At 40.3% G+C, this 116,475-nt stretch overlaps 1 protein-coding gene and 1 non-coding gene across 3 annotated transcripts; one reads left to right on the plus strand and one right to left on the minus strand.

Moving 5' to 3' along the window:
- Positions 1–914: 914 nt before the first annotated feature.
- Positions 915–988, plus strand: trnan-guu (transfer RNA asparagine (anticodon GUU)). The gene has a single exon. It is a non-coding gene; the product is annotated as a tRNA-Asn (tRNA).
- Positions 989–29,285: 28,297 nt separating this feature from the next.
- LOC148074421 (protein shisa-like-1a) lies at positions 29,286–70,736 on the minus strand. 2 transcript variants are annotated; one of them, XM_087797134.1, is made up of 5 exons: positions 70,646–70,736; positions 43,854–44,033; positions 40,511–40,724; positions 39,132–39,428; positions 29,286–30,045 (listed from the first exon to the last, which is right to left on the minus strand). In XM_087797134.1, coding segments are annotated over exons 2-5 (579 nt in total). In that variant the 5' UTR covers positions 43,921–44,033; positions 70,646–70,736; the 3' UTR covers positions 29,286–30,044. The 2 variants fall into 2 exon arrangements, with proteins under 2 accessions (XP_087653260.1, XP_087653259.1); XM_087797133.1 differs by lacking the exon at positions 29,286–30,045 and having other exon boundaries at positions 39,128–39,428.
- Positions 70,737–116,475: the final 45,739 nt, after the last annotated feature.

Raw genomic sequence — 116,475 nt, forward strand, 5'->3', positions numbered from 1 at the left:
TATTCTTTCTATAAATCATTCAAGTCTGTAGTTCGGATCATAAACACGTCAGTAATTATTTAGTTTTTCTCACAACAAAGCAAAGATCTTTGACAGCAGCTCGGAAGTGCAAACATCCCACCTGGAGGTAAACATTACAAATAAGTGATAAATACATTAATGAAGTTTGTACTTTTTATCTGTCAGGAAAAAAACCCATAAAGTTTCACGTATTAAGTTGTCAGAAAATGTCTCTTTTCTTGCTCAATTGTCTTCTATATAAGGTAAGGTAAGGTAAGGTAAGGTAAAACTTTATTGATCCCTCAGGAGGTCTCCTTCGGGAAATTGTTTTTTTCCAACAGCCAGCAATTTTCCATAAACAATACAAAATAATAAATAAAAATAAAATAAGAAGAAGAACATAAAGAGAAAAAGAACAAGATGATACAATCTAAGTCTAAAGATAAAGACAAAGAAAAACAACAAAGACAAAGGATACAAAGACTAACATAGAACACAACATCCAGATACTCTCACTCCACTCCTGTATCATGTATGTATCATGTATTCAAATATTAATATTGTTATTTGGTTGTCTTCGTTTTTTCTACCCCTGAGATGCGGATCCTGATGTTGACAGTTTTTATGGAATACCGTAAGAAATAAAAAAAAAGAGACAAACAAGTGTTTATTTGTGATAAACCTTTAGCACAGAGCGAACTTCCGATAAAAACTGTTCGGGTCGTAGTGACTTATTACTCGTTTCAGTCGTTGTTATATCATGTGTGTGAGCGCTTGACAGTTTAAAGTGAGTCTGTGCGTCATTTTAGAAGTGTATCTGTAACGTAGCAGTCCTTTGAGCATGCGCATTGAGTACTTTTTCATGTCCTACGTCACGTTTATAAAGGATTTCCGGTTCTAAATGCTTCATCTCCGTCTCTGTGGCGCAATCGGTTAGCGCGTTCGGCTGTTAACCGAAAGGTTGGTGGTTCGAGCCCACCCAGGGACGGTACATTTTTTAACGTGTTCTCAAGACAACAAAAATATATGTTAAAGTAAACTTTAATGCTAAGTTGTAGTGGTTAGTGTTTTACAGAAAGGTTGGTGGTCTCAGCCCACCAGGGACAAAAACTTGTTTTCCAGTTTCATCACTAAAACATATTTAAGTCTGACTTTTAGTTTTTAAAATCTGCAAAAATAAATAAATATGTGATACACAAATGTGGCAACAAACCGATGGGCTATTAAGTAAATTAATGTAAATGAATAAACACTTTTAGATGAGTAGGTAGTTTAGTTAATACTCTCTGTCCGTCTATTGTTATTAAGGTATTATTACACATTAATACAAATAAATCATCAACAAAATTAAGTAAATGATCAACAATTCTTAATAGTTAACTATATTATCTTGATCTCTCTGCACACTTTAGAAATAACCATTACTTACCTACGACCCAAAGTTTCTGACCAGACAGTAGGAAGATAGATTTAGACTAGTGGTACGTTGAGCTTCATCTTTTGGCTCAGCTCTCTTTACCACCACAGACTGGTCATTATTCATATTCCCTTCACAACGAAGCAAGAGCCAAAGACACTAAATCTCCTTCACCTGGAGAAAAGTATCTTCCACAACATGAACTGTACACTTTCATAACGTGCTATATTTTCTTTTAATTTAGACTTTAATTACAAAAAAGATGTATTTCATCTACATAATCACCTCACTATGCAAGTATGTTCAAAGATATCCATTGATTTGTAAACGATATCTAAATATAAAGCTGATTTAAAAATGTAATTCTCCGCTGCAATTGACATGTCAAACCGGTAGATGGCACCAGAGTGCATCAGTTCACGGTCAAGCTTGTTTTCCTCACTTCTCAGATCTGAAGACTTGTGTTATCATGAAACATTAACTAACATGTGCTTTCTTTGATCAAATATACAGTGTTTTGACTCGTTTCTCTGGCGAGTCAAAAGTGTCGGTCATGAGTGTTTCAAACTAAATAATAAAAAAACACATGTTTTATTTCTCCTTCAAATATCAATCATGATATTGATCTGCTTGTTTTGGCATCGTTACAAACAAACAAACAAACAACAGCGTCACGTGAACCTGTCTCTAGGTTACCATGTGACGGTGCCAACCATCGCTATGGTAACTCGTTCTTCTGCAAAAACATTGTGATCTGTCTCGTGTTAATTCTTTTTTTGTGTGTTCGATATATTTCTGGAGCCTGTGATGTCACAAGTTTAATTAAAGTGGAAGCTTATCATTGATAATACCTTCATCTTTAACTTATCATCGATAATACCTTCATCTTTAACTTATCATCGATAATACCTTCATCTTTAACTTATCATTGATAATACCTTCATCTTTAACTTATCATCGATAATACCTTCATCTTTAACTTATCATTGATAATACCTTCATCTCTAACTTATCATTGATAATACCTTCATCTTTAACTTATCATTGATAATACCTTCATCTCTAACTTATCATTGATAATACCTTCATCTTTAACTTATCATTGATAATACCTTCATCTTTAACTTATCATTGATAATACCTTCATCTCTAACTTATCATCAATAATACCTTCATCTTTAACTTATCATCAATAATACCTTCATCTTTAACTTATCATTGATAATACCTTCATCTTTAACTTATCATTGATAATACCTTCATCTCTAACTTATCATTGATAATACCTTCATCTCTAACTTATCATTGATAATACCTTCATCTCTAACTTATCATTGATAATACCTTCATCTCTAACTTATCATTGATAATACCTTCATCTTTAACTTATCATTGATAATACCTTCATCTCTAACTTATCATTGATAATACCTTCATCTTTAACTTATCATTGATAATACCTTCATCTTTAACTTATCATTGATAATACCTTCATCTTTAACTTATCATTGATAATACCTTCATCTTTAACTTATCATTGATAATACCTTCATCTCTAACTTATCATTGATAATACCTTCATCTTTAACTTATCATTGATAATACCTTCATCTCTAACTTATCATTGATAATACCTTCATCTCTAACTTATCATTGATAATACCTTCATCTTTAACTTATCATTGATAATACCTTCATCTCTAACTTATCATTGATAATACCTTCATCTTTAACTTATCATTGATAATACCTTCATCTTTAACTTATCATTGATAATACCTTCATCTTTAACTTATCATCAATAATACTTTCTGTCACCGTGCAGAACGGAGAAACCCAGGCGCAGAGGTAAATTGCAAAGACTTGAATTTATTCCGTGGGGAAGGCAAAGGCGTAATCCAACAGACCAGAATTCGGCAACAAGAGGCAATAGCAAGGGCAAGGGCAAGGCAAACTTGGCGTCAAGGGGCAGAAACAGGTCCAATACAAAAACAGGCAGGAACGAGTCTTGGTAGGGAACAAGGTACGAATACTTAGCAGGATACAGGAACTAGAAAATGGTGACGACAAGACAAGGACGTGACAAAGAGTGGGGGCTTAAGTAGACAGGGGAGCAATCAGCAGCAGCTGGGGGCGGGACTAACGAGACACGGCTGAGAACAATTACTACTCAGACAGGAGGAAGTAAGACTAGCACAGACACAGAAGGGAGCTGATTTCACAATAAAACCGGAAACACAAGGAGGAACATGTAGAGTCATGACACTTTCATCTTTAACTTATCATCGATAATACCTTCATCTTTAACTTAACATTGATAATACCTTCATCTTTAACTTATCATCGATAATACCTTCATCTTTAACTTATCATCAATAATACCTTCATCTTTAACTTATCATCGATAATACCTTCATCTTTAACTTATCATTGATAATACCTTCATCTTTAACTTATCATCGATAATACCTTCATCTTTAACTTATCATCGATAATACCGTCATCTTTAACTTATCATCAATAATACCTTCATCTTTAACTTATCATCAATAATACCTTCATCTTTAACTTATCATCGATAATACCGTCATCTTTAACTTATCATCAATAATACCTTCATCTTTAACTTATCATCGATAATACCTTCATCTTTAACTTATCATCAATAATACCTTCATCTTTAACTTATCATCAATAATACCTTCATCTTTAACTTATCATCAATAATACCTTCATCTTTAACTTATCATCAATAATACCTTCATCTTTAACTTATCATCAATAATACCTTCATCTTTAACTTATCATCGATAATACCTTCATCTTTAACTTATCATCAATAATACCTTCATCTTTAACTTATCATCAATAATACCGTCATCTTTAACTTATCATCAATAATACCTTCATCTTTAACTTATCATCGATAATACCTTCATCTTTAACTTATCACCGATAATACCTTCATCTTTAACTTATCATCGATAATACCTTCATCTTTAACTTATCATCGATAATACCTTCATCTTTAACTTATCATCGATAATACCTTCATCTTTAACTTATCATCGATAAAACCTTCATCTTTAACTTATCATCGATAATACCTTCATCTTTAACTTATCATCGATAATACCTTCATCTTTAACTTATCATCGATAATACCTTCATCTTTAACTTATCATCGATAATACCTTCATCTTTAACTTATCATTGATAATACCTTCATCTTTAACTTATCATCGATAATACCTTCATCTTTAACTTATCATCGATAATACCTTCATCTTTAACTTATCATCAATAATACCTTCATCTTTAACTTATCATTGATAATACCTTCATCTTTAACTTATCATCGATAATACCTTCATCTTTAACTTATCATTGATAATACCTTCATCTTTAACTTATCATTGATAATACCTTCATCTTTAACTTATCATCGATAATACCTTCATCTTTAACTTATCATTGATAATACCTTCATCTTTAACTTATCATTGATAATACCTTCATCTTTAACTTATCATCAATAATACCTTCATCTTTAACTTATCATCGATAATACCTTCATCTTTAACTTATCATTGATAATACCTTCATCTTTAACTTATCATCGATAATACCTTCATCTTTAACTTATCATCGATAATACCTTCATCTTTAACTTATCATTGATAATACCTTCATCTTTAACTTATCATTGATAATACCTTCATCTTTAACTTATCATTGATAATACCTTCATCTTTAACTTATCATTGATAATACCTTCATCTTTAACTTATCATCAATAATACCTTCATCTTTAACTTATCATTGATAATACCTTCATCTTTAACTTATCATCGATAATACCTTCATCTTTAACTTATCATTGATAATACCTTCATCTTTAACTTATCATTGATAATACCTTCATCTTTAACTTATCATCGATAATACCTTCATCTTTAACTTATCATTGATAATACCTTCATCTTTAACTTATCATTGATAATACCTTCATCTTTAACTTATCATCGATAATACCTTCATCTTTAACTTATCATCAATAATACCTTCATCTTTAACTTATCATTGATAATACCTTCATCTTTAACTTATCATCAATAATACCTTCATCTTTAACTTATCATTGATAATACCTTCATCTTTAACTTATCATTGATAATACCTTCATCTTTAACTTATCATCGATAATACCTTCATCTTTAACTTATCATCGATAATACCTTCATCTTTAACTTATCATTGATAATACCTTCATCTTTAACTTATCATTGATAATACCTTCATCTTTAACTTATCATCGATTATACCTTCATCTTTAACTTATCATCGATAATACCTTCATCTTTAACTTATCATCGATAATACCTTCATCTTTAACTTATCATTGATAATACCTTCATCTTTAACTTATCATTGATAATACCTTCATCTTTAACTTATCATCGATAATACCTTCATCTTTAACTTATCATCGATAATACCTTCATCTTTAACTTATCATCGATAATACCTTCATCTCTAACTTATCATCGATAATACCTTCATCTTTAACTTATCATCGATAATACCTTCATCTTTAACTTATCATTGATAATACCTTCATCTTTAACTTATCATCAATAATACCTTCATCTCTAACTTATCATCGATAATACCTTCATCTTTAACTTATCATCGATAATACCTTCATCTTTAACTTATCATTGATAATACCTTCATCTTTAACTTATCATCAATAATACCTTCATCTTTAACTTATCATTGATAATACCTTCATCTTTAACTTATCATTGATAATACCTTCATCTTTAACTTATCATTGATAATACCTTCATCTTTAACTTATCATCGATAATACCTTCATCTTTAACTTATCATTGATAATACCTTCATCTTTAACTTATCATCAATAATACCTTCATCTTTAACTTATCATCAATAATACCTTCATCGTTAACTTATCATCAATAATACCTTCATCTTTAACTTATCATCGATAATACCTTCATCTTTAACTTATCATCAATAATACCTTCATCTTTAACTTATCATTGATAATACCTTCATCTTTATCTTATCATCAATAATACCTTCATCTTTAACTTATCATCGATAATACCTTCATCTTTAACTTATCATCGATAATACCTTCATCTTTAACTTATCATCAATAATACCTTCATCTTTAACTTATCATCAATAATACCTTCATCTTTAACTTATCATCAATAATACCTTCATCTTTAACTTATCATCAATAATACCTTCATCTTTAACTTATCATCAATAATACCTTCATCTTTAACTTATCATCAATAATACCTTCATCTTTAACTTATCATCGATAATACCTTCATCTTTAACTTATCATCGATAATACCTTCATCTTTAACTTATCATCAATAATACCTTCATCTTTAACTTATCATCAATAATACCTTCATCTTTAACTTATCATCGATAATACCTTCATCTTTAACTTATCATCAATAATACCTTCATCTTTAACTTATCATCAATAATACCTTCATCTTTAACTTATCATCAATAATACCTTCATCTTTAACTTATCATCGATAATACCTTTGAATTGTCGCCTCCGGCGCCTTGAGGTTTTTTTGGGCCCAATAATGAGGATCATCTTTGCATCACATCTCTTCGCTCTTATCAGCGCAGAAGAACGGTTCGACTCCATCGAGATAAGAGGAAGCCAGAGATCACACAGAAGGAAGCTCATGAAGTCATTAAACTCGGAGCAGTAAAGTATATTTCAGTCCTCTATATATCCTGCCCAAAAAAGTGCGGGGTTCTATGAGGGGTCGCCCCCAATTAGCAACCCCCAGATGCCAGTCTTGACGCCCAACACTGTCCATAATTACTGATCCCTTCATCCGTCTGCGATCCTGTTTGTTTGATCGGGTCGCCTCCACAGAAACAGTCGTATGTATGTTGACGCCTTTAGCCTTCTTCTGTCGGACTAACCACGACACAACTTTAAATAAAGATGTCTCTTTTAAATAAATGTCACTGAAAAAATGTTGTTTTTATGCTGAGGCCATCTTTGTTTCTTGTATTCTGTGATTGTTCTGTATGGTGTGATTTTATCTTTATTCTTTGGTACCTGTGAAGAAATCTTGATTGCTCTGGAAGGCACTTTTAAATGAAATTATTATTATTATTATTACAGTATACAGAGAGAAGACCATCCACCTCCTGCTCCTATAACACTTCACTTGGATTTACTTCTACAAGTATAGTTGAAGAAGAAAAATGGCTTTAATTGCAGTTTGAGTTAAAGCAGCTCTTTGTGATTTTTAGTCTAGCGACGCCAGTGGACTACATTGGTAATTACAGATTGTAATGAAATATGATATGACAGCTTTGTAAATAACATAACTTTAACTTTGTTTTTGTTTATAAATAACATAACTTTAACTTTGTTTTTGTTTGTAAATAACATAACTTTAACTTTGTTTTTGTTTGTAAATAACATCACTTTAACTTTGTTTTTGTTTGTAAATAACATCACTTTAACTTTGTTTTTGTTTGTAAATAACATAACTTTAACTTTGTTTTTGTTTGTAAATAACATCACTTTAACTTTGTTTTTGTTTGTAAATAACATCAATTTAACTTTGTTTTTGTTTGTAAATAACATCACTTTAACTTTGTTTTTGTTTGTAAATAACATAACTTTAACTTTGTTTTTGTTTGTTAATAACATAACTTTAACTTTGTTTTTGTTTGTAAATAACATCACTTTAACTTTGTTTTTGTTTGTAAATAACATCACTTTAACTTTGTTTTTGTTTGTTAATAACATAACTTTAACTTTGTTTTTGTTTGTAAATAACATCACTTTAACTGTGTTTTTGTTTGTAAATAACATAACTTTAACTTTGTTTTTGTTTGTAAATAACATAAATTTAACTTTGTTTTTGTTTGTAAATAACATCACTTTAACTTTGTTTTTGTTTGAAAATAACATAACTTTAACTTTGTTTTTGTTTGTAAATAACATCACTTTAACTTTGTTTTTGTTTGTAAATAACATCCCTTTAACTTTGTTTTTGTTTGTAAATAACATAACTTTAACTTTGTTTTTGTTTTGTAAATAACATAACTTTAACTTTGTTTTTGTTTGTAAATAACATAACTTTAACTTCGTTTTTGTTTTGTAAATAACATAACTTTAACTTTGTTTTTGTTTGTAAATAACATAACTTTAACTTTGTTTTTGTTTGTAAATAACATAACTTTAACTTTGTTTTTGTTTGTAAATAACATCCCTTTAACTTTGTTTTTGTTTGTAAATAACATAACTTTAACTTTGTTTTTGTTTGTAAATAACATCCCTTTAACTTTGTTTTTGTTTGTAAATAACATAACTTTAACTTTGTTTTTGTTTGTAAATAACATCACTTTAACTTTGTTTTTGTTTGTAAATAACATCACTTTAACTTTGTTTTTGTTTGTAAATAACATAACTTTAACTTTGTTTTTCTACAGTAATTCACATCAACCAGTAGATATGTATCATGTTCAAACCATCAAGAACTTTTACAGTGAAAATAAAAATCACACAAAACTCCTCAAGTCACAGTATACGAGTCATTCAACTAGTTTTAAGTTGATGTGTCATCACTAGTTATTATAGTACAAAAATATTAATGTACACTAAACTACACAGAGGTGGGTATATATTGTATTGTAATATATTGTAACAATAAGAATTGTTTACCTTTTTAAGTGTAAGTTTTCTGTGACAGACTTTTCCCTTCAAATGTCAACTAGTCAGGTTTTAACTCATTGCTCCGGTAACTCGTAAGATCATTTAGAAGATAAACTAAAGTGTCAGTGGAGCCACAGGTCTGGTTCAAACCTACGACACACTCAAAACAACACGTCCCCCAGTTGACCCAGGAGCTTCTCAAGGTCTCTGGTCCGGGAGTTCTGGGTAATACTTCATAAACCACCACGTTTTATTTCGTCCACTTTCAAACGACTCCTTAGATTTAAACGGAGAATCTTCTGCAGAAATAAAGCCGGACGTCTTCTGATCTTGAATCCATGAGGGTCTGATACAAACCATCTTGTAAACTAATTACGTGATTCCATTAAACAAAAGTAATGTGATCTAATGTAAAATATATGAGGATGGAGAGAATGTAATGATGTACTTTTCTTTCATTATTCATTCTGCTTCCAGGATCTGGGATCCCAGTCCTCCATCGATCGCACATGTCACTTAGAGCTCGGGTCTATTAGGATGAATGCTGCTCTCTTTAGCAAAACATTTTTGCTGCTCAATTTCATTTGCTTTATTTCTTGGGAGATCTAATTAGAGCAGCTGGAAGTGGAATCCATCTCTGGCTCGGCTCAGGGAGAAGCTAAATGGGCCTCTTTAATCAAACACTCACTCGCTCAACCCACGCCGGCGTCACGATGTTTGAACGCCGCGACTTTAAACCGGAGGCTTCACGGTCGTGGATTCTCTGTTTGTTAACACCGGCTCCATCGCTGTGGGTCCAGAACACTGGTCTCTGCTGGACTCTGGTGTCCTGCCTCTCTGCCATTTTCCTGCACCGACTGGCTCGGCGTGACTCCTTCTATTTAAAAAGGATCCCAGTTATTGTCATGTCGGCGGCGAGAGTGGCGGGTCAATGAAGTCATGCGGGTTTTGACATTCTCTGCTCGGAGCTCCGGAGCCGGAGAGAGAGAGTGGATCTATCGACGGACGTCGAAGCAGGAGCCCGAGTATCTTTATTGTCGGGTTCCGGACTCACCTTTCAACCCTCCCCTGTCAGACCGGCTGATTGAGTCCCGGAGAGACAGCTGATGCGGGTCCAGGTCCGGTTGGTCAGCGACACCCACGCACAGATGACGGAGTGATGGAGCGCCAGCACATTCGCTAACATCCGTGACAAATCTCCTGTCGGAGCGTTTTATCTTCTACCTTCTTGACCACTTGTGGTGTGGAGAGTGATGACCTGGAATCTTCTTCTTTTGGTGGTTTGATAAAACATTAGCATTACTGCACATGTGTTAAACATCATCGATAATATTGTTTTAACTAAAGCGATGAACAGAAAGTAACACACAAATGGTTACAAAGAATCTTAGAACTTGATGATAAGTCGCAGTTTTAATACAAAACTCTGCAGCCAGAACTCTGAGCCGCTCTAGTAGAAGAACTCACATTTCTCCTTCAAACTCTTCACTGGCTGCCAGTTTCTTTCAGGATCATTTTAAAATTCTGGTTCTTACTTTCAGATCTATTCATGGTCAGACCTTCCATCAAATAAAAGTGTCTTGAGATGTTTCTTGAAGGAGTCAGTAGATCATCAAACACAGATGTTTCTTGAAGGAGTCAGTAGATCATCAAACACAGATGTTTCTTGAAAGAGTCAGTAGATCATCAAACACAGATGTTTCTTGAAGGAGTCAGTAGATCATCAAACACAGATGTTTCTTGAAGAAGTCAGTAGATCATCAAACACAGATGTTTCTGGAATGAGTCAGTAGATCATCAAACACAAATGTTTCTTGAAGGAGTCAGTAGATCATCAAACACAAATGTTTCTTGAAGGAGTCAGTAGATCATCAAACACAGATGTTTCTTGAAGGAGTCAGTAGATCATCAAACACAGATGTTTCTTGAAGGAGTCAGTAGATCATCAAACACAGATGTTTCTTGAAGGAGTCAGTAGATCATCAAACACAGAGATGTTTCTTGAAGGAGTCAGTAGATCATCAAACACAGATGTTTCTTAAAGGAGTCAGTAGATCATCAAACACAGATGTTTCTTGAAGGAGTCAGTAGATCATCAAACACAGATGTTTCTTGAAGGAGTCAGTAGATCATCAAACACAGATGTTTCTTGAAGGAGTCAGTAGATCATCAAACACAGATGTTTCTTGAAGGAGTCAGTAGATCATCAAACACAGATGTTTCTGGAATGAGTCAGTAGATCATCAAACACAAATGTTTCTTGAAGGAGTCAGTAGATCATCAAACACAAATGTTTCTTGAAGGAGTCAGTAGATCATCAAACACAGATGTTTCTTGAAGGAGTCAGTAGATCATCAAACACAGATGTTTCTTGAAGGAGTCAGTAGATCATCAAACACAGATGTTTCTTGAAGGAGTCAGTAGATCATCAAACACAGATGTTTCTTGAAGGAGTCAGTAGATCATCAAACACAGATGTTTCTTGAAGGAGTCAGTAGATCATCAAACACAGAGATGTTTCTTGAAGGAGTCAGTAGATCATCAAACACACATGTTTCTTGAAGGAGTCAGTAGATCATCAAACACAGATGTTTCTTGAAGGAGTCAGTAGATCATCAAACACAGATGTTTCTTGAAGGAGTCAGTAGATCATCAAACACAGATGTTTCTTGAAGGAGTCAGTAGATCATCAAACACAGATGTTTCTTGAAGGAGTCAGTAGATCATCAAACACACATGTTTCTTGAAGGAGTCAGAAGATCATCAAACACAGAGATGTTTCTTGAAGGAGTCAGTAGATCATCAAACACAGATGTTTCTTGAAGGAGTCAGTAGATCATCAAACACAGATGTTTCTTGAAGGAGTCAGTAGATCATCAAACACAGATGTTTCTTGAAGGAGTCAGTAGATCATCAAACACAGAGATGTTTCTTGAAGGAGTCAGTAGATCATCAAACACAAAGATGTTTCTTGAAGGAGTCAGTAGATCATCAAACACAGAGATGTTTCTTGAAGGAGTCAGTAGATCATCAAACACAGATGTTTCTTGAAGGAGTCAGTAGATCATCAAACACAGATGTTTCTTGAAGGAGTCAGTAGATCATCAAACACAGATGTTTCTTGAAGGAGTCAGTAGATCATCAAACACAGATGTTTCTTGAAGGAGTCAGTAGATCATCAAACACAGAGATGTTTCTTGAAGGAGTCAGTAGATCATCAAACACAGATGTTTCTTGAAGGAGTCAGTAGATCATCAAACACAGAGATGTTTCTTGAAGGAGTCAGTAGATCATCAAACACAGATGTTTCTTGAAGGAGTCAGTAGATCATCAAACACAGAGATGTTTCTTGAAGGAGTCAGTAGATCATCAAACACAGATGTTTCTTGAAGGAGTCAGTAGATCATCAAACACAGAGATGGTTCCAAAGCTTAGGAGCAACAGTCTGGAAGGATTTCTCTCCTCTGGTCCGGAAGTTCAGGAACCATCAGTAGATTCTGATCCACAGACCTCAGAGCCCGAGCTGGGGTGTAAGTCTGGATCAGATCACTGATGGAAGGAGGAGCCTGACCATGAATAATAATAATAATAACCGGGTAAATATGATAACTAGTTATATAATTGTTTATGGTAAAGTTACCTGCCTCAATAAGGTTAATTCATTATGTTTATATATCAACTGTCTGTTGATATTGAAGAGAAAGTGTAAAACATTCCTCACTATATATCAATTTGATGACAGAGTCTCAACAGAACACGTCGTCCTGAAACTTCACCTGAGATGAAGTTGATCATTTTCTCCCCGCAGACGGCGGCGATGGATCTCTCTGTGCTTCTCTTACATCCGGCGCCGCTCGGCCCTAATATCCGCGGCGGAATAGAAAAGCGGAGATTGACAGGCGAGCTGATTGAGTCGCCTGCCCGCTGTGATGGCCTCCTCCACGCCGCAGCGAGGCGTTGGATCTCAGATTGACGAGCTATTGAGGGAAGTTGTTTCCACATCATGGAGACATCAATCAAGGCGCCGGGTCCTGGCGGCGCCGAGTGCGTCGGAGTTGGTGCGCCGCTGATCTGCCTTCACCGGAGACACATTGGTGATTGTTAAATTTAGAACGTTCTCCGGCTCCCCGCGGAGCCGCCTGAGGAATCGGTGCAGTTGTGTGAGGAAGGTTTGGCGAGAGCTGGTGCTGCTCTCCTGGATGAACCACTTCTGTTCAGGTCCGTAAAGTAAGGAAGTAGAAGCGATACAGGCAGTCATCTCAGTCAAGTCTTTAACAAACAAATAGATCCACAGGGAGAAGTTCATAAACAGTCTCAAACATAGCCGATGATCGGATGATCCAAACGAGGGAAAACTAAACCCGAGAACTCGAATTATCAACAGAAAGAACTGACAACGTCAGGAAAATTAGACCCTGTTCATACTAAGCCTATCGTATCCGGTTGAAAAGTGCATATTTAGGGGGTTCAACCTCTTGCGTTCATACATGCTTGACGTATCCGGCGCTGAAGTCTCTGGCTGACCTCGGGGCTTCGTTGCGTTCACACCAGGGTTGCCGCGGCGAACCCCAGGAAACCCTTAACAAACGAACTCCCGAGGTGGCGTTTGCCTCGAGGAGATACCAGCGCTGGTGGAAACACAACTGGGTCGAGTCGAGGTGATGCAAGTACGGCTGGAGATGTGTCGTGGAAAAGCAACATTAGATTCCTCGGAGCCGAGTTCAAGATATAGTGGGATTGTTGGCAAGTATCGTATTTTCCGGACTATAAGTCTATGTCTCCGGAGTACAAGTCGCTCCAGACATAAAATGCATAATAAAGAAGTAAAAACATATATAAGTCGCACTGGAGTATAAGTCGCATTTTTGGGGGAAATTTATTTGATAAAATCCAAGAACAGACATGTGATCTTGAAAGACAAGTTAAAATAAAACTAGAGGCAACAACAGAATAATGTTACGTTACATGAAGTGAGAACCTGGTATGTTAACATAACATATGAAGAGTTATTCAGAGAACTATAGCATCAATAACTAACAAGTTTACCAAACCATCCGTGTAACTCCAAATAACTCTTCATCCTCGTGTCACTTTTAAACAACTAACTAACTCCGGAGGTAGAAGATGCTTCCTCTTCTACGTGGAAATGATCAACACAGGCCTAGAGCGCCCTCTGGTGGTTTAGTGTGAAAATAACATGTGAAATGATATACCGCTAATAATGTGTTAATAATTTCACACATAAGTCGCTCCAGAGTATAATCTCACCCCCGGACAAACTATGAAAAAAACTGCGACTTATAGTCCGGAAAATACGGTACTTACTTTACTTGAGTTGACTCTTATGTTGGATTGAAAAATGTCCTAAAATCTTACCTAAGTGTGTTGAAGGTTTGTGTAATATTGACAGATCTTCAAAAATGTCTCACGCCAAAGTATCTTTCCCTGACATTCCCCTGATCCTTCTTTTTCCGAATCCCTTCCTCGGCTCTGGCAGACGCTCGGGTCCGACACGTGCGACCAGCTGAGCGTCACCGTCGGCGTCCCGGCTGCTCGTCTGGCGCTCATGACTCCGATGTGTTCGTGAGCGACCGACCCGAGAGCTCAGTGTCGCTTGTTAAATGAACCACCATCCTGCCCGACAGCAAGAATCCAGTTTAAGCAACCATTGAATGTTCTCCTCCTACTGGATTGGGTTTACTCCGGACACTCCGGTTTCCTCCCACAGTCCAAAAAACATACAGAGGTTGATTGAAAACTTGAGGGGAAATTGTCTGTAGGTATGAGTGTGTGTGTGAATGGTTGTCTGTCTTTGTGTGTCCTGAGACAGACTGGCGTCCTGTCCAGGGTGTCCCCTGCCTCTCGCCCTATGATACTGGGATAGACTCCAGTCTCCCCGCGACCCCCACAAGGGATAAAGCGGTAGAAAATGAATGAATGAATGAAACCATAATAACAATTTCAAGATGCTTTCTTCATGAAAAAAGCTCTAACTGTCAAAACATCTGAATTCAAAACACTGTCGCACCAGGAAGACACTAAACACTGGTGATGAAATTGGGAAAATGTACTAGAAAAACCGTTACCGTAACAACCATTAAACCATTAAACCAATCCAGCGTGTTTAAAATATGAAAAAATAATAATAAAGGAAAATAGTTAATGTGGATAAAAATAAAACAACAAAACTAATATCTGTGGTAATATGTATTTGACGTACAGAGGAAAAAAACGTTAAAATAATATTAAAAGAAACAGGTGAAGTATATCAATACAATTGTAATATGAAAATGTGCAAAAAAACAAGAAAAAAAAGCTGATAGTAAAGTAAAAAATAAGGGTAAAAGAACAGAAAATGTAAAATATATATTTATAATACAAACATATATTTAAATATACATGACATTAACTTAATTAAGGAGAACCATCACAAAAGTAATTAAAAATGGGTCTCATTCATGAAACTTCAGCAGGTGATATTTTCTGACCTTGAGTTCACTCCTTCTGTGACCTTGATTTGACCCTAGTTTCATGTGGAATCATTTCACTTGTAATATGTTCTACAGAAGCAAGATTACCGGGTGACGGTAAGATTAGTTTTATTATTGAATAGTTTCTCCGGGACCAGGCGAGTCTTCGCAACATCCCTGAAGATAAAACGGCATCAGTGACAACCAGACCTTCTGTCAGAACTCAACTCACAACCCACCGTTTGTTCGATCGGCACTTGAGAAAAGTTTGTTTCCTCTTGTTTGTTTGTGACAGTTGGACAGGATGCTGTTAGACCTCCTTATACGTTCATCACTGTCTACTCATGGATTTGAGATTCATGGTCATGACTTTTACGATCAGATCTCAATGTTAGGTTTCTCTCCGCAGAGACCTTCAGGGACTTCTTCACACTTCATCAACGAAACCCCACGTGTCAAAATAAAGTCCCACAACATGACTTAAGAACTAGAAGGTCTGCTGATCTTTGCTCGACGCCGTGATCACGTCAGGCGACACGTCAGGCGACACGTCAGGCGACACGTCAGGCGACACGTCAGGCGACACGTCCTCTCCGTGTTGCTCGACGGATCATGACTCACTGCTGCTCGCCACAGAACTGCTGCTGTCGGAGGAAAAGTGCGAGAAGAGCAGTTGCTTAGGAACAGTGCAGTCTTCGGACAGTGATAATTACACTCCTGGAATGTGACGGTTGGTGAAGAATCATCCGGAGGAGGCCGGACCGCGATCTTCACACTTGTCAGAGCCGCCGACGTAAACACGAAGACGACGGACGGACGCGACAGACTCGCGGCGGCGGAGGCTTGACTCGCTCGCCGGTGTCGGCAGATGGCGAGATGACAGAAGACGTGTGGATTCTGAGAGACGCACAGAGTTCAGATCCAGTCTGTTGCCAACGTGAAGGCAGCAGCTGCTGCTGTGAGCAACAATGTAGTGAATCCTTTATTCACAGACATGCATGTGTTCACAGTCTATGAGATCTAGATCTATGGAGGAGGAACACTGGCCTTAGAGGTCAATGTGTTGATGTTAGTGTGTCTTTAATAGATGTGTGACTCTAATGTATCATCAGTGTGTGTTGTTGTGATGTGTGACTCTATTGTATCATCAGTGTGTGTTGTTGTGATGTGTGACTCTATTGTATAATCAGTGTGTGTTGTTGTGATGTGTGACTCTATTGTATCATCAGTGTGTGTTGTTGTGATGTGTGACTCTATTGTATCATCAGTGTGTGTTGTTGTGATGTGTGACTCTATTGTATCATCAGTGTGTGTGTGTTGTGATGTGTGACTCTATTGTATCATCAGTGTGTGTTGTTGTGATGTGTGACTCTATTGTGTCATCAGTGTGTGTGTGTTGCTGTGATGTGTGACTCTATTGTATCATCAGTGTGTGTGTGTTGTTGTGATGTGTGACTCTATTGTATCATCAGTGTGTGTGTGTTGTGATGTGTGACTCTATTGTGTCATCATTGTGTGTTTGTGTTGTTGTGATGTGTGACTCTATTATATCATCAGTGTGTGTGTTGTTGTGATGTGTGACTCTATTGTATCATCAGTCTGTGTGTGTTTTACCTTACCTTACCTTGTTGTGATGTGTGACTCTATTGTATCATCAGTGTGTGTGTTGTTGTGATGTGTGACTCTATTGTATCATCAGTGTGTGTGTGTTGTTGTGATGTGTGACTCTATTGTATCATCAGTGTGTGTGTGTTGTTGTTGTGATGTGTGACTGTATTGTATCATCAGTGTTTGTGTGTTGTTGTTATGTGTGACTGTATTGTATCATCAGTGTGTGTGTGGTGTTAGTATGTGTGACTATATTGTATCATTAGTGTGTGTGTGTTGTTGTGATGTGTGACTCTATTGTGTCATCATTGTGTGTTTGTGATGTTGTGATGTGTGACTCTATTGTATCATCAGTGTGTGTTGTTGTGATGTGTGACTCTATTGTATCATCAGTGTGTGTGTGTTGTTGTGATGTGTGACTCTATTGTGTCATCATTGTGTGTTTGTGTTGTTGTGATGTGTGACTCTATTGTATCATCAGTGTGTGTTGTTGTGATGTGTGACTCTATTGTGTCATCATTGTGTGTTTGTGTTGTTGTGATGTGTGACTCTATTGTATCATCAGTGTGTGTTGTTGTGATGTGTGACTCTATTGTATCATCAGTGTGTGTGTGTTGTTGTGATGTGTGACTCTATTGTGTCATCATTGTGTGTTTGTGTTGTTGTGATGTGTGACTCTATTGTATCATCAGTGTGTGTGTGTTGTTGTGATGTGTGACTCTATTGTATCGTCAGTGTGTGTGTGTTGTTGTGATGTGTGACTCTATTGTATCATCAGTGTGTGTGTGTTGTTGTGATGTGTGACTCTATTGTATCATCAGTGTGTGTGTGTGTTATTGTGATTGGTCCAAACATCAAGGTTTGTCACTGCGCATTATCAATCCCAACGTCTCCACCTCCAAAGAACTCGATGTATAAAAAAGTCGGAGCGTGATTACAGCTGGAGGAGGAGTGAACACCATTATTACGTCATAATGGACTCCACTATTGTAGTCCAGTACCAGTATCGTTTCCAGACCAGGGTCACAAAGCTCTTAAACAATCAAGACAATACTCCATAATATATATACTTAAACGTTCAAGCAGCAGGGGTTCCACACAAAAGGGGAGAGATTTTCTCTTTGATCAGTTTCATTTTGTCAGTGAAACATCTCCACAATGCATTGCTGTCAGCTTCACAGAAGACAGGCGTGATTTGAGGAGCAGGAGACACAAGAGAATTAATCGTGTCAAACAACAATTTGGGGTTTTTCTTATTTGAGGCTGATTACTGATGTAATCAGATCTGGCAGTTTCCTCCATCTCATTGTATGAAGACATCAGATCCTTGAGGTGAAGTCTGTGCACCTCAAGTTTAGTGGACTTCCAGAGACGTCTCTTCAGACTCAGGGGATCTTCATTTGTCCAAGGCCACCGGTTTTTTTCTGAATTGTCAGGTTCGATTTAACAGGTGCCACTTGATCCAGTATTTAACACTATGATCAGTGAAAAAGTGAATAAAATCGTCCTGGCTAAAAACAAACCAAGGATCATAGTGAAACTTATCACTTTTATGTTGAGATGGAGGTTTCCATCGTGTTTGACAGAATTATGTCCTTTCGATCAGTCGTCTCTGAGAAATGATTGACAGCCGTCTGTGTGAATGATGTGACTCAGTCCTGACCTGGATTGTCAAACAACAATGATTGATTTAATCTGCAGTGCGCTCCTCGACTCCCCCTCGAAACACAACAACCTTCTTTTCATTCTCGGAACAAAAACCCCTCAGAATGTGTTTTTGACATTTACAGCAAGTGAAGCCTCCAAATGTCAGCCGCGGTGTTTTTCCAGAACCTTCTTCCTTCAGGTGAACTCAGCAGGTCACCGGGTTCCTCGTCTGGCTGCACAATAACTATCGAGACAAACCCTGCACCAAATTCATGGATGAACACAGACCATGAATTCCGTTACCTTTTAGCAGCGGTAGTTGATCCGCTTCGTTTATTTTCCTCGCGCTGCTGGACTTTGTTCCTCCAGTAGAAGTGTCAGGAGGGAAACTTCAATGTGTCACCTCAGTATTCCTCACGGAGGCTTTATTTTTACCAGCCTTTATTCGTGCTGCGTAATCAATCCTCAGCAGCAACACTGTTCTGTCATTTATCATCAGGGTTTAGCTGCTGGAGCGCTTTATTCAGAAGGAAATGTGATTTCAATCTCCGTTACCCCTCCTTTGGTTGTTGTTTCAATTAATTATATTTCATAGAACTGAATCCAAGTGTGGACGGTTGAGTTATCAATGCTTTCAGTGAACAGGTGTTTACAAGAATAGTTACATAGTTACTTAAGGATCTGTCTCGCCGGCACTAGATACACAACTCTGCAGCCTGAACATGTTTCAGTAGCTTGTCTGTCGTTTAAGCCTTTTCTACTTTAAGTTACGTTACATTATAATGTTTGCCTGATACAGTTTCAGTCGTTTGAAATACATTTTTGTCTTGTTTTGGTTCGTATAAATTGTGTTTTATTGGTGATAGATCGGTGAGGTTTTATGATACAGTGCTGTTGTTCTCAGAACTGAGTAGGTAACGCTCTTAGGATTTGTTCAGTAACAAATGTAATTCACGGCGTTCTAGAAAGAACCATTACTTACTTACTTATGTTGAGTTATACAAACAGTGTATTAGTACATAGTTGTACAGTTGAAACCAATCATTTCTTCTCAGGAACCCATTGTAAAAAATCCCCCAAAAGTTGTCGTTTGATATGTCTTTTTGTTTGTTCTTATGAGTTTAGTTTAAGTTCGGGCTTTGTTTGTTTGTTGTTTACATAAATAATAAATGCACCACACTTGCAGGTCTGTTAACTGTGATGTGGTTAAAAGGGTCTTTCGTGATTTTAATAAATCAGGTGAAATGTTGTTATTTTGTGATCCACCTTTAGTCACTTTTTTCCAACAATAAAATGTCATCTTTGCCAATCTCTACTCTTCCATCTGTGTAACAATGCTAAATAGAAAACAAAAAAACCTACATACATATGCATGATGACAATAATAAACGTCTCGAGGCGTCAACACAACGTCATCTTCCAGATTCTTCCAGAAGATGGTTTTATGGAGAGTTCTGTCTTCAACAGTGACATTATTTATCGTCGACAAATGGATGTTCCTGCGGTGGTCCAGCTCTAATGGACTTTTAATAGATGGAGCAGGATGTTGTCTGTGGCTCCACAGCAGCAGCAGGAAGTGAAGATCCAGACAATGGTCTTTAAATGGTGATGGATGGAGACCATTGATGAAGGTTCCTGGCAGGCTGGGACGAGAAGCAGGAGACTCTGGACCATCTGATGAGTTCACGACCTCTGAGAGTGAAGTGACTGGAGAGAGAGAGAGAGACGGTTGGTCCGGACGTCTGTTTCACAAGTTCACATGAAACACCAGATCTTTCTTATGTTCGCTGGCATCGCTGAGACTGAATTGAAAAGTCTCACCTGGATCGTTTTTAGTTGCATCCATACACACCTGACCCAGTTGAGTCTGTTCTCAACAACTATAATAATAATAATGTCTATTTGTATAGTGCCTTTAGCACTTTTCCAGACCAGGGTCACAAATTGCTTAAACAATCAAAACAATACTCATTAAAATATGTCATGTTTATGTTCTTTCCGGTTTTATTTTGAAGTTGTGTTTCCGTTTTTTGTACGTGTTCCTCTGTTTGTCTTGACAGACGCTGGCAGGTGCGCGGCTGGGGATGATTGAATGGCGGGTTCTTCCCTCAGATAAGGAGCATCTCTAACCGGAAGAACTCGCCAGAGTATTCAGTTTCCTGACCAGGTTGGCATCTCGATATCGCTCCGCTCTTAAGCATCTGAACGATCTGTTTTTTGAAGCCCCCTGACGTTGTCAGCATTCTTAGTTCCTCACGTGAGTCTTTTTCCCTTTTGTTTTAGTTGCTGTTCGAGACCCTGATCTCCAGCCGTGTTCCTGCCTGCGTCCCGAGCGCCTGTCCTGTTTTTTGTTCCGGTCCCTTCCGACCGTTTTCTGGACATTAAAAGACTTTTTGTTCCGAACGATTCTCAGAGGATTTATTCACTTCCGCGTCTGGGTCTCCTGCCTCGCTCGACTCATGACAATATATACTTTAAAAGATCAAGATAACAGAAACAAACACAAGAGTCTCAGAAAATCAAGGAAAAGCTCAAATAAAAGTGTCTTCAGATGTTTCTTGAATGAGTCAGTAGATCATCAAACACAGAGGAAGATCGTTCCAAAGTTAAGGGGATCTCTCTCTGTGTATCCTTTTTTACTTCATCATGTCCATCACCTGTGCAGGTCTAACTCGCCCTATCCCCCCTGTCCCCCGCAAACAAACCAAAAAAGGAGTAAGAAAAAACGCTGACTAGAGAAATGAGGAACGGCAACGTCCGAGGAACAAAGTTGGAACAGCAAGCAGGTAGAACTGAGTGAAAGTCAAAGATTTACCAGGTGGGACTGCAAACGAGCTGACAACTGCTGGTTGGAGATCAGCCCCTTAAATCCATCAGGGCTGATTGATTGATCACCAGCAGCTGTGCGACTCTGCCAACCACTGTCAGGCACCGCGCCGTCAACTGTCAAAGAAAAAGAAGATGGCGAAGCAGGAAATACCTTGATGAAATAAAACTAAACAGAAAATTATAAATAACATAACTTTAACTTTGTTTTTGTTTGTAAATAACATAACTTTAACTTTGTTTTTGTTTGTAAATAACATAACTTTAACTTTGTTTTTGTTTGTTAATAACATAACTTTAACTTTGTTTTTGTTTGTAAATAACATCACTTTAGCTTTGTTTGTGTTTGTAAATAACATCACTTTAACTTTGTTTTTGTTTGTTAATAACATAACTTTAACTTTGTTTTTGTTTGTAAATAACATAACTTTAACTTTGTTTTTGTTTGTAAATAACATCACTTTAACTTTGTTTTTGTTTGTAAATAACATAACTTTAACTTTGTTTTTGTTTGTAAATAATATAACTTTAACTTTGTTTTTGTTTGTAAATAACATCACTTTAACTTTGTTTTTGTTTGTAAATAACATAACTTTAACTTTGTTTTTGTTTGTAAATAACATCACTTTAACTTTGTTTTTGTTTGTAAATAACATAACTTTAACTTTGTTTTTGTTTGTAAATAACATCACTTTAACTTTGTTTTTGTTTGTAAATAACATCACTTTAACTTTGTTTTTCTACAGTAATTCACATCAACCAGTAGATATGTATCATGTTCACAACATCAAGAACTTTTATAGAAAATAAAAATCAAACAAAAAACCTCAAGTCACAGTATACGAGTCATTCAACTAGTTTTAAATTGACGTGTCATCACTAGTTATTTTAGTACAAAAATATGAAGGTACACAAAACTACCCAGAGCTGCTGTAATAGAATTAATTCAAAATAAAAGTAAAAGAACAAAACCAATCAACTCTTCCCATCATTTATATCTTCAATTTTAATTAAATGTGTTTCTGTAGTTCGTTCCTCCTCAAGCTCTACAACTGGGATGAGTCGGGCTGATTCGTGGGGTCTGCAGGTGGTCTTCTCCCACGGGCAGTGATTGACAGGAGAGTGCATGAGCTGATTAGGAAGCTCGGCCACGGCTCTGACAAGGCGCTAACAAAGTTCCTGCGCCAGATGAGGCCCGTGGCTGCTGCTGACGGCTCGTCACCGCCGTGATTTAATGATGTTTTCGGCGAACACGCTGTCGACTCGCCTCTGATCTGAGGTCAGCTCAGGCTGTCGGGAAGTTAACAGGAAGCAGTGAGTTCGGTTCATCGAGAGCCCGGAGCGCCACCTGAGCCGAAAACCAGGCGAATCCAGTCGAAGCTTGTTAGAGAAGGAGACGGACCCGCCAGTCACATGACCTGATGGATGATGTCATCAATGAAGATGACGGATGTGAGCACTTGAGTGAGACAGTTTTGTCTTTCAACTTGGCCTTATCTTATCTTATCTTTGACACGTGTATAAAGACATGCATTTCACTTCTGCTTGGAGACTAAATACTAAAAGGGCAACATCAAAAGTTTCATAACTTATTTAAGAACTGTTAGATTAAACTATTATAATTCAATTCAATTCAATTTTATTTAAAGTGTCTTATCATAACAAAGTTATCTCAAGACTCAAGAATCCGGTAGTTGGTTCCGCAGCAGAGTGGCTTGAATACTGAAGGCCCTGGCTCCAAATCTACATTTAGAGATTTGTGGTATAACTAATAGATCCGAGTTTAAGGATCGTTAGGTCCTTACATAGTATAAGGATAAGTATAAGGTCCGTATATACGTATACGCCGTACTTAAATTAATGCTAAAAGTATATATAGTATATAGTATAAGTATAAGGTCCGTATATACGTATACGCCGTACTTAAATTAATGCTAAAAGTATATATAGTATATAGTATAAGTATAAGGTCCGTATATACGTATACGCCGTACTTAAATTAATGCTAAAAGTATATATAGTATATAGTATAAGTATAAGGTCCGTATATACGTATACGCCGTACTTAAATTAATGCTAAAAGATAATCAAATATAAAGTACAATACAACGAGATGGAAGACGAAGCCGGCGACACCCCAGGGGGAGGAGCAGAAAACAGGAAAACAATGCCCACGACATGTGACCTCCGGCCGATAACATTTGTATAGTTATATTAGCAACAAACGGAATAGAAACTCTCTCAGCGAGGCATCGGTGACACAGTAAACTTTAAAGAACAAATTGACCGGAAGAAGACGACCTCCTGGGCGGGTTATTTGACTTAAACACAGCGAGCTTCCTACAGCTCAGGATTGTTCTGTCCGGGACTGTCAATCTGAGAGTCGATCGTTATAAGAAGCTTGTATTTTCTTTGACTTGAAGCGGTGAATAAAGCGACCCGAACGTACTCTGGATTGTTCCTCTTTCACAAATCGAAGTATAAGACTCAGGACGCAAGTGACGTCGTGTTTGATCCTTTTAGAACCTAATAATTTGGGCAATGTATCAGAAGAAGAGAAAAAAAATACAGTCTTAGAGCAGAGCAGCTCTGGGTAGTTTTGTGTACCTTAATATTTTTTTTTACTAAAATAACTAGTGATGATATATTAACTTAAAACTAGTTGAATGACTCGTATACTGTGACTTAAGGTGTTTTGTGTGATTTTTATTTTCACTGTAAAAGTTCTTGATCGTTTGAACATAATACATATCTACTGGTTGATGTGAATTACTGTAGAAAAACAAAGTTAAAGTTATGTTATTTACAAACAAAAACAAAGTTAAAGTGATGTTATTTACAAACAAAAACAAAGTTAAAGTTATGTTATTTACAAACAAAAACAAAGTTAAAGTTATGTTATTTACAAACAAAAACAAAGTTAAAGTGATGTTATTTACAAACAAAAACAAAGTTAAAGTTATGTTATTTACAAACAAAAACAAAGTTAAAGTGATGTTATTTACAAACAAAAACAAAGTTATAGTGATGTTATTTACAAACAAAAACAAAGTTAAAGTGATGTTATTTACAAACAAAAACAAAGTTAAAGTTATATTATTTACAAACAAAAACAAAGTTAAAGTTATATTATTTACAAACAAAAACAAAGTTAAAGTTATGTTATTTACAAACAAAAACAAAGTTAAAGTGATGTTATTTTCAAACAAAAACAAAGTTAAAGTGATGTTATTTACAAACAAAAACAAAGTTAAAGTGATGTTATTTACAAACAAAAACAAAGTTAAAGTGATGTTGTTTACAAACAAAAACAAGGTTAAAGTTATGTTATTTACAAACAAAAACAAAGTTAAAGTGATGTTATTTACAAACAAAAACAAAGTTAAAGTTATGTTATTTACAAACAAAAACAAAGTTAAAGTTATGTTATTTACAAACAAAAACAAAGTTAAAGTTATGTTATTTACAAACAAAAACAAAGTTAAAGTTATGTTATTTACAAACAAAAACAAAGTTAAAGTTATGTTATTTACAAACAAAAACAAAGTTAAAGTGATGTTATTTACATACAAAAACAAAGTTAAAGTGATGTTATTTACAAACAAAAACAAAGTTAAAGTTATGTTATTTACAAACAAAAACAAAGTTAAAGTTATGTTATTTACAAACAAAAACAAAGTTAAAGTGATGTTATTTACAAACAAAAACAAAGTTAAAGTTATGTTTTTTACAAACAAAAACAAAGTTAAAGTGATGTTATTTACAAACAAAAACAAAGTTAAAGTGATGTTATTTACAAACAAAAACAAAGTTAAAGTGATGTTATTTACAAACAAAAACAAAGTTAAAGTTATGTTATTTTCAAAGCCGTCATATCATATTTCATTACAATGATTCATTACCTCATCAGTTTCATCCTTCATTCATCAATGAAGTCTGGAAACACAACATTCATCAACTGATACAAACCGGGACATGGAAACTTTTGCCACGTTTAGTGAGTGCTCATGGGAAATGTAGTCTCCCGTCGAGCTAAACACTACCACTTTAGTCCACTAGTGTCGCTCCACTTCAAATCAAATAGAGCTGCTTTAAAGTGTTGTGTGTTAAGTGTATTATCAAAGTACGATGAAACTTTTTGCCAAGGATTAATTTGCGGTTAAAAAAAAAAGTTTTACTATTAAAGGGAGTAAAAGTTCACAAGATAAGCTGAAGAACTCCGACGGTAATTCGACCAAACTCTTGCTCGTCTCGGCGTCTAATCGGCAGCTGCTTCCTCCTCGTCTCTCGGGACGAGACTCTGTAATTTGAACTCTGACTGATGCTCCAGGATCAGCTCCAGACCACGACTGATTGAGTTCTGGTGATTCATCGTTCACTCGTTCATTCTTATTCTGAGTCGCTTCATACTCAACGAGGATGAAGGGATGATTATTCTTCTCGCTTTGGAAAAAATGTAAAACAAAATCATTTATTCTACATGAGGTTATTGTGTTGAATACTTTAAATGTTAATTGGGAAAAAAATAAAATTGAAATGTAACAAAAACCTTTATTTATTTTGCTTTAGTTAAATAATGTATGTCATGTATGACTATAAACGCAATTAATCTACAGTAACATCTATATTAATGTCAATAATAATAATTAATATTAATATTAATGTATTAATATTAATTAATTAATATTCGATTCTACAATTCTGAGTTTGGGGCAGGAGTGGAGCGAAAGTATCTTGACATTCTATTCTATGTATATTAATTTTTGTTTCCTTTGTCTTTGATCTTGTTCTTTATCTTTAGACTTAGATTGTATTATCTTGTTCCTTTTCTTTATTTCTCTTTGTTCTTGTTCTTATTTTCATTTTATTATTTTTATGAATAATTGCTATATTGCTGTGTCTATGTGGAATAAAAATATTTCCATAAGGAAACCTCCTGAGGATCAATAAAGTTCTACCTAAACTAACATCTTTAAAAATGACATTTTTTCTAAAGTCAATAATTTATTAAAAGTTCACTCAAAACTGAAACACATTCACTAATAGCAGGTCACGACTGATCAGAATAACTTTTAGGTTATTGAAGTCCAAACACAGACTGAGTTCTAATTAGTCCAGCCTCAGTGAGACCATGACTGGACCGGCGTCCCTGGTCTTGCGAGACACAGAAGAACTCTTCGGAGGTCCGGGTCTGAAGAAGAGGCGTCGACGCTGCAGGATTTAAACACACTGCAAAAAAGATAAAACTTTTATTTCTCCCTGTCGTCGTACGATACAAAGTCAACAAGTGCAAGTACAACCCGACCCAAAAACCCGGAAACCCATCTAGAAAACAGAACCGGGTGAGGTACCGCCGGACCGTGAGTTCTGTGCACAGGCGGAACGTGAAGTGTAAGGCAACAGTTACCATAACAACCGGGAGAGACCGAAGCGATCTCCTTCTCCCCGTCTCGTTTTTTTTTCTTTTTCTTTTGGGGAGAAGCTTTCTCATCACACGAGGGAAACAAAGTGGACGTCGGTAAACATGGCGGACGCGTCTGCAGGTGACGACAGAAACAGGATCTCCTGAGGAGCAGCGCAGGAGCTGAGGAGCAATTAAATGTTGTCGGTGCTGCTGCACCTGAATGGAAAACACTCTGGAAACAAGGACTAGGCTCTGGGGAGCCCCGTGACCGGCGCTGCTCTCCAGGCCAATTATTTCTCTGCTCAGGGACACTTAGCAATTAAACTTTGGCCAGTTTAACGAGTGAACAACTCGTCTCTGCAAATGCGAATATTATTGCTGAGTAATGACGGCGCTCGAGGAAACAACGTCGGTTCTTTGGAGGTGAATTAGATGTTTGTTGAAGGAACGACAGACTAGCACACACTGTTTTCAATGTTGAGCGGAACGACGACAACATCGGTGACCACTAGGGGGCCTCCTAGAGCACAATAAGCGACTTGAGGAATTCAAGTTATTAAGACGAATAATAGATTATAAATATTTGCAAATAAAACCCTCAGATAATTCAAAGTGAGGCCCATCGTGGGAAAATGTGACTTGAATTATTTGTGTAGTTCTTTCTAAAAAACTATTGCAGAATTCAAATTAAACTGGCTTCAGTTGGTACGCTAACAAGGGGGATACTAAATTGGTATGCTAAAGTGGTATGCTAAAGTGGGATGCTAAAGTGGGATGCTAAAGGGGGATGCTAAAGTGGGATGCTAAAGTGGGATGCTAAAGGGGGATGCTAAAGTGGGATGCTAAAGTGGGATGCTAAAGGGGGATGCTAAAGTGGGATGCTAAAGTGGGATGCTAAAGGGGGATGCTAAAGTGGGATGCTAAAGGGGGATGCTAAAGTGGGATGCTAAAGGGGGATGCTAAAGTGGGATGCTAAAGGGGGATGCTAAAGTGGGATGCTAAAGTGGGATGCTAAAGGGGGATGCTAAAGTGGGATGCTAAAGTGGGATGCTAAAGTGGGATGCTAAAGGGGGATGCTAAAGTGGGATGCTAAAGTGGGATGCTAAAGGGGGATGCTAAAGTGGCCTGAAACCTTCCACAAACCTGGAACTGCAACATCTAGTTCTCGACTTTCACAACAGGAAGTGTCTTTCTATGTTACGAAAGAAGGCCTTACATCCGCTCGCTGTACAGGAAGTGACTCTACAACAGACTGATCTTTTAAAATTGGTTTTAGTGCCACAGAGCTAATAAGTCGTATCTGATCTTTGTAAACACCTGTTCGCCTACAACGCTAAAGCTAACTATGCTAGCTGACTATGCTAGCTGACTATGCTCGAGGCATCTCATCATCAACAATAGTGACGTCGTTAGATTGACAGGCGTCGAGTCTTTTGAAGATGTGTCACCTTTTGAAAGTATTGCAGCTTGAGAAGGTTTTTTTGGAACAAATATTGCTTTCGTCTTAAATACAGAACCTGTGACGCCCTCACTGTATTTTGAAGTGATGCTCTGATAATGGTTCGTGGTTGAATGGGTCGAAATCTGAGGACTGAAGAAGTAATTAGTCGTAAATTTGCCCCCAAAAAAAGGATTTAATCGATATAATTATTTCTTGCTTAGTGTTCATGGAGACGAGAGTGTGAACAGATTTCAATCGCATCGTCTCGGATGAAAGATCGTTTGTTAACACCTGCTTCCATTAATGAGAGATTTCATTCATTTTACCGTCGATGCCGTTGTTTTTACTAACCACGACTAAAACAGACTCAAAAGTACTTTCTTATCCCTTTTTTCGAAAGATAAGATATGCTGTTATTACAGTCAATCAAGAATCGACTCTATCCTCTTGGTTCCAGCTAGCAAGGGTCACGAGAACGTAATTAAACATTTTATCAAATAGATCAGTTTTCTTTTTAATAACGACAACTTATTAAAGCGGTGGAAGCTCCGACCGTCCGAAGGTTTGACTCGATGAACATCGTTCGAGGGTAATTATCCCTTATCTTAAATTTAATTTCCTGACATCCCTCTGACCGTCTACTGGGTTTAACTCGTGCGATAAAAGTGTCATTATGTTGTAATGTGGTCGGACGAATCATTAGAGTATGTGTGTGTGTTTGGAAAAGGTTGCATCACCAGGAGTGTCTCCTCGTGTTGTTGATTTTCGTGAACCCGTTGAAAAGTGTGTCTCGTCCTCCTCGGCCGTGCAGCGAGTCGTGTTGCGTCATATTGCTTGTCGAGCCGAGCTCCGGTAATGAGGCCAATCCAGCCAATGGATGAGGTTACCATGGCGACGCAAACTAACTTTGAAAGTAACGCTTTCGAAAATTGTCTCCCTGGACAAAGGGGGTTAAAGTGTGAAATTCTCGTCCCTGATCCTCATTAATGTTTCGTGTGATGTAAAAGTGATGGAACCTCCTGGACGTTTTTACGATACATGAAGTTCAAAGAACACGTGACACGCTCAGGACCTGGATTCAAGTTCTCACGTCCGCTCGCTACTCCACATAAATTAATCACCAGTGTGTCTATCTGCTACGTAACATCCACGGACACGGCAGCAAACGCATCTCCTAACTAGAAAGTCACATGACTGTCCATAGAAACAGGAAGTTCGTTTTTTTTCGTTTGTAGCTGCGGAGCTCAGGGAGCGCCGGAGAGCCGGGTTGTCACCGCTTCGAAACCCGCGCTGAGATCTGATGTCCTTTTACAGCCCAGGTTTTTAAATGTCAGACTCTGTGGTGCGCCCCAGAGAGCGAGGGGGGGGGGGGGGGGGCGGTTGTCACGGTGGGCTACAGTCCGGCCGGCCCACCGTGGGTTGGGGTGAGTCCGTGGTCGCTCCTCGGTTACGGGAAAAGTCTTTGCTGATCGTCAAAGCTTTCTGTTTGAAGAGAAGAGAAGTTGAGTTAAAATGTGTCAATCATTGCTTTCTGATATGTTGAGGATGTGTTGCGTTCATGTCGCTCTGTAAAATGTACTTTCGTCCGATCGACCAATGAGATCATGGCTTCGACGCAGAATCCTTCTCTTTAGTATCTTTAAAATTGAGTTTTGATGATGAAACTTAATAGAACAATGTGTTTACTTCACCCACAACTATGTAACCTAATCATATCCACCTGTCAATCAAAGACACTTTCATTTTAGGGGGGGGGGGGTGGGTTGACTTCAAAATATTAAAAAAAAAAAGCCAAACGGATTCAAGTCTTGTTATTATTATAATGTAAAACGATAAAAACACGGAGTCCGTTCCGTCGCTCCAACACGACGTTACATCCGCCCCGGGTCTTATACTTCGCTTCGTGGAGAAAGATGGACGATCAAGAGTGTATAACGGGTCGTTTATTCGCCGCTTCAAGTCAAACAAAAGCTTTACGATCGCGACCGGACACACTCTGTCCCGGCGACTGTACAGGTCAATAGTTCCGGGAGAAAAGGTCCTGATCTGTAGAAACATCGCTATATTTAAGACGAATTTCCCGCCCAGGGGGTCATCCTTTCCGGCCAAATGGTCCTTTCAAGTTCCCTGTGTCCCGATCCCCCATTGAGAGACATCCTGATTTGTTTTCTTGTAATCTAATCATTCAAATGTTCTCTGGTGGGGGTTTCCGTCTTTTAGCCCCCCTTTCCCGGGTGTGTCTTGCTTCGTTCTTTGATCTACGATTTAAGGTATGATTTGCAGATAAACAGATGATTTAAATAACTGGTGTCGTATCTAATCCTGATCCAAGCTTGCCTCGAACCAGTGAATCAGTGGAATGTTGATTATGAATGTGTAGTCAAATCTTCCCGCTCTTAGATCAAGCGAGTAATTTATACTTTATATTTTGAATATCTTTTAGCATTAATTTAAGTATGGCGTATACGTATAGTGTATAATTTTAATCTAACACGTTATTTGATATTTGATGGTTGACTCACTTCTCTTAAGTGAGGTGTTAATTGAGAGGAGGCCAAGGACACGCTGGAGAGATGTTTGTCTCAGCCGACCAGAGAAGGCTCAGTGGAGTGTGAACAGGAAATCACCACCTCGGGTATTTGCATCCGTTTGAATTCACCCGAAAACAAGAGAATCACTCGATTTCAGTGAAATCAAAACAGCAGGAGCCTGATGTACTGAGGGGTTGTACGAACGAAAGAAGTGCTTAGCAACCTTTCCACGTCAAAGTCCATATGTATCAACACTGAAAAGTGCGGAACAACGTTCAAAATTCCCGCACGGCCTGTAGGTGGCGACGCCGGAATCAGCTGGTTCGAATATTTGGTCACGTTGAGATGTTCACATCAGAGTTACGTTAACGATCAATATTGATCATAAATGAACACACAGTAGTTAACTTATTAAACTTATTAGTTGCGTCACACATTCATATGAAAGACGATCAGATCATCATCATCATCTTCATCATCATCTTCATCATCTTCATCTTCATCATCAATACTCTTTAAGTCACTGATTTACACTTTTATTCTTGTTAAACTCACTTTGAGACGTTTCAAATAAGCCCCTGATCGTCTGTAAATAAAGTATTTGCATTAATAACTGTGTATATAAAACATAAACATTTACACGGAGCTCGTCTGCACTGTTTAAATGTAAGTATGTTCATGTCATGTTTAAATGAACGAATATAAACAGTTAATCCAGTTTACATTCATATTTTCGTTTGTTTGTTCTGATCGTGGAGAGAAAAATCACGACTCATTTAAATATGATTTAAATATGTAAATGAGTGGAAAGGGACGAACAAGTCTGCGATTAATTCTACGTTGATCGGGATGTAGAAGGAAAAGTGACTAAATTCATGTCGTGCACAGATTCATACATGTTAATATTTTTGTGCTGCGTCATCTTCTGGATTTAAGTTTCCGCACATATTTACTAATATATCTACGAACTTCTTAGTACATGAGGCTCCTGGTGTCTTATTTCCTCCTTTCAACTTATCGGTTCTTGAGCCGCAGGATCCCTGGTCGTCGATAGTCCAGGAAGTACTGGCTTAACAAGACACTAATAATAACTCTGACCACGTTGATGAAAGAAGGTGGGATTCATGGCTGTTCTCATTAACGCTTCGCTACTGCGAGCCACAGATAATGAAAGATCAGAACAGGTGAGTTAAGCTGCAGGCCCAGCAGAGAGGAAGGTGGATCCTGGTGTTAGCTCCACCTCTGGAGCCTCTCGCTTCCCTTTTGGACCCTGGTTCTCTAATTGACGCTCGGCTCGGCTGGACGCCAGGAAACATTTCATAATGTAAAAATGATAACTGAACACGGTCGGTGGGTTCAAAGACGGCGTGAATATGCAGGAGACGCCGTAGATCAAAGACGTTACAGTCGGACCGACGGTGGTCAGTTGCCGGGCAACCGGATAATAAAGAGGGTCATTTCAATATAAGGAAGCTGGAGAAAAATGATCATAAATGACGCTTGAATCGAGAAATATATTTGCTTCAAAATGTTATTTCCATTTTCGTTAATAATCAAAAAAAAAAGAAGAAATGAGTCAGCAGTTCTAAGAAAGTCTGACACGTCAGGAGGAAGAGAATCTTAAAAATGTGCATCCTTTTTGTATCCCTCGATCCCTGGGTGTGTAAAGACATGAATTCATTCATTTTTCTGCCTCGTATTCCCTCACGGGGGTCTTATTAGGAGCCGATCCCAGGGCAAGTCTCCAGCAGTCGGAGCAAGTGAAGGGTCGCCAAGATGTCGTCCTGTCGTCCGGACACTGTTCCTCACTGGAGAAAAAACGATCATCGTCGTGGAGCTTCATGGGAAGATGGAGAAGCATCAGGGAGGAAATCTGAGCACTACAGAGAAGGGCTGAAGGGAGAAAGGCTGGCAAGGTTGCACCCGATGGAGGAAGGATGCCGAGGCTTCGCAGCCCCATCGTCCTGGAAGTTGTTGACTGCAGTCTGACTGACAGGAACAGCAACAGAAGGAAAGTTGTATGAAGGCTTTGGGGAAGGCAGCAAAGAGAGCCTCCTGTTGGATGTGGAGTAGGAGGGAGGAGCCAGGCTGGCGTCAGGAGGGAATGAGTGGCGTCTGTCAATCACAGCAGGAGGAAGTCATGGTTGAAATGTGGTGAATACTGGACCCGTCTGATGACACGACTTCCTGGCTAAAAGATGCATTCAGTACCAGATGATCAAGAGGAGAAACATCACAAGATGTAAGTAAGTCAGGAGTCAGTAGATCATCAAACACAGATGTTTCTTGAAGGAGTCAGTAGATCATCAAACACAGATGTTTCTTGAAGGAGTCAGTAGATCATCAAACACAGATGTTTCTTGAAGGAGTCAGTAGATCATGAAACACAGATGTTTCTTGAAGGAGTCAGTAGATCATCAAACACAGATGTTTCTTGAAGGAGTCAGTAGATCATCAAACACAGATGTTTCTTGAAGGAGTCAGTAGATCATCAAACACAAATGTTTCTTGAAGGAGTCAGTAGATCATCAAACACAGATGTTTCTTGAAGGAGTCAGTAGATCATCAAACACAGATGTTTCTTGAAGGAGTCAGTAGATCATCAAACACAGATGTTTCTTGAAGGAGTCAGTAGATCATCAAACACAGATGTTTCTTGAAGGAGTCAGTAGATCATCAAACACAGATGTTTCTTGAAGGAGTCAGTAGATCATCAAACACAGATGTTTCTTGAAGGAGTCAGTAGATCATCAAACACAGATGTTTCTTGAAGGAGTCAGTAGATCATGAAACACAGATGTTTCTTGAAGGAGTCAGTAGATCATCAAACACAGATGTTTCTTGAAGGAGTCAGTAGATCATCAAACACAGATGTTTCTTGAAGGAGTCAGTAGATCATCAAACACAAATGTTTCTTGAAGGAGTCAGTAGATCATCAAACACAGATGTTTCTTGAAGGAGTCAGTAGATCATCAAACACAGATGTTTCTTGAAGGAGTCAGTAGATCATCAAACACAGATGTTTCTTGAAGGAGTCAGTAGATCATCAAACACAGATGTTTCTTGAAGGAGTCAGTAGATCATCAAACACAGAGATGTTTCTTGAAGGAGTCAGTAGATCATCAAACACAGAGATGGTTCCAAAGCTTAGGAGCAACAGTCTGGAAGGATTTCTCTCCTCTGGTCCAGAAGTTCAGGAACCAACAGTAGATTCTGATCCACAGACCTCAGAGCCCGAGCTGGGGTTTAAGTCTGGATCAGATCACTGATGGAAGGTCTGACCATGAATAGATCTGAAAGTAAGAACCAGAATTTTAAAATGATCCTGAAAGAAACTGGCAGCCAGTGAAGAGTTTGAAGGAGAAATGTGAGTTCTTCTACTAGAGCGGCTCAGAATTCTGGCTGCAGAGTTTTGTATGAACTGCAGGCGAGACAGCTGCTTCTTTAAGTAACTACAGTATGTAACTATTCTAGTAAACACCTGTTCACTGAAAACACCTCAACAATGACATGAATAAACGTATCTCTGATCAATAACCAACTTGCAGCTGAAATCCATCTTTCCCTCTTTCTAACGTAACAGTTTAAATCTTGCCCTTAACTAAAATTCTCTTTGTCTCACTCCCTCTCAGTAAACTCAGTAAACCACTTCACCGGCAATTGTTCAGTGAATTTTTGCAATCACCGTGCAAGATCAACTCCAATATTATCGGAAAACTTTTACCCCCCCTCAGGGTTCACAGTAGTTTCAAATGTCAAATCGGCTGCAAGACCTTGAGTGAAGGGTTCGACTCTGGGAGGAAACTCTGGGTGTCGAGTCCTGTTGCCGTGAGGCTGCACCGCCAGACACCACACACACTTCATGACGGCATCACGTGCCACATGTTCTCATCGCGAAGTCCAAGATCTTCCAAGAGAGCAGCGTCAGTCGTCTCCCCGACGAACACGAGTTCTCTGCCACCGTGTTGAGATCATGAGACCGGAGGCGAGAAAGTGAGTCACGGAGCAGCAGGCGGTGAAAAGAGCAGCATCTCTTAGATGAGATCTGAGCTCAGTTATGCATCCTCACTACAGATCACATCACCGAATCGTTCCGTCTCACGCTCTCTATTTGCTACAATCTTATTGCGTTCTTATTGTTTGGAAAAACAAATGAAGGGATGTTCTACTGGAGCCGGGTTTCTTCCAGAGTCTTTGCACTTATGATGAGTTTTACATTTGTTTCACTAAACACAGTGAAATCTGGAACTCTTCCTTAGTTTTCATGATAATAACCACATCAGAAGCTATGACAGTGGCGGGTCGTGCATTTCACACGCAGACTTTCAGTGGCGCACGTTTGAATGAATCCACGTCTCAAGAACTACTTTAAGGTTCTTTATACACCACAGGGATCTGAGCGTGAACTGTTATAGTCAATCAGACGTTCAGATCATCATCAAATGAACATCAGTGCATTATATCAAAATATCACTCACACTACAGTCTGTGTGGTTTCCATGGCCACGACACACACACTCTGCATCAAAACTTAGTAACACAAACAACACACGGAGGAACAACAACCGCTAGAATTTAATCAGCAGCTACTTCACGTTGAGAGTCGATCAACACAACAGACTAAAGCGTCAGCAGCGTCTCTGACGCCAGAGACTGAGAACCGATGAAATCAACCAGAATTAATGTTTTTAGTGAGGAAACAATATTTGAGTCCATAATATCCAGTAGTTCATGGAGGAAATGTGGCTGATAAATCCTTTGAATCTCGTGAAAGACTCGTCTCGGAGTTGGTATAACTTCCTTAACAACGTCCAGCTTTTCTTGAAAAGCACTTCTTGAAAATATCTTTGCAAGTATATCCAGATCAAGCTCTTCAGCCATTGTGTTGAAAAAGAAACAGTTAAATTAACTCAAGTCATTGTTTCAGCTCCATGAGTCTCGCTGTCGTCCAATCAGAGGACATGAACGTGTCACGTGTATCAGAAGAGTAGCTGCCAAGACGCTGACATTGATGTCGCCAACTCGAATCTGATTGGTTAACACAATCCTTCGGCTGCCGTTGATTAAAATACACAAGAGCCGCTTCTGAAACGACTGAAGGCCTCGCGTAGATTTCTTCTGGCAACACGTGAAGCTCAAATATGATTGGATGAAAGCTCTCACATGACCCTACAATCCTGGAAGCAGTGCAAGCAAGAGGAGAGAAATTAAATGAAAAGACTATGAGGAATAATTTCATACATTTTTATGAAAAAATAAACAATGAAAATAAATAAATAATTAAATTAAAATGTAATTTATTTCTGATACACAGATGATATTATTATTATTATAGGCCACTGGAGAAGTACATAGTAGTGACAAAAACAGTGCTTTTAGGTATTCCATGTTAACTTTCTGTCTGCTGGTCACATGGTAGACAAAAGGAGTTACTAATTGATTTAGTTTAAAAAAACAAACAATCTAATTATTTCTCCGTGTATGTAATGTTTTATTAAAATAAGATGCTTCATTTTCACATATATGTATCCAACCCTGTTTTCAAGAGCAAACTGGTCATGTGACCAGGATATGTTTTCTCACAGTGTTTCCACGGCACTTTTAAAGTAAATTAAATATTGAATTTTAGTAACGCAAGAGTTAATTTCTTTCATACCTTTTGGTTGTGATGTTTGGATTGTGATTTTTATTCCTCCCTTCATTTATTCAAAGGTTGACCTATATCCACTTTCTCCTCACTGTCCTTAAAATGTACATTTTATCTTTTAATAAACAAATGAACAACATATGTATAAATGTATAACATTTAGGTTGTACATAAGAAAGTACAATGTAATTCATTCATATATACAGTATGTATATATGTATATATCATGTTATTTTTTTATTTAATTGTTATTTGTCAAAAAGATAATATAGAGGTTTTTTTTCAAAAGCCCTAAATCTTACCTTCTGACGTCAGAATCTTCAACATATTTAATGAGTATTATAAGGAAACGTTCTTGTAAGAAAAGATAAGAGTACAGTAATTGCTGGACAGCTCCACAGCTCGCTGGTCATCGTTCATCCTGCTCCGCCTCAGCTGACCTGAGTCTCCCGCGGGTCATTGATAATTCGATACGGGCCGATCTTGACAAATGGTTCCGTGTCGCAGTCTCGACGTGGACGAGCTGTAGGTGGCGGCTCCGGCTCCCCGAGGCGAGCGTGAGACGACGAATCCACTGAGCTCCCTCATTAGACTCAGAACCGGAGTCGGAATGAGAGGACTCATCAATCCACCAGCGGATCTGTTGACCTGCAGGACCGGCTCTCTGCAGACCCGGAGTCAGTTTGACTGAAACAGCGCTTGACAAAGTGGGCCAACAAACCAGAGCAAGTTATTCTAATTCATGCCCCTAATGATCCCCCGATTCATAAACACGGGTCCATTTACTAGCGGCTAAGAATAAACTCATTCACATGCTGACAGACCGACCAGAACCACCGCACCGGGAGATGGATGGAGTCGCAGGGCAGGAGGAGTTTAACCTGCGACGCTTTCTCTCGCTCGCACCAGGAACCCTGGCGTTCTGTCGGAGTGTCTGATGAAGTCGCCCACGCCGAGCATCGCACATGTTCAGACCCTCACAGCGAGAGCGGTTCTGGGGCTGGGGTCAGGGGTGGGTCCGGCCCGCTGGTTTCCGCTGGTTTCCGTTGAGCCGACAGATGCTCGACAAAAATTGGGTCGAGTCTTATAAGAGCAGCTTCGCGAAAACAACCCACTCAGAGGATGAGAGAGTTTTCTGCTACAACTTGACCTTTGACAGGAGAAAATACGAGGTTCTTCTACGAAAGATGTTCATTTGCTCTTGAGCTCTTGAAATTTAAAGAAAATGTATTTTACAGGATGGTTGAAGTGTTTTTAAAAATAAACATAATGTTAGATTAAAAATGATTATACACTCTATGTTTACGCCATACTTAAATTAACTCTAAAAGATAATCAAAATATAAAGTATAAATGACTCGCTTCATCTAAGAGCTTAAACGTTTGAATACACATTCACAATCAACATTTCACTGCAGACTGATTTACACTGTTTCAAGACAAGCTTGAAACAGAATATTCCAAAGGTCCGTATCAAGAGACATGACACCGGTTATTTAAAAAACGTCTGTTTGTCTGCCCTTTCACACCTTGGGTCGTGGATCAAAGAACGAAGCGGGAGACATCCAGGAGGGGGGGCTGGAACCCGAGAACATTTGAATCATATATTGCAAGAGGGCAAGTTAGGAAGTTCATTCTGCGGGTGATCATACACAGGCAACTTGAAAGAACCATTTGCCCCGGAAAAGACGACCCCCCTGGGCGGGGAATTTGCCTTAAATATCGCGATGTTTCTACAGCTCGAGACAGTTTCTCCCGGGGCTATTGACCTGTACAGTTGCCGGAAGAAAGTGCGTCCGATCGATTGTAAAGCTTGTATTTTGTTTGACTTGAAGCGGCGAATAAACGACCCGTGACACTCTGAATTGACCAGTGACGGCGTGTTGGAGCGACCGGAACGGACCCCTGTTTTGACCGTTTTAATAAAATGACAAACTTACGTAGTCATTAAAAGAATCTCTATATTATACATATTTAATGTACGACCTCGATACTGTAATAACTCTTATATATGTTTTAAAAGATAAAAGTAAAGTCAAAATGGTGATTTATTCCAAAGGTCCGTATCAACCCATATTGCTATTCTCGTTCTGGCTGTTCCCTTTTAAATCAAGAACCTGTGGAACAAACATGGTTTGTAGTCTCCAGTCGATCCATTCATCATGTGATCGACCGACTTTCATTAAGTTCGGCAGCCTCGGCAGGAAACCGTCGACAGCGACGAGCCGGCCGGTAGTGAAACTGGCGCCGTGGGCGTGAATGTCTCATGACTCTCTCGGAGGACGCACTTTATGAAAGTCTTGGAATATTGAACTGTTAAAAATAGCCAAAAGTGGAGGTGATCCTGAAATGTGGCACACTCTGATGAGGTCTCAGGTTCGGGGACTCACCATGCCGTGGAGGTGTTGTAGGGCAGCAGCGTGGGACTGTGGCTCTCGCCCCGGAGACTGTGCCTGGGCTGGTAGTGACCCGGGATCATGGGCGGCGGCTGGGCTTCGCTCTCTTCCTGCATGGAGCGCTGCCATTGACTGCGAGCCTTGTTCAGCCAGCGGCCCCCCAGACCCCACCTCTCCAGGTAGACCCGGCAGAGTTCGTAGTTGATGGCGGAGTAGTAGAGGAAGTCCAGCGCCAGCAGGACCACGACGAAGAAGCCGTAGATCCAGACCCCCACCAGGGCTGTGTAGTTGCTGTGGCAGAGAGAGGAACTTTATTTGAACAAATATTTACTTCAGATTATGATTGATGAGAAAGACACTCAGTGACGACCTTCGACGAACTCGAGATCGTCTTCCCTGATAAGTGACTATCAAGGAAGGACAAGGAAGAAGGAAAAGCCTGAACAAATAAAAACGTCTTAAGATGTTTCTTGAAAAAATGTCTAATATCGTTTCTACTGGGAAGAAACTTTGTTTGGGAATTGATGGTCTTTCAAGTTTGTACAAATCAGTCAAGCTATGAGAAGCAAACACTTTGTTGCTGTGATCATCAAGTCAACTGAAGGGACTCGAGAGACTGTGACACTCAAAGAGGATCAACGACGACCTTCAGAACGTTCATCTCGATGACCTTCTTCTTTCATGTTCAGTGTTGTGGGTTCGCCCGAGGATTGTCGAACACCAGCGCGAGCAGAGGCTGCGATGAGATCAATGGAAATGGAACGTGGATTCAATCGACCTTCTGTCAGTTTTGTGATTGGTTGTTTTTCATTAATGACTTAAGAGGTAGAGGTAGAACTTTATTGATCCCTCAGGAAGAGGAGGAGCTTCAGCTGAGTCATCAATCAACCTCTGTAGGAGTTGAACTCCATTTAGCAATTATAATGTTCAATTATTTTCTACCGCTTTATTCCTTACCCCTTACCCGGGGTCACGGGGAGACTGGAGCCTATCCCAGTATCCTAGGGGATAGGCGAGAGGCGGGGGACACCCTGGAAAGGATGCCAGTCTGTCTCAGGGCACAAAAAGACAGACAACCATTCACACACACACTCATACCTACGGACAATTTCCACAAGTTCTCAAACAACCTCTGTATGTTTTTGGACTGTGGGAGGAAACCGGAGTGACCGGAGTATACCCACACAACACGAGGAGAACATACTGACCACACACAGAAAGGTCACTAGTTGGCTCGGCCTGGAAGTGAACCTTCTTGCTGTGAGGCCGACCGCGCTAACCATTGCACCACCGTGTGCCATAACAATTGTAATGTAACCGTGTTGAACAGTAACACACATGAGGACGGGGTCGCAGGTGTGTGTCGGACTCACTTGTGGGCGTAGCCGTCGGTGGTGCTAGTGAGGTTGACCTGCATGACCATCTGGAACTCTGTCTCGTTGCAGCAGTACTTGAAGGCCGTGTTGTTGTGGTGGCAGCAGAACATGTAGGTCTTGTTGTCGGACAGTCGGGGGCAGTGGAAGCCAAAGTGGTAGCGCCCCTTGTGGTCGGAGTAGGGTTCACACACCCGGTAGTGAGCGGAGAGAGCTGCGGGACAGAGCGACGGTGAGTGACGTGATGAGGTAGGACCAAATGTGCCGACACAATAAAACCTCCTCCAGGACATGAAATGAAGTCCCTGAAATGAGTTCTGATTCATCTTCTAATTGTCACATCCTGCGTTCAATGGTGGGGATTAAAAACCTGCCGCTATGATGTGAGGACATTCACTCAGGTTTGAAAGTCTAATGAGCTTCGTGGTTTTGATGGCACTGTAACAGAGGAGACGGAGCAAGGCGGAGGCGGTGGAGCAGAGGAAGTGGGAAGACCAGGACGACGCCTTGACGTTCTTTAACTCTTGACCCTCTTTAACTCTTGATGCTCTTTAACTCTTGACCCTCTTTAACTCTTGACCCTCATTAACTCTTGACGCTCTTTAACTCTTGAACTCCTGAACTCTTGACGTTCTTTAACTCTTGACCCTCTTTAACTCTTGACCCTCTTTAACTCTTGACGCTCTTTAACTCTTGACGCTCTTTAACTCTTGACCCTCTTTAACTCTTGACCCTCTTTAACTCTTGACGCTCTTTAACTCTTGACCCTCTTTAACTCTTGACCCTCTTTAACTCTTGACGTTCTTTAACTCTTGACCCTCTTTAACTCTTGACGCTCTTTAACTCTTGACCCTCTTTAACTCTTGACGCTCTTTAACTCTTGACCCTCTTTAACTCTTGACCCTCTTAAACTCTTGACCCTCTTTAACTCTTGACGCTCTTTAACTCTTGACGCTCTTTATCTCTTGACCCTCTTTAACTCTTGACCCTCTTTAACTCTTGACGCTCTTTAACTCTTGACGCTCTTTAACTCTTGACCCTCTTTAACTCTTGACGCTCTTTAACTCTTGACCCTCTTTAACTCTTGACGCTCTTTAACTCTTGACCCTCTTTAACTCTTGACCCTCTTTAACTCTTGACGCTCTTTAACTCTTGACGCTCTTTAACTCTTGACGCTCTTTAACTCTTGACGCTCTTTAACTCTTGACGTTCTTTAACTCTTGACCCTCTTTAACTCTTGACCCTCTTTAACTCTTGACGCTCTTTAACGCTTGACGCTCTTTAACTCTTGACCCTCTTTAACTCTTGACGCTCTTTAACTCTTGACGCTCTTTAACTCTTGACGCTCTTTAACTCTTGACGCTCTTTAACTCTTGACCCTCTTTAACTCTTGACGCTCTTTAACTCTTGACGCTCTTTAACTCTTGACGCTCTTTAACTCTTGACCCTCTTTAACTCTTGACGCTCTTTAACTCTTGACGCACTTTAACTCTTGACCCTCTTTAACTCTTGACGCTCTTTAACTCTTGACCCTCTTTAACTCTTGACGCTCTTTAACTCTTGACGCTCTTAAACTCTTGACGCTCTTTAACTGTTGATGCTCTTTAACTCTTGATGCTCTTTAACTCTTGACGCTCTTTAACTCTTGACGCTCTTTAACTCTTGACGCTCTTTAACTCTTGACCCTCTTTAACTGTTGATGCTCTTTAACTCTTGATGCTCTTTAACTCTTGACGCTCTTTAACTCTTGACGCTCTTTAACTCTTGACGCTCTTTAACTCTTGACCCTCTTTAACTCTTGACCCTCTTTAAATCTTGACCCTCTTTAACTCTTGACGCTCTTTAACTCTTGACCCTCTTTAACTCTTGACCCTCTTTAAATCTTGACCCTCTTTAACTCTTGACCCTCTTTAAATCTTGACCCTCTTTAACTCTTGACCCTCTTTAACTCTTGACGCTCTTTAACTCTTGACCCTCTTTAACTCTTGACCCTCTTTAAATCTTGACCCTCTTTAACTCTTGACCCTCTTTAACTCTTGACGCTCTTTAACTCTTGACGCTCTTTAACTCTTGACGCTCTTTAACTCTTGACCCTCTTTAACTCTTGACGCTCTTTAACTCTTGACGCACTTTAACTCTTGACCCTCTTTAACTCTTGACGCTCTTTAACTCTTGACCCTCTTTAACTCTTGACGCTCTTTAACTCTTGACGCTCTTAAACTCTTGACGCTCTTTAACTGTTGATGCTCTTTAACTCTTGATGCTCTTTAACTCTTGACGCTCTTTAACTCTTGACGCTCTTTAACTCTTGACGCTCTTTAACTCTTGACCCTCTTTAACTGTTGATGCTCTTTAACTCTTGATGCTCTTTAACTCTTGACGCTCTTTAACTCTTGACGCTCTTTAACTCTTGACGCTCTTTAACTCTTGACCCTCTTTAACTCTTGACCCTCTTTAAATCTTGACCCTCTTTAACTCTTGACGCTCTTTAACTCTTGACCCTCTTTAAATCTTGACGCTCTTTAACTCTTAATGATCCAGTATCATGTCAAACAGTTTCTGAGAGCGTAAGGATTTGTTTTATAAAAGCAGAAAAACAGCTTTTTCATTAAGTACAACACATGGATCTGTGTGTGTGTGTGACAGTCGGTGTGATGAGTTCATAGAGAGGGAGTGAGAAAGTGAGAGACTTTGGACTGTACTGTTTCATGAATAAAGACTCGTAATTTCTACCACTCTTGCTCAAATCAACTGGCCATTTGTCAACTGAATTTAAAAAAAAAAGAGTTTGGCTAAATAAGTCATATCTCATTTTACATGGTATGTGTCATTATTTAGATTCTTAAATTTTATGATAAAATGATTTGTTGAATATGTCCTGCAGCCAAAAATACATCCAGGTTATGTTAAATAATCGTATCGTAGTCATCTTTAAACTCTTGTGTCGAGTATGGGTCAAGGTCACATTTGTTTTAGGTGCCTCCGGGTGACCTTGACCCTGAGGTAACACAAGGGTGAGGTTGTAGTTTCTTGCTAATGTTTAACATGCTACATCAGAATCAGAAAAAAAACATGTATTGCCTGAAGCGATCATGGGATCATGAATCTGCATCAAAGAACATCGGAAGATTCTTCCTCACGTATTGTATCGAGTGTGTGGATGTAAAACTACAGAACTTTAGTCGTTTTAAAGCTTTTCTTTCTGTCGACAGGAGCGAGTGCTTCTTGGCGAGTCAGCGTATTTGTCAAATGTTGTTCTGGAAGATGAACTGCACTGACGGTTCTGTCACCGGAGGCTCTCGTCTGACCCGACATTGCAGGTGCTAACACGGTGAACACACACCTGCCGTGGACAGCAGGAGGAAGACGACCGTCAGGACATTGAAGGACTGTCGACTGGTGAGAGTCATCTTCTCTCACTCATGTGGGTGAGGATGGGCGGGGCAGGGAGGAGCAGATCGGCTTCAGCAGGACATCCTCGGCCGGCTCCTCTCACATGGCTGCTCCGGACTCCTGGAGGGAACTGGACAAGCAGGAGATACAGATCTGTTAGATTAAAAATGATTATACACTATACGTATACGCCATACTTAAATTAACGCTAAATGATAATCAAAATATAAAGTATAAATTACTAGCTTCATCTAAGTGCTCAAACGTTTGAACACACATTCACAATCAACATTTCACTCAGACTGATTTACACTGTTTCAAGACAAGCTTGAAACAGAATAAGAAACATGACACCGGTTATTTAAAAAAACGTCTGTTTGTCTGCCTTTCCACATCTTGGGTCGTGGATCAAAGAACGAAGCGGGACACATCCAGGAGGGCGGGGGCTGGAAGACAGAGGCCCCCACCCAAGAACATTTGAATGATAGATTGTAAGAGGGAAGTTAGGAAGTTCGCTCTGCGGATGATCGAGACACAGGCAACTTGAAATAACATTTTGCCGGAGAGAGACGACCCCCTGGCTGGGGAAATTTGCCTTAAATATCACGATGTAAAAAACAAAGCGAAGTATTAAGACCCGATGACAGGAAGTGACGGCGTGTTGGAGTAACCAGAACGGACTCCGTTTTGACCGTTTTAGATCAGAAATCTGACTGAAGATTCTCAAAGAAGCTTCCAAACTTTTACAAGGATCTGATGCAAAGTGTGTTCGAGAGTAAGGAATAAATCAGAGACGATTCCCTGCTGTTTATTACAATCTCCGTTTTTGATGTTGTCATTTGATTTCGAAAAATTACCTCTTGACACCCTGTGGTCTCTAAATGTTCTGATCATTTTGAAAGTAAGTAGGAGCAACAGTCTGGAAGGATTTCTCTCCTCTGGTCCGGAAGTTCAGGAACCATCAGTAGATTCTGATCCACAGACCTCAGAGCCCGAGCTGGGGTGTAAGTCTGGATCAGATCACTGATGGAAGGTCTGACCATGAATAGATCTGAAAGTAATAACCAGAATTTTAAAATGATCCTGAAAGAAACTGGCAGCCAGTGAAGAGTTTGAAGGAGAAATGTGAGTTCTTCTACTAGAGCGGCTCAGAATTCTGGCTGCAGAGTTTAGTATGAACTGCAGGCGAGACACATCCATCTGGTTTAGACACAAAATAAACTGTTAAAATAGTGTAAACGACACAAACACATGGATTATAAGATCCAGATCATGTTGTGACAACATTTAAGTTTATAGATTTTTCTCAGTTGAAACAGTTTGTGGTCACTTTTGTTCAGTGTTGAACTAGAAACATGTCTTTGTCAAAACCAACACCAGGTTTCTCAGTTTGACGGTCTGACCTAAATCACCAAGTACTGAACTTTCTTTCTTCAGAGCTAATTAAAGATTATTAAGAAATCAAATTCCAATTTCCTTGAAGGTTCTCCCGCCGTGCGGACAGCTGGTCCGACTGTGAGCACCTGTGACATGTTCAAGAACCTCCTCTCTGACGGAGGCTTCAGCAAACATGGAGGCGCTGAGCTTTAATTGTGAGCCATGTTTACAGAAAAACACTCTCTGAGGTTTAAGTTAATCTGCTTTGTCACCTTAATCTGATTAAATTGAAATGACAGCAGCAAATGCTCGAATGCTTTTATGCAGGAATGACAATCAGATGAAGACGCTTTTCTTCTTGGAGATTCTATTTTCACAATATCACTTCTCCTGTAATGAAACTAACCTCTGTTCTGGCTGCTCACCATCTTTGGAAGATCACTTCACGAACGATCTGAGAGAGACGCGTATGTTTTTTTCGGCAGAATGTTTGATTTCTCTGAACTTGTTTTTGCTTTTGATCAAGAAAGTGCTGAGTAATGCTCGCGGAGCTTCCCTCGACGTCTCAGGAGCTCCTCTGGAATCCTCCGAAAACAAGTGAGATTAATGCGACTGTTTTCGCTCTGACGTGGCACTTGTATTGTTTAAACAGCAGCCGAGGAAATTAAACCCAAATTGCTCCCAGAATTTAGATTTAGCTGATGTTGATGTTAATTCAACACAAACTTGCTCAATGGCCTATTTGCATCTGAAATGAGGGAATTTTAACTGTGTCTGGAGGACGCCGTGTTATTGTGTTCTGATCAGGCCCGCGGGCGTGGATCGCTCATTAATCCAAAGATGGATCAATGGCACACACTGATGATGTCACAGATGTCCTGATGATAAATTATCTTAATACTAATAAAACTCACTGACATAGCAGAAACACAAACAATAAGGAAGTGCAGTATAATGATGCGTTCACTGTCCAGACATATAAGTAAGTCATATTTATAGAACGCTTTTCCAGACCAGGGTCACAAGGAACCTTAACAATCAAAACAATACTCAATAAAATATGTATTTTAAAAGATCAAGACACATAAGACAAATAGTCCCAGAGAATCAAGGAAAAGCTCAAATAAAAGTGTCTTGAGATGTTTCTTGAAGGAGTCAGTAGATCATCAAACACAGATGTTTCTTGAAGGAGTCAGTAGATCATCAAACACAGATGTTTCTTGAAGGAGTCAGTAGATCATCAAACACAGATGTTTCTTGAAGGAGTCAGTAGATCATCAAACACAGATGTTTCTTGAAGGAGTCAGTAGATCATCAAACACAGATGTTTCTTGAAGGAGTATGTAGATCATCAAACACAGAAATGGTTCCAAAGCTTAGGAGCAACAGTCTGGAAGGATTTCTCTCCTCTGGTCCAGAAGTTCAGGAACCATCAGTAGATTCTGATCCACAGACCTCAGAGCCCGAGCTGGGGTGTAAGTATGGATCAGATCATGAAGGTCTGACCATGAATAGATCTGAAAGTAAGAACCAGAATTTTAAAATGATCCTGAAAGAAACTGGCAGCCAGTGAAGAGTTTGAAGGAGAAATGTGAGTTCTTCTACTAGAGCGGCCAGTGAAGAGTTTGAAGGAGAAATGTGAGTTCTTCTACTAGAGCGGCTCAGAATTCTGGCTGCAGAGTTTAGTATGAACTGCAGGTGAGACACATCCTTCTGGTTTAGACACTAAATAAACTGTTACAATAGTGTAAACGACACAAACACATGGATTATAAGATCCAGATCATGTTGTGACAGAATTCTTCCTAAGTTTAGAGATTTTTCTCAGTTGAAGTAATATATATTGTAACATATGGCGTTTTATTTGTGTCTATTTGTCGAGCGTGCAGTTGTAAATGTTGAGCACCTGAGAATATGTTTTGCACGGAAGTGACAGTTTGATGTAATTTTTACTCCAGCAAAAAATAAAGTGGTTTGAACAAATAATCTCTTTTACGTTCAATAAATCTCACTTTGCAACGCTTTGCGACAGCTTAACATATTGTCAGGTGCATTTCTAACGCTCGACAAATAGGCACAAATAGGCACAAATAAAACGCCATACAGTCAAAGTTTTTCTTATCTTTTTATTATGGTCAGCAGCTCGTGTTGCCATGCGGTGTGGCTATTGTGCGTCGCTTGTTATTAAATCTGTGAGTGTTTAATTAAACCCTGGTGGATGAATTTACTCGAGGCGACGGTTCTCGTTTGTTTTCGTTCCGATAGCATCTTATGAACACACACGTGAATCCGTTTTCTATAGAGGCAGAACACTGGCGGTTCTGCCGGACTGTTGAGAGATCAGACAAGCTGTTCCTCCGCTCAGAACCAGGCAGTTGGGTCCCCGGAGGCTTGTTAGAGTTTTCCACACCCCCTCCTCTATACACTTCAGCTGGCAGAACCAGGGATTCCCAACCGTACACTCGGTTTCATCCTCGTCACCGAGTGTTGGTCCGTCGGAATATAAATCTCCCCGACTCATCCTCGGACTCACGACTGCTCCCCGGACCCTGGTTGGGTGCTTAAGAGGGTCAAGGTTCATCCCCATGCGTGTTTGCTGACAGGCGTGGAGAGTGATTGTGTAGCCACGAGCTGTAAACACACAGACGTGAACGCACACATGCTTCTCTGCAGGTCTGAAAATAGAACATGCTAACAGCTGAACAGGCGTGCATCACAGATGGAGGGTTATCTACTCCAGATTAAACTAAAATATAGATAAGGACTGTGACGCCGAGAGACGCACGACATGAAAGCTCCCGTGATGTGGAACACTCTGGTATCTCCAGGCAAACGTCAGATCCTGGATCCATCTCCAGTGTCTTGTACTTCCTTCTCTGACCAACTCAATCGTGCCTGAAGAGTTGCTGAAGTTCTGACGTGAATAACGTTCATTAGATCAGACTCTAACACCAGAGCACCTCCAGGTTTTCCTGCCAATTGTGTTCCTTGGATGTTTAGAATAAGGCTCTGGTCTGAGTATCTCACACATCGAGGGTGTCTGCTACTGTAGCTTAAAAAAAATAAGTGACTGACGTCTTCCAAAGGTGATGGAAACTTTGGTCGACCCGATTTCAAAACTAATAAAACCATCAGCTAGCGTCATTGACTAGTTCCTCCTCTCAGCTGTTGAGAGAAGAATTCAACACAGTTCAAGCTCCTGCCCACACTCTCGAGTAATATAAGTGTCTTGAGATAATTATGTTATGAAACCAAATGGTGAACAAAAGGAAACAACAGAGGAGAATGTGGTGCAAAGATGATTTGAGCGGATATCGCGGTAATCCTAAGTGCTTTTTTAGAGACATAAGTTCAATCAGGCGTTATTATCCAGAGTAACCCTAAAAGTACTGACCAAGTTACTCCAAGATCCATTAAAAGTATACTCATGTGACATCACTGTGTTTGAACCTGTCATGATCCACTTCTGTTTTGTTTTTTGTTGACGGCCCTGGTGCCTGACAGTGGTTGGCAGAGTCACACAGCTGCTGGTGATCAATCAATCAGCCCGGACAGATTTAAGGGGCTGATCTCCAACCAGCAGTTGTCAGCTCGTTTCCAGTCCCACCTGGTAAATCTTTGACTCCACTCAGTTCTACCTGCTTCCTGTTCCACTTTTATTCCCCGGATGTTGTTGTACTTGAAGTTTCTCTAGTCAGCGTTTTTTGTTACTCCGTTTTTGTTGAGTGTTTGATTAGACTTTTATTATTTTCCCCTCAGTGGATTTTGCATCTTGCTGCCCTGTCGGGATCTACCCCCTTGTTTTCCTTGGACTATTATTTGAGAGAAATGACTCTGGACTAGATTGACTTTTTTGTATTATTCTGTCTTGGAGATTGTTGCCATCCTGTGGACATTCTGGTGTTCTTGTGTATATTAAATTATTTTTTTGTATTTTTATCCTGTCTGCTGCTTATTGTCTTCCGCTTGTGGGTCACCTTGCTAAATATTTCTTGACAGAAGCGTCACTGAGTTTTGTAATGTTGTGGTTTGTTTCAAAGAACAAAACCCTCCCCAGTTATGATACATGGCAGTAGTGAAGAAGGACACAGGAATGAGTTTAAGAGAAAATACTTGATGAAATATGCAAAGTCAAAGAAACAACTGAAATGGCGGGTCTTTTATAGTATTAAGTGCTATTCCTAAAATGTTTCTGCCATGTGGTCGATATGGAAAGTTACAAAAGATCTACTTTTCACAGAGAGAATCTGTGCAACTCAGATGCTCAGATGATCAGTGCGTTTGTAGCATTGTTCTGTGTTTTGTAGCATCAGTGTGTTTGTAGCATTGTTATGTGTTTTGTAGCATCATTGTGTTTGTAGTATTTTCTATGTATTTTGTAGCATCAATGCGTTTGTAGCATCACTGCGTTTGTAGCATTGTTCTGTGTTTTGTAGCATCAGTGCGTTTGTAGCATTGTTCTGTGTTTTGTAGCATCATTGTGTTTGTAGTATTTTCTATGTATTTTGTAGCATCACTGCGTTTGTAGCATTGATTTGGGTTTTGTAGCATCAGTGCTATTCGTAGAATCTCTGATTAAAGCATTCCCGCGTTCGTGGTGTTCGGACCGACTTCATATAATTTCTGCATTTGTAGCATTTTTGCGTTTGTAGAATTCTTGGCGTTTTTTTGCATTTCAGCGTTTGTGACGTTTCTGCGTTTGAAGCATTTTTTTCATTTCCATCATTTCTGCGTTCGTACCATCGCTGAGCTCATCAGTGGGTTAAATTGTAGGTTGAAATAAACCAAGTGCAAAAGCTCCCAGATGGAGCAGTTACCATGGCAACCCAACAATTGATAATAGAACTATGTGAACATTCTTATCAAGACAAAGATGTCTTTCATCTGTCAGCTCCAGCTGGTTATCACTCGCTCACATCTCGTCGCTCACATCATCACTCTGATAACTCGGCGCCGCTTTTGTTCGTTATCTATCGAAGTAAATAAATAAAACATTAACAGGCTCTGTGGCGAGAAGACAAAGCAGAAGTGATGCTCGTTTATCCGTCTCTTGGCTTCCAGGCACTACTTGAGCAGAAGAAGAAGTACATTTGTTGTGACCAATTACCTGAAGAGAACTCTGGGTCGGCGGCAGCAGGAGCCCGAACATGTCAGAGGTGTGATGAAGGAAGAACGTTTACGGCGAGCAGAGGCTGAAGTGCAGCGACGGCTTCTGGTCCAAACCTCTCAGCGCTCTGTGAGGTTCAGACGCTTTCTAAAAAATCATGACTTATTGATGCGACTCCGCCGATCTGAGAGGCTTTTAAGTTTGTCAGGAGATCCTCCTGTTCTGCTCTCGCTAAACTTGAACCATGTGTTCAGAAAAGCGAGAGAGCGTCTTTAACTCTAGACGACACTGGTCGGACTTAAACAAATACAGGTTCTGGAATCATTGATTTATTGGATAAGTTGAAGCGCATCAGATACGAGCTGCTGGAGTGAGACGCCCAGTCATGAGGATACACTTATTGTTACCTATACGAAGGAGAATCACTCAAAAAAGTATTCTACTCAAATTATCTATGTATGTTAAAATTGATTATTTTGATTGTAAAACTATCAAATTTAAGGGAAGTCTACTAAATTAAAGTAGACTATACTTACAATTGAAAGTAATGTCATGAATGAGAAACTTTAAATGAAGCGACATTGAATTTTTAAGTCTTGGTCATGACCACGCTTTGAAACTTCCCGATGCATTCAAGTCGTGTAGGAAGATTCAAGAGGTCAATAGTCAACTTGGTGGACGCTACAAATAAAATGTTTTATGTTTTAATAATCAAAACATTTAAAAAAGACATGGTGAGCCGTTCCTGGTGATAATTCATGTTATGCATAAATACTTTTACGCTTTATATCAATGATTTTATATCAGTGACTTGTTATATTTTACTAGTAAACTCGACAATACTTCAAATCACAAAAACTTTGACTTTATATCATTGATATCAAGATCATTTTTGTTACTTTACAATTTACTGTAACCTATCAGTGGTCGTGTGATATTTATTCCGACACGACTTGAATGCAGCACGTGTAACCCCAAGGCATGTTGGGAAATATTAACTTCTCCGGCGCGAATTTTCAAATGTTGTCTACAATTGAGTGAAATTTTACAACTTTGCCAGAGGACGTGTCTCAGTGGAGCAGAGACGAACAAAGAGTTCGACAGGAAAACTGAAGCTGGTGAGTGAACGACCTGTTATTCTGTTGATTTAACTGTTAGCTTTAGCTTTAGCTCCAATGACTGTTAGCAGTGAAAACACCTGCTCATCAGCTAAACGGATGGTAATGCTAATGCACATTTGACTGAGTAGCAGTGTAAAGCATTTTAACAAACATTTTCCTCTCACACACAGAGCTTTAGTTTTTTTGAGCAGAGCTCTCGCTCAAAACTAACGTTCTAACCTCCAGTGTTGTGGTTGAAAATGTTGCTTGAACAGATATTTGATCCTCCTGTTTTTCAGCAGTGAAAATGTTTTCTATTGCGATTTTATTTAATATTTTCTGTTTTGTTTTCACTCAAGATAACTGCCATTCATTGTATGTAACTGTATTCATGTGACTCTGATATTACTGTGTGTGTTTGACCTTTACTTCCACAAAGAAACATTACTTTTTAAGACGTGACTGAGTACAGTTTTATCACTATATAGATAGATTGTAGAGGATAATCTAACAATAGAGTCACACATCACAACAACACACACACACACTGATACAATAGAGTCACACATCACAACAACACACACACACACTGATACAATAGAGTCACACATCACAACAACACACACACACTGATGATACAATAGAGTCACACATCACAACAACACACACACTGATGATACAATAGAGTCACACATCACAACAACACACACACTGATGATACAATAGAGTCACACATCACAACAACACACACACACACTGATACAATAGAGTCACACATCACAACAACACACACACACACTGATGATACAATAGAGTCACACATCACAACAACACACACACTTATGATACAATAGAGTCACACATCACAACAACACACACACACACTGATGATACAATAGAGTCACACATCACAACAACACCCACACACACACACTTATGATACAATAGAGTCACACATCACAACAACACACACTGATGATACAATAGAGTCACACATCACAACAACACACACTGATGATACAATAGAGTCACACATCACAACAACACACTCTGATGATACAATAGAGTCACACATCACAACAACACACTCTGATGATACAATAGAGTCACACATCTCAACAACACACACACTGATGATACAATAGAGTCACACATCTCAACAACACACACACTGATGATACAATAGAGTAACACACCACAATAACACACACACACTGATGATACAATAGAGACACATCACAACAACACACTCTGATGATACAATAGTCACACATCACAACAACACACACACTGATGTTACAATAGAGTAACACACCACAATAACACACACACACTGATGATACAATAGAGACACATCACAACAACACACTCTGATGATACAATAGAGTCACACATCACAACAACACACACACTGATGTTACAATAGAGTAACACACCACAACAACACACACACACTGATGATACAATAGAGACACATCACAACAACACACTCTGATGATACAATACAGTCACACATCACAACAACACACACACTGATGATACAATAGAGTCACACATCACAACAACACACACAATGATGATACAATAGAGTCACACATCACAACAACACACACACACTGATGATACAATAGAGTCACACATCACAACAACACACACACACTGATGATACAATAGAGTCACACATCACAACAACACACTCTGATGATACAATAGAGTCACACATCACAACAACACACTCTGATGATACAATAGAGTCACACATCTATTGAAGACACACTTAAATCAACACATCAGTTGCCCTCAGAGTAATAGTGTCATCAGGAGATATCTGGCAATTTGTTGTATTTCAACTGTGTGTGGATTAGATCTTGTATTATCTGTAGATCTTGACCTGAGAATAAAAAAATAAAAAAAGTTTCTGAAAATCACATCCAAATATATTATATATAAGTTTCAATGACTTTTAAAGGACCGGTTTCACTTTTCTCTGTCTTCACCAAATTCACACCTACATGGATCTATTTCTGTTCCACAGCTTTACTTCAGTACATTAATTGTTCCCTTCATGCTTTGGGAACATAAACCTCTTGCATGGAATCAAAGATCGTCCACGGACACGTGTGGATCCAACTGTGAGCCGCAGAACTTCACACACGATGGAGAGCGGATGTTTTTGCGAGCAGTCACCTGCAGATGTTCTCCAGATCAAACATTCTAAATAAAGCTCAGTGACGCTGTTTGCTGCTCTGGTCTGGTGGCTCCATGTTGCCCGGGAGACGGTCGCACCAGGGAAGCTCTTAGGATGAATTTAGCGCCACGATGAAGTACAGTAACAAAAGTCTGTCCAGGAACCTGGACGGGGGTTGCCATGGAGCTCGTGGTCCGGTTCGGTCAACAGCTGGTTAGCATGTTGGTTCCGAATCATCTTCAGAACGATGGTTGGTTTAACACGCGTCGACGATCGAGGGATGAGCTGTAATCAAACTTGCATCTGCCGCCGTCCACCTGCTGAGAGCTGCCACGGTGATGGAAACACTCTCCGCCGCCTCGCTCACCGGAGCCTGTCGTGCTCTCAAAGGATCCTCAGCAAAGTGGTTGAAAATAATTCTGAAATGGGTGCCATTACAGCGCCGACTTCACTAGAAGATAACGGATACTTTACAGCTCACACGACGCAGCAGCGATCACGAGAGAAGCTGGTATTTATACGTCCAACTGATGCCAAACATCTCTTAACTTGTGTGTTACAGTCGAGTGTTTAAGCAAAACAAATGTTTGTTTGTTTCTATTACTTTTTCAAAATGCCTGATATTGAACAGTTTCAACTCTTCAAGCAGTTGTCACCTTAAACACGTTAAAATTGTTATATACATATACGCCATACTTAAATTAATGCTAAAAGATAATCAAATATAAAGTAAGAGAATAATAAAATATACTCTGCTTGATGCTAAGACCGGGGTAACTTACACACACACACATTGCTTGGAAGTGGTAAATAAACGACCCGAACATACTCTGGATTGTTCCTTTCCTCCACAAATCGTAGTATAAGACCCAGGATGGGAGCGACCGGTGTCTGTGCCCAGACGTCGTGTTTGACTTTAATAGTAGCATCCATCTCTTTTGTTTGTTAGTTTTGCACTACTTGTACCAGTCGGCCTGTTAGGTGTGAATATTGGAACGTGTAAGACTAGTTAAGAACATACACGATCAAATCACATGTAAATCCTTCAACAGGCAGAGTTGCTCAGACTCTGACAGGGTTTAACTTCATCAACAAGCTAAATATAATCAAATATTAAGTAAAATAATAATAATAATAAAATATACTCTGCTTGATGCTAAGAGGGTTACACACACACACACACACACACACACACACTGTTCACTGGGTTGAGACCAGCTCAACTCAGGTTAGAGTCAAATCACCAGTAGAATAAACATTTCTGTCTGCCTGGCAACCACACCTGAAGATGTTTACAAAAGGACAAACGGATCGGGCGAGACCCCAGGGGGGGAAGCTAAAGACAGGAACCAACGCCCATAACGAGTGTGACCTCCGCCCGGGAACATTTGAATTATTAGATTGACAGGAGACAACAGGCGAGCTCACCCAGCGGGACACCGGGGAATCAGAAAACGTGAAAGAACAATTTGGCCGGAAATGGATGTAAGTCGCGTGAGCTTTCTACAGCTTCGACGCTGTTCTGTTCTGGACTGTCAATTTGTTGAGTCGCAAGAAGAACGAGGCCCGGTCGATCGTGAAGGAAGCTTGTATTTCTTTTGCTTGGAAGTGGTTAATAAACGACTCGAACATACTCTGGATCGTTCCTTTCCTCCACAAATCAAAGTATAAGACCCGGGACTGCGATCAGACGTCGGGTTTGAGTTTAATAGTTTGTTTTTTAATCTCAGGACATAGACGGTAGTTTTGCACTACTTGTACCATTCGGCCTGTTTGGTGTGTAAATTGGAACGTGTAAGACTAGTTAAGAAAATACACGATCAAATCACCTGATGTAAATCCTTCAACAGGCAGAGTTGCTCAGACCCTGACAGGGTTTAACTTCATCAACAACATACATGGTAACACAACGCTCCCGCCAGGCTCATGGCCACATGTAAGATATGGACTGGACACCCACGCGGATTCACATGAGGAGAATGTCAGAATCCAGATTTTCATTTTCATTCTGGTCAAAAAAGATGAAAGGAATTTTAAAGCAGGCACAAGAAAGCAGCGAACTATTCTCTCAGCCGGCCTCGTCCCCCCCGGGAGGATCTCAGCGGCCCTTTAAAAATAGTGCTTCTGTCCTCCACAGAATTACTCGACTTTGTTCAAGACTTTTTGTCAAAGTCGCTGGAACGTCTGCGTGCTTCCCCGAGCCAAAGAAAACCTTCATCACGCTGCTCCATCCAAGTCTGAGGAGCCTGCAGGCGAAGTCTCAGCTGCCAGAGCCTGGCTGGTCCGTCTTTGCCGCTCAAACCCGGCGTCCTCGGCTGGTGTCGCCGCGACGCGTCCAGGACGACGGCTTAGATTCTGGGCTGCGACGACAACACGACGAGAGCTTTGGATTCCCCTGAATGTGCTAATCATCAAGGTTGCTTGATGGACGCAGACCAGATCATCTGCTGGTCTGACCCCGAAGACGTAAATATCTCTTACCCAGAGAAGAACACCCGCTGGGGACTCCGAGGAATGAAGTCATGTGTCATAGATGGATGTCAGAAGAGACGCAGGATCGTGTCCTGATAACGTTTTGCCTTGACTCGAACTGTGACGTCCTCGCTGCATTGCCTTCATACTTCAAGGATTTCCTTTTGCCATTCCATTCACTGGGAATGTTATTGTCTGAGGGGCAGCATTATAACAGCATAAAAAACTATTTAAACACAATATTTAAAAATAAGCAGAATCATTGAAAGTCCACACGGTGGTGATGTAGAGCAGGGGTGTGAAACTGGTTTTCATCAGGGGCCACATCATCATAATGGCTGCCCTCAAAGGGCCAGATGTAACTTATAAATGTAACTAAATGTAAGCTAATGTAAAATAAATGTAACTACTCCTTAATGTTAAATGACTTTGAATGTATTACTTGGGGGCATAACTACTGTAAAACCAACAATTGTGAGCTGCTAACAACATGTGTGATGTAGCATTTTACAATAAAATAAAAATGGCTGCACACAGCCTTGCATGTGGTACTAAATACATTGCTACACATAAAAATAAGTAAAAACTTACAGCTCAAGACTAATAAGTTGCAACTGAAATAAGTATGACAAGCAACTTTTCCTGTTGATGCACATGTTTCATCACACTTGTCATCTCAAGCAGAGAAAAAAATCAAGTTTTTTTTTTTTTTTTGTTGATTGGTCAAGGTAAGGCAGGCGGGCCACATAAAATCACATGGCGGGCCACATTTGGCCCACGGGCCTTGAGTTTGACACATATGATGTAGAGTCTTGATCCGGGGGTCCTACGTGACTATTGTTAGATTAAAAATTATTATACACTATACGTATACGTCATACTTAAATTAACGCTAAAAGATAATCAAAATATAAAATATAAATTACTCGCTTCATCTAAGAGCTTAAACGTTTGAATACACATTCAGAATCAACATTTCACTCCAGACTTACTCACTGTCTCAAGACAAGCTTGGAACAGAGTTAGAGATACGACACCTTTAATTTGACTGTTTGTCTGACCTTTCACACCTTAGGTCGTGGATCAAAGAAGGAAGCGGAACACATCCGTGAGGGGGGGCTAGGAGACAGAAACCCCCACCCAAGAACATTTGAATGATTAGAAAAGGAAACAAATTAGGAAGTTCTCTCCACAGCGGATCGTGGCACAGGAAGCTTGAAGGAACCATTTGGGGATAAGGGGAGGACCTCCCGGCCCGGAATTTGCCTTAAATATAGCGATGTTTCTACAGTTCGAGACCTTTTTTCCCGGGACTATTGACCTGTACAGTTGCCGGGACAAAGTGTGTCGCGATCGTAAAGCTTGTATTTTGTTTGACCTGAAGTGGCGAATAAACGACCCGTGACACAATCTTTTTCTCCACGAAGCGAAGTATAAGAACCGGAAGTGACGGTGTGTTGGAGCGACGGAACTGACTCGTGTTTTGACCGTTTTACTATGAGGTCTGAGAGAGAAGGTCCTGATGCAATCTTCAGCTTCCACTCGCTGATGTTTGCACAGATGAAGTCTGAGATATCTCAACAAGTCCATGTGTGAAGGCTGTCGTCTCCACAAGAGCTTCATTCTAGTAATGGATTCACAAGTCTCTCGGGACAGAAATAAATGAGAAATTCAAATGGAAACAAGTTCAAAGGAAATGTAAGCGGACACTTTGGAGTTTCTATTTCCAACAAGTGCATGTGTTACTTCCCTTCACACTTAAAAATACCTTGAGAAAAAATGATTTAGAGTTTCATCAGAATCATCACTTTCATCATATTGTCTACAATATAAAACCAGGGGAAACACATATGAACCAAGTTCTTCCTCCATCACTCACAGGATCACGTGAACTTTTATTTTATCGTCTGATGGTTGCTGGTTCGCTTTCAGGTCGAGCCAACTTGTGACCTTTCTGTGTGTAGTTAGTATGTTCTCCCCGTGTTGTGTGGGTTTACTCCGGACACTCCGGTTTCCTCCCACAGTCCAAAAACATACAGAGGTTGATTGAGAACTTTGGGGAAATTGTCCGTAGGTATGAGTGTGTGTGTGAATGGTTGTCTGTCTTTGTGTGTCCTGAGACAGACTGGCGTCCTGTCCAGGGTGTCCCCTGCCTCTCGCCCTATGATACTGGGATAGACTCCAGTCTCCCCGCGACCTCCACAAGGGATAAAGCGATAGAAAATGAATGAATGAAATGTCTTTTCGTGAAAATGTAACTTTGTGACATCCTCACTTCGTTAACTGAGGGGACCAGGTCTAAACTGACCCCTCTGTGTTTGTGAGATCGGCCGGAATCCGGTTTCCTGTGAAACACCTTTTGGTCTTTGTGAGTCGATTTGGAAGCGACGTGTGACGACTGAAGAGAAAAGACGCTGCCATTCTGTGATAAAAAAAACTCCCTATTGTCGGCAGACGCCGAATTACAGGTTGAATAGATTGTCGTCAGTTGCTGATTAACAGACTCGCCAGTTTTTGTGGAGCATTATCAGCCGGGAGAATATTAATGCACACACACACTCACCTTTAGACACACACACACACTCACACACACACGCACTCACGCACACACGCACTCATGATTGATATTGATTTATGGTTTGATAACAATTTAAATATGTTTATTTTAAATCTAAATAATATATATTTTATATATATAATTATATATCTTAATGGACATGTTTGCTTTTCTTTATCATGGTCAATTAAACTGTACATTTGTACAACTTTAATGAATTCCTATTTTTATTTCACCAGGCAGCAAATAAAATATAAATATTAAAAATAACATTGTGATACTATTGTGAGAATAAATGTTATTTGAAAGGCTGTCGGCTTGAATTTAGAGAATTTAACTAATTCATAAAATCTAATTGTAAATACTATCATTTTGATGAATCTCAGTATTCTTTCATTTCACTTTGATATAAAGTTGTTTTTTTCTCCCCAAACATACCGAGTCATCCTGTGTGACGTGACGGCTCTGGGCTTTTCTATTTTTGTTTTGATCATACAGGTCTTTTGACAGATTCCGGTGGCATCTGTGATCCAGTTAGCCGACGCACATTAGAATGTTAGTCATCGTTGGTCACCTCGCCTCAGTGGGCGAAACATCTTGACGAGATCTGTAGAGTGTGAAGCCTCTATAGAGGTGACATCTACTGTCTCTCTATAGCACTATTCTCACGGGATAAGTATTACCTGCGGACCTCTGTGTTTTATAAATGACCTCCTCTGAGTTATTTTAAGTGCATTCACAGCGACGTCTGTACAATATTAATTTTTACTGACATTACCTAGAGATACACATGTAAAAAGAAATTACTGAAATAGAAAGTTAGTGTAACCAAGCATTCTTCGTTTAGATAAGATAAAGTAAACAACCGTTTATTTTCTTTCGTTTCTCAACTTGTGCAGACGCTCAACAGCGAGAGCTGCACATAAATGTGCCCCAACATTATTCTTACAGAAGAGACACAGTAGTGTAACCGAGTGTATTCCTGAGGGAAACAACGACAACTTAGTTTGTAGCTGTGCAGCGCACACGTCTTCTTTACTTTCGTCATGTGGAACACACCCCCGACAACAACGAACTCCATCTACTTCCTTTTCAACCCCTTCAAAATAAAACAGCGGAAGTATATATTAACACAATAGCGAGTGCCTAGAAGTCCATTACAGTGACATATATGCAGCATTCAAAGTAACAAACACAGACATTCGGATTCACACGGGATTATTATCACCGACGTCTGTGTTTGGTGAATTATAGAAGATTATTTGTGGTGGAATTATTACATTTCAAATCACAAACATGACGCATTCATGCGGGATTAAAACTCAGACATTCTCCCTAATTATTACAAATTACCAGACGTCCTCAGGTCATACTGATCCCGTGCGAATCGGACATAAGAGTGTTTTATATGTATAACGTTATTATCAACATCAAACGGAACTCGGACGTCATGAAAAATAATAAAAAGATACACACGTTGCACAACAGTTGACTCTAAAAGACTCTAAATTTAGTCGACATGATGAAAATCTCTTTCGAATGTGTGTTGAGCTCTGTCAGGACACATGACGATGTTGCTCGTGGGCACTTTGAGACTCACATCATCGTTTTATCAGGTGGTAAAAGCTTTTCCCTACTTGAGGCGACAGATGTTCTTCACTCCTCTGGGCTGTTAACCACGTGGTTGACGAGAGTCGAAGCTGCTCGGAGCTCTTGAGACACAAACATGGTCCAAACCATTGAAGCTGTGACTAGTCCAAGAAGATGTTCCGGAGGCCAGATTACAGGAAAGCTCTACCCAGAGTCTCTGGTGAGTCCTTGAGCTCCTCTCTGATGCTCACTATGATCCGAGGAGACCACAGGAACCATCGTCAAAGACTGTTGAACATGATCAATGACAGGCGAAGAGATAAAGAGGAGGTGGAGTCCATGAGTTGTGAGTTTAAAGAGTTGAAATCGTCTGAATAAATGAATCTTGGGTATTCATCGCAGGAATATTGATTAATCTAAGAGATTATTGATTAAGAAAATGCTCCAGAGCGTGACTAGATGAAGCTCCTGAGGTCTGTTGTTCCTCCTGAGATATTTTCCATCTTATTCACTGACTCTCACATCACTGCATTTGAGCTCGGATCCAACAGAATATCTGAGTTGAACCGGCTCCCTCCTGGGTCGAGGCGTTCAAGGGTTGTTCACTCGGTTCAACTTCCACGAGGATTTATCTGAACACGAGTAAGAACGAACTTCCGGCACCTCGGCAACAGTCGCCAGTATTGATCATCTATGATGTCACTGAACCGAACAGGTTCACTGGAGCATGAACACTAGTTCTGTCAACATATACGAGTCGACCGTCAAACGTTGAACCAAGACTCAACAGGAAGCGTTTCTTAATTCAAGAGGAAGCTGGATTAGCTACTTTGGTTTATCAGGTATGAGTTGTCGTGCAAAGTAGGAAGTTGTACTTGTGGAGTTCCTCCAATATCATGGGAAGATGGAACAGTCGTCACTGGACAACATCGGTTACTTTGGTGCATTTTTAATAAGAAAAAATCATCTTCTGAAGAAATATGACATAAAATCAGAGCCAAGTTGTCATCAGGAGTCTGTCCCAGCTCCTTGTCGCCTGCAGTTCATACAAAACTCTGCAGCCAGAATTCTGAGCCGCTCTAGTAGAAGAACTCACATTTCTCCTTCAAACTCTTCACTGGCTGCCAGTTTCTTTCAGGATCATTTTAAAATTCTGGTTCTTACTTTCAGATCTATTCATGGTCAGACCTTCCATCAGTGATCTGATCCAGACTTACACCCCAGCTCGGGCTCTGAGGTCTGTGGATCAGAATCTACTGATGGTTCCTGAACTTCCGGACCAGAGGAGAGAAATCCTTCCAGACTGTTGCTCCTAAGCTTTGGAACGATCTTCTTCTCTCTTTGCGCTTGATGGATCTACTGACTCCTTCAAGAAACATCTTCAGACGTTTTTATTTGTTCAGGCTTTTCCTTGATTTTCTGAAACTCCTGTTGTGTTATCAGTTTTATTTTGATCTTTAAAGTATATACTTTGTTGAATATCGTTTTGATTGTATAAGTGCTTTGTGACCCTGGTCTGGAAAAGCGCTATACAAATAAAAATTACTTACTTACTTACTTACATGTCATTTACTTTAACGAGTGAAACCGAAACCCTAACTCAATTACTAACCTCTAATAAAGCTTTGGAACCATCTCTGTGTTTGATGATCTACTGACTCCTTCAAAACTCCTTCTGAAGACATTTTTATTTGAGCTTTTCCTTGATTCTGATAGAGTCTTGTGCTTGTCTTATGTGTCTTGATCTTTTAAAGTACATATTTTATTGAGTATTGTTTTAATTGTTTAAGTTTTTTGTGACCCTGGTCTGTTAAAAGCTCTACAAATATAAATTACTTACTAACTTGTGATGGGCAATGGACACCCTGGACAGCACACCTGACATAATCACACATCTGCTGCTGTATGTTCCTGGAGTGTGAGATAGAACCTTATTCAAGCTGGGATCAAACCCAATAGTTTATTTTTGTGAGTCTAAAAAACTGGCTTTTTAACTGAAAGGTTAATTAAGTCAGATATAATTCAGATATTTGAGGTGTTGGTCATAATGTTTGGTGATAAATATAAATACGACAGCCGAGCGCTCGACCAGAGCGTTTCTAAATTACAGCCTTAATTGAAGCTCTGATGATTCATGCATGATTTAACCCTTCCAACCGGGTCGATACCACCAGCCCTTCGGCGAGCGTGAATCAATGTTCTCTCTTGATGTTTGGACCAAACACTCGGGAGATTAACATTCACCACCAGCAGGTGGAACTTTGTCAGAATCCCAACAGCGTCGGCTTATTCTGCCGCGGCGAGGGATGGCAAAACGCTTTTAGGGACATTGATGTGAAGTGTTAAAGACAACGGAATATTTGCTGCTCCATTTATAAATGTGTTATTTACTAGAGACAAACAGGACGTGTCTTGAAAAGGTCACAAGCTCCACATGAGTTACCAATATCTGAGGATACAAAGTTGATTTCCTTCTTCGGTCTCTTCCTGAGAAGTGCTTTCTTATCGATCGCTTTCAGACGCGAGGTTTCATGTGACGCTTTTACCGCGAGTGTTGTTCCAGACACTCAGGCTTCCATTCCATCTGTGACTTACTTTAGATCCGAACACAGACCGAGAAGATCTCGAGACTTCGAGCGATGGAAAGAAAACATGTCATCGAATGAATGTGGATGTTTTAATGGATCCATGAGTCACAAATCTCAGTTCAGTTCTGATGGAGGCTCCAGACATTTATCGTCATGTTTTTAATGCGTTTTCAACTCAATTTTTTAATTGTTAAGTCATAAAGACTTGGTACTTTAACTGGGCAGAAACCTCAAGCAGAACCATACTCACTTAAGAGATGCCTTGCTTTTGAAGTTAGACGGACACAATAAAATGTGACTGTTGTCTGTTGATAGGTTTCAATTTTTATTTTGAACTTGAACTTTATGAGAAAAACATGTTTATTATTAATTCATAAATAACTTCTTGATCATCGTCTTGTCACTAAATACTAGTAAACACTAATGAACAAACAGCTGTTCAAACAACAAGTTGCAAAAACTTCTTCTTCTCCAACCTTTCTTCTTTCTTGTGAAATCTTTCATTGTTTTTATTGGCGTTCATAGAAATGTTAGTAAATAAATTAATAGTCTAAATATGTTTGTTTGTATAAGATTCAAATAAATACATCCATTTCACTCCATAAAACAATTTTGCATTAGTACTTGAAGTATAAGCTTTATCATTTATAATTCATCCTCTTACTTTTCTCTTTTTCAGATTTTACTATTTAACCTTCTGAACACCTAGTGTCGACCCTCAGCGAACAATGCAGATGAGACTGCAGTGACTTGATGTTAAAAGGCTGTTAAAATATTCTATTAGCTGCTCCTCTCAGAGGAAAAATTGTTGTTTTGTTTGTGCCTGTTTCTGCTGAAAACCTAATGTTCTATTCAAACTGGTGACATGATTAAATATGAGGTGAGTCGAAGCTGAATATCTCCTGGACGGCAGCAATAATGATCACAGAAAGGTCTATTGAACAGTTACTGATGAGAGACGTGCAGGAACATTTCGTTTTCCGTCACACCTCGAGTTTCCTTCATCCATCCATGAGAGCACCTTCTAGCCATCATTGAGCTAATGGCTACATTCAAAGAAAAAAGATGATCGATGTTCTTTAATTGATTCCAGTCGTGACATATATTTGATTGTTTGTCTTCTTTTTTCTTGAACCTGCAGTGAATCATCATAGTCTCGGTCACACCAACATAAAAGGATCAAAACACGGAGTCCGTTCCGTCGCTCCAACACAACGTCACTTCCTGTCCCGGTTCTTATGCTTCGCTTCGTGGAGAAAGATGGACAATCCAGAGTGTATAACGGGTCGTTTATTCGCCGCTCCAAGTCAAAGAAAATACAAGCTTTACGATCGCGACCGGACACACTTTGTCCCGGCGACTGTACAGGTCAATAGTCCCGGGAGAAAAGTCCCCGATCTGTAGAAACATCGCTATATTTAAGGCAAATTTTCCGGAACCGGGAGGTCGTCCCTTTCCGGCCAAATGGTTCTTTCAAGTTCCCTGTGTCCCGATCCCCCATTGAGAGACATCCTAATTTGTTTTCTTGTAATCTAATCATTCAAATGTTCTCTGGTGGGGGTTTCCGTCTTTTAGCCCCCCTTTCCCGGGTGTGTCTTGCTTCGTTCTTTGATCTACGATTTAAGGTATGATTTGCAGATAAACAGATGATTTAAATAACTGGTGTCGTATCTAATCCTGATCCAAGCTTGCCTCGAACCAGTGAATCAGTCTGGAGTGGAATGTTGATTGTGAATGTGTAGTCAAACGTTTAAGCTCTTAGATCAAACGAGTAATTTATACTTTATATTTTGATTATCTTTTAGCATTAATTTAAGTATGGCGTATATGTATATAATAATTTTAATCTAACAAACATATCTAACTTCGACCCTCTCGTAATGTTCATAATTCTACGTCCAGAAGCTGATCTTTGCAGCGTGTTTACGTCGAGAGAGATGTATTACGTCTGAAGCCGATCCCTGTCGATGGATCCGTCCACCACAGGAGCACATATTCAACGCCAAGGCGGATCTGAGATAAGCGACCGCGTCCTCAAAGGGAAAGATAAGATCGATCCTCCTCCAGCTCAGATGCTGAACTTCCCACATATGTGGAAACACCTGTTTCACGTCCAATTCTTACAGAGAGAGGTTTTGGCAGGTGACGCTTGCTTCTCAAATTTCCACAGAGACGATGTGCAAATGAATCCGTCTCCCCTCCAGTGTTCAATCAACTGATTGACAATCAATCTGTGAGAATTACGAGCAGCCTGGTGTTTTGAAGAAGCCACTTGAGGTGTGTGTTCTTCATCACTCCAGCTAATCGCTTCAGTGGGAAGCAGATCATCTCCTGGAACTCACAGAGTGACGCGTACACGTTATTAAGACTGAAAAGCAACTTTCTCATAATCAATTCTGGTTCTTATCTTCCTGATAGGGACTGTTGTCTGACTGGGTGTGTAAGAGAGAAACACAACTATTGCAACAGTTTGTCTTCATGTCTTAACAGGAAGTGTTTGTCTCGCCTGCAGTTCATACAAAATGTTGTCTTTTTTGTCTTGATCTTTTAAGTATATATTTTATTGGGTATTGTTTTGATTGTTAAAGTGCTTCGTGAAAATTGATCCTGAAAGAAACTGGCAGCCAGTGAAGAGTTTGAAGGAGAAATGTGAGTTCTTCTACTAGAGCAGCCAGTGAAGAGTTTGAAGGAGAAATGTGAGTTCTTCTACTAGAGCAGCCAGTGAAGAGTTTGAAGGAGAAATGTGAGTTCTTCTACTAGAACGGCTCAGAATTCACAGAGTTTTGTATGAACTGCAGGCGAGACACATCCTTCTTGTTTAGACACTAAATAAATTGTTACAATAGTGTAAACGACACAAACACATGGATTATAAGATCCAGATCATGTTGTGACAACAAGTTTAGAGATTTTTCTCAATTGAAACGGTTTGTGGTCAGTTTTTCTACAGTGTTGAACTAGACACCTGTATTTGTCAAATACAACCCAAGTACGGACTCAACCCTGGAGTTGGATCAAAAGAGCAGTAGAGCTGGATGTCATCAGCAAAAATGTGATAAGAAACATCAGGAAATCTCTGAATGATTTTACCGAGGGGAATCAAGTACAGCAAAAACAATAAAGGACCCAGAACAGAACCTTGAGGAACTCCACACAACAGATGATTCAGACCTCATTTGATTGGCAGATACACTGAAACTGCGCCCAGAAAGATTCAGATTTCTTTTCCAAGATCTTGGACAAGAAAGGAGGCTTAGAAATAGGCCAGGGCAGGAGGTCAATGGGGTCTAAGTCTGGCTTTTTGTGCAAAGGCTCCACAATGGTTTAAATGCATTAGGAAAACCCCCTATGAACCCCCAGGAAAGGGAGAGGTTCACCACTTTGGTAACCCAGGGGCCAATTACATCAAATACTTTGAAGAGCCTACAAGGAAGGATGTCGGACGAGCAAGAGGAGGGTTTCATCTTGTTCACCAGAGTTACAGGCTTAAAGAAGGCCCACGAGCTCAGTGACGGCAGGGGTTCCACACAAAAGGGGAGGGATTTTCTCTTTGATCAATTTAATTTTGTCAGTGAAAAATCACAACAAAGCATTTTCTGTCAGCTTCACAGAAGACAGGCGTGATTTGAGGAGCAGACGGCAGGAGAATTGTCAAGTTCGATTTAACAGGTGCCGCTTGATCCGGTATTTCAACACAATGATCAGTGAGACAGTGAATCAAATCGTCCACGTTATGGCAGCCATTGAAGAAACAAATACAAATCAATACAAAGTGCACTTGGATTTGTTGTGTCTGCAGAATATCTACGAAATGCAGCACGTTATTAGAGGTTAGTAATTGAGTTAGGGTTTGGGTTTCACTCGTTAAAGTAAATGACATGTAAGTAAGTAAGTAAATCATTTTTATTTATAGAGCGCTTTTCCAGACCAGGGTCACAAAGCGCTTATACAATCAAAACGATATTCAATAAAGTATATACTTTAAAGATCAAGATAAAACTGGAGTTCCAGAAAATCAAGGAAAAGCCTGAACAAATAAAAACGTCTGAAGATGTTTCTTGAAGGAGTCAGTAGATCATCAAGCGCAAAGAGAGAGAAGATCGTTCTAAAGCTTAGGAGCAACAGTCTGGAAGGATTTCTCTCCTCTGGTCCAGAAGTTCAGGAACCATCAGTAGATTCTGATCCACAGACCTCAGAGCCCGAGCTGGGGTGTAAGTCTGGATCAGATCACTGATGGAAGGTCTGACCATGAATAGATCTGAAAGTAAGAACCAGAATTTTAAAATGATCCTGAAAGAAACTGGCAGCCAGTGAAGAGTTTGAAGGAGAAATGTGAGTTCTTCTACTAGAGCGGCTCAGAATTCTGGCTGCATGTGTACAATGTGCTGCGTCCAAAGACATCTCGACAATAGGGAACAAATCACGATTAAGTTCATTCAATCAAATCCTTTCTTCTTGCGTCGCCTCATGATCGCACAACACTGACGGAGGGACACGCACACCTTTTCGGGAACCACAACATTCAGGGTTGAAACCGTCCCCGAAACATCACTATAAATGATTGACTTCAGCAGATGTTAACGATCCGTCGAAGCCAATGACTCCCCCGATGGTGAGGAACCTCAGCGAGTACCTGCCGGGGACGTCCAAGTGTCTGAGACAAGGTGACACCATGACAGATGTCGCCAGCGCCGCCTTCACACGGACGGGTCTTTCGAGTCCTAGTCGGCCTTTACAAACAGATTTGTTTTCACTCTGCCTTCAACACTTTATTCCTCCTGAGGTGGACGGTGGAGCTTCAGGTCAAATAAATGTTACCTTAAAGTCAAACACATGATGTGCGTTTGGAGGAAGTGCAGAGTTGAAATGTCACATTCTGAGTCGTCCTCTTTTCATACAAACTTACCCACAGTGTCACTCTTTTCTACAAATAGGTTCCTTGTTTGTGCAGCTTTGTTTACTTTATCGATACCATTTAAAAAAAAAACTTGCTAGAAAAAGTGGTTCAATCCAAAGAGACAAATAAAATTCTAAAAGCCTGTAAACAAACATGGAGAGCAGGGAAGCGAAGCTCCTCTGGGAACTCGTTTGTGGAGTCAATGTTTCCTGCAGGAAGTTTTTTTTTTCTTTTTTTAACATTCTATCTTTTTGCTTTATTATTGCCTTATTATTACTGGATGTAAAGTCCACTGATATCTAGTGGTAGAAATGAAACGACAAAAACATGAATAAAGATGAAAACTTGATGATATATATCAAATGTTTTAATTATACATAAGCATCCGTCAACAATATTTACAAATAATAACTATGTGAAAAACATTTTAATTCATGTATTATGGATTAAAATATACATTTACAATAAATCAGATAAAACATGTATCTAGGTAAGTCAAACCTACAACATTACCTTCTACACAAAAGACTACATACTTATATTACTTTTTTTTGTTGTTTTTTTGCCTATTTTATGACTGTAAGATAGTAACAAAGCTGAAAAATCCTCTTGACGTATGTTGTCCTCGACAATCATGATCTCAAAAGTGCTCGTAATTATCTCCTGTTCTCACTCAGGAACCTTCATCCACAGTAACTAAGATCCTCCTGAAGTCGAGGAACAATCTGTTGCCTCTGCGTGTTGCTCTTCAGCATCGGGTCCTGGTCTTTGGAGACGCCGACTTATCTATTCACGCACACGGAAGACGAAGACGTTCACCTCGAAGCCTCACGTTTCACATCTGGAGCCTCTTTTGTGCAGCTGAACAAAAGGAAAGTCTGTCGTTCTCGCCTAAATCCTATCACGCGTCGCCACTCGCCTCCTCCACGCCTGCTTTCCACCGGTCGTCTGCCAATCACCTTTAATTGCCTTTTGAAGTGACGGAGGAAGAACCTTCCACCTGCCGAATGATCCTGAAGTCCACACCGTCACTGTCAGAATTCATTGGTGAAAAACTGTTGTAATTAGCTAATCAAATAAGTCTGTTACAACAACGTTCTACAAAAACATATAATATAATACAGTCTGCCATCGATTCATGGAACCGTTTCTATCACTTGTTCAGCAGCAACACTGACATCGATTTATTATTTCAACAAGGAAAACGCTCCACAGGAGACGTGAGGTTTGTATCGACTTCTTATTAACCTTTTTTTTTCTCCTCATTTCTTGGTGGTACAAAGGTCCCTCATATACTGACCCCTTTTTTTCTGCATCGTATTCTTGGACCTCGCTGGTCGGAACACCCGAAACTATTTCTCTAGATGACCCCTGTGTGGATTGAACTGGCAGAGTTTCCAGTGAAAAACCAAGGAAAAGATTTCCACGAAAATACAACCCAGGTCCACAACAGGGACCTCCCTGCTGTGATGCTACAGCACTTCTAGCTAGCAAGGGTTGAAAAACATCACAGATACACACCAACCATTTAGAGCCGACCTTGGCCTGATGCCCTTTGCTGGTATAGATATATACTGTATATGTGGCCCTTGTGAGTAAAACTATCATGAAGAGATGTTTCTGAAATCATACACAATAATATTTATTCAAACCATTAGTAGTACTTTTCCTATTTTAAACAAAACTCAACTGAGTTTTAAAGTAAAATTACTTTTTAGGTATTTAAAAAAAAACAAAAAAAAAACATTGAGAAGATAAAAAATATGTCTTTGTTATTCCATCGTTTGTCTTGATGAGGAACCTTCTAAAGATATCTGCTTCTATCCCTGATCTTTAGCCAAATGCCAACGACCCAAATGAATCTCACTCATTATTTAAATATGATCCGAACATATCATCTAGTATTGACGAAGCAAAGCGACGCCAAGATATTCCAAGGTCATCCAGGAGGAAACACAGGTGTGTAGTTCACCAACACAATCTCATCCAGAACAACAACAACAAAAACAACATGATTTGTAGTTCAAGACGTTACTTTTGTGTGACCACGGAGGACAAAAGGAACTCTGGAGGCGAATCTCGACCAACAATATTCGGTCTTTATTCTTGGTACATTTTGGACGTCCTGGTCCATAAGAGTTTACGAAGCAAAGCAGCTTGTTCTCGAACCTCTGGAGATCTTTGTACTTCATTTTGTATTTCAGCATCTGGATGCTTCCTGTTTGTTTTTTATGTTTATGCAACCCATTAACCGTCTTGTGGGTTTTTATCCATCTTTGTTTAATTATCATAAATGTTTAATGACAGATAAACAGTGACCATCACTTTTGTTGAAGTTAGTTTTAATGGTGATTAAAATGACAACATTTCCTGTACAAAGACAACGTTTAATAGTTTGGTCCTTTAAAATAAATACAAAACTTAAACACTAAAAATGAAGGTGGATTGCTAGATTGATGCACATTATCACTAGGTCCAGAAACCCAGTTCTGTTGTGAACATCAGGGTTCTGGGTCACCAACCCCAGCTGAGATCCAGAGGATGGACCACAAGTTAAAGAGAACCCAGATGATCCGACATAGCCGAGGTGCAGGTCATAAACACTGAACGTGTCTCCACTTCTATTCCTGGTGTTTATTTAACTCTGCACTTCACACGATGTTGACACTGAAAACCTTGAGAGGGTTCTGAGAAGGTCCTCAGGACTTTTATGGAGCGAACCACACGTTGCTGGAGGTGCGAGGAACCGGTGGTCGGACTTACATCGAGAGGTTTTTAAAACGACATTATCAGTTGTCATGGCGATGTTCAACAACCTGCTCACATGGTTCTCCTGATAGATAAAGAAGCAGCTTTTCTCACTGACCTGACTGAAGAACTCAGAAGATCCAGCTCAGAACCCGGTCCGATCACTCTTTGATCCCCGTCATCCTGGAGGCGCTGGAGGCTGCGAGGGGGAGAAGCTCCACTCGCTCCACACTTCTGCGCTGCTGTGAATCCCCGTCTGTCAGAACACGGAGAGAGGGAGGAGAGAGGGAGGGATGGAGGGAGGGAGGGAGAGAGAGAGAGCATGTGTTGTCTCAGTGGAAGATTCCTCGCGATTGTTTACGTGTTTCCTTCAGAAGCCGAAGCTACTTCCTGTCACTTGGGATCTGACTTGAGGAACAAGGTTTGACCCTCGGTGTCAACTTCGTTTGCTTCCCTCGGGATCATCAGAACGCCCCCTTGTGGACATCAACATCATGGCATTCATAAAATTTCATAAAGGACTTTGATTCATCCTGATACTTAATTCATAATGTTTACCTATTACCATATGTTCGGCACTATAAGGTGCATTTAAACGCCTTTATATTTCTCAAAAAAGGACAGTGCGCCTTGTAATCCTGAGCGCCTTATATATAAATATTACCTGGTGGGTCACTTGTTTACAAACACTTTCATGACACTGCCGTGATTACGTCATCACAGGTTTGGATTTACGACTCACATCATGGCGGACGTCTATGGAGTAAGATTACTGCCACCGGTTTGAGTGAGTGTGTCATGGTTGTTGTACACTCAACATGTCATACACGTGCGCTCTAGCCGTCATACACATGCTCAACTTCACTGCTGCTCAACATTTGTCTGCTCAACACCCCAGTGTCTCGCGCTGCTGCTTGAAGCCTTTTAAACATCATTTGAACATCGTTACCATGGGAGAGAAGAATGAGAATGAAATATGTATCATGTTCACACCATCCAGAACTTTTACAGTGGAAATAAAAATCACACAAAACACCTCAAGTCACAGTATACGAGTCATTCAACTAGTTTTAAGTTGATGTGTCATCACTAGTTATTGTAGTACAAAAATATTAAGGTACACAAAACTACCAGAGCTGCTTTAAGAACTTAAAAAAAAAATGACTTTAAAAAGCAAATCCAACAGTTGAATCACTAACTGTGGCGACAAATATATTGCTGTTCATTTCGTTTTATTGTTATTCAGAGTTGGTAGTTATAGCCTTGATAACTACCTGGTTGTAAGTAAGTAAGTAATATTTATTTATATAGCGCTTTTCGAGACCAGGGTCACAAAGCGCTTAAACAATCAAAACAATACTCAAAAAAGTACATACTTTAAAGATCAAGATAATACTCAGAACAACACAGGAGTTCCAGAAAATCAAGGAAAAGCCTGAACGAATAGAAACGTCTTAAGGTGTTTCTTAAAGGAGTCAGTAGATCATCAAGCGCAAAGAGAGAGAAGATTGTTCCAAAGCTTAGGAGCAACAGCCTGAAAAGATTTCTCTCCTCTGGTCCTGAACCGTGTTCAGGAACCATCAGTAGATTCTGATCCACAGACCTCAGAGCCTGAGCTGGGGTGTAAGGCTGGATCAGATCAGTGATGTAAGGAGTTGTGTTGCAGTTAATAAGTTGCACGGGAAAGCTTTGACGTCATCACTCTTAGTTTGTGTGTTAGTACACACCATTCTAAATTCCTGTTTCAGCTTCAATTTTACATGATTTTTTAAAAAGTAATTTCCTCCTCAGCAGATGTACGTTATCTAGTCATGCTAACGGTGGAGAGCGAAGCTGTGTGAGCTCGAGGGAGGTTTGACGCCAGAGGAACCGACCGCAGGGCGACATGCGGAGATAAGACGGAGCAAACATTGAAGGGAATCTCCTTCTCCTGAGCTCATTATCAAAGAACACACCGATAATCCCGACGTTCTTCTGCGACAGAAGCTCGTGGCTGGTTTGATGTATTTGCTGGAATCAAAGTCACGATCGTGATGTTTGTGAGAAGATCACACGTTCATCATGAAACATTCAGGCGGTGTATGAAGCACGTGTGAAGAAGTCGATCATCTGCTCTGCGGTGGTTCCACCACCTCCTGTTTGACCTCTGAGTGGACTCCTCAGATCCGACTGGATGACAGCCTCCTCCATGGTTCTCCTCTCACCCTCATCAATTATTGAAGCTCCTCGTCCTTCACGCCGACTCTCCTCCGGTCCGAGGAGAAAGATCCTGCTGGAGATGTTTCTGTGGTCCAGGTGTCTCGGTGAGGTTCAGCTTCCAGGAATAGAGAGCATCAGATGACACCATCGACCCGCGGGCGCTTTGATACAATCGGGGTTGTCAGGGAAGTAAAGGTGGAGGTTTGTGGTTCAGACGCTCCTGGCCGTTTTGACCTTCAGCACTCAAACTCTCTTTCAACTCCATCTGGACAACTTTGTTGCTCAAGGGTTCATGTCGGGCCAGCGAGTGCAAACGTCGTAGAAACTATTTCATCAAGAACTTTGAAAGTAACTCTTTGGATCTGACATGGATCGATGTTTTTAATAATTACTCCAGACGTTCAAGCTTTTATGTGCACACGTTTATTGAAACAATGAATCATGTCTTATTTCCAGCGTTTCTAATTGTGTTTGTTTGATATACCAAAGACATGAAAACATTCTTGTCGTGCTTGTCGTAACACAGTATGTCTGTGAACACGGACGGAAGAAGAATCTTCAACAGACATAACAGAGAAGTTTATTATTAAAGGAAGATCATTTAGCAACGTTGACAAATATATGATAACGAAACATTATATGGACATTGTTATGTTTGTGGGGCGCGGTGGTGCAGTCGCCCCACAGCAAGAAGGTTGCTGGTTCGCTTCCAGGCCGAGCCAACTCATGACCTTTCTGTGTGTAGTTAGTATGTTCTCCTCGTGTTGTGTGGGTTTACTCCGGACACTCCGGTTTCCTCCCACAGTCCAAAAACATACAGAGGTTGATTGAGAACTTTGGGGAAATTGTCCGTAGGTATGAGTGTGTGTGTGAATGGTTGTCTGTCTTTGTGTGTCCTGAGACAGACTGGCCTCCTGTCCAGGGTGTCCCCTGCCTCTCGCCCTATGATACTGGGACAGACTCCAGTCTCCCCACGACCCCCAAAAGGGATAAAGCGGTAGAAAATGAATGTTATGTTATGTTTGCTGTGTTCAGATGCAACATTAACGGCTTCAAATTTAAAGGATAAAGTATTTTCCTTAAGGTTAATTTAATTTAGAAATCCTAAAACTTTTTCTTAGAAGTTTCATTTAAAATACTTTTGAGAGAAATACATTTTTATAACCGTCACAATTCCGACTCTATATCTTTCTATACCTTTTCTCCACTTATCTTAAAGTAAACAACTTCTATAACAACAGCAACTGCTGCTGAATATGAAGCTTTTTAAAACATGATTCACTTTGACTGGCTGTCAATTACGTGGAGCTTAAATGTAAATGTCTCACTTTCAGTGTTTCGTCAAAGACAGCAAAATAATTTGCGTGATAGTAAAGAAACGATGTTGTCCTTTCACTGTTTTGGTGCCATCAACTTCTGAGGACAAGAGTGTTTTCTCAACCGAAGCGGCTCTGAACTCAACGTGCTGTAGAAAATGAAGTGGGGTCCCCCCGGTGATCGACTTAAGTCCTTCAGCTGATGACGTTTGCTCCCTGAAGGACGATGTGAGTGAAAGCTGCTGTCCAGTGATTCACCGAGCGGCAGATAGAGGTCAGCGGAGGATGAACCCCCCAAGTGAACGCTCCTCGGTGCTAATGGAAGCATTAATAACTCGGCCAATAACGGGTAAGTGCAACTTTGACTTCTACTTGCGGTCGGAGGTGAGCGTGACGGTTATGATGCGAGATAAAATAGAAGAATGTTTCCAGGGTTTCATCTTCCTCAAATATATCAGCAACTTTTGAACGTTTTCAGATCCTCTGCTGGAGTCTGTGAGGCAATATTTCCTCTTTTCTGCCTTTTATTGATCACTTCTGCAACACAAGTCAAAGCTGTCATGACAGTTCTTGTCTTGTCTTGATCATCTGTGTGAGACAAATACACCTTTTTCATGTTGAGTCCTCCTCATATTGATCCTCAAATATCAAAAAGGTTGTGTTCCCCGTGAAATAAACTAAAGTGTGATCAGCCGTTTTGACTGAAGAGCGACTAAAGCGTGTTGTGAAAAAAGCAATGTGTGTTTTTATTTTTTAATTTCGTGACTTTAAAGTGATAGTTCACCCAAACTTCACTCATTTTTCTACTCACCCTCATGTCAACCAAAGGGTTGGGATTATTTTGTTTGAATTTTAACATAAACATTAGAATTTATCTCAAATATGATCTTGTGTACGGCTGAGAAAGTATTATTATTATTCAAGGTTAATTGTTTACACGTTAATATACCTCAGACTCTAAAAAAACAAACAATTGATGACCATCCGGTTTTCCGATGTATTTTATGCTAAATAAAATGTCTTAAATTCTGATGGGTTCATGGTTGGGACTAATGTCACATCAATTACACATTAATGTGTAAATGAGGAGAAGCTGTTTCAATTTAAATGTCAGGAAATCCTTCTTTGAAAGAATCTTTTCTTTACCAAACTCGGTAAAACGGTCAAAACTGGAGTCTGTTCCAACACCACGTCACTTCCGGGTCTTAATACTTTGCTTTAGGGAGACAAATGGTCAATGCATTGTCACAGGTTGTTTATTCGCCGCTTCAAGTCAAAGAAAATACAAGCTTTATGATCGATCGATTTCTGCCTGCAGTTCTTCAGGTTCAAACGGTCTCGAACTGTAGAAACATCGCTATATTTAAGGGAAATTTCCCGCCCCGGGGGTCGTCTCTTCCAGGGCAAATGGTTCTTTCATGGTTCTTGTGTCTTGATCACCCGCTGAGAAACTTCCGAGCTTCCCTCTTGCGTGGGTGCCATTGTCTTCCAGCCCCCCCTCCTGGGTGTGTCCTGCTTCGCTCTTTGTTTCACGACCCCAGGTGTGAAAAGGCAGATGAACAGATGTTTAAATAATCCGGTGTCATGTTTCTAATGCTGTTTCAAGATTGTCTTGAAACAGTGTAAATCAGTCTGAGTGAAATGTTGGTTGTGAATGTGTATTCAAACGTTTAAGCTCTTAGATGAAGCGAGTCATTTAAACTTTATATTTTGATTATCTTTTAGCATTAATTAAAGTATGGCGTATACGTAAAGTGTATAATCATTTTTAATCTAACATCGGTCTGAAGGCATTCCATCAACATGTTTTTACCGTTTGTACTTTTCGCAAATCCAAGGGTATAAGAAAACCAGGTCATTTGAGCCGAAAGGACTGAAGAGACAACAGAAGTCCTGAGACTTACTGTAAATTCCTCAAACGGACCAAAAGTCGGTGCTGATGCGTTTCAGGAATATACAAATTGATAAAAGCAGTTCAGGACAAGCACAGGTTTGAGGATTGGAACGTAGTGTATGTTTGGCTCCTTCGATCCAGGAAATGTCGAAGCAAATATGTGCTTTAAGTTCTTCAGCTGCGTAGGTGGATCAGCATGATGGCCACAGAGAATCCCTGACGTCACCGAGACGATCCTGACTGAGCAGCAGGACGAACAGCAGTCGGATGTAAAACTCCACCGCCATAACTGTTTCACCGGATTAAGTAAACAAGACAAGCTGAGTCACTTGAAATCTCCAATTAAAAGATGTTTTTGTTGTAGATTTTACTACCAGCGTTTCTAATATTCTCCTGCGTCAGATTACAGCGACATGTGGCATCTCAGTCTAATCTTAACATCTGACGTTAAAACAGATCGTCTTAAACTGAGGTGAATAAACGCACATCAGGTTATGTAACCCTGTCACTTGGTTCTGTTTCGTGTCATCTTCGGAAAAGTGATGAAGATAAATCATTCATTCATCTTCCCAGTAGGGTTTTGTTATGGGGCCTCCTATAGCGAAGGGGAACTCATGAGGAACCATCCATAAGACTCTTTGATGACGAGAACCAATGGCCTTCTTCGATGCACTCTGAGGATCCCAAAAGATCCCTCTCTGATATCAGATCTCACCGAAAAGCCTGGCTTCCCTTAAAGAGACCAAGAATGTTGAGAATTCTAGCTCAAATAATAATTGTGAGACTCATACTGGAATCAAATATCTCCATCTTAGATGCATCCACTAAGGAAACTGGTTCTGCTATAACCCAGCTCAAAACAAAATCTGTAGGATTAGCCAAGCCCAAGAATTTGTCTGCAAGAAAACAAGCGTCAAGCTGATGTGGAACCTGAACCAGCCCCAATCTATCCTCCTAACTTCAACACCAGGGGAGGAAAGGATCTGACATTTGAAGTTGACTACTGTTCTGTTGCTGCACAACCGATCCCCAACCCAAAGTATCTCTGTCTGGTCCGGCATCCTAACTGTAAGATCGACTCACTCTGCGACCTCAGCAGGTCTGTTGCAAAATGTACCACCCGTGAATGCATCATAAAAAATCATGTTCCACCTAATATCGGTGCACTTTGTTCATCGTGGAGGAGAGCTATCGCTAACACTGGCCCCTCCTGATGGAACTGCCTCTGACCTGATCTCAATCCACCGGCGCAAAGAAACTAAAGATGGAGGCCCAACCAAAATGTGTTAAGAATCAATGTAATCCTCCGTCCGTTCATCTTTCATCCCCTGAACTCACAGAAACTGGACTGTATGGTTTAGGAAGCTTGGAAAATAATGAACATGAAGGTTTTAGGTTGATAAAAAAGAAGTAGATCATCAAACAAAGAGATGGTTCCAAAGCTTAGGAGCAACAGTCTGGAAGGATTTCTCTCCTCTGGTCCGGAAGTTCAGGAACCAATAGTAGATTCTGATCCACAGACCTCAGAGCCCGAGCTGGGGTGTAAGTCTGGATCAGATCACTGATGGAAGGTCTGACCATGAATAGATCTGAAAGTAAGAACCAGAATTTTAAAATGATCCTGAAAGAAACTGGCAGCCAGTGAAGAGTTTGAAGGATCAGATTTTATTTATGAGCTATTTATTAATTGATATTTACTAAGGATACCTTTATCCTCTGATTTATCTATTGATTGGAACCATTTGAATCCCTTAAATAACTACTTGAGCAAAAGACAGAGAAGGGCGACTTTTGATTTCGATTTTGATCTGTCAAAAGGAGGTATCACTTACTATGAGGGGTAAGTATGTACTTTTTTGAGTATTGTTTTGATTGTCTAAGCGCTTTGTGACCCTGGTCTCGAAAAGCGCTATATAAATAAATATTACTTACTTACTTACTTACTTACCTACATGTTGCAGAATCTCATCCGGAATGTAATACAGGGTTCAACTGATAAGCTTCATGAGAATTCCATGATGACTTAGCAAAATTGGCTTTAAACATGTGACTGGATGATAAGGGTGTGTGTGTTACATGTTTGGTGATTCTTGTTGCATGGTTTTTCATGAACAACACTGCTGAAGGGGGCTCTGTCCAGATGGTGAATAATGTACGACCAATCCTGTGTTCGACTATCTCTCTGACTTGTGTAGTAAATATGAAGGGGTAAATTTAGTCTACATGAAGAAATATGAGTAAATTATTAATATGAAGTATGATTTAAAGATGTATTGTTTTGTCCAGAGAACGCGATGCTGTTCATCTCTTTCCTATGTTGCCGGACGAGCTCAACGATGTACGTCAACAACATCTCACATGAAGAGCCGGCATCCATGGTCGCCGAGTGACGGAGCTGCCTCTTCCTTTTTCACCTCGCTGAAGAGGTTTTGAAGTCCATACAGGATCAGTATATATTTTAATAAAATCTTTATTTCAATATAGGCTTCATTAGATTGTAGTTAGTAATAAGGAAGAAAGCAGCCGTTAATCTTTGGTCTGCATCTGTTTCCATGTGTTTGCTTTGGGAGGGAAAATATTGTTTCTGTCATTTCTCAGATGGCTGAGCAGTTTGTGATCGAATCTTGTAATTACTGATGTTACTGACGCCCCTCTGGTGTTGAGACGGAGCTGACAGCGTTCCAGAACGTGGCGGTATTTTCAGGGGTTATTAGGAGGAAAAAAAAAAAGAGAAAGAGAAGCAAAAACCAAAGCTGACTTTAGCTGTGATTGATGTCAAGAAGTGTGGAAGCAGGAAATAGATCCAATATTAAAGGTTCACTCCCGGGTTTAGGATGCATTTATTTTTAAGAACGTAAAGAGGAAATCCTAGAGCACACCTGGAAATAATCATCATTACTGTCGTCATCACGGTGATCTCATTGTGCTGAGATTCATTGTAAGCTTTTACGCATTTTTAGAATCCTTTGATTCCATAGCATGACGGGCAGGTTACTGAAATACTCTCGAGCGATTAGCCACAAGCTCGTCATGGTTCATCTTTATTTGACTGATACGCTGTTGTGATTTTAAAATAGCATCCGGTTGCTTTTCTGCCTTTACCAACCATTTTTTTGGGTGTTTGGCCCCAATTCTATTTCAGACTTTAGCACAAGGCTCTGAACTTTGGGGAGGAACCAACTGAATTACGACCTCCGTTTGCGGCTTCCTTCCATATATATCTAGCTGTGCTTATTCCTCACCGTGTAGACTCACGTGCGCTGCAGGAGCAGCTTCTACCAAATATACAGGAAGTCTAAACAAAAAGATCAGGAAGTCAACAACCCCACAAGTGAACAAAAACACACTCAAAGTCATAGTTTCCCAAGTGACAACCATCGACCCCCGCAGTGAGATGCTAGCCTAGCGTGGAACCAGAAGCCCTTCGGTGCTAAAGAGACACGATGGTGGAACGGATATATTTTATATTAAAGGTCTCAGCTTGAGGCTGTGTGTAGCCGTTGAATACTAGCTACTGAGGCAAGAACCCCACATGTGGTCTGAGGACTCGAAGTGTTTTTTCCATTTTGTTGCTCAGAATTTCATCAGCAGTTGTGTCGGTGATACCTAGTTGGTGGTTCTGAGTGCGAGACATTTTTTCCCCCTAGTAGGGACACAAGAGGCTGAAGCCTTTCCCAGCTACTTAGAGGGAGGAAGTTAGATGTTAAAGAGACAATACATAAGAATTCAAATGTCTTCATTGGTGACCCAGCATGTCAGAAAAGTGAAACTGCAAACACTTTGATGCACCGCTGCCAAATCCTGCATGGACCTTATTTACAAAACAAGAAAAAGACAGTTCATGGTTTTGTCCTCTTGGTACCTTTAAACAAGTCTGTAATTGAGAACACTGTCACTGACCCACTGCTGTTGAGAGGTTTGTTGCGAGAGTCTCCAGGGGAGTCACCAGTTCAAAGATCAGTAGTAAAGAGCATTGTTAAAATTATTGTAAAAATGTCATAATAGCAACATACAATTTGTCATATTACTGCTTTATATGGGTTTTATTGTGTTGTTTTTATTGTAGTCACATTTTCAAATAAAAACACATCTTATAATTGATTCCTTTTTAAGGGCAACTCAGTTCATTTAAGTGTCTCTTAAATAGATCTTGGACTCTATTGTATCATCAGTCTGTGTGTGTTGTTGTGATGTGTGACTCTATTGTATGATCAGTCTGTGTGTGTTGTTGTGATGTGTGACTCTATTGTATCATCAGTCTGTGTGTGTTGTTGTGATGTGTGGCTCTATTGTATCATCAGTGTGTGTGTTGTTGTTGTGATGTGTGGCTCTATTGTATCATCAGTGTGTGTTGTTGTTGTGATGTGTGGCTCTATTGTATCATCAGTGTGTGTGTGTTGTTGTGATGTGTGGCTCTATTGTATCATCAGTGTGTGTGTGTTGTTGTGATGTGTGGTTCTATTGTATCATCAGTGTGTGTTGTTGTGATGTGTGGCTCTATTGTATCATCAGTGTGTGTGTGTTGTTGTGATGTGTGGCTCTATTGTATCATCAGTGTGTGTGTGTTGTTGTGATGTGTGGCTCTATTGTATCATCAGTGTGTGTGTGTTGTTGTGATGTGTGACTCTATTGTATCATCAGTGTGTGTTGTTGTGATGTGTGACTCTATTGTATCATCAGTGTGTGTTGTTGTGATGTGTGACTCTATTGTATCATCAGTGTGTGTTGTTGTGATGTGTGACTCTATTGTATCATCAGTGTGTGTGTGTTGTTGTGATGTGTGACTCTATTGTATCATCAGTGTGTGTTGTTGTGATGTGTGGCTCTATTGTATCATCAGTGTGTGTGTTGTTGTGATGTGTGGCTCTATTGTATCATCAGTGTGTGTGTGTTGTTGTGATGTGTGACTCTATTGTATCATCAGTGTGTGTTGTTGTGATGTGTGACTGTATTGTATCATCAGTGTGTATGTGTTGTTGTGATGTGTGACTCTATTGTATCATCAGTGTGTATGTGTTGTTGTGATGTGTGACTTAATTGAAACATTGAAATTAGAAAATGAACTTAAGCTCCGCCCACTGAAAACAAAAGTTTCCCTAGAAATTCAATGTTGTTGACCATAACCACACCCACACTGTTGTGATTGGTCAAGCATCGAGGTTTTCACCGCGCGTAATTAAAGCTGGAAGTCCACCTCCAAGAGACTTGTTGTATAGACAAAGTGGGCGTGATTACAGCTGGCTGGAGGATTGAAGTAAGGCTTTATATGGTTGAAGTTTATAAATATTGACATATAACGGTGTACACACAAAATGGCAGATGTTGTCTGTTCCACACACCATATGTGTCTCGACGGCCATTCTGGTTGGATTAATCAAGATACTAATGAGCTTAAACAAAAACTCTTAATACAAACCTAACCGAAGCGCACGTCATCTCAGTAACACGTGTGTCCTTGATTTGTTTAATATGTTAACAACAAACCTCATTAAAACCATGGACTGGTGCACTAGGATCTTGTGTACCATGATCGGTATCAATTTTACTACGTAAGAAAAGCATAGTTTTTGCCTCATTGACTGAGAACGACCGAGGTTGAAACACTCGTGTTGTTTCTTTTAAAAACTGTTAATGCAGGAGGTGCTTATAGGAAACATGACATCGTCTGTGGTGACCCCAGTGACCCCTGACCACAGAAAGACGAGAGATGAATCACTCTGTCCATACTCTCCGGGGAAACATGTCCAACAGGTCACAGGTTCAACACCCGAGCCGCCCAATCAGATCTTCTCACACCTCCTTCCATTAGACACGAGCGTGGAGCGGTATTAACATGAAGCACAGTTGTTGGTTTTATTTCTCTTTACAAGGAGCTGGATTTCATGGCTCGGTTCCTTTTGGATCCTTTTTCACAAGTATGGCTCATCGCTGTGGACCACAACTGCCGGGCCAGACTCGTAAATGAAGTGGATGTTGCCAGGAGGGATTGAACGGGATCAGTGTCCAAGAAGTGACCAAATAAAACAACAGTGTGTTATAATGAGTTCAGAGTTCGGCTCTGCATGAAGCTGGAAGTGAAACAAAGTCGACAGTGTTTCGTTTCAAGTGCAGTTGAGACGAGGTGCTAGAAAATAATGCAAAACATTTGAGAAGAAATAAAGCTCTTATGACGGTCATGTATGTTTTAGTGCACTATCAAAAGTGTGTTTTAGTGATTTAAACAAGTAAAAGTTATTTTACCCAATTCAATTTTATTTAAAGTGTCAAATAATCAAATCAAAGACACATTAAAGTTAAAATAAAAGTGAGAAAAGAGGAGCAAGGAAAACAATTTTTTTTCAAAAGGCAGAAACCTCAATTAGAACACGACTCATCATCATCAGAACAGAGTAAAAAAAAAGGCACATTAATATATGAACCTGGAACTGTTGACACTGTCTCGACGAGCTGAAGGAGATCCTGGATCCAGCAGTCTTCTCAAAAGGTACCATGTGTCACGATCCACTTCTGTTTTGTTTTATTTCATCAAGGTATTTCCTGCTTCGCCATCTTCTTTTTCTTTGACAGTTGACGGCGCGGTGCCTGACAGTGGTTGGCAGAGTCGCACAGCTGCTGGTGATCAATCAATCAGCCCTGATGGATTTAAGGGGCTGATCTCCAGCCAGCAGTTGTCAGCTCGTTTCCAGTCCCACCTGGTAAATCTTTGACTTTCACTCAGTTCTACCTGCTTGCTGTTCCAACTTTGTTCCTCGGAACGTTGCCGTTCCTGATGTGTCTTTAGTCAGCGTTTTTTGTTACTTATTTTTTGGTGAGTGCGGTTGGGGGGGAGTTGGGCGAGTTAGACCTGCACAGGTGATGGACATGATGAAGGAAAAAAGGATACACAGAGAGAGAACTCCTTAACATTGAAACCATCTCTGTGTTTGATGATCTACTGACTCTTGGTCTGAAAAATCTTAAGACACTTTTATTCGTGCAGGCTTCGCCTTTATTATCTGAGACTCTTGTGTTTGTCTCTGTGTTGTCTTGATCTTTTAAGTATATATTTTATTGAGTTTTGTTTTGATTGTTTAAGCGATTGTTACCCTGGTCTGGAAAAGCGCTCCACAAATATAAATTACTAACTTACTTACTTCTACATAGGTTGCCGTTGCTATGGTAAAGCCATCCATGAAGCTTCTTATTGGAGGTAGGCGGACTCCAGACTCCATTATTGGCCCTCAGGATCGCTTACCTGCAGAAGTTATTAGCAGGTTCATTCCCACAACAAACAAGATGGAGGATAAATATTGTCAAGTAAATCATTGTTCGGGTGAGATGAAGCAGAAGATTCAAAAGCTCGAGTCGGTAACGATAAAATGAGTAAATGTTGGTTTACTTTCCATCTCTTATGCTGAAACAGTAGCTTTGAACATGTGTGTTGTTAGACAACATGTCTTTCACTCCAAAATGTAGCTTCTCCACATGATGGAAACTCTAATTTCTTCTATTCAGCCTCAGCATCTTCATCTCTGAACATTCCTGTCATCCTCAGTGCAACCGTCCCTCGTCCTCCTCCTCATTTATTCCAACAACAAACGGTGAAGTGCACTCGAGCAGCTTCCTGCTCAGTATCTACTGGTTCTTGCACTGATTGATGATTAGATGCTCCTTTTTTTTTTGCAATCAAGAATCATTTCTGGGTCGAGAACTCTTCAGCAGCTGCTGCAGCCGGCGAGATGATCGAAGTCACGTGAAGCTTTTGCAAAAATGTAAAAAAAAAATGTCAATTATGGAGACCTTTGTTGGAAGTAATGTTGTGACAGAGGAAGTATAGTGGCTCCGGTCTCCGTGGCAACGCTGACGAGTTTGGCTTCGTCCCTGAGCTGTTCCAGACGGATCCATCTCAGGTTCCTCCGGTTCAGAACATCCTTAAAAGCCTTCAAGTGTAAACACGTATAAATAGACCTGCTTCGCTTTGTCGGGACTTTCTGGACCAACGTTGGTGTCGTTAAAGTGAAAGAATATCAAAATCACCTTCTGTGTTCTGAGACTTCACCGCAGCCAACGGGGTTTAACGTTATAAATATAAAGTATTTTCAGGAGAAATCATGAGTGAATAGTGTAATATTGTTGTAGCATGTTTAGAATATACGCTTACTCTTAGTTTTGGGTTATAAAAGGTGGGATGGATCGGAAGTCTAGCTCAGCTCAGAGAGGAAATGCAGGAATGGAAGACACATAACATATTTTAGTTTCAATAATAATATATATTTAGACAGACAAATATGAACAAAAAACTAACCAAAGTTAGAAAATATACAATTGTAACAAAAATAAATAATTCAACCGCTCAAACAAAATAATTGAAAATGTATTTTTTTATTATTATTTAATCACATTCGATCTTCAGGATTAATTGTGACATTAAAATATTATGATGTAAAAATATTGTGTATGGATTTAGGAATATTTGCACAGAGAAAAACCAGTACATTAAAGCTCATTAAATCAGTACTTTTCTGAAATACTTGGATAAACATGACACAATACTAATATTTGGTCCATAATAACGAGGAGAAGTCGGTAGAAATCTGATCTTTTTACTTTGACTTCCCTTCCTCGTTCATGTCGACTATAAACGTGTCAGTGTGTGTTGTGTTCTCAACAAAGGCCTCCAGCAGAACACAATACACAACACCTAATTATAACTTCAATTGATTGACACGAGCTGCATGTCGGTGTGTGTTGACCGCGGTGTGTGAGCTGCCGATCAATAGAAAAGCTCGATTAAAAAAAAAAAAAACCTTTGTGTTTACTGTCGCACTCCAGGGAAGGTCGTCGAGCGATGATGGTTGAATTACCTTCTCGGGTTAATGGGCACATGTGAGGACACTGATCATCGTTCAGGTTCATGGTTGAAAGGCCGGTTCGAGGTTCAAGTTGCATGTTTGGAAAAAATGACTTAAGAAAGAAACACAATCAGAAAGTTTCATACATTGAGAAGAAAATAAATGATTTTTGTTTTATTTTACACACATTCAACTCACTCAATGTGATATGGTCATTATTGTAAATGTAGAAATAGTTTCATTTTATCATCATCATCACAATTAAAATATGTCTCTTTTTACGATTCACTATGACCTCAAAGTTCTCCGTAAGTAAAGTCATGAGGCCTTTGAGCAGCACATGGTTGCCTCTCAAAAAAATACAATTTTCGTTGACGGAAATAAGAAGTACTAGCTCAGTTGTCGATGCGGTGTGGTCAGGTATATATAAAAAGAGCTGAGCTAAAAGACACCACCTTGCAATAACCAGTGTAAGGAAATGACAACTTTACTGTAATCAATCATCTAGATTTAACACACATTTCAAATAGTCACTTGATTAACTGATAATCTTACATATTTAATTCATATTAAATAATCCTATTCTTGCATTGGATTCACTGACTGCAACACAAGGCCGAGGTCACACAGAAAGATTAAACAATCCCAGACTCCCAGGAAGTCTCTGGACACCTGTTTGAGAACTCACACTGAAAGACACAACAGGCCAGTAAGTTGCTGAGAACAAACTCTCTCTCGAGAAGAAAACAACTTTGGTAAGTTTCCACTACGATCACGTGCGACGGCCATCTTAGAATCGTTTAGAGAAGTGTTTAGAGTCACTGACCAATCCTACATTCACATTTGACTAGAGGTGTTAACCTGAATATTCTACTATAAAGATCCACCATTTTGTCTGATCTTTGCGTTCTGTCGTTCTTAGACGTCTGCGATAGATCTCTCTGCTTGCTAGCGCTGTGTTCACGTAAGTTTGTCTCTGACTTCTGCATAATTCACTAAACGAGCATTTTTCTTAAACTCATCCATGTGTCTGTCTTTCATTCCATCACCACGTACGAGGCTGGGGAGGGTCGGTTCATCGGAACAGAGAAACCCCTAACAAATTGGTGCACGTGACCCTTGGCGTGGACTGATGGTTTGAAGGCCTTTTTGATTCCGAGACGAATTTGAGCTGATTGTTCTCCAGGCAACCAGGGATCACACTATACCTTACTTCAAGAATAGGATTATTTAATATGAATTAAATATGTAAGATTATCAGTTAATCAAGTGACTATTTGAAATGTGTGTTAAATCTAGATGATTGATTACAGTAAAGTTGTCATTTCCTTACACCAGTGACTTTCTACTCTCATGTGACACCACTTTTAGGCCAGGGAACTTCAAATTGCTACATTTTTCAGTAACTAATGCAACAAATTGTCGAGTCAAAAACTACACAAGCTGGACGTGTCGCGACTGATTTGTGTGCGTCTCTCAGATCTAAGGCCACCAGACGACAAAAGCAAAAGGTCACACGTCTCTCGACTCTATGATAAAACAACACATCGTGGAGGACGTTTGAACCCGAAACTCTGACTGATAACCTTCTGATCGCAGCAGCACGCCAGACATTCGCCGAGCAAACACTGATGTTGTGTTGGTGGGATTTATGGAGACGACAAATCAACTTTGACGGCGAACACACACACACACACACACACACACACACACACACACACCCACACACACACACACCCACACACACACACACACACACACACACACACACACACACACCCAAATTCTTTATTTTCTTTCATGTCTTCTCATCATTTTAAATCTATGTTTGGATAGTGAGACTTCACCGACTGGAGGGTTTGTGTGTTTGTTTGTGTCTTCTCTGATCTGATTCAAAGAAGTGTTGTGTATAAAAGTGAGGACGCAGCTGAAGGCAGCAGCGTATACTTCATGATTCATGCAGATGGAGAACATCTTATCAAGAAGTGAATCAAACTGTCAGACAAAGCACAGCTGCTGTCACCAGGTGAGAGGAAAGGAGGACGACACTGTTATAAGGAATAATCTATAGGACGTTACGACACAAACCATATCTGATGCAAGAATTGAGATCTTGGAAACCCGTGGTCGGGGGGCCAGATGCAGCCCTTTGAATGTATTCATGTGGCCTCCATGAAGTTAGAGTTAAACAATTCTGAATACAACATCATGTCTGATTTTATTTTGAAACTTTCTTTTTTTTAGTCCTTCCTGAGTTCTACCTGTTGCTCCGGCAGCAGCTGCAGCAAACAATCACCACCTCTCCTGCAGCAACAGGCGCCAGATTATAATCGCCACTCCCTGGTGTGTATGTTCTTACACTCTCCTCTAGGATTACATTTTTTTTTTTGTTTTGGGGTGTTTTTGGCGACCTTGTGCCAAAGCCTACTTTTTGTCGTTTTACCCAGTGAGTGTTTTTTTTTCTTCTGACCACAGCGCTCTTTGTTTTTTCTCCGCCCGCACTGGAAGATCTCATGATCTCTACAGGATTGTATCTCCACTCTGGCACTGGAAGATCTCATGATCTCTACAGGATTGTATCTCCACTCTGGCACTGGAAGATCTCATGATCTCTACAGGATTGTATCTCCACTCTGGCGCGGGAAGATCTCATGATCTCTACAGGATTGTATCTCCACTCTGGCGCGGGAAGATCTCATGATCTCTACAGGATTGTATCTCCACTCTGGCGCGGGAAGATCTCATGATCTCTACAGGATTGTATCTCCACTCTGGCGATGGGAAGATCTTATGATCTCTACAGGATTGTATCTGCACTCTGGCGCGGGAAGATCTCATGATCTCTACAGGATTGTATCTGCAATCTGGCACTGGAAGATCTCATGATCTCTACAGGATTGTATCTCCACTCTGGCGCGGGAAGATCTCATGATCTCTACAGGATTGTATCTCCACTCTGGCGCGGGAAGATCTCATGATCTCTACAGGATTGTATCTCCACTCTGGCGCGGGAAGATCTCATGATCTCTACAGGATTGTATCTCCACTCTGGCACTGGAAGATCTCATGATCTCTACAGGATTGTATCTCCACTCTGGGCGCGGGAAGATCTCATGATCTCTACAGGATTGTATCTCCACTCTGGCGATGGGAAGATCTTATGATCTCTACAGGATTGTATCTGCACTCTGGCGCGGGAAGATCTCATGATCTCTACAGGATTGTATCTCCACTCTGGCACTGGAAGATCTCATGATCTCTACAGGATTGTATCTCCACTCTGGCGCGGGAAGATCTCATGATCTCTACAGGATTGTATCTCCACTCTGGCGCGGGAAGATCTCATGATCTCTACAGGATTGTATCTCCACTCTGGCGCGGGAAGATCTCATGATCTCTACAGGATTGTATCTCCACTCTGGCGATGGGAAGATCTTATGATCTCTACAGGATTGTATCTCCACTCTGGCGCGGGAAGATCTCATGATCTCTACAGGATTGTATCTCCACTCTGGCGCGGGAAGATCTCATGATCTCTACAGGATTGTATCTCCACTCTGGCGCGGGAAGATCTCATGATCTCTACAGGATTGTATCTCCACTCTGGCACTGGAAGATCTCATGATCTCTACAGGATTGTATCTCCACTCTGGCGCGGGAAGATCTCATGATCTCTAACGAGGAACCAGGACGATCGTAAACTCGACACTGAATCAAGTCTATAAATGAGGAACATTCTATTCCTGGCCGTGCAGATGTTTCGTGTGGACTTCAGAGAACAATGAGCTTCAAACACAGCAGCAGCTTCTCATCTCAACCATTCTCTGGTCTCAGGCCGTACAAGGAGAAGGTCAGGTGCGTCTGTGACCTCAGACGCTTGTTTCTCCAAATACACTGAAGTGCAGCTGCACACGAGCTGGACCTTCTAATTACTTCATCGTGATAAGATCTGGAGTTTAAACACCAGAGACCCCGAGATCCCGGTGGGTTTGAAACCCTCCTGTGTGGACACCAGTGCCGTGGACTCAACACCGCAAATGTTGACGTGAAAAAGTGTTTTTCTTCAACAGATGACTCGTGAAATAGTCAAAAATACAAGTTATTCAGGGGATCAATGTTGGCTGCAAGTGTTTTGAAAGAGTTGGATGTTGTTTTCTGTGGTGATCGATACGAGCAGAAGGATCAGAAGAGAGATTACAAAGAGATGGAAGGTTTACAGTTAAATGTCAAATATTATGTTTCTTCAGAGAATGAAGAGAATGGAAGTGGATCAGTGCCATCGAAGGTTGTTGGTTCACTTCCAGGCCGAGACAACTTGTGACCTTTCTGTGTGTAGTTAGTATGTTCTCCCCGTGTTGTGTGGGTTTACTCCGGACACTCCGGTTTCCTCCCACAGTCCAAAAACATACAGAGGTTGATTGAGAACTTGAGGGGAAATTGTCCGTAGGTATGAGTGTGTGTGTGAATGGTTGTCTGTCTTTGTGTGTCCTGAGACAGACTGGCGTCCTGTCCAGGGTGTCCCCTGCCTCTCGCCCTATGATACTGGGATAGACTCCAGTCTCCCCGCGACCCCCACAAGGGATAAAGTGGTAGAAAATGAATGAATTTTGTATATTTAACTGTATTTGTTTGTATTGAATGCTTGAAATCAATCATTTGCTGATCAAAATGCGGAATTGGTCTTTTTCACTAATTACAATTAAAAAAATTGAAATATTTTCAAAATGAATGACTTTTTTTATATAAGGTTTCATGTTATCATTCGAATAAGTCAATAATACATTTTCTAAATTCAATAGTAATAGACGATAGTACGAGTGAACTTGAAACGTTAAAAATCTTGTATCAATAAGTACAGGGAGTGACAACCAATGGCGTTAACGGGCGATAAATGAAAGCAGGAAGTGAATTTAAGGAAGTTACTTTTTCAAAGGTGATAAGTTCCAGTGGAAAGTGACACGAAAGGGTTAATGTTGTTCAGGAAGTGAGTCGTAAAAAAGCAACAAGTGACATGAAACGAATCCACCGGCGACGGATGAAAGAGATAAAATGGTTGATACGGTTAATGGCGGCGACGGGTGTTGATATCAAAGCCTTCGGAACAAAAGGTCGATCGCGAAGAGAGACGATGAGGAGCAGCTGTGATGTCGACGCTTTCATGTCAACGAAGGGAGGATGAGGACGAGGAAGAGGACGAGGACGAGGAGGACGTCAACACCGAGGCTATTTTTACCTCCACCGCTAATTTGATTGCTCCGCGTCCGAGCGCCGGGAGCAGGTGAGGAGACGTCAGGGGTCAGGGGTCAGGGGTCAGGGCGGGATGTGGAAAAACGCCGCAGGAAATGGGTAATAAGGTCGACCCTTGACCTCCCGACACCTTGAAGAAAGAAGTCAGAAGCTCTTCATCGCAGCTGCTCACCCCTCATGAGTCACAACGTGTACGACAACCAGAGCCGGTGACTCACACACGTGTGCGACGCACTTTCGCCAAGCGGCGGCGGCGGCGGGAGATCGTCCGGACGGACGCCACCTCGGAATGGACGCGAGTGGGAGGGAGTGGGATCCGTTCCGGTCTCTCCTCCCAGACATCAATTAGTCCAGGAATAGCAGCGAGTGCAGGAGATGATTACGGAGAAGGATCAGACACCTGCGCCGCCGTAATGGAAGGTCTGGGGCAGCTGTCACGCACACGTCTGAGGGAGGAAGCCACAGAATTGGACGATTTATTTTTCTTCAACTCAATCTCCAGATACATTTCCTTCCGAAACCAATGTTGAGTCCTCTGTTGAAAAAACCTGCCGCCGTCGCTTCGACCACAACAAACTATTTCTGCAACTTGGAGGGTTTGTTGTCACGAAATGAGGTCTAAGCTAATTGGATTAGTTTTATGCTGTGTCTCAAATCACATACTTGTGTACTTAAATTTAGTATTTTTAATGTATAAGTGCGTCTCAATTCTTAGTATGTAAATGTAGTGCTCCATACACACTAAATTGTCACTAAAACGTCCACAACGTTGGAACGATCTTCTCTCTCTTTGCTCTTGATGGATCTTCTGACTCCTTTAAGAAACACCTTAAGACGTTTCTATTTGTTCAGGCTTTTCCTTGAATTTCTCGAACTCCTGTGTTGTTCTCAGTATTATCTTGATCTTTAAAGTATGTACTTTTTTGAGTATTGTTTTGATTGTCTAAGCGCTTTGTGACCCTGGTCTCGAAAAGCGCTTTATAAATAAATATTACTTACTTACTTACTTACTTACTTACAAAACTGAGTATGGATCGATGGACACTTTCTACACTAAACGACTCCATCTTAGTGACGTTTTAAACGGAAGTTACGTCTATATATATATATATATATATATATTCATATACTTACAGGTGCATTTTCAGCAGTAGAAGAATGACACGTCTTCAGTGCTGATATCAGCTTAAATATCTCGCCTATATTTCGATTCTCATATTTTTTCTTTATTTCTTCTTCCAAACTTGCAAAATGTGCTGCCAGCAGGTGGCGATAGTGTTCCTACAGCTGGTTGAAATCATCGTTAAATAGTAGTAGAAGAAGAAGCTGTCGCGTCATTTCCTGTTAGTGTGTAGCAGCAGAGTTTGATTTGAGACAAACTATCTGTGGAGGATTAGTTACTAGTTAGTACGTACACTATCCTGATGCATACTAACTTCTAGTATACTAAGAGAAGTATGTGATTTGAGACATACTATCTGTGGAGGATTAGTTACTAGTTAGTACGTACACTATCCTGATGCATACTAACTTCTAGTATACTAAGAGAAGTATGTGATTTGAGACATACTATCTGTGGAGGATTAGTTACTAGTTAGTACGTACACTATCCTGATGATACTTACTTCTAGTATACTAAGAGAAGTATGTGATTTGAGACATACTATCTGTGGAGGATTAGTTACTAGTTAGTACGTACACTATCCTGATGATACTAACTTCTAGTATACTAAGAGAAGTATGTGATTTGAGACATACTATCTGTGGAGGATTAGTTACTAGTTAGTACGTACACTATCCTGATGATACTAACTTCTAGAATACTAAGAGAAATATGTGATTTGAGACATACTATCTGTGGAGGATTAGTTACTAGTTAGTACGTACACTATCCTGATGCATACTAACTTCTAGTATACTAAGAGAAGTATGTGATTTGAGACATACTATCTGTGGAGGATTAGTTACTAGTTAGTACGTACACTATCCTGATGATACTAACTTCTAGAATACTAAGAGTAGTATGTGGTTTGAGACATACTATCTGTGGAGGATTAGTTACTAGTTAGTACGTACACTATCCTGATGATACTAACTTCTAGTATACTAAGAGAAGTATGTGATTTGAGACATACTATCTGTGGAGGATTAGTTACTAGTTAGTACGTACACTATCCTGATGCATACTAACTTCTAGTATACTAAGAGAAGTATGTGATTTGAGACATACTATCTGTGGAGGATTAGTTACTAGTTAGTACGTACACTATCCTGATGCATACTAACTTCTAGTATACTAAGAGAAGTATGTGATTTGAGACATACTATCTGTGGAGGATTAGTTACTAGTTAGTACGTACACTATCCTGATGATACTAACTTCTAGAATACTAAGAGTAGTATGTGGTTTGAGACATACTATCTGTGGAGGATTAGTTACTAGTTAGTACGTACACTATCCTGATGATACTAACTTCTAGTATACTAAGAGAAGTATGTTTGAGACATACTATTTGTGGAGGATTAGTTACTAGTTAGTACGTACACTATCCTGATGATACTAACTTCTAGTATACTAAGAGTAGTATGTGGTTTGAGACACAGCACTAGTTTAGCCAGCGGTTAACTAGATTGATTTATATTTGAATTTGAACGTCTCTCTCCCACTCGAACCGAGGGTCACAAGCTTCTGGTCGAGACACGGAGATACAAGGTCGTGAAAAAACACAAGTCGGCAAATTGAGTTTTCTCTGCAGGAAGTTGCTCCGACCTTGGACAGGTCGAGCGACTGGACGGTTGATAAAGCTGTATTATTATTATTCAACGTGAGACCAACAAGATACCGTCGTCCAAAAATAGTCGGTGATTCATCCAGATCTATGGAGCAGTTTAGCAACAGACGATGAAGGAGATGTTATTATAACAACATACGTTTTACAGCAGCTCTGGGTAGTTTTGTGTAGCTTAATATTTTTTGTACTAAAATAACTAGTGATGACACATCAACTTAAAACTAGTTGAATGACTCGTATATCGTGACTTGAGGTGTTTAGTGTGATTTTTATTACCACTGGGGGGGGGGATTACAGTACAAAGTTTTGGCTTAACCAGTTGAAGTACATGTTACAGAAATCACTAGAAATACATTGTTTTCCTTTGAAATTCTGACTTTTTCGGGGGGTATTCAATTCACTTTCATAAAACTCAAACACACCGGATCCATCAGCTCCAGTTATTTCCTAAAGAACAGCCTTGAATATTTTTAAATCAGGTTGAGAGAATGTTTTAGATTCGTCTTCAGTGTTTTAAAATAAGAATCGCTCTTATGTTCACTGATGTCGACTCGATCTGAGATGCAGATGCAAACAACACTTGTATCAACTCGTGGACTTTTGTCTTTAGAACAAAACCTGATGTTACACTTCATGATGTTAATCCTGATCTTATAGCAGCTTTAGTCGGAGACACAACAATCCACTATTTAGAGTTTAGTGGATTACAGGAGAGCTGTGTCTCAAATCACATACGTGTGTTCTTAAACATAGTATTTTAAGTGCATAAGTGCGTCTCAATTCTTAGTATATAAATGTAGTAATCTGGTGAGAGGTTTCTTTGGATAGATTTGATTGGATGTTGCTTCCTGTTCTAGACTGAGCATCAGACCGACTGTGAATCTGCCCTTGTGAGGTACTTCTTTGAAGACATGATATTGTAAGTCTATGGTACTCTGTGGTAATACTCTTTAGTTCTACTTCCATCCACACAAGAGTCGCACAACTGTTCACTCCCGTTTAGAAGGAGCTGCGCAGCGAAGCGACGTGAAGTCATGATTTACTCACTCCAGAAGGAATTTGGACGCCTCCGAAAGAGCCGAACTGGAAATCATCATTAGATCACAAACGGGGGCCGTAAACAGCGAGGACGAGGAGGGAGGCGAGAAGGTTCCAGAAGTTTAGTGCGAGTTCAAGAGCGTCAGGAAATATGAAACATCTGTGCGAGCCTCCATTTCTCGGTTGTAAAGAGCATTTTTTCGGCATTTTCTATTTCGTAAAGCCAGGCAGAGAAAGCCTGGCGGCGGTTTTCAAAGACCACTGGCAGACGACGTGTGATTAGTCAGCGAGCGACCGAGGCCAGACTCCGCCCAGCGGCTCCTGAACGCCTCCATCTCACCGGGTCACGGTGAGTTTGAGATCAGGCGCTTCCAGGGCCTCGAACCTGCCACGGGAGTGTCTGAGATCTGCACCGACTTCCATGATGTAGTTGCGTGAAGGTTAAGGCCTCCAGAGATGGACGAATTATTACTGTGTTTTATCAATTCATTTAAGTTTCTTCCAGTATTAGGTGTTTTTTTATGATGGATCTCATACCTGGTCCGACCTTGTCTCTCATCTCTACACGTCCAAACCATCGTCTTTTACCTCCACCCTTCACGTGGCCTCTGACGTACTTTATACCTGTATATTTTCAAAGAATACTTCAGCATCTCCACCTCGGATTCTTCTCAGCCAAGAGAGTCGAAACAACCCTTTCCCAGCTTTCCCAGATGTTCAAAAACAAAAACACAATATATCTTGAAATTGACAAAGAACAACATTAAATTGTCAAACTCTTCTTCTTCATACGACAAACAGACTTATTTTCATGGTTACAAACTGACTTGCTATCTTAACCTCTTTAGGAGCCTTCTTCAAATACAAAAAACAGTGCTAGCTTTAGCTCAAATATACCTCAGTACTGGGAAGCAAACAAGGTTTAGCAAATAGCAGTTAGCATAACAATCGGTTCAATTTCAACTTGACTTGTTAAATTTGCTTTTATTTTGAGTCACAATAGAGATTCAGAATCAGAAACTTGTATTGACATCTCTTGTGATAGCAGTACAGAATAATTAAATAAGCTAAGATAACACAGTATTTATTTTCTGATTTAAGAAAATACTTGATCTAAAAAATCTCTGATGACCTTTAAGTTTGTTGTATAAAGTATTATTCACCTCCTTCTTTATTCTGGCTGAATCAACCTGCTTTTAATGCTTGTCTAAACCAGAAGGATGTGTCTCGCCTGAAGTTCATACTAAACTCTGCAGCCAGAATCCTGAGCCGCTCTAGTAGAAGAACTCACATTTCTCCTTCAAACTCTTCACTGGCTGCTCTAGTAGAAGAACTCACATTTCTCCTTCAAACTCTTCACTGGCTGACAGTTTCTTTCAGGATCATTTTAAAATTCTGGTTCTTACTTTCAGATCTATTCATGGTCAGACCTTCCATCAGTGATCTGATCCAGACTTACACCCCAGCTCGGGCTCTGAGGTCTGTGGATCAGAATCTACTGATGGTTCCTGAACTTCTGGACCAGAGGAGAGAAATCCTTCCAGACTGTTGCTCCTAAGCTTTGGAACCATCTTTGTGTTTGATGATCTACTGACTCCTTCAAGAAACATCTGTGTTTGATGATCTACTGACTCCTTCAAGAAACATCTCTGTGTTTGATGATCTACTGACTCCTTCAAGAAACATCTGTGTTTGATGATCTACTGACTCCTTCAAGAAACATCTGTGTTTGATGATCTACTGACTCCTTCAAGAAACATCTGTGTTTGATGATCTACTGACTCCTTCAAGAAACATCTGTGTTTGATGATCTACTGACTCCTTCAAGAAACGTCTGTGTTTGATGATCTACTGACTCCTTCAAGAAACATCTGTGTTTGATGATCTACTGACTCCTTCAAGAAACATCTGTGTTTGATGATCTACTGACTCCTTCAAGAAACATCTGTGTTTGATGATCTACTGACTCCTTCAAGAAACATCTGTGTTTGATGATCTACTGACTCCTTCAAGAAACATCTGTGTTTGATGATCTACTGACTCCTTCAAGAAACATCTGTGTTTGATGATCTACTGACTCCTTCAAGAAACATCTGTGTTTGATGATCTACTGACTCCTTCAAGAAACATCTGTGTTTGATGATCTACTGACTCCTTCAAGAAACATCTCAAGACACTTTGATTTGAGCTTTTCCTTGATTCTTTGAGACTCTTGTGTTTGTCTTATGTGTCTTGATCTGAAGTATATATTTTATTGAGTATTGTTTTGATTGTTAAAGTTCTTTGTGACCCTGGTCTAGAAACATCTTTACAAATAACCATCACTTTACTTAACTTAGTTTATTTTTACTTCTACTTCTACTACCTCATCTACTACTACCCTCCTCTTCTTGCTTGTCTCATGTTTTATATCCTGCTTCTCACTACGCTCACTATATCACCAGCAAACATCATGGTCCATGGAAACCCCTCCCCCTTCTCTTCCAGCTGTATGTTTCGTAATATCATGTTTCCATGTGGGAATTGCACTCTTGGAGAGCTTTTTGTTTCATTTTTAATTACCTGATCATGTTTTTATCTATGTAGTCTTGGATAATATGAACCACTAGTTACAATAAATAAAAGGATCTTGTTAAAGGTCACCTGATGTGAAAACCCGACTGACTTCTTCACATGTAGTAAATGTTAAAGTCTTCAACATGCAGTCGTTCATTCATCATGACGTTGATCCATTTTGAAGTTATTACTTAATAAAGTTCTCGAAATCTCACCAAACGAGATTATGGTTTAAATAATACATTCTGACATCACTCTGGTGCAGGTTTCCTCCCCTAGAAGAACTAAATCCGTTAAGTACATACATGTTAATAAACTAAATAAATATTTATGTAAACATGGTGAGAGTTACTTCTGCCTTTAGGTGTTTTTCTAATGTGTACATTAAGCAGCAAACCTTGTTTTTATTATTCGTTTTTAATGTACAAAATGGAGTTTCAGGGGTGAGTTTGAAATTTACGTGAGTCCTTGAATGCAACTCGTGTTTTTGTGACCAATCAGAGCAGAGTGGTTACTCGGACGAGATTTAGTTTAATCTGAAACGGCGCATTTTAAGTGGGCGGGGCTTAAGCATAGAAATAAAAATGCCACTTGATTGAACATATCTCGTTCCCTTTGGATTGTCGGAACAGTTGCATTGCAATGTTCCAGAAACATGTGTTCAACGCTGCCACGTGTGCGTGTGAGGAAAATATTTATGGTCGGTTTTAGCTTCTGTCTTCCTAGAAAACCTCAAAGACTCGTCTCTGTACTTCAGCCATTATGGAAATAAACTGAACTGCCGTCTCCAACTACTGTCGTCACAGAGTGAAATGAACAGCATTGATAGAATAATCACTAAGAGACGGTAAGTCTTCAAGTCATGACAGTTCAATATTAACCCAGTGGTTACAGAAACTGTGAAGAAACTCAGTTCTTCACGTTTTATCCTCATTATTATTCATTAAAATAATATTCAAATGAATGTTCAACGTTATTTCCTCCTGAGATGTTTCCACTCTCTTTGTTTCTGGTTGAGAACAAGATGGAGTTTGGTTCACGTGTGAGAAGAAGAAACGTCGAGGAAAAGTCAGCTTCCCTCCCTAGGTTTCCATGACAACCGGAGCAGCAGGAGGAGGATCGCCCTCTTCGAGCTTCACGTCGTCTTCGTCGGAGAAGGATTCCCTGAATCACTCGACTGATGATAATCACGTCCAGGACCAGGACTCCCCAGCGCCGGCAGCGAAAAGACGCTTTTTTGTGTCTTGTTAGGAGTCGTCTTGAGAACGATCCATAAGGTCCAAACTCATGCTGCTGCGGTGGTTCACTGGTGAAGAACAGTGTGTTCAGCAAACAAGTCCAGGTAGTTGCTCACCTGGTTGAATGTATTACACCTGACTCTCAAAGGAATTGCATCATTTTTACAGAGAATTTTTCCCGGCGGTTGGAGGTGTTTTCTGACGTCAGTGTCGCTCATTGAATTGACCCACATCTGTGCAATAACGGCAACTCGATCATATTTTGTTATTACGTTGGATAGATGACGTTAACTTCCCGAGCCGTTATTGCCCGACGTCGATGTGAATCCACCGGAGCAGGAGTTCGTCCTCACCGACCAGAAGTCAGGCTGATGCAAACAGATGACACTGTTCATTACAATTACAATTAAATATTGTATCATCAGTGTGTGTGTGTGTGTTGTTGTGATGTGTGACTCTATTGTATCATCAGTGTGTGTGTGTGTTGTTGTGATGTGTGACTCTATTGTATCATCAGTGTGTGTGTGTGTTGTTGTGATGTGTGACTCTATTGTATCATCAGTGTGTGTGTGTGTGTTGTTGTGATGTGTGACTCTATTGTATCATCAGTGTGTGTGTGTTGTTGTGATGTGTGACTCTATTGTATCATAAGTGTGTTGTTGGGATGTGTGACTCTATTGTATCATCAGTGTGTGTTGTTGTGATGTGTGACTCTATTGTATCATCAGTGTGTGTTGTTGTGATGTGTGACTCTATTGTATCATCAGTGTGTGTGTGTGTGTTGTTGTGATGTGTGACTCTATTGTATCATAAGTGTGTGTGTGTGTGTGTTGTTGTGATGTGTGACTCTATTGTATCATCAGTGTGTGTGTGTGTGTGTTGTTGTGATGTGTGACTCTATTGTATCATCAGTGTGTGTGTGTTGTTGTGATGTGTGACTCTATTGAATCATCAGTGTGTGTGTGTGTTGTTGTGATGTGTGACTCTATTGTATCATCAGCGTGTGTGTGTTGTTGTGATGTGTGACTCTATTGTATCATCAGTGTGTGTGTGTGTGTGTGTGTGTTGTTGTTGTTATGTGTGACTCTATTGTAGCATCAGTGTGTGTGTGTGTTGTTGTGATGTGTGACTCTATTGTATCATCAGTGTGTGTGTGTGTGTGTGTTGTTGTTATGTGTGACTATTGTATCATCAATGTGTGTGCGTGTTGTTGTGATTTGTGTCTCTATTGTATCATAAGTGTGTGTGTGTTTTGTGATGTGTGACTCTATTGTATCATCAGTGTGTGTGTGTGTGTTGTTGTGATGTGTGACTCTATCGTATCATCAGTGTGTGTGTGTTGTTGTTGTGATGTGTGACTCTATTGTATCATCAGTGTGTGTATTGTTGTGATGTGGGACTCTATTGTATCATCAGTGTGTGTTGTTGTGATGTGTGACTCTATTGTATCATCAGTGTGTGTGTTGTTGTGATGTGTGACTCTATTGTATCATCAGTGTGTGTGTTGTTGTGATGTGTGACTCTATTGTATCATCAGTGTGTGTGTTGTTGTGATGTGTGACTCTATTGTATAATCAGTGTGTGTGTGTTGTTGTGATGTGTGACTCTATTGTATCATCAGTGTGTGTGTTGTTGTGATGTGTGACTCTATTGTATCATCAGTGTGTGTGTGTTGTTGTGATGTGTGACTCTATTGTATCATCAGTGTGTGTGTTGTTGTGATGTGTGACTCTATTGTATCATCAGTGTGTGTGTGTGTGTGTTGTTGTGATGTGTGACTCTATTGTATCATCAGTGTGTGTGTTGTTGTGATGTGTGACTCTATTGTCTCATCAGTGTGTGTTTGTACAAAACATGAAATATTGACATTAGGAAATGAACTTAAGCTCCGCCCACTGAAAACACTGTTTTTCTGGAGATTAAATCTCAACAGTAACCAAGTCCACTCTTCTGTGATTGGTCAAGCATCAAGGTTTGTCATCCAATCCCGAGAGTATCCACCTCCAAGAGGGACTCGTTGTGTAAACAAAGCGGGGTGATATTACAGCTGGCTGGAGGAGGAGTGAAGTCCATTATTACATAATTATGGACTTCACCCTCGTAACCTCTCGTTCGCCCAGATTTCACGACAGGGTTAGAAGTTTATAAAGTAACAAGTTCAAAACATCGTCATGACGAGAGACTTACTGTTGGCGACTTCAACATTTGAAACATTGACGATAAACAAGATCGTTCACAACCCTGGTCGCCCTCTAGTGTTGAAACCCAAGATATACAACAGTTTCATCGAGAACTGTCTCTAGAAGCGACTTCGATGGCAAACATACGTTGAATCCAAACACTGTCAGGCAACATTGAAATCTGATATCTTTTTATTTTAGATCAAACCTCACAACGAATTAGCATCGATTCAACTATATATGCATGGATTCTGTTGAGTCCTGACGGGTCACGGATGTTGAAATCCTCGCCATAAAACCTTTGATGATGACATCAACAGATGCAACACTAATAGACTCAGGGACTCATTCATTCCTTTCCCTTTCGAGACATGCATGTAATATGTGGATCATGATGAAATGACTAGATGTGAACCAGACCGTCATGCCCGAAATAAACAATAAACCAGAACTAATCAATCAGACTAATCAACATCAAACAATGTTATTTGCTCTCCAGCTAATATTTAGATAACAGTGATAATAGTTTCACCAGCAGAGGATTATATCATTTCACTAAAATGTCTTTTCAACTATTTATTTGACTCTATTAATACATTATTCATAACTAGTTTAATGTTCCTTCCTTTTATCGCCTTCATTGTTATGTTCTGCGATGCTGAACCCAAGAGCAGACAGAGGCGAAGTTCCAGAGAGTACAAAAGGGGTTTATTGAACGAAGGGGAAGCAGGTAGTTGAAGGGGAAGCCGGAGGGAGAGCGAGATCGGCGAGCTGGAGTGAGGGATCCGAGTTACTGCAGGCAGAGGAACAAAAGTTAGCTGAGGTCCGAAAAAACAACGAGAGACTTCAATACGAGAACGAAGGTAACACATAAACTGAGCCAGTCACGTATAGTTACCACGGTAGAGTAGAGTACGATCTGGCGCCGACCGCGGGGAATCCAAGGGTAGATGAAGGGGGTTGATTGGGGATCAGGAACAGGTGAGTGTGATTGTTGATGAGGACCAGGTGTGAGGTGAGGCGACAGGAGGAGTGGCAGACCAGGGGGAGGGGAACACAGCAGGCTGCTGTGACTACAACAGTACCCCCCCCTCAAGGGACGACTCTAGGCGGCCTAGGCCTCTCTGGGTGAGCCTGATGGAAGTCACGGATGATGGAAGGGTCGAGGATGAGACCCCGCGAAACCCAGCTCCTTTCCTCTGGCCCATAACCCTCCCAATCCACGAGGTATTGATGCCCCCTGCCCTGACGACGAACGTCCAACAACCGCCGAACTGTGAAAGCTGGGTGACTGTCAATCAAACGGGGAGGAGGGGGGAGGGGGGGAGGGGGAGAGAGAGAGCTGACGGAGACTGGCTTAAGGCGAGAGACATGGAAGGTGGGGTGAACGCGCATGGCTGGAGGCAGCTTGAGTGTGACAGCTGAGGGGTTGACGATGGACACAATAGGGAAGGGACCAACAAAACGAGGGGTTAGCTTCTTGGAGCCAGTCTTTAGTGGGAGATCCTTTGAGGACAGCCACACCTGTTGGCCCACCCGATAGGCAGGAGCGGGAGCCCGGTGGCGGTCGGCAATGCGCCGGTTCTGCTCGGCGGAGCGCAGCAGAGCGTGCGACCCTCCACATCTTGCGGCAACGGCGGAGATGGTGTTGAACCGAGGGGACAGAGATATCCTCCTCCTCGGCGGGAAACAAGGGTGGCTGGTACCCCAGGGAACACTCAAATGGAGACATGCCGGTGGCAGCGCAGGACATGGAATTGTGGGCATCAATCCAAGAGAGATGGTCGCTCCATGCAGAGGGGTTGCGCGCAGCCACACAACGAAGTGCAGTCCCCAGGTCCTGGTTAGCTCTCTCAGCCTGCCCATTCGTCTGTGGTTGGAATCCTGAAGACAGGCTGACAGAGGCTCCAAGTGCTTGGCAGAAGGCCTTCCAAACTTGGGAGATGAATTGAGGGCCACGGTCGGAGACGAGGTCAGTGGGAATCCCGTGGAGGCGGACGACATGCTGCACAAGCAGCTGGGCAGTCTCTGTGGCACTGGGGAGCTTGGGGAGGGCAATGAAGTGAACTGCCTTAGAAAATCTGTCCACCACCGTTAGGATCACAGTGTGGCCCCTAGAGGGAGGAAGACCGGTCACAAAGTCCAGGCCGATGTGAGACCAGGGCCGACCAGGAACGGGAAGGGGACGTAGCAGACCAGCAGGAGCTTGATGGGAGGACTTGGCCCGAGCAGAAACCGTGCAGGCGAGCACGAATGCCCGAGTGTCGGCGTCCATCGCTGGCCACCAAAAGTACCTCTTCAGGAGGGACAGGGTGCGGACCACACCAGGGTGACAGGCGAAGCGTGATGTGTGGACCCACACCAGAACTTGGGAGCGAACCGCACTGGGCACGAAGAGACGGTTAGGAGGACCGTTACCCGGATCTGGTTCTGTGACTTGGGCTTCCCGGATGAGGGACTCAATTTCCCAGGTGACGGCAGCGATCCGGAGGCAAGAAGGGGAGAGGATCGTGTCAGGGGAGGCCGGTGCGTCCTCAGGGTTGAACTGACGAGAGAGGGCATCAGGCTTGACGTTACGGGAACCCGGACGGTAAGTGAGGGTGAAATTAAATCGCCCAAAAAAGAGGGCCCATCGGGCTTGGCGGGAATTAAGACGCTTCGCTGCCTGGATGTAGGACAAGTTCTTGTGGTCCGTCCAAACCACGAACGGTTGTTCAGCCCCCTCAAGCCAGTGGCGCCATTCCTCCAACGCCAATTTCACAGCCAACAACTCTCTGTTACCAACATCATAGTTGCGCTCAGCAGGTGCCAGCCGCCGAGAGAAAAACGCGCAGGGGTGAATCTTCTCGTCAGAGGCAGAGCGCTGGGACAGGATTGCCCCCACCCCTGTGTCAGACGCATGGACCTCCACGATGAATTGCCTGGAGGGGTCAGGTTGGATGAGAATGGGGGCAGACGAGAAAAGTCTCTTTAGATCAGAGAAGGCAGTCTCCGCCTCGGGTGACCAGGCAAATGGGAGGGCAGGAGAGGTGAGACGAGTGAGAGGGGCTGCAACCCTGCTGTAGTTCCGGATGAACCTCCGGTAGAAGTTAGCAAACCCCAGAAACTGCTGCAGTTTCTTGCGGGAATTGGGGATGGGCCAGTCTGTCACCGCACTGACCTTCTCGGGGCAGGTCCTCACTTGTCCACTCGCTACGATGAACCCAAGGAAGGATACCGAGGTGACACTGAACTCACACTTCTCGGCCTTAACATAGAGTTTGTTCTCCAACAGCCGCTGAAGAACTTGTCGGACGTGCTGGCAGTGCTCCTCCTCGTTCCGAGAAAAAATAAGTATGTCGTCCAGATAGACAAAAACCGAGCGGTTGAGAAAGTCCCTGAGGACGTCATTTACAAGGTTCTGGAACACTGCAGGGGCATTAGAGAGACCGAAGGGCATGACCAGGTATTCGAAATGGCCAAGGGGGGTGTTAAAAGCAGTCTTCCACTCATCCCCTTCACGGATGCGCACCAGGTGGTAGGCATTGCGTAGGTCCAATTTTGAGAAGACTGTAGCGCCCTGCAGTGGCTCGAATGCGGAACTGATGAGGGGCAGGGCATACTTGTTCTTGATCGTAATGTTGTTGAGTCCCCTGAAGTCGATACAAGGACGAAGAGACTTGTCCTTTTTGGAGACGAAAAAGAAGCCAGCACCAACAGGGGAGGAGGAGGGTCTTATGAGGCCAGCCGAAAGAAAATCTTTGATGTACTTCTCCATTGCCTCCCTCTCTGGCCGGGACAAGTTATACAGGCGACTACTGGGCAAGGGGGCGCCGGGGAGGAGATCAATGGGACAGTCATAGGGGCGATGAGGGGGCAGGGTGAGCGCACGACACTTGCTAAACACCTCTCCTAGGTCATGATAGGCTGGGGGAACCAAGGAGAGGTCGGGGGGTACTTGGGGCGAGGGAACAACTCCCTCTGCTGGAGGTAGTGCAGATTGAAGACATGTGGAATGACAGAAGGTGCTCCAACTCACCACCTTGCCAGACGACCAGTCGAAATGGGGGTTGTGCAGCTTGAGCCAGGGGTAACCCAGGACCAGAGGGGTACGAGGAGACTGGATAACGTGAAACTGAAGTTTCTCATGGTGATTACCAGAAACAATTAATTCCAGGGGCTTGGTACGATGAGTAATAAGGGCCAGGTGGCGGCCATCTAAGGCGTTAGCGTTAAGGGGCGAGGGTAATTTTTCGAAAGTGATGCCAACCTGAGAAGCGAACTTGGCGTCAATGAAGTTTTCGTCCGCTCCTGAGTCCACCAGGGCGGGTACTGGCAAGGGACGTCCGAGGAACAGAAGAGTGGCATCCAGGAGAGAGCGTGAACCGAGAGGAACGGGGACGGAAGGAGGGTGGCTCAGCAGGGCCCCGAGTCTCACTGCTGGGCCTTGTCTTTTGGCAGTGACGAACAGGTGGAGATGAGATGTCCGGGTTGTGCACAGTACAAACACACCCCATTCTTTAAACGACGGGACCGCTCAGCTTCGGTGAGACGAGTGCGCCCCAGCTGCATGGGTTCCTCTTCGGGCACAGCACATCTCACGGGGGCAGAGGGGGTAGCCCTCGGGAAGTGTGAGGAATGGATAGTAGAGAGTGCTGGGGATATGGAACTCCCTGTCCTCTCCCTACGCCGCTCACGTAGGCGGTTATCCAGCCGGATAGAAACAGAGATAATTTCGTCCAGAGTCTCAGCCTCCTCCCTAGTAGCCAGCTCATCCTTGATGGACTCACTGAGACCAGAAAGAAAAATCCCACGTAGAGACTTATCATTCCAGCCCGATCTTGCTGCATAAGTCCTAAACTCTACGGAGAACTCAGCTACACTGCGAGAGCCCTGGCGTAAGGAAATAAGGCGTTTGGCGGTGTCCCCTCCCTCCACGGGGTGATCAAAAACCTTCCTCATTTCCGCAACAAAAAGATCAAAATTATCCCTGACTGGAGAATCACTGTCCCATACTGCTGAGGCCCACGCTAAGGCATTCCCCTTAAGTGACCCCATAATGTAAGCTATCTTAGCCTTCTCAGTGGGGTAGGTGAGGGGTTGTTGACTGAAGACTAGGGAACACTGAATCAAAAAGGCCCTGCACGTACCCATGTCCCCGGCGTAGCGTTCGGGCGCAGGAATGAGAGGTTCTCGGGCTCGTGGCAGGTGTGCTGGGGAAGTGGGGGCAGGCAGAGGAGTCGTAAGCAGTCGGGGTTCCGGTGTGTGGGGAACCAATGCATCCAGTTGTGCGGCCATCAGAGTGACTCGGGTGGCGATGTTTTTGAAGGCTTCCATAGCGTCCCGGAGGGCTTGGCTGTGCTCGGCAATCTGAGTGCCTTGAGTGGCGAGAGCTCCGTGGACTTTTGCGGACCATGTCCGCTGGGTCCATCTTGGCCAGATCGTTCTGTTATGTTCTGCGATGCTGAACCCAAGAGCAGACAGAGGCGAAGTTCCAGAGAGTACAAAAGGGGTTTATTGAACGAAGGGGAAGCAGGTAGTTGAAGGGGAAGCCGGAGGGAGAGCGAGATCGGCGAGCTGGAGTGAGGGATCCGAGTTACTGCAGGCAGAGGAACAAAAGTTAGCTGAGGTCCGAAAAAACAACGAGAGACTTCAATACGAGAACGAAGGTAACACATAAACTGAGCCAGTCACGTATAGTTACCACGGTAGAGTAGAGTACGATCTGGCGCCGACCGCGGGGAATCCAAGGGTAGATGAAGGGGGTTGATTGGGGATCAGGAACAGGTGAGTGTGATTGTTGATGAGGACCAGGTGTGAGGTGAGGCGACAGGAGGAGTGGCAGACCAGGGGGAGGGGAACACAGCAGGCTGCTGTGACCACAACATTCATGTGAATTCAATGAGATGTTTCAGTCAAACTCAGTTGAATCCTTGTTATTTATTATTATTATTATTATTATTATTGTTATTTCCAATACATGATAAAGTGGATTTATATTTTATTGACGTGTATAATGTTTTGTAGTTGTTTTTACAACAATATAAGTGTTCCCTCTCTTGAAAAGTACAAATGAAAAAACACAACGCAAAACCAATAAGACAGTGAAGCAAGTTTGTTTCAAAGCAGGAAAGATAAATAATCGATGAACGAGTGAATAAAAGACAACATTCTGCTCCAGATATGAGCTGTAAGAGCTGAAGCAGCTTCTGAGAGCCTGGATATCGATTCAAATCAATTAAAGCAGAAGGATTTAGAACCATTAAGAAGTTCATTATCCACTTCACATGGATCAAGAGATTAGAAGTATGACGAGGCACTCGTGAGGCCCTTAAGTCAGGATCTCCGGGCGACTTCTGATGACATCACACCCTGGTGGGTCCATTATCTACGTGACTTGACACGATGATCGCAACCGTTTGTTCGTCTCACTGTGACTTTCGGAGAATTCTGAGAATTAAATCTATCGGCAGAAGCTCCGAGTGACTCCCTCTCCACACACACACACACACACACACACACACACACACACTCACACACACACACCTGCTGAAGAGGATTAACATCTGGAAGCACTCGAGCCACTCGTTACGCAGCCACTCGACTCCTGCGATCGCTCCGACGCTCGACAAACACTCGCCTGCGGCGCCGAGTGTTTGTCGTTCAAGAGAAGGACACGCTCTAGAGCGCCCCCTGCTGAGTCACCGCTTCAGGGAGAAGCATCGCTCACGACTTTTCTTCACTTCAACATGAACTTTCCCTAGTTTTGTCAGTCATGGTGTGGAACATGAAATCGGTCTGTGTTTGTCTGATTGTGTTAAATAACACGTTTGTGTTTTTACTTCGGTCTCATGTTTGTGTGTAGCTGTGAAGACAACCCTGTGTTGCGTGGGAATCTGTTGTTGGCGTGTGTGTCTTTGTGTTACATTTTCTTGTTTGTCTATGTGAGTTCACACTCTATTAGTTGGGTGTAAGGTTGTGTCTATGTATTTATGTCTGTGTATATATGTATATATGTCTATATGTATTTATGTCTATATTTATTTATGTCTATGTATATATGTATATATGTATTTATGTCTATGTATATATGTCTATGTATATATGTATATATGTATTTATGTCTATGTATTTATGTCTATGTATATATGTCTATGTATATATGTATTTATGTCTATGTATTTATGTCTATGTATATATGTCTATGTATATATGTATTTATGTCTATGTATTTATGTCTATGTATATATGTCTATGTATATATGTATTTATGTCTATGTATTTATGTCTATGTATATATGTCTATGTATATCTGTATTTATGTCTATGTATTTATGTCTATGTAAATATGTCTATGTATATATGTATTTATGTCTATGTATATATGTCTATGTATATATGTATTTATGTCTATGTAAATATGTCTATGTATATATGTATTTATGTCTATGTATATATGTATTTATGTCTATATGTATTTATGTCTATGTATATATGTCTATGTATATATGTATTTATGTCAATGTATATATGTCTATGTATATATGTATTTTTGTCAATGTATATATGTCTATGTATATATGTCTATGTATATATGTATATATGTATTTATGTCTATGTATTTATGTCTATGTATATATGTCTATGTATATATGTATTTATGTCTATGTATTTATGTCTATGTATATATGTCTATGTATATATGTATTTATGTCTATGTATTTATGTCTATGTATATATGTCTATGTATATCTGTATTTATGTCTATGTATTTATGTCTATGTAAATATGTCTATGTATATATGTATTTATGTCTATGTATATATGTCTATGTATATATGTATTTATGTCTATGTAAATATGTCTATGTATATATGTATTTATGTCTATGTATATATGTATTTATGTCTATATGTATTTATGTCTATGTATATATGTCTATGTATATATGTATTTATGTCAATGTATATATGTCTATGTATATATGTATTTTTGTCAATGTATATATGTCTATGTATATATGTCTATGTATATATGTATATATGTATTTATGTCTATGTATTTATGTCTATGTATATATGTCTATGTATATATGTATTTATGTCTATGTATTTATGTCTATGTATATATGTCTATGTATATATGTATTTATGTCTATGTATTTATGTCTATGTATATATGTCTATGTATATCTGTATTTATGTCTATGTATTTATGTCTATGTAAATATGTCTATGTATATATGTATTTATGTCTATGTATATATGTCTATGTATATATGTATTTATGTCTATGTATATATGTCTATGTATATATGTATTTATGTCTATGTAAATATGTCTATGTATATATGTATTTATGTCTATGTATATATGTATTTATGTCTATATGTATTTATGTCTATGTATATATGTCTATGTATATATGTATTTATGTCAATGTATATATGTCTATGTATATATGTATTTTTGTCAATGTATATATGTCTATGTAAATATGTCTATGTATATATGTATTTATGTCTATGTATATATGTATTTATGTATATTTAATATGTCTATGTATATATGTACTTATGTCTATTTAATATGTCTATGTAAATATGTCTATGTATATATGTATTTATGTCTATGTAAATATGTCTATGTATATATGTATTTATGTCTATGTATTCATGTATATATGTCTATGTATTTATGTCTATGTAAATATGTCTATGTATATATGTATTTATGTCTATGTAAATATGTCTATGTATATATGTATTTATGTCTATGTATATATGTATTTATGTCTATGTATATATGTCTATGTAAATATGTCTATATATATATATGTATTTATGTCTATGTAAATATGTATATATGTCTATGAACTTTCTCTAATATCAGTCATGGTGTGGAACATGAAATCGGTCTGTGTTTGTCTAATTGTGTTAAATAATACGTTTTTACTTCGGTCTCATGTTTGTATGTAGCTGTAGAGACAACTTTGTGTTGCGTGGGAATCAGTTGTTGGCGTGTGTGTGTTTGTGTTACATTTTCTTGTTTATCTATGTTAGTTCACGCACTATTAATTGGATTTTAGTGTAAGGTTGTGTGTTTTTTAAGTGTGTCTTACTTTGATGTCCAGGCGAGTGTTGGTGGTTACATGTGTATTTATGTCTTTGTGTTGATGCATATGAACAATTGTGTGTGTTCTGTTGAAGGTGTTTAGTGTTGTTTTTGGTCATTTGTGTGCAGAAATGTTGAGCATGTATGTGCATGAATCTGTTATAGTGTAGGTGTGTGTTTGTTGATTTTGTTGTTGTTTGTTGACACCGGATACAAATGTGAGACGTACTTGATCTTTGCCGAAGTAAACGTGACGAGCTGTGTCTCAAATCACATACTTGTGTACTTAAACATAGTATTTTAAGTGCATAAGTGTGTCTCAATTCTTAGTATGTGAAATGTAGTCCAGTACACACTAGATTGTCACTAAAACGCACACAATACTGAGTAAGGACTGTAGACGGACTTTTATAACGCGCCGCCATCTTGGTTCAGTGTCATCAGAGGCAGCATTAACAACTACAGTGAAGGAGGTACTTCTAGTACTTCTCTATCTTAAAATACTATTATTCACTGAATTTTGGAACAATTTTCAAACGTTTTGGTTCGTTTAAAATCGTCATACATGTTGCTATGATACAGGCTGCTTGGATAATAATAATCAAAAAGGTTTATCAACTATGGCGAGACCTTGGATAGTTCCTGGACATAGAAGCTGTCGTTTGAAATTAATGTTCTGAAAAACAACCACAAAGTTGTTGACAAATAAGAACTTCTGTATTAAGAAGAATAAACTCAAATGCAAATGAACTTCAACCGTTTTCTGGGTTATTTTCGTTTTTATTTACGTCTGAGTGATTTATGATGACTTTTATAGTGTAAACACATCATTCCTCTATAGACGTAATGCACTGTAGGAGTGAGTGACACTGTACCAAGATGGCCGCCATGTTTGCACACCTCTCTAGAACGCAGCAGTCGATGTCTATGTATATACGTCTATGTTCCTACAGCTGGTTGAAATCATCCTTAAATAGTAGTAGAAGAAGAAGCTGTCGCGTCATTTCCTGTTAGTGTGTAGCAGCAGAGTTTGATTTGAGACATACTATCTGTGGAGGATTAGTTACTAGTTAGTACGTACACTATCCTGATGATACTAACCAGTGCACTAAGAGAAGTATGAGGTTTGAGACACAGCTCTGGTCTCTGAAAAGTGCATCAACACATGATAAGTTACAGTGAAACGAGTCGGACATTTAGATTTTTGTCGAGTCTCTGCGGGTCTTTATCTCCGACCCGAGGGGAGTCCGGCGGGCAGTGACCGGCCAAAGGTCACATGTCGCCTCCGTCTCAAGCAGACGTCGGCCAAATGCCACAGAACCACCAGTGCGGCGCCGGTCCAGCCGGAGCGACACCAGGCCCTGATAGTGACCGACACACTAATGTACTACACAACAACACAATGTTTGACAACAAATGATGCGACGAGGAAAGAGTTTCACGTCATTAATCAACACAAATGAATGAACGACACGAGGTTCAACTATGAAGACAAACCACCAGCTCGACACGGCGACAATTAATGAACGCACAACGCAGCTGAACAATGAGGACATGACGGCCACACACACACACACGACACACACACACACAAACAAATTAGATCACATGCCAAGGCAATCACTGGACAAGCCAACGAAATACTCCATAAGACACATACACACACACACACACAACAAACAACCCCAAACCCTGAACAAAGACTAACAAATGACTACACAAAATGTGACGACACATGCTGAAAAATATACATGACAGCAACATAATGTAGTGGACACATGTTATATACACACTAAAAAAACACTGTACATCTCTAAAATGACCAGAACACGTGAAATAAACTGGGTAACAATGTAAAGCAAACCAAAAACACACAAACGACTTCCACCAGCTGCAAATACACACGATCTATGAATATATTTAGAATTTGATGATCTATTGTGAGAAATATTCTCAGCTTCACAGGACCAAAGGGAACAGTTGCTGACGTGGACGCTGATGTATTTGTTTTTGTTGATCAATTTTTGATCAACTTTGGGGTCAATATAAGATCTTTTCACGTCAAATATTTATTCAATAGTTCCAACATTTAATGAGTAAGTAATATTTAATGAGACCAGGCTCACAAAGAACTTAAACAATCAAAACAATACTCAATAAAATATATACTTTAAAGATCAAGATAACACTGATAACAACACAAGAGTCTCAGAGAATCAAGGAAAAGCTCAAATCAAAGTGTCTTGAGATGTTTCTTGAAGGAGTCAGTAGATCATCAAACACAGATGTTTCTTGAAGGAGTCAGTAGATCATCAAACACAGATGTTTCTTGAAGGAGTCAGTAGATCATCAAACACACATGTTTCTTGAAGGAGTCAGTAGATCATCAAACAGAGAGATGTTTCTTGAAGGAGTCAGTAGATCATCAAACACACATGTTTCTTGAAGGAGTCAGTAGATCATCAAACACAGATGTTTCTTGAAGGAGTCAGTAGATCATCAAACACAGATGTTTGTTGAAGGAGTCAGTAGATCATCAAACACAGATGTTTCTTGAAGGAGTCAGTAGATCATCAAACACAGATGTTTCTTGAAGGAGTCAGTAGATCATCAAACACAGATGTTTCTTGAAGGAGTCAGTAGATCATCAATCACAGATGTTTCTTGAAGGAGTCAGTAGATCATCAAACACAGATGTTTCTTGAAGGAGTCAGTAGATCATCAAACACAGATGTTTCTTGAAGGAGTCAGTAGATCATCAAACACAGATGTTTCTTGAAGGAGTCAGTAGATCATCAAACACAGATGTTTCTTGAAGGAGTCAGTAGATCATCAAACACAGATGTTTCTTGAAGGAGTCAGTAGATCATCAAACACAGATGTTTCTTGAAGGAGTCAGTAGATCATCAAACACAGATGTTTCTTGAAGGAGTCAGTAGATCATCAAACACAGATGTTTCTTGAAGGAGTCAGTAGATCATCAAACACAGAGATGGTTCCAAAGCTTAGGAGCAACAGCCTGGAAGGATTTCTCTCCTCTGGTCCGGAAGTTCAGGAACCATCAGTAGATTCTGATCCACAGACCTCAGAGCCCGAGCTGGGGTGTAAGTCTGGATCAGATCACTGATGGAAGGTCTGACCATGAATAGATCTGAAAGTAAGAACCAGAATTTTAAAATGATCCTGAAAGAAACTGGCAGCCAGTGAAGAGTTTGAAGGAGAAATGTGAGTTCTTCTACTAGAGCAGCCAGTGAAGAGTTTGAAGGAGAAATGTGAGTTCTTCTACTAGAGCGGCTCAGAATTCTGGCTGCAGAGTTTAGTATGAACTGCAGGCGAGAAGATCCTTCTGGTTTAGACACTAAATAAACTGTTACAATAGTGTAAACGACACAAACACATGGATTATAAGATCCAGATCATGTTGTGACAACATATAAGTTCATACATTTTTCTCAGTTGAAACAGTTTGTGGTCAGTTTTGTGTTGAACTAGAGACAAGTCTTTGTCAAATACAACACCCAGGTTTCTCAGGCTCAGTTTGACAGACTGACCTAAGTCAAGTATTGATTAAACCCTGGAACCTCATCATCATCGACTTATTAACGCACCAATAAGTCACGAGAAAAGCTCTTAAAAGGACTTAATATTTGGGAGGGAAGGGTATCCTGGAGGTCGGGTCTTGCAGGAGAAGTGACAGTTATTGACACGTTCACCGACAAATGTATCTTTTGCATTAGACCCAGGATCTGTTCAGCGTCTAATCAGCCGCAGCAGGATTAGCTGACGTTAGATTTATTTCACGCTCCGGCGTGAGCGGCGGCGCAGCATGAAATGAGTGTGTGTGCAGCACAAACACATAAAACACACACAAGACAAACCTCTGCTGCGTATCAACAAATTAAAGTGATTAACGAGCATTTAAACGCCGCAGCATCGGCTCTGTTTTGTTTCCCCGGCAGAAGTCTGACCTTTTCGCCGAATCAAGTTATTCCTGATGCATATTTATACGGAGACATTATTAATATGTTAATACCTGCCCATGTCTGCTCGCCGCCTCCTTTGAGAGACCAGCGGCGTGACCTTTGGTGTCGGCGCCGACAAAAGTCTCCTCGTTTAAGAAACTTCAGCAGGAGCTCTGCAGCGAGAACGAGTGATCTCATGGTTTAATGATGGTTTAATGATGGTTTAGTGATGGTTTAGTAATGGAAACAGACCTTTATTGTCCAAAAAATCATTTGAAAGAACATCAGTTTAATCGTGTCTTCGTTATATATGTCACAGCTTCAATTAATGCTTGTTACTCCACATGATTTAGACATTTTTTTAATGTTTAAAAGTATATTTGTGTTTTGATTGTTTGATCCACATTTCTCCAATTATTTGTATCTATACATTCACCTGATCATGTACTTGTGGAAATGTTGTGATGATAGAAGGACACATGAAGGAGTTTTATACCTTGTGTTGTTTCTGGGTCAAAATGACCCGGTGGTTCGACAACCAAATGTGTTTTAGGTATGCCTTGTGTTGTTTCTGGATCAAGGTGAATGACCTCCACTACTGCATATGGATTCAAGGGTACCACACACATTTGTTTTACCACAAAAACAACACAAGAGATACCACAAACACATTTGTTTTCGGCCTCCGGGTCACCTTGAGCCTGAAACAACACAAGGGATACCACAACGTACACAAGGGAGCCTCTGCTCAAAAAACCAGGCTTAGACCCAACTGACCTCAGTAATTTCAGGCCTATTTCTAAGCTCCCTTTCTTGTTCAAGATCTTGGAGAAGGTTGTGTCTGAGCAGCTGTCTTTGTTCCTGGATCAGAGCGACATCCATGAGAAGTTTCAGTCTGGCTTCCGTAAACATCACTCTACAGAGACAGCTTTATTGAAAGTGTCCAGTGACATCATGATGTCGGCTGACTCTGGTAAATTCACTGTTCTGGTTCTCTTGGATCTGTCGTCAGCCTTTGACACAGTTGATCACCAGATCCTGCTGAGAAGACTAAGGGATGAAGTGGGACTGTCTGGTTCTGTGTTAGAATGGTTCTCATCTTACCTTTCTGGGCGCAGTTTTAGTGTATCTGCCAATCAAATGAGGTCTGAATCGGCAGATCTGTTATGTGGAGTCCCTCAAGGTTCTGTTCTGGGTCCTTCATTGTTTTTGCTGTACTTGATTCCCCTCGGTAAAATCATGACATCAACCAGATGTTTCTTATCACATTTTTGCTGATGACATCCAGCTCTACTGCTCTTTTGATCCAACTGAGCCTCAGAGGCTGAACAGCTTAGTCAATTGGACAGCTAAATGTGGACAAAACTGAAACTCTGGTGATTGTTCCTGATGATAAGATTCCAGGGTTGAGTCAGTACTTGGGTGACTTAAGTCAGTCTGTCAAAGTGAGCCTGAGAAACCTGGGTGTTGTATTTGATAAAGACATGTCTCTTGTTCGACACTGAAGAAAACCGACCAGAAACTGTTTCCTTCAACTGAGAAAAATCTCTAAACTTAGGAAAATGTTGTCGGAACATGATCTGGAGCTTGTAATCCATGCGTTTGTTTCTTTTCGTCTGGACTATTGTAACAGTTTGTTTTCATGTCTTAACAAGAAGGATGTGTCTCGTCTGCAGTTGATTCAGAACTCTGCAGCCAGAATTCTGAGCCGCTCTAGTAGAAGAACTCACATTTCTCCTTAAAACTCTTCACTGGCTTCCAGTTTCTTTCAGGATCAACTTTAAAATTCTGGTTCTTACTTTCAGATCTATTCATGGTCAGGCTCCTCCTTACATCACTGATCTGATCCAGCCTTACACCCCAGCTCGGGCTCTGAGGTCTGTGGATCAGAATCTACTTATGGTTCCACGCACACGACTCAGGACCAGAGGAGAGAAATCTTTTCAGGCTGTTGCTCCTAAGCTTTGGAACGATCTTCTCTCTCTTTGCGCTTGATGATCTACTGACTCCTTTAAGAAACATCTTAAGACGTTTCTATTTGTTCAGGCTTTTCCTTGAATTTCTCGAACTCCTGTGTTGTTCTCAGTATTATCTTGATCTTTAAAGTATGTACTTTTTTGAGTATTGTTTTGATTGTCTAAGTGCTTTGTGACCCTGGTCTCGAAAAGCGATATATAAATAAATATTACTTACTTACTTACTTACTTACTTACTTACAAACACATTTGTTTTCGGCCACCGGGTCACCTTGAGCCTGAGACAAAACAAGGGATACCTCAAACACATTTGTTTTGGAGCCTCTGGGTCACCTTGACCCTGAGACAACACAAGGGATACCTGAAACACATTTGTTTTGTAGCCTAGGTGAACAGCTGTGTTGCGTGTGTAACAATGATGTATTAAGTGTTGAAACAAACACAAGCGTTCATGAGATCATGAGGTTATAGTTGAAGTTAAAGCACAAGACGTTCTATTTTCATTCACTGAAATCTGATGATTATGAATCTTTTACTGCCTTTACCTTCGTTTGTGGAACATTCTGTGATCAACACCAGACTCTGTTAGACTCAAGACTCCTTCTTAACTAGCAGAACCAGAACCACATGGAAGATACGTCAACAGAGAGACTTGTTCAGATCCAATGACTCCAGACGAGGCTCATCTTTAGTAAACTAGTTAATACATGTTATCAGTGACATCTGGAGTTAACTAACTCATTATAGATCGTTTACACAGCATTAATAAACCTTATACTTATACTTCAAATTCTACTACTACTGATACTACTTATGATTCTAATTTAACTACTTATTATACTTATACTACTACTAATACTCATACTACTAATTCTACTAGTACTTATACTACTTCTATTTCTATTTTTACTACTAATTCTACTACTACTTATACTTCTAATTTTACTACTAATTCCACTTTTACTACTACTTATACTCATACTACTAATTCTACTACTACTTCTACTACTTCTAGTTTTACTACTTATTCTACTTCTACTAGTAATTCTACTTCTACTTCTACTACTTATTCTACTTATACAACTACTTAAATGTATACTACTAATTGTACTACTACTTATACTACTTATACTTATACTTTTACTACTCATTCTTCTTATACTACTAATTCTACTTATACTACTACTACTAATTCTACCTATACTACTACTTATACTACTACTACTAATTCTAGTTTTACTTATACTACTTCGATTTTTACTACTTATTATACTACTACTTATACTACCTGTACTTCTACTACTAATGGTACTTATAATACTTATAACACTTATACTACTAATTCTACTACTACTTCGACTTTTACTACTAGTTCATTCCAGACGAGGCTCATATCGTTGTTAATCTAATCTAGTTAATACATTTCATCAATGACATCTGGAGTTAACTAACTCATAATAGATCGTTTACACAGCATTAATACACTTTTTGTAAATAGTTTAAAAAAAAATAACTCATAAGGAATAAATAGCCAACTATTAACAACTGATCAGTAAGTGTGAAATAATGTATTTAAGTATCAGTTCATAGTTTGTATTTGTTGTTGGGTCGTCATTCTTCTCTAATC

This window comes from Callionymus lyra, chromosome 8, assembly GCF_982586985.1.
Source record: "Callionymus lyra chromosome 8, fCalLyr1.hap1.1, whole genome shotgun sequence".
NCBI classification, from domain to species: Eukaryota; Metazoa; Chordata; class Actinopteri; order Syngnathiformes; family Callionymidae; genus Callionymus; species Callionymus lyra.

Excerpts from the sequence above, each read along its gene's own strand:
- LOC148074421 (XM_087797133.1), bottom strand. The coding sequence starts at position 43,920 with ATGACTCTCACCAGTCGACAGTCCTTCAATGTCCTGACGGTCGTCTTC. Across the intron at positions 40,725-43,853 it reads CCTCCTGCTGTCCACGGCAG|CTCTCTCCGCTCACTACCGG; the intron begins GTGTGTGTTCAC and ends TCTGTCCCGCAG. Across the intron at positions 39,429-40,510 it reads ACCGACGGCTACGCCCACAA|CAACTACACAGCCCTGGTGG; the intron begins GTGAGTCCGACA and ends TCTCTGCCACAG.